At 42.4% G+C, this 144179-nt stretch overlaps 3 protein-coding genes across 4 annotated transcripts; all 3 read right to left on the bottom strand.

Annotated features, from left to right (window-relative positions):
- Nucleotides 1-2300: 2300 nt before the first annotated feature.
- ambra1b (autophagy/beclin-1 regulator 1b) lies at nt 2301-56800 on the bottom strand. The gene is made up of 18 exons (XM_020455655.2): nt 56497-56800; nt 53711-53963; nt 53255-53313; nt 52950-53133; nt 52417-52589; nt 46235-46301; nt 44429-46101; nt 42539-42625; nt 40969-41154; nt 37168-37349; nt 36723-36833; nt 36285-36473; nt 35721-35875; nt 35062-35201; nt 27054-27161; nt 26622-26815; nt 22358-22489; nt 2301-6929 (listed from the first exon to the last, which is right to left on the bottom strand). The coding sequence occupies exons 2-18, from the start codon at nt 53843-53845 to the stop codon at nt 6310-6312; spliced, it is 4395 nt and encodes a 1464-aa protein (XP_020311244.1). The 5' UTR covers nt 53846-53963; nt 56497-56800; the 3' UTR covers nt 2301-6309.
- Nucleotides 56801-66004: 9204 nt separating this feature from the next.
- Nucleotides 66005-86037, bottom strand: nox5 (NADPH oxidase, EF-hand calcium binding domain 5). Its single transcript, XM_031801924.1, has 16 exons — nt 82273-86037; nt 81806-81956; nt 81301-81511; nt 80703-80943; nt 80240-80393; nt 76589-76761; nt 74589-74771; nt 74115-74247; nt 72859-73001; nt 72523-72714; nt 71672-71716; nt 71372-71496; nt 70988-71072; nt 70687-70786; nt 69794-69960; nt 66005-69507 (listed from the first exon to the last, which is right to left on the bottom strand). Exons 1-16 carry the CDS (start codon nt 82390-82392, stop codon nt 69376-69378), a joined length of 2355 nt encoding a protein of 784 aa, XP_031657784.1. The 5' UTR covers nt 82393-86037; the 3' UTR covers nt 66005-69375.
- Nucleotides 86038-90352: 4315 nt separating this feature from the next.
- On the bottom strand, nt 90353-134094 carry coro2bb (coronin, actin binding protein, 2Bb). Of its 2 annotated transcripts, none has more exons than XM_031801923.1 (12): nt 133895-134094; nt 115521-115721; nt 100936-101052; nt 99527-99676; nt 97962-98126; nt 94620-94760; nt 94212-94316; nt 93778-93874; nt 93100-93212; nt 92372-92462; nt 92118-92251; nt 90353-91856 (listed from the first exon to the last, which is right to left on the bottom strand). In XM_031801923.1, exons 1-12 carry the CDS (start codon nt 133907-133909, stop codon nt 91725-91727), a joined length of 1461 nt encoding a protein of 486 aa, XP_031657783.1. In that variant the 5' UTR covers nt 133910-134094; the 3' UTR covers nt 90353-91724. The 2 variants fall into 2 exon arrangements, with proteins under 2 accessions (XP_031657783.1, XP_020311212.1); XM_020455623.2 differs by having other exon boundaries at nt 94620-94736; nt 133895-134093.
- Between the last annotated feature and the right edge of the window lie 10085 nt (nt 134095-144179).

Raw genomic sequence — 144179 nt, 5'->3', positions numbered from 1 at the left:
GTCACGTTAATTTTGCGACCCGAGGAAACAACTGCAGAAGACCACCACAACACTTCAAAAGTCGCTGCCAAAAGCGGCACCGCTGTTAGTGCTCCGTGTTTATTAAAGGTTGTATTAATTTACCAAATCTGATTTTTTTTAAATATAATGTTAATATATTTGAAAAAGACCCCACTGAACGATTCAGAACATTAATAATAGTATTTGTCTTGGTAAAATGTATTTTAGAACGTAATTGAAATTTCATCAGCAAAGCCTGTTTTCACCCACTCTGGGTAAGGAATAAGAGTGATAATTCGCCATTGACAGCAAGTATGACATAGTATGTCATATGACAGCAAGTCACAGTTTGACTACATACTAGCAACAACAGTTTTAGTAGATTAAGAATAAGTAGTAGCAGGAACTATTGTAAACCATATCTGCACTGAGCTCTGACTCACATGGTTTTAAAACAATCAAAACGAGGCTCACAAACAGCCTAGAGACTGTGAAATACAGTGGCCCCAAGGTAGTGAAAGATACAAATTGATCGAAAACCAAGGCCAACATATTAAACATGCTTGGGACAATGCTGCTATCACTGTCAAGCAAAATATATTTTATCTGTGGGAAAAACTGGGTTTGTATCTGTATGTTTCACACAAACTGCATATCAGAGACCACTCCACACGTGCCTTAACACAAAGACTATGGATAGTAAAAAATTATAATATTCATAATATACACTGAACAAATATATAAACAATGTGTAAAGTGTTGGTCCCATGTTTCAAGAGCTGAAATAAACGATCCTAGAAATTTTCCATATGCAACAAAAAGCTTAATTTCTCAAATTTTGTGCACAAATTTGTTTACATCCCTGGTAGTGAGAATTTCTCCTTTGCCAAGATAATCCATCCACCTGACAGGTGTGCTATATCAAGAAGCTGATTAAACAGCATGATCATTACACAGGTGCACCTTGTGCTGGGGACACTAAAATGTGCAGTTTTGTCACACAACGCCACAGATGTCAAGTTTGTGGGAGTGTGCAATTGGCATGCTGACTGCAGGAATGGCCACCAGAGCTGTTGCCAGATAATTTAATGTTCATTTCTCGACCATAAGTTGCCTCCAATGTCATTTTAGAGAATTTGGCAGTACATCCAACCAGCCTCACAACCGCAGACCACGTGTATGGTGTTGTGTGGGTGAGCGGTTTGCTGACGTCAATGTTGTGAACAGAGTGCCCCATGGTGGCGGTGGGGTTATGGTAAAGGCAGCCATAAGCTACAGACAACAAACTCAGCATTTTAGTTATGGCAATTTAAAAGCACAGAGATACCGTTACAAGATCCCGAGGCCCATTGTCGTACCATTCATCCTCCACCATCGCCTCATGCTTCAGCATGATCCCATGTTGCAACGATCTGTACACAATTCCTGGAAGCTGAAAATGTCAGTTTTTCCATGCCCTGCATACTCACCAGACATGTCACCCATCGAGCATGTTTTGGATGCTCTGGATCGACATGCACAACAGCGTGTTCCAGTTCCTGCCAATATCCAGCAACTTCACACAGCCATTGAATGGGAGTGGGACAACATTCCACAGGCCACAATCAGCAGCCTGATCAACTGTATGCGAAGGAGATGTCGCGCTGCTCGAGCCAAATGGTGGTCACACCAGGTACTGACAGGTTTTCCTGATCCACACCCCTACCTTTCAGGTACAGTATCGGTGACCAACAAACTCATATCTGTATTCCTATTCATGTGAAATGGGCATAATGAATTTTTCTATTGACTAATTTCCTTAAATGAACTGTAACTCAGTAAAATATTTGAAATGGTTGCATTTATATTTTTGTTCAGTATTAATACAAACAAGCAGAGGGACCATTGCAGACTGCATTCCTCCCAACTAAAAGGAAGAATGCAATCTGTCACTTTAAAAAGGCATAAACTCCCTCAAGATCCAATGTGGTGCTCCGCAGGGGACGATTCTTTGACCTCCACTTCTAGTTGAAATGAATGCTCTGCCAAACACAAGTGGTACAGAGGGACCATTGCACTTGTTAAGCTTAAATCAGCAGTATTTCCCCACTTCTAAACATGTATCTCTGCAGTCTGGAGTATGAAAACTTGATTTGTTTGAAGAAACACTCGCAGCTAAAGGTAGTGCCATGTATCTGTGGGTAAAGCACACAATGAACCTATAGATGACATTGGTTACTTTAGGTATTCAATACCGCAGGTCATAGCTATAGAACGTACCTGTAGTTTTTTCATTAAAGAAATAATACGATTTCCATCTCTTCACAGAACTGTTCCATGTTTTGTCAACAAATCTCTTTAATTACACCACAGAAAAGTCAAAGCCAATGAAGTGAACAAACTTGATAGTTTGATATAGTTGTTTTGTAATATTAGGTGAGACAGTTTACCTTTGTATACCATTGATTTGCACTGTTAAATGTGTAGTTGTGGACCTACATCATGTGTATCATTCAGGGTGAGGGACATATGGGAGAAGTGATGCGGTACAGCGCTCTTTCACACAAAACAGACACATGAACAGACAACTTTTGTTTCTTCTTTTTAAATCTTCTCTAATCAAGTAAAGCCAGGAGGAGCATTCAGATAGTTCAACAGTTATTTTTCACCTGCCAGGCAATTTGACTTTCTTCTAATCAGTAAGACAGTTTTCATACATGCAACAAACAGCTTGCTTAGAGCCGCACACACAGCAACAAAAAAAAAACAGGGCACTCTTCATTCGCTCCTTTCATTAGGTCCTGTACTCTCACTCAATATGGCATTTTCAGCTAATGTTCATTAACCCCTTCTCTCCTCCCCCCAAGAAATCCAAATCCCAACCACTTAAACTATCAATATAAGAACCCTACAAAGCGATACAAAATGTGAATAGCTAAGCATTATGGGTCATTTTAAAAATAAAAGTTAAATGGGCCATTCTTTCTCTCGCCTTTAAGCACCCGACGCGGTCATGGGGCTTTAGTGAAATGATATGCTAAGGACACTGCCTGTCACAATAGGCCAGATGTACCTCTGACGACATTACAGTACAAAACCATTAAAAATGAATGGTGATCAAGAATTCAAGTTCAAAATAAAAAAAATGACTGGTTCAGCAGGGGGACAGGTTGAGATTACAATCGAAAGCTCTCGACCCTGACGTACCAAACCACACCATTAGGGCAGAGTAACTAAGAGAGATTCTACATATACCAACCTTCTGGCCCACACATACATACAGACACACACAGAACAGCTCTTCTTCAATGCTTCTGAAGCGCTGGGTGTGTTGGTGCTGGGGTTTGCCTGAAGACGCTCAGTGAAGACACTCCTCATTGACAGACAGCTATGGATAAGCCAATCCAGCTAGCCCCCTGCTCTCTCCCCCTCAGAGTCTTTGTGGGAAGGGGAGGGTCACTGTGCGTAATTCAAGTCAACAGTCAGGTTTGTTTTACTGAATCCTAAATGGTAACTACTCGTCTCTCACGGGGTCCCTGGAGCAACAGTGGCAAGTGCAGGCGACAGGGGGCTCTAGGTCTGGTCTGGTTCCGGGGGATGGTCTCCATCACACTTTTAGGCCGGAGGGGTGGGGGTTTGTGGAGTGTGTGACCAGGGACCAGATAGTAAACAAGTCCTGACCCGAACCTCACCTCTCACCATACACACCTCGACACCAAACACAGTCACTTTAGTGCAACAGGAGAGGAATGACGGTGCTGCTTTTCAGCATGACAAGCCAGGCAAGATGGCTGGCTAATGCTTCCCCAAACAGATGTGGGAGTTTGAGTTTGTTTGTCCTTCAATGCTGATTTGTCTGTATTTTGCTAGACTTTTGTACTGATGGCGTTCCCTTTTTTTGTCGGAAACAATGCAGCATTATTGAAAACATGCAGTAGAATAGTACAGTATCAATAGTCAGAAATGATCGATTAGACATTAACATTACATCCACCATTTTGTATACATCCACCATATCCTACTTGAACTTGAAGCAATAGGGGACTCTTAACTTTGAATCAGATGCTCTGTACACTTGGGGCCTGATGGGTAATATGGACAACAATTATTTTGAGGGGACCTCTCTGACGTAGTCAATCTACACTGAACAAAAATATAAACGCAACATGTAAAGTGTTGGTCCCATGTTTCATGAGGTGAACTAAATCCCAGAAATTTTCCATATGCACAAATATCATATTGCTCTCAAATGTTGTACACAAATGTGTTTATATCCATGTAAGTGACCATTTCTCCTTTGTCAAGATAATCTATCCACCTGACAGATGTGGCATATCAAGAAGCTGATTAAACAGCATGATCATTACACAGGTGCACCTTGAGCTGGGGACAATGAAAGTCCACTAAAATGCGCAGTTGTCACACAACACAATGCCACAGATGTCTCAAGTTGAGGGAGTGTGCAATTGGCACGCTGACTAAAGGAATGTCAACCAAAACTGTTGCCAGAGAATATAATGTTAATTTCTCTACCATAAGCTGTCGCCAATGTCGTTTTAGAGAATTTCGCAGTACGTCCAACTGGCCTCGCAACCACGCCAGCTCAGGACCTTCACATTCAGCTTTTTCCCCTGTGGGATCGTCTCAGGGGGTGGGGTACTGAGGAGACTCTCTTTGTAATAAAGCCCTTTGGTGGGGAAAAACTCATTCTGATTGGCTGGGCCTAGCTGCCAAGTGGGTGGGCCTATGCCCTCCTAGGCCCACTCATGGCTGCGCCCCTGCACAGTCATGTGAAATCCATAGATTTGGGCCTAATTTATTTCAATTGACTGATTTCCTTATATGAACTGTAACTCAGTAAAATATTTGACATTTTTGTATGTTGCATTTATATTTTTGTTCAGTATATAATAAAAAACAAAAAAACAGGCAGCTGAAGATTCTCTTGAAAGGCATGGCTTTCGTTATGCCACACGCATCTCATGATTCATACAACAATATGATTCAGTCCTCGCTATGCATTATCATCAAATTACAAATACACGTCCTACAACTTGGCAGCAACAAAAAAAAAAGAAAGAAAGAAAAAAAGCTTCCAAATATAGCAAACGCTATTTCACATCAAATCACATGGCACCAGAACGCTGCACACACTGGAAACTGTCTGTTTCTTGTTGTTGTTTACAATTACCCTTACATGGCACTTTGAATGGAGTAACCTTGTCTATCGGTCACACCTATGCAAAGAGAAAGGACTGAAAAAATTAATCTCAGCATCGGTACCCCGGTGCTGGCACAATTCAAGTAAAAGCCTTTCTGACATGGAATGATCATACACCTAAGGTCCATTTTAAGTGCACACAAATGCAGGGGGATCACAATGCCACTGATGGGTGCAGCATGGGGAGGGGAGGGGGGGGGGGGGAGCTTATGTCCCTTGTGTTCAGGGCTGGATACCCTGCCGAGTCTGAGCACCCATTCTTTGTGAGATAAGGCTTTGAGGAGAAGCGCACCAGCAAGACAGGGCCATACTGTTCCTTTATGCCGGGCGTACACTACACGACTTTCAACATCCAAACATCGCTGAGCCGCTCACATTGAACAACCGTCTCTTACCTGTAGTTTGTCTTGCCAACGTAGTGGTGCGCACACTAAACGATGTGGTACAAGACAAGATTCTTCACTTAGTCGGGAGGATTCTCGATACCACGCTGTCTGGCGAAAACAAGGTGATGTGATTAGATTGTTAACGCTGCTAGAACGAGCTGTGGCTCAAAGCATCCTCAAAAGTTTATAGTCAGACATCCACGCTTGCCATAGAGTTGAAATATCTAGCCAATACATTTTGCTTGTGAACTTCATAGCGGTAACCATTTGACACTTTGGCTTTTAAGGCAAGTACAAACGCCTACTAGCTAGCTAGTAGTAGTCGTCGTCGCTCCTGTTCGAGAATCTACACATTATGGTTGATGTGATACATCATCTCACTGGCTTCTACTCTGGCGAGCTCACATTGCCCTTGCCGATCACCGTTCTCAAAACGCGTCATTATTACATCTCACACTACAAGAGCATTACACATTGTGCCAATAAAATCAAACATGTTTGAAAATATTGGGACGTCTTGTACGGTTCAAGTTGGCAACAACATGGTCTCCGATCTCAAAAACTTGTCTGCGACAACTAAATCGGGGGCCAAAAATCGTGTAGTGTACAACTCGGCTTTAGGGTTCGTGATACACCGTCTGTCGACCCAAAGCACTCACCCACTATCTCCTCTGAGGGATTCTCTCCCTCTCCTGGGCAATAAGGGCCAAGTCACACAGAACTCTACCTGCTGTAAGGGTCACCTGGGTAACTATCTCTGTTGTTACTGCCGTTGTTGTTGTTGTTGTTGTTATTATTGTTGCCATTTCTGCCGGTGCCAGAGGGGTAAGAGCCGCGAGAGGAAGAAGAGGAGGAGAAGAGCAGGGAGGAAGAGGGGCCTGGCTCAGAATCGTCCATTCGGCCGGCTCCTTCAAACACGTTGTCGATGTCCATGGCCATTGAGAGACTGGCCCCCTCACCCTCTGAGGCTAGGCCAGGGGGTTGTGGTTGAGAGAGGGAGGGCAGACCCCACACCTGGCCTGGGCGAGGCTCTGAGGGAGCAGGGGGGTGCTCCAGGCTGAGACACAGGGAGTTGAGGGGGCAAGCGGAAGGGGAGGCTGTAGAGGGGCCAGGGTCGGCCAGAATAGGGTCACCGCTGCTAGGCCGCTTGGCTGCAGCACCCGCCCCAGTCTGGGAGCCGCGGTGGATGCGGTGGCTGACAATAATGTTGTTGCCAAACCCACCCATGGAAGCCATGGTGGTGCTCTGCTCCCGCTGGACCACCGCTGTCATTCCGCCCTCTGCGATGAGCCGGCGGATCCGCGCCAGGGCGTCCTCTCCCGGGGCGTACTCTGGGGCCTCACCTGGGACAGAGGGAGGGAGGGAACGAGAGAAGATTGAGCGATGATAATTCATGCTTTCAAGCTGCAGATTGTGTGGCACGTCACCAAAAAAAACGATGTAATGTAATGAAAACTTAATTGGCCCCGGGGAGGAAGTTAATATGTCAGTCTGCTGTTATTCCTTGAAAGCCCAGTGTTCAGTTCAGATGGTTGGTGGAAGAGGGCGGTTATGAGGAAACCATCGAGGGCCATAGGAAATGACTCCAAGAGGGGAGAAATTCAATTATGCCTGCTGAAATTGAATTTTGTCCCAGTTCCTAAACCCCTTTGACTCACTGTTGGACTGTCTGTCAAAGTATGTACCTCTCTCACTCAGGGAGAGCGAGGTAGAGCTAGAGCTACGATTGTGAGATATGGCATATACATTTTATTGGATAAATTTGGGTCACCGGTTCACAATTTGATCTTTTCTGAGATCTCTGCCAACCAAGGAGGAAAGGAGCCAACCAAAAGGAGCCAACCAAAAGCCATGCCTTTCACACCATCACACCTGGTGTGATCAGATCATTATGGAAAAATAGATCTACTAAAATGAGGGAAAGAGTGAGCCCACTTCATAGGATGACACATATGGGCTAAAAGGCTAATTAATTTAACTAATGTTTCATTAGACTGTAACTTTCTTACAGTAGCTAGCGAACATATCCTACATTTCTGTTGCACATATAATAGAAACCAGTACCAAGGCTATCGATTTATGCACACTTTCCAATTTTTTATTGGGGTAGATCAAATATGCTATTATTACATTTATTATTTGCCTACATTTGCAAAATCTGTAGACTAATGACAATTTCATAAAATGATGCAGGGGATTTCGTTTGAAAGCCAGGGCCAATTTGCCTTCTCTCAAGTGAGCAAGACAATGTCTAATTTTATAAAATGAATTTGTATTTTATATGTTTGCATCCAATATTCTTGCATCAAATACCCGACTCTGTGAAAGTTGTGTATCGATCACACACACACACACACACACACACACACACACACACACGTTCAAAAGTTTGGGGTCACTTAGAAATGTCCTTGTTTTTAAAAGAAAAGCACATTTTTTGTCCATTAAAATGACATCAAATTGATCAGAAATACAGTGTAGACATTATTAAATGACTATTGTAGCTGGAAAAGGCAGATTGTTTATGGAATCCCTACATAGGCGTACAGAGGCCCATTATCAGCAACCATCACTCCTGTGTTCCAATGGCACGCTGTTAGCTAATCCAAGTTTATAATTTTAAAAGGCTAATTGATCACTAGAAAACACTTTTGCAATTATGTTAGCACAGCTGAAAACTGTTGTCCTGATTAAAGAAGCAATAAATTTGGCCTTTAGACTAGTTGAGTATCTGGAGCATCAGCATTTATGGGTTCGATTAAAGGCTCAAAATGGCCAGAAACTAGCACTTTCTTCTGAAACTCATCAGTCTATTCTTGTTCTGAGAAATGAAGGCTGTTCCATGCGAAAAATTGCTAAGAAACTGAAGATCTCATTTAACGCTGTGCACTACTCCCTTCACAGAACAGCGCAAACTGGCGCTAACCAGACTAGAAAGAGGAGTGGGAAGCCCCGGTGCACAATCTAGCAAGAGGACAAGTACATTAGAAGCAGACGCCTCACAAGTCCTCAACTGGCAGCTTCATTCAGTAGTACCCGCAAAACACCAGTATCAACATCAACAGTGAAGAGCCGTCTCCGGGATGCTGCCTTCTAGGCAGAGTTGCAAAGAAAATGCCATATATCTGACTGGCCAATAAAAAGAAAAGATTAAGATGGGCAAAAGAATACAGACACTGGACAGAGGAACTCTGCCTAAAAGGCCAACATCCCAGAGTCGCCTCTTCACACACACACGCATATATATATATATATTTGTATATATTTCCTTTATTACCCTCCAACCCACCACCAATTGGAGAAAACTCGTGAACAACAACAACATGTTAGGCCTGTAATTCCAGTTTATACATTTTATGGACACAGTCTATTTTAAAATAGTTATATTTAGTTTGTTTTTACTCCTGTTCTTCCCCTACCCTCAACCTCTCCCATCTATTTCTGATGTCCATCTGGTTTGATTTCTGTTTGCCATATCTTTCAAACTGTGCTCTTTCACAAAACGTTCTTAATCTATATACACTACCGGTCAAAAATGTTAGACCGCCTACTCATTCAAGGGTTTTTCTTAATGTTTTACTATTTTATACATTGTAGAATAATATTGAAACTCGTCACTTGATGGTTTTTGTGACTGCACTTGAAGAAACCAATGTTTTTGAAATGTAACTGTGTAATGATTTGCTGGGCGCTGTTCAGATAATCGCATGGTTTGCTTTCACCGTAAAGCCTTTTTGAAATCTAACACCGTGGTTAACAAGAAGTTTATCTTTAAACCGATGTATAACACTTGTATGTTTTATTAATTTTTACAACAAGTATTTCTGTTTTTGAATTTAGCGCTCTGCAATTTCACTGGATGTTGGCCAGGTGGGACGAGTGAGGTTAATTGAAATGCATTCCAGGTGACTATCTCATGAAGCTGGTTGAAAGAATGCCAAGTGTTACACAAAGCTGTCATCAAGGCAAAGGGTGGCTATTTGAAGAATCTCAAATATAAAATGTATTTAGATTTGTTTAATACTTTTCTGGTTACTACATGATTCCATATGTGTTATTTCGTAGTTTAGAGGTCTTCACTATTATTCTACAATGTAGAAATAATAAAAAGAAAACCCTTGAATGAGTAGGTGTTCTAAAACTTTGGACTGGTACTGTATGTTTTACATTAGTGGTTATTTGTCCCAACCTTTAGCTCCATTCAACCCCTCCCGTCTCTCTCTTATCACCATCCATATTGGATTTCTATTTGCCATATATTTTTCAACTGTGCTGTTTCACAAAAAAACTATTTTCTCATTGTTTCTACAGATGGAATTTGAAAATATATTTTTTGCTAAACATAGATTATTGATCGATTGACTATGACCTTCTCAGATCGCCCAGTAGTGCTATCTGCAGGGTTATCTCCGGGTAAATATTGCAATTCAGCCATTCCTGGACCTGTGACCAAAAACAAGCGACATATGGACAGTACCAAAACAAATTAACTAATGATTCGGCCTCTTCGCAGCAAAATCTGCGAGCTGGGAAGGTCAATAACATTCTATTGGTTGCAAGAATTTTGTATAATAATTTAAAATTTAAAAATTCAAAGTTTTGAATCTGCCGTTGTTTTGCATATCAGTTCATAACTGATGGGGCGGCAGGGTAGCCTAGTGGTTAGAGCGTTGGGCTAGTAACCTGAAGTTTGCAAGTTCAAATCCCCGAGCTGACACGGTACAAATCTGTCGTTCTGCCCCTGAACAGGCAGTTAACCCACTGTTCCTAGGCCGTCATTGAAAATAAGAATTTGTTCTTAACTGACTTGCCTAGTTAAATAAAAAAGGTAAAAAAAAAAAAACTATGCACCATGGAATCAGTATGTTAAAAACCTCTTCCCAACTATTTTCCAATCTATATGGCATGGCTGTCATTTTTTTGGTCCTTAAATGAAACTGGTATACTTTTTATTATTCATCACAATTTTCATTAACCAATTATAGTCTTTAATGCAGCACCAACAAACATGTTGATGGATGTGATTTTGACGCCATTTCCGGTCACAACTTGCAGACTTGTTTACGTGTTGCTGTGCGTTTTGTTGCCAACCTTACTTTGCTACCTGACAACTTTACGGTTTTTACTTTTTAATTACCGTTTATATTTTTGTTTTTTCCCCTCAACTTTTTTTTCTTCATTCAACTTTTTCACTCCAGACAGACATCTGGACATCGTTTGTCAGGACCTCCAACAGCTGAAGCTAAGTAGTAACATTAACATGATGCCTTCTAATTGCAGTCGCTGTACTCCTAATTTACAGGAGAACGATCGCCTTATGGCGAGGGTAGCTGTGCTACAAGCCCAGCTTCAGACGCAATCGTTAGGCAAGGGTAATTTCAGTGTAGGAAAGGATGAAACAGCGTCTGTGCCACCAGAAAGTACAGCTAGTAACGTTAGTATAAATCCCCTCGCACGGTCCCCGCAGCCGGACAACTTTCTCACGGTTTCTGGAGGGAAATGCTGTAGGAATGCTCAACCGGTGTCGCTCATTCAGCCGACAGAAACTTCAACTGGTTTTCCCCATTAAGCAACGAGTCGGAGTCAGAGGCCGAGCCTTCTCGTCTCTACTCCTCACGTTACGGGGTCTGAGACGCTGAAGCTTCCCACCATTAGCTCTGACAAATTGAAAACTCTGGTCATTGGCGACTCCATTACCCGCAGTATTAGACTTAAAACGAAACATCCAGCGATCATACACTGTTTACCAGGGGAATCTGAAGATGATGCAGCTAAAACTGGCGAGTGTAGAAAGTATAGAGATATTGTTATCCACGTCGGCACCAACGATGTTAGGATGAAACAGTCAGAGATCACCAAGCGCAACATAGCTTCAGCGTGTAAATCAGCTAGAAAGATGTGTCGGCATCGAGTAATTGTCTCTGGCCCCCTCCCAGTTAGGGGGAGTGATGAGCTCTACAGCAGTCTCACAACTCAATCGCTGGTTGAAAACGGTTTTCTGCCCCTCCCAAAAGATAGAATTTGTAGATAATTGGCCCTCTTTCTGGGACTCACCCACAAACAGGACCAAGCCTGACCTGCTGAGGAGTGACGGACTCCATCCTAGCTGGAGGGGTGCTCACATCTTATCTACCAACATAGACAGGGCTCTAACTCCTCTAGCTCCACAATGAAATAGGGTGCAGGCCAGGCAGCAGGCTGTTAGCCAGCCTGCCAGCATAGTGGAGTCTGCCACTAGCACAGTCAGTGTAGTCAGCTCAGCTATCCCCATTGAGACCATGTCTAGGTTGGCAATTATAGTCAATGAACTAATCACTCATCATAATCTTGATGTTGGCCTGACTGAAACATGGCTTAAGATGGCTTAAGCCTGATGGATTTACTGTGTTAAATGAGGCCTCACCTCCTAGCTACACTAGTGACCATATCCCCCGTGCATCCCGCAAAGGCGGAGGTGTTGCTAACATTTACAATAGCAAATTTCAATTTACATTTAAAAAAAAATTTCATCTTTTGAGCTTCTAGTCATGAAATCTATGCAGTCTACTCAATCACTTTTTATAGCTACTGTTTATAGGCCTCCTGGGCCATATACAGCGTTCCTCATTGAGTTCCCTGAATTCCTATTGGACCTTGCAGTCATAGCAGATAATATTCTAATCTTTGGTGACTTTAATATTCACATGGAAAAGTCCACAGACCCACTCCAAACGGCTTTCGGAGCCATCATCGACTCAGTGGGTTTTGTCCAACATGTCTCTGGACCTACTCACTGTCACAGTCATACTCTGGACCTAGTTTTGTCCCATGGAATAAATGTTGTGGATCTTAGTGTTTTTCCTCATAATCCTGGACTATCGGACCACCATTTTATTACGTTTGCAATTGCAACAAATAATCTGCTCAGACTCCAACCAAGGAACATCAAAAGTCGTGCTATAAATAGATTCCTTGAGGTCCTTCCAGACTCCCTCTGTCTACCCAAGGACAAAAATCTGTTAACCACCCTAGGAACTCAATTTAACCTTGCGCAATACCCTAGATGCAGTTGCACCCCTAAGAACTAAAAACATTTGTCATAAGAAACTAGCTCCCTTTTGTACAGAAAATACCCGAGCTCTGAAGCAAGCTTCCAGAAAATTGGAACGGAAATGGCGCCACACCAAACTGGAAGTCTTCCGACTAGCTTGGAAAGACAGTACCGTGCAGTATCGAAGAGCCCTTACTGCTGCTCGATCATCCTATTTTTCCAACTTAATTGAGGAAAATAAAGAACAATCCGAAATTCCTTTTTGATACTGTCGCAAAGCTAACTAAAAAGCAGCATTCCCCAAGAGAGGATGGCTTTCACTTCAGCAGTAATAAAGTTGAGGAAAAGATCATGATTATTAGAAAGCAAATTACGGACTCCTCTTTAAATCTGCGTATTCCTTCAAAGCTCAGTTGTCCTGAGTCTGCACAACTCTGCCAGGACATAGGATCAAGAGAGACACTCCAGTGTTTTAGTACTATATCTCTTGACACAATGATGAAAACAATCATGGCCTCTAAACCTTCAAGCTGCATACTGGACCCTATTCCAACTAAACTACTGAAAGAGCTGCTTCCTGTGCTTGGCCCTCCTATGTTGAACATAATAAACGGCTCTCTATCCACCGGATGTGTACCAACTCACTAAAAGTGGCAGTAATAAAGCCTCTCTTGAAAAAGCCAAACCTTGACCCAGAAAATATTTTTTTAAACTATCGGCCTATATCGAATCTTCCATTCCTCTCAAAAATGTTAGAAAAGGCTGTTGCGCAGCAACTCACTGCCTTCCTGGAGACAAACAATGTATCAGTCTGGTTTTAGACCCCATCATAGCACAGACTGCACTTGTGAAGGTGGTAAATTACCTTTTAATGGCATCAGACCATGTTAACTTTCACTGCTATGCAGATGACACACAGCTGTACATTTCAATAAACATGGTGAAGCCCCAAAATTGCCCTCGCTAGAAGCATGTGTTTCAGACATAAGGAAGTGGATGGCTGCAAACATTCTACTTTTAAACTCGGACAAAACAGAGATGCTTGTTCTAGGTCCCAAGAAACAAAGAGATCTTCTGTTGAATCTGACAATTATTCCTAATGGTTGTACAGTCATCTCAAATAAAACTGAAGGACCTCGGCGTTACTCTGGACCCTGATCTCTCTTTTGAAGAACATATCAAGACGGTTTCAAGGACAGCTTTTTCCCATCTACATAACATTGCAAAAATCAGAAACTTTCTGTCCAAAAATGCAGAAAAATTAATCCATGCTTTTGTCACTTCTAGGTTAGACTACTGCAATGCTCTACTTTCCGGCTACCCGGATAAAGCACTAAATAAACTTCAGACGCAGACTCGGTCTCAATCTTTAAGTCTTTACTGAATCTCTTCAGTGGGTCATATGATTGAGTGTAGTCTGGCCTAGGAGTATGAAGGTGAACGGAAAGGCTCTGGAGCAATGAACCGCCCTTGCTGTCTCTGCCTGGCCGGTTCCCCTCTTTCCACTGGGATTCTCTGCCTCTAACCCTATTACAGGGGCTGAGTCACTGGCTTACTAGGGCTCTTTCATACCGTCCCTAGGAGGGGTGCGTCACTTGAGTGGGTTGAGTCACTGATGTGATCTTCCTGTCTGGGTTGGCGCCCCCCCCTTGGGTTGTGCCGTGGCGGAGATCTTTGTGGGCTATACTCTGCCTTGTCTCAGGATGGTGGTTGAAGATATCCCTCTAGTGGTGTGGGGGCTGTGCTTTGGCAAAGTGGGTGGGGTTATATCCTTCCTGTTTGGCCCTGTCTGGGGTTGTCATCGGATGGGGCCACAGTGTCTCCTGACCCCTCCTGTCTCAGCCTCCAGTATTTATGCTGCAGTAGTTTGTGTCGGGGGGCTAGGGTCAGTTTGTTATATCTGGAGTACTTCTCCTGTCCTATCCAGAGTCCTGTGTGAATTTAAGTATGCTCTCTAATTCTCTCTTTCTTTCTCTTTCTTTCTCTCTCTCTCTCTCTCGGAGGACCTGAGCCCTAGGACCATGCCTCAGGACTACCTGAGATGACGACTCCGGACTACCTGACATGATGACTCCTTGCTGTCCCCAGTCCACCTGGCCGTGCTGCTGCTCATGTTTCAACTGTTCTGCCTGTGATTATTATTATTTGACCATGCTGGTCATTTATGAACATCTTGGCCATGTTCTGTTTTAATCTCCACCCGGCACAGCCAGAAGAGGACTGGCCACCCCACATAGCCTGGTTTTGCTCTAGGTTTCTTCCTAGGTTTTGGCCTTTCTAGGGAGTTTTTCCTAGCCACCGTGCTTCTACACCCGCATTGCTTGCTGTTTGGGGTTTTAGGCTGGGTTTCTGTATAGCACTTTGAGATATCAGCTGATGTACAAAGGGCTATATAAATAAATTTGATTTGATGTTCCATACTTTTCCCCCCTTCCACTTTTGTGGTAATGCTGCAGTTAGTTGGTTGTAATTTTGGGTAGAGCAGACATTTCCATATGTTTTTGTTAGCTGCATGTGTGACATAACTCCACCAGTCCTATTTATAATATAATTTACGAAGATACCCTTTTTTTTTAGGTTTACCACAATATTTGTTGTATTGTTTGTTCTGTCTTTTCTGGTGGATTAAATTAAAATTGCAACCAAGCCATTTGTTTTAAAAATAGCGATATTTGGGAGATGATTTCCTTTTCAAATAACTTAAAGTGAGAGGTTGTAATCTGAATAAAGGGAAAATGGCCTTTCTTGAACATAGGGTTAGACATTCTTACTAATTTGCTAGAGAACCAGTTCATATTTAAGTATACATTTTGTATGACTGAAGTCTTTAGTGAGAGGTCTAATGCTTTTACAGTTAATCATTTCTGCCCTCCGAATTCATATTCATTATATAAATAGGCCTGTTGAATTTTTCTGGATTGCCATCCAAATAAAATGTAATATTTTTTTCTGAATTTAAAAAACGGTTTGCTAGGTATAGGCAAGACCACAAGCAAATGGGTAAACTGGGATATGACTAAAGAGTTAATCAAGTATTTACCTTTCAATGATAGTAAGATCTAATGTACTTCTATTGAAATGTATTGGAGTGAGATCATCTCTTTCTTTCGGGATATGTATACCGAGTATGTCCACATCCCAATCAGAAAAAGTTATTGGTAAACTACACAGTAATGTAAAAGTTGTATTTATTAGTGACCCAATACTATATTATGAAAGTACACTTCTCATAATTTGGTTGTAATCCAGAGAGTTTAGAAAAATTATTTTGATCCTCTATGAGTCTGTGGAGGGATCCAAGTTGTGGATTTAAAAGGAAAAAATGAATCAGCGTACAATCACACCTTTGTTTTTAAGCCCCGTTTTTCTAATCCCTTGATATTGTTGGATCTGATTTTAATAACTAACATTTCGATGGCCATAGTAAATAGATATGCCGATAGTGGACAACCTTGTTTTTACTCCAACAGTTTAATACTTTGAGAAGTAGCCATTAATTACACCTAGGGTTACTGTACATGATTTGAACCCATTTTAGAAGATATTCTAAAATCTTTTAGAAGATATTCTCCAAAATTGAAATGTTTACATACAATAAGGTGACTGTGCCTTTAAACAGGTTGGAAAATTCCAGAAAATTGTGTAATGGTTTTAGAAGCTTCTGATAGGCTAATTGACATAATTTGAGTCAATTGGAGGTGTACCTGTGGATGTATTTCACGGCATACCTTCAAACTCAGGGCCTCTTTGCTTGACATCATGGGAAAATCAAAAGAAATCAGCCAAGACCTCATAAAACAAATTGTAGACCACAAGTAGAGTGAGAGGCCTTGAAATACATCCACAGGTACACCTCCAATTGACTCAAATGATGTCCATTAGCCTATCAGAAGCTGGAATTGTGATAAAGTGAATTATATATTATATTATCACTCATGTATCGTCCATTTAAAAAACCTGTCTGATTAGAATGAATAATGTCCGACAATACCTTTTTAATTCTATGCGCTATACATTTTGCATCACAACACTGAAGGGTAAGGAGCCTCCAATTAAAAAAAAAATGGACAGGATCTTTATATATCCCACTTGTATCCTGTTTCAGTAATAATGAAATCAGATCTTGTTGAGTGTCTGATAATCTACCATTTACATAAGAGTGGTTAAAACATGCTAATAACAGTCCTCTGAGTATATCAAAAAAGGTTTGGTATACCTCAACGACTTAAAAGGCTTTAATTGCATCTAGAAGTTCCTCCTCTGTAATTTGGCCTTCACCTGAGTCTTTCTGTATGGCTGTCAACTTTACATTATTAATAGGAAAACAAATCCATACAATTAGCTTCGGTTAGAGGAGATGGAGGAGAAACAAAAACATATGCTTAAAGTACTTTGCTTCCTCTTTCAAAATATACATTTGGTGAATCGTGGGTGGCTCCATCATTTGTAACAAGTTTCAGTCAATTATTTTGGGCAGCATTTCTATGTTAAAGATCAAACAATAATTTGGTGCACCTTTCCCCATATTCTATCAGGTTTCATTTATTATTATAATATATTACACTTGATCTTTGTTGAATAAGTTCCACCATTTATTTTTCCTCTAACCTATTCTGAGCCTTTTTATTGCTATCCGTTTTGTTCGACCTTCTATTTCCTTTGTTAATATAGACTCCTTTATAGACTCCTTTGGCCTAAATTGCTTTCGTTTTAGAGACGAGTACACATTTTAAAGTGTCCCATACAATAAGCGGATTTGCTGTACCTATGTTCGATTTTTTAAATTTAGAAATACCTCTGTCCTAGTTAAAAATAAGTTAATTACATTTCCAATATCCTCGCCCACGTGGAAATGTAGTAACGTATATACCAATTATCGGATGGTCCGACCGCATTCTATCCACTATCAACACTAACTTTTGGTGCCAACGAGAATGACATAAGAAAGTAGTCAAGACGACTAGCTGTATTGAGCCTCCGCCATGTATATCTCACTAGGTCAGGATATTTAAGCCTCCATATATCCACTAGTTCCAATATATCCATGAGATTCATGAAATCCTGAAGTGCCTCAGGGTGATAGTTTGTAGTGCGATTTTCTTTACGGTCCGTTGGGGTATTTAAAACAGTATTATGATAAAAGTCTTGTATTGCTTGCAGGGTTGATCATTTATTATATATTTTTTCAAAGAAGCGTGGATCATCAATATTTGGTTCATAAAGGTTAATGGGCCATCTCTGTTTATGGTCCAATAACATATTTAAAATCATCCATCTACAGTGGCTTGCAAAAGTATTCACCCCCCGTGGCATTTTTCCTATTTTGTTGCCTTACAACCTGGAATTAAAATAGATTTTTTTGTGTGGGGGGGAAGATGCATTGTGATGAGATTTATTGTGAAACAAACCAGAAATAAGACCAAAAAAACTGAAAACTTGAGCATGCATAACTATTCACACTCCCAAAGTCAATACGCTTGGGATATGTCTCTATAAGCTTGGCACATCTAGCCACGGGGATTTTTGTCCATTCTTCAAGGCAAAACTGCTCCAGCTCCTTCAAGTTAGATGGGTTCTGCTGGTGTACAGAAATATTTAAGTCATACCACAGATTCTCAATTGGATTGAGGTCTGGGCTTTGACTAGGCCATTCCAAGACATTTAAATGTTTCTTTGCCCTTAAACCACTTGAGGGTTGCTTTAGCAGTATGCTTAGGGTCATTGTCCTGCTGGAAGGTTAACCTCTATCCCAGTCTCAAATCTCTGGAAGACTGAAACAGGTTTCCCCTCAAGAATTTCACTGTATTTAGAGCCATCCATCATTCCTTCAATTCTGACCAGTTTCCCAGTCCCTGCCGATGGAAAAACATTCCCATGATGCTGCCACCACGCTGTTTTTTCAGGTTAATGAGAGGAGGTGTGTTTGTGCCATATAGTGTTTTCCTTGATAGCCAAAAAGCTCAATTTTACTCTCATCTGACCAGAGTACCCTTTTCCATATGTTTGGGAATTCTCCCACATGCCTTTTGGCGAACACCAAACGTGTTTGCTCATTTTTTTCTTTAAGCAATGGCTTTTTTCTGGCCACTCTTCTGTAAAGCCCAGCTCTTTGGAGTGTACAGCTTAAAGTGGTCCTACGGACAGATACTCCAATCTCTGCTGTGGAGCTTTGCAGCTCCTTCAGGGTTATCTTTGGTCTCTTTGTTGTCTCTCTGATTAATGCCCTCCTTGCCTGGTCCCTGAGTTTTGGTGGGCGGCCCTCTCTTGGCAGGTTTGTTGTGGTGCCATATTCTTTCCACTTTGTCCCTGACCTGTTTGGAGAGCTCCTTGGTCTTCATGGTGCCGCTTGCTTGGTGGTGCCCCGTGCTTAGTGGTGTTTTAGACTCTGGGGCCTTTCAGAACAGGTGTATATATACACTGAGATCATGTAACAGATCATGTGACACTTAAATAAAGTCCACCTGTGTGCAATCTAACTAATTATTTAGGGGCTTCGTAGCAAAGGGGGTAAATACATATGCACGCACCACTTTTCCGTTTTTATAATTCTTTGAAGTAATTAAAAAAATTTCACTTCACCAATTTGGACTATTTCCTGTTTGTCCATTACATGAAATCCAAATAAAAATCTATTTAAATTACAGGTTGTAATGCAACAAAATTGGGGGAAAAACAGCAAAGCGGGATGAATACTTTTGCAAAGCACTACCATAAGGATCGGTTTGGACAATTTGCACTTTCGAATCAAAATGACTTAATTAATTTGGAGTTTCTTTGCCCATGGGAGAAGTATATTTTACCCCCCCGGTCCACACAACTTCATCTAAAATTGTTGAATTAGTTTCCTGTAAACAATAGATATTATTTTCCTTCTCTTTGAGACAGGTAAATATTATTAGTCTTTTCTTATTATCTGTTAAGCTGTTACAATTATTTATTTATTATTATTTAAAACACGGTTTTACTCATTTTTCTTCCCAATTTTGTGGTATCCAATTGGTTGTTACAGCCTTGTCCCGTCACTAACTCCCGTACGGACTCGGGAGAGGCGAAGATCGATAGCCGCGCGCCTCCGAAACACGACCCAGCCAAGCCGCACTGCTTCTTGACACAATGCCCGCTCAACCTGGAAGCCAGCCACACCAATGTGTCAGAGGAAACACCGTACACCTGGCGACCGTGTCAGCGTGCATGCACCTGGCCCACCACAGGAGTCCCTAGAGCACGATGGGACAAGGACATCCCGGCTGGCCAAGCCCTCCCCTTACAATGCTGGGCCAATTGTGCGCCGCCCCATGGGTTTCCCGGTCGCGGCCGGCTGCGACAGAGCCTGGATTTGAACCAGGATCTCTAACGACACAGCTAGTGCGTTAGACCACTGTGCCACTCAGGAGGCCCAAACCATTACAACTGGCTATACTTATTTCACCATAATGAGATGCAAGTTCCAACTCTATCATAATATATGTTAGTAAATGTACCATTAAAAGGTACCATAGTGATTGAGTGTCCATATAGCTGTACCATGATATTTGCATTGCTACTAAGTAACCCTCCAATTGTTCTCCAGTATTCCATCCGCTAAAGCCCCTCCCCATCCCAAGTTGGGTTGTCATCCCAATGACCGGCAGACCAACCCGCCCACCCAGATCCCTAGGCCCTGTGAGAGGCCAGGACCCATCCTTTGAAAAGAGCACAGAACAGAAGCAGATCAACCGCTTTAGCTATTGCACTGAAACATGCAAAAAAAAGAGGATAAAAAAAATAAATATTCGCTGCTAGGGGGAATGCATGTTAACTCATTAAATATACAAAATAATATGATCTACATGATCAGTCTGTGTGTAAAATGAAAAGCGGTTTATGTGAACAGCTAAAGAATGTAAAGAAAGTAATCCAATGTTATTTGTTGCCTAGACTTTACTGCAAATGACACAAGCCTTGAGAAGAAAGAAAAAAACAATACACTAATATTGCAGGTAGCCATGACAGCATTTATAATAAGAACGATTGTGACCACACACACGCATCTAAATATTGCACTTGGGAAAAAAACAGAGTAGAAATAGAATGAAACAAACAGGCATTCTATTTTTGCTTTATTATCGTGGCCACTATAGTAGACATCGATCAAGTCGATCAAGCACAAGGCTACATGTGTGCAAAAATAACTTTCACTGTGTAAAAAAATGGAATAATCTCCCCTCACACGCACAAGTGTTAATGTCAAGTTCAACACAACAAAAGCAGTATATTTGGGCTACACTGCACATTATTACATTGTACACTTTCTGCCTGTGGACATCTGTTCTACAATGTGCCAGCAGAGCATGATACCCTTTGTTGGCATAATTGGTCTCTGAGGCAGAGAGTACACCTGGCATATCCCTTTTTATTCATCGTGGGTTCTTTCTCCATTATCGCAGCTCTTATGTCCTCACTGACTAATTCAAGTATGCCCAGTTTGTCATCTATCAACAGATCGCTTTACACACTTACCAGACCCAGTGGTGAAAAGCTTAAATGGTTTGTGTTTTTTGGAGATTGAGTCCCCACGCCATGTTTGAGTGTTGCTTGTTTTCGTAATTTTTGTAGATACATTTCTCTAGCCTTCTGATTAGTTTTGTGTTATTATCCAGATTAAATGTTATTACCCATGAGTATATGAAGTGCTAATATTTAAGTCTAACTTACTGATATTGAATATTACGTTCTTATCTTAAGGCGACTTGCACCGCTGTGTTCAGTACGCCATCTGATACTATTGTATTTGTTGCACGAGCAGTAACTACATGGTCTGATGTTTCCTCCTTGCTTGGCAGAGATCTCAGAAAATATCTAAATTGCGAACCCACGACCCAAATGTATCACACGTTAAAAAAAAAAGAAGTTATATACCATATCTCATAATCGTTTGGGCTTCCCGAATTAGTCTATTATTTTCAGAGTTGCACTATTCCACTGGGGGGCTACAAAGCCTGGTGACATAGCTCTCGCTGTACCGCGCACTTTGACAGACCACCCATCAATGAGTCGCCGTTATTCCCCATTTACATAAAATTAACACCCCATCATGCTTAGGGTCATGTATAAAAATCCCAGTTGCACAGATCTCAGTGAAAGAGGGTTCTCGAAGAAGCATAGGGTGTTTAAAAGGGTGTGTGTCTCAGTCTCAACCCTATTGAACACTAATGGGAGATTCTGGAGCGGCACCTTGTGGGTGTTTTCCACCACCATCAACAAAACACCAAATTATAGAATTTGTGGAAGAACAGTGCTTGCAAAGTGTCCGTTGAGTTTTTACTCTGGGAATTAGAACTTAACGCCTGTGTCTTTCACGGATTCTCTCCTCTGCAAAACAGACAGTTGAAACAGCCCTTCCTGACCATGTGCCGTCATTACAGCCATATAAAAACTGTTTCCCCTACCCCAATTCCTCTATTGGTTTGAATTGAATGAGACTAGAGGGCCTGGATTGGGGGCCTTTGCACCCCGTCTGGAGATCATAGTAGGGGAAAACATGCTGTAAAACCATGTAGAAGGTACAATAAGAGGCATTGTGACAGGGTTGGAGTCAATTCCATTTCAATTCAGGAAGTACACTGAAATTCCAATTCCCTATGCTTTTCAATGAGTAACATTTCAAATTGGGTTTACTTTCTGAATTGGTTGGAATTGACCCCAACCCTGCTTTATGGCATTATAAAAACTGAGGGTAGTAGGTGGGACTGGGAGGATTACCGGTATTAGCGGTAGAGGTGCCGGCTTCTGTTGAGGCGTCCCCCAGGGTACTGTCCTCGATCTGGCTGGTTTGTGGCTGCTCGAGGCTCCCTTTGGCCTCACGGCTCGTGGACGGGAGCTCTTGACGGACTTCTGAGATAGTGAGAGAGAACATTGATATATTTACATTTCCTCTAAACTGCACAGTAAGTTAGATGAGACATACACTGGTTGAAGGTTAATATCTGTGTTAAATACAAAATAATACTTTACAGCTGACTCTTAATTGAATGTCAATGGGTCTTTGAGAACGATCGGATTGGATCTCAGTGTTTCTTTGTCACACAGGGAGCCAATGAGAAGTCGGCGGCAGGTAGCCTAGCGGTTAGAACATTGGGCCAGTAACTGAAAGGTTGCTAGTTCGAATCCCTAAGCCGACAAGGTGAAAAATCTGCCGATGTGCCCTGGAGCAAGGCACGTTACCCTTATTGCTCCAGGGTTCCTGTTGGCTGTATCTGAGGGAGATGGGATATGCAAAACAAACATTCCATACATGCGTATAATACACACTTGAAACAGAACAAATATAGGCACCCACCAAATTATTATTAGAGCCTGACCGATATATTTTTGGGTCCGATACAGACTACGGAGAAAGTCAAGAGTTCTAATTTAGCTAACTAGCTACTATTCTCATCATGGATGATAGACCGTCTTGCTTTTTGCAGATTGCATATTTCAGAAAATAAACAAAATAACCCCACTAGCTAACATAATTGGCCCAGACAGTAACATATATATTTTTGTATCAAGGACGAGTGTTCACTTTGGCGCCAGTCCAGTGTAAACACACAAGTAGAACATAATGCTAGCTAGCTAAGCTAACTGCCTTGCTGGCTAGATAACTAAGCTCACTACCCTGCTGCTGGCTTGCTCGTCATCTAACGTTAACTATGTGAGAATGTGATGAGGACATGGCTGCTTGCTTGGTGAAGCGTACTTCTGATTATTTACTTATTCAAATGCACTGCCTGTGGCAAGCTACTCACCGTCAAACCACCATGCATACTCTCGCTCTCGTTGCGACATAAGGTTGAATGATATTCAGGCAACGATTAAATTATATTTTTTTAATTACTGCAAACGGGCAGATTTATTTTGTTGAACCCTTATTTTACCAGGTAAGTTGACTGAGAACACATTCTCATTTACAGCAAAGACTTGGGGAATAGTTACAGGGGAGAGGGGGGGATGAATGAGCCAATTGTAAGCTGGTAACTACATGCCTAGAATGATCAGAGATCAAATTACAGTCCATTCTGGAAAATATTTAATTATCCACCCCCCCATAACGACAAAGCAAAAACAGTCTAAAAAAAATGTAATGTCACATTTACATGCAGTACCAGTCAAAAGTTGACAAACCTACTTATTCTGGGGTTTCTTAATTTTTACTATTTTCTACATTGTAGAATAGTGAAGACTTTCAGAACTATGAAATAACACAATCATGTAGTAACCAAAAATGTGTTAAATTAACATACATTTTACATTTGAGAATAGCCACCATTTGCCTTGGTGAAAGCGTCGCACACTCTTGGCATTCTCTCAACCACCTTCATGAGGAATGCTTTTCCAACTGTCTTAGAGTTCCCGCACATGCTTGACTCCTACTCTGCGTCTCACAAAGACAATGTTTGGAAGGAAAAATCTCAAATTTAAACTCAGACAAAAAGGATAGATTCCCACCGGTCTAATGTCCATTGCTCGTGTTTCTTGGCCCAAGCAAGTCTCTGGTTATTGGTCTCCTTTAGTAGTGGTTTCTTTGCAGAAATTCAACCATGAAGGCCTCATTCACAAAGTATCCTCTGAACAGTTGACGTTGAGATGTGTCTGTTACTTGAACCCTGTGAAGCATTTGTTTGGGCTGCAATTTCTGAGGCTGGTAACGCAAATGAACTTATCCGCTGCAGCAGAGGTAACTCTGGGTCTTCCTTTCCTGTGGCGGTCCTAATGAGAGAGTTTCATTATAGTGTTCAATGGTTTTTGTGACTGTGCTTTCAAAGTTCTTGAATTTTTTTGGGATTGACAGACTTTCATGTCTTAAAGTAATGATGGATTGTCATTTCCCTTTGCTTATTTGAGCCGTTCTTGCCATAATATGGACTTGGTCTTTTATCAAATAGGGCCATCTTCTGTATACCGCCCCTGCCTTGTCACAACGGATTGGTTCAAATGCATTGAGGAAAGAAATCCCAGAAATTAACAAGGCATACCTGTTAATTGAACTGCATTCCAGGTGACTACCTCGTGAAGCTGGTTGAGAGAATGCCAACAGTATGCAAAGCTGTCATCAAAGGAAAGGGTAGCTATTTGAAGAATCTCAAATATAAAATGTATTTTGATTTATTTAACACTTCTTTGGTTACTACAGGATTCCACATGGGTGATTTCATATTATTGATGTCTTCACTATTATTCTACAATGTAGAAAATAGTAAAAATAAAGAAAAACCCTTGAATGAGTAAGTGTATCCAAACTTTTGACTGGTGCTGTAAGTAATCAGACCCTTTACTCAGTACTTTGTTGAAGCACCTTTGACAGCAATTACAGCCTCGAGTCTTCATGGGTATGACGTGACAAGCTTGGCACACCTGTATTTGGGGATTTTCTCCCATTCTTCTCTGCAGATCCTCAAGTCCTGTCAGGTTGGATGGGGCGTGTTGCGGAAAAGCTATTTTCAGGTCTCACCAGAGACAGAGATTTGCTCTGAAGCCACTCCTGCGTTGTCTTGGATGTGTGCTTAAGGTTGCTGTCTTGTTGGAAGGTGAACCTTCGCCCCTAGTCTGAGGTCCTGAGTGCTCTGGAGCAGGTTTTCATCAAGGATCTCTCTGTACATCTTTCCCTCGATCCTGACTAGTCTCCCAGTCCCTGCCACTGAAAAACATCCTCACAGGATGATGCTGCCACTACCATGCTTTACTGTAGGGAAGATGGCAGTTTTCCTCCAGACATTACGCTTGGCATTTGGTCAAAGAGTTCAATCATGGTTTCATCAGACCAGGGACTCATGTCTCATGTTCTGATAATCTTCAGTTGCCTTTTGGCAAACTAAGCGGGCTGTCATGTGCCTCTATCTGAGTTGCTTCTATCTGGCCACTCTACCATAAAGGCCGGATTGGTGGAGTGCTGCAGAGATGGTTGTCCTTCTGGAAGGTTCTACCATCTCCACAACTCTGGAGCTCCGTCAGAGTGACCATCTGTTTTTTTTATCACCACCTTGACCAAGGCCCTTCTCCCCCCGATTGCTCAGTTTGGCTGGGCAGCCAGCTCTAGGAAGAGTCTCAGTGGTTCCAAACTTCTTCCATTTAAGAATGATGGAGGCCACTGTGTTCTTGGGGACCTTCAATGCTGCAGACACATTTTGGTACCCTTCCCCCAGATCTATGCTTTGACACAATCCTGCCTTGGAGCTCTACAGACAATTCCTTTGACCTCATGGCTTGGTTTTTGCTCTGACATGCACTGTCAACTGTGGGACCTTATATAGACAGGTGTGTGTGCCTTTCCAAATAATGTCAAATCAATTGAATTTACCACAGGTGGACTCCAAGTTGTAGAATTATCAAGGATGATCAATGGAAACAGGATATGCCTGAGCTCAATTTCAAGTCTCATAGCAAAAGGGTCTGAATACTTATGTAAACAAGGCATATGTATTTTTAATACATTTACAAAGATATCTAAAAACCTGTTTTCAATGTCATTATGTAGTATTGTGTGTAGATTGATGAGGAACTACATTTTGGATTAAGGCTGTAACGTAACAAAATGAGGAAAAAGGCAATGGGTCTGAATACTTTCCGAATGCACTGTATTTGTTCATTCTAGGTATATAATATTGACGCTTTATCTGTGGAATGAAGACATACATATACACTGCCGTTTAAAAGTTTGGAGTCACTTAGAAATGTCCTTGTTTTTGAAAGAAAAGCTAATTTTTTGTCCATTAAAATAACATCAAATTGATCGGGAGTACAGTGTAGAAATTGTTAATGTTGTAAATGACTATTGGAGCTGGAAACAGCTACACTTTCCAGTCTACACTGTATTTCTGATTAATTGGTGTTATTTTAATGGACAAAATAATGAGCTTTTCTTTTACAAACAAGAACATCTCTAAGTGACCCCAAACTTTTGAGCAGGAGTGCATTTCTGGGAAAGGCTAATATTGGCCTATAATATCAGTCGGGCTCTAATTATTATTATTATTATGTCTCCTACCATAAGCAGCAGCGTGGGAGGTGCTGGGCCTGGGGAGGTCCCTCTCTGTCTGCGTCTCGGCGTTCTGCAGCTGGACGATGGGCGTCTGAGTGCCCTGTGAGGTCACAGAGGGGACGGGGTGTCGGGGCTGGAGGCCAATGGCGTTCATGAGACCCATGTCTCTGTCAAGTCTCCAGCTGGAACGACTGGGGGCCCTTGGAGAAGACAAACACCACAGAGAAGATTGGCTGGACACTCATAACAGTTATGGGTTGTACATTCTGGAACCTTCCCCCAAATTCCCTGGTTTTAAAATTTGAGGATTTCTGGAAAACCTGGGGATTTGGGATAAGTTTCCGAATTTTGCCACAGTTCAGTGCACACAGCGAGCAGGCCAGGGAGGGGGGTAAGAGAAAGGTGTCAACAACTCCTTCTGGGTCCTAGATTCCTCACCCTGGTCGATCTGTACTGCGGGTTCTGCTGGTTCCACCACTGCTGTTAACTGTGAATATGGGCTCTGCGCTTGCTTCGGCCGGGCTCTCTCCATCACTACGGTAGAACCTAGAGAACAGACAACATTTATCATCGGCGACGATGTTGTCATAATTGGATCTCTCCATAATGCTTTCACCATCGCTTCCTATGACCTAAAAGAGCTTATGGACATGAATAATGAATGGCCTCCAAAATCTGTTATATTGGTGAATGCACAATTGCTGGAAAATAAACTGGACGAGCTCCGTTTGAGACTATCAATGGGACATTAAGAACTGTAATATACTCTGCTTCTCCGAGTCATGATTGAACAAGGACATGGATAACACAAATCTAGCTGTTTTTTCCAATGCATCGCCAGGACAGAACGTCAGAGTCCGCTAAGATCAGGGGTGGTGGGGTCTCGCTAACAACAGCTGGTGCGCAATCTCTAATATATAATCTCTAGTAATCTCTATAATAGGAAGTCTTGAAGTTCTGCTCGCCCAAGTTAGAATCCCCAATGATAAGCTGTAGATCATACTATTTACTAGGGCTGTCCCGGACCAACAACAAAAATTCTTAGTCTACCGAAAGTAGTCGCTTTGTTTGAAAGGCGTAGCCTATTTTGCCATTTATAGACACACCCTGTGTTTTAATAAGATCAGCTATATATGCATTGAGCTAGTCTGATGCATTCAGCTTACTGTTGGATGAAATAAGTCAAATTACTCGAGAGCCAGAGATCAAGATACCCAGAAAAAAAAGAAGAAAAAAAAGAGAAAAAAAAAGTCTGGTCCCGCTACTACTGGCTTTCTCAGATTCTGACATTACTCTCCTGAAGTTGCTGGAAATAGGCTACATGCGGAGTTGGCAAGTTCTCATGTGTAATGCCAATTTATCTTACCATATCTACCATGCTTGCCAATTATGTTTTTCATATGCACATTTTATTGAAAGTTTAATTTGAAAGTTTAATCTTCGTATCTCAAAATCATTGTCATGTGGTTAATCAAAATTTCATCCAATTCTAAATGAATATGATACAAACCTAAAAAGTAACTTCTATTTCCATTGTCAACTATGTAAAGAAATAGCCTAAGGCCAACAAATAAAAACATTGCAGCCTGCAAGTAAATATCCTATAAATCACATTGGCTACGCATGGCCTGTCTGAAATCAATTTAAAACATTGCATCAACTATTAACTTGGGTCCGGCCTGAAGCTCCTTGCAACATATTCTGGGCCCTCAGAGTTTCCTGCGCCAGTGAGCTCAGGACAGACACAGCTGTAGGCTATTTGCACAAGGGATAACAAGTAATCAGGTAGGCCTATTTTATGACATTTCTACTAGATCAGAGAAAGACATTTTTCCCTTTCACGCTGAGTGGTTATCAAAAGGGAGAGAGCTGGAAAGATTTTTCAACATCATTGAGAATGACTAACTCAACTGTTTGCTTGCTGTTTGAGGTGAAGAAAACATTACTTTGAGAAGTTTCACAGCTCATTAGTGATGGTGCATTAATCAATCAGAAAAACTATCAAATCCTCAAATCAGCACATTTATATTCCTACATTTGAGGGCAGGCCATGTAGCCTATAGGCCATCTTCTAGTGGGCGTCCTTACTCAACATTGACAGGAGTACTCGAAAGGAAAGACCATGACTAAATTGACCAAACTTGTAAATGGAATGAAATAAAATAAGACCTTTCACAAGTGTAGCATAGGTTGTGCGCTCTGCAAACAACGTGTCCACTCCGACAATGAGAACATTAAAATATTATTATTCCAGCCTATTGAATGAATTAACAAACATTAACGTAACCAAACAAACATTGTAGATGATAAATTATAGGAATTAACAGTAAAAATGTACTATTGGTAATATTTATGACATGACCAAAGAAATGTGGACACCTGCTCGAACATCTCATCCCGAAATCCTAAGCATTAATATGGAGTTGGCCACCCTTTGCTGCTATAACAGCCTCCACTCTTCTGGTAAGGCTTTCCACTAGATGTTGGAACATTGCCATATGGACTTGCTTCCATTAAGCAACAAGAGCATTAGTGAGGTTGGGCACGGATGTTAGGCAATTAGGCCTGGCTCACAGTCGGCGTTCCAATTCATCCCAAAGCTGTTCGATGGGTTTGAAATCACACCGATTTCCACCGATGTTCGATGGGTTCTTCCACACCGATTTCGACAAACCATTTCTGTATGGACCTCGCTTTGTGCATGGGGGTATTGTCATGCTTAAACAAGAAAAGGGCCTTCCCCAAACTCTTGCCACAGGGTTAGAAGCACAGAATCATCTAGAATGCCAATGTATGCTGTAGCGTTAAGATTTCTCTTCACCCTAACTAGCCCGAACCACTGCTCCAGAGTCCAATGAATGTAGGCGAGCTTTACACCACTCCTGCCGACGTTTGGCTTGGCAATTGTAGGCTTGTGGACGGCTGCTCGTCCATGGAAACCCATTTCAGGAACTCCCGACGTACAGTTCTTGTGCTTACTTTGCTTCCAGAGAAAGTTTGGAACTTGGTAGTGAGTGTTGCAACCAAGGACAGATCATTTTTACGTGCTACGCGCTTCAGCACTCGGCAGTCTCTTTCTACCACTTCACAGCTGAGCCGTTGTTGCTCCTAGACATTTCAACTTCACAATAACAGCACTTACGGTTGACCGGGGAAGTTCTAGCAGGAAGAACTGACTTTATGGGAAAAGGTGACATCCTATGACAATGCCATGTTAAAAAGTCACTGAGCTCTTCAGTTAAACATTGGCAGTAGAATGGCCTGTCTATGGAGATTTCATGGTGGTGTGCTCAATTTTAAACACCTGTCTACCAGCATGTCACCAGTGCAACTACTGCAGGAATGGGCAACACCAGTCCTCCGGAGCCTGATTGGTATCACTCTTTTGCCCAAGCACCTGCTAACACACCTGACTCCAATAATCAACTAACCATGATCTTCAGTTTACAATAAAATTAGTTTAAAATCAGCTGTGGTTGCTAGGGATGGGGAAAAGTATGACATCACTCTGGCCCCCGAGGACTGGAGTTGACCATAGAGGGACAAAAACTATAGATCACCTTTACTTCACACAAACAAAGCTCTCCCCCACCCTCCATTTGGCAAATCAAACCATAACTTGATCCACCCGATTTCTGCTTACAAGCAAAAACTCTAAATTTGACGTACCAGTGAGGTGCTCACCACAGAATTGGTCCGATGAAGCGGTTGCTAAGCTATAGGACTGTTTCACTAGCACAGACTGGAATATGTTCCCGGGATTCATCCGATGGCATTGGAGTTTACCACACCAGTCACCGGCTTCATTAATAAGTGCATAGACGACGTTGTCCCAACAGTGACCATAAGTACATATCCCAGCCAGAAGCCATGGATTATAGGAAATATCTGCATTGAGCTAAAGGCTGGAGCTGCCTCTTTCAATGCGCAGGACGCTTATATGAAATCCAGCTACGCCCTACAATTAACCATCAAACAGGCAAAGCGTCAATACAGTACTAAGATGAATCCTACAGTACCGGCTCTGACGCTCGTCGGATATGGCAGGGCTTGCGAAAGGGAAACCCAGACGAGAGCTGCCCAGTGACGCGAGCCTAACAGACGAGCTAAATGCCTTCTATGTTCACTTTGAGGCAAGCAATACTGAACCATACGTGAGAGCACAAGCTGTTCTGGATGACTAAGACCACGCTCACCGTAACCGATGTGAGTAAGACCTTTAAAACATTCACAAGGCCGCAGGGCCAGACTGATTACCAAGTCACGTACTCAAGAGCATGCGCTGACCAGCAGGCAAGTGTCTTCACTGGAATGTTCAACCTCTCTCTGACCCAGTCTGTAATACCTACATGTTTAAAGCAAACTACCATAGGTATTATGCCTAAAACACAAAGGTACCCCGTCTAAATGACTTCTGCTCCGTAGCACTCACATTTGCAACCATGAAATATTTTGAAAGGCTGGTCATGACTCACAACACCATCATCCCAGAAATCCTGGACCCACTCCCAATTCGCATACCGCCCCAACAGATCCGAACACAACCCCATTCACATCGATGAGTCTATAGTAGAGCAGGTCAAGAGCTTGAAGTTCCTCAGCATCCTCATCACTAAGGATCTATCATGGTCCAAACACACCAACACAGTCATGAAGAGGGCATGAAAACACCTCTTCCTTCTCGTTAAGCTGAAAAGATTTGGCAAGGGCCCTTAGATCCTCAAAAGATTGACTAGATGCATTTACCGCTTGGTATGGCAACTGCTCAGCATGCAACCGCAAGGCACTAGAGGGTAGTGCGTACGGCCAAGTAGATCACTGGGGCAGAACCCCCTGCCATCCAGAACCTCTATACCAGGCGGTGTCAGAGGAAGGCACAAAAAATTGTCAAAGACTCCAGCCACCCAAGTCATAGTGTGTTCTCTCTTGTACCACATGGCAAGCAGCACCGGAGTGCCAAGTCTGTGACCAAAAAGCACCTGAACAGCTTCTACGCTGAAGCGATAAGACTGCTGAACAGTTAAATGGCTGCCAGCACAATTTATTATTTGTTTATTCATCCATCCTAATTGTTTTGCACAGATTGACTTGCACTGGCTCGATGCCAGCGTTTCCCAAACTCGGTCGTTTGGACCCCGAGGGGGGCACGTTTTGTTTTTTGCCCTACACAACACAGCTGATTCAAATAATCATCCAGCTTTGATTATTTTAAATCAACTGTGTAGTACTACAGCAAAAACAAAAATGTGCACCCCTTGGGGCCCAAATGACAGAGCTTGGGAAACGCTGCTCTACGGCACACTCACTAGACTCTAGCCACACACACTTTACATAGTTCTTTCTGAAAGTTTTCAGACCCCTCGCTATGAGGTCGAAGGAATTATCCACAGAGCTCCGAGACAGGATTGTGTCAAGGAACAGATCTGGGGAAGGTTACCTAAAATATGTCTGCAGCATTGAAGGTCCCAAAGAACACAGTGGCCTCCATCATTCTTCAATAGAAGACATTTGGAACCACCAAGACTTCCTAGAACTGGCCGCCCAGCCAAACATGGGGAGAAGGGCCTTGGTCTGTGGAGATGGGAAAAACTTCCAGAAGGACAACCATCTCTACAGCACTCCACCAATCAGGCCTTTATGGTAGAATGGCCAGACGGAGGCCACTCCTCAGTAAAAGGCACATGACAGCCCAGGCCACAAAACATCAGCCAGGAAGCATAGGAAGTGAGAAGTGGTCTGTGGTCACCACCTGCAGAACCACTCCTTTATTGGGGGTGTCTTGCTAATTGCCTATAATTTCCACCTGTTGTCTATTCCATTTACACAACAGCATGTGAAATTTATTGTCAATAAGTGTTGCTTTTTAAGTGGACAGTTTGATTTCACAGAAGTGTGATTGACTTGGAGTTACATTGTGTTGTTTAAGTGTTCCCTTTATTTTTTTGAGCAGTGTATGTTACATTTGACATTCTTCAAAGTAGCCACCCATTGCCCTGATGACAGCTTTGCACACTCTTGGCATTTGCTCAACACAGAGATCATCCATTCACCTACTCTCACGAAGACACGCGGTTGGAACCAAAAATCTCCAATTTGGACTCCAATCAGACCAAAAAAGTACAGATTTCCACCGGTCTAATGTCCATTGCTCGTGTTTCTTAGCCACAGCGAGTCTCTTTTTATTGGTATCCTTTAGTAGGGGTTTCTTTGCAGCAATTTGACCATGAAGGCCTGATTCACACAGTCTCCTCTGAACAGTTGATGTTGAGAAGTGTATGTTACTTGAACTCTGAAGCTTTTATTTGGGCTGCAATTTCTGAGGCTGGTAACTCTAATGAACGTATCCTCTGCCGCAGAGGTAACTCTGGGTCTTCCTTTCCTGTGGCGGTCCTCATGAGAGCCAGTTTCATCATAGCGATTGATGGTTTTTGCGACTGCACTTGAAGATGCTTTCAAAGTTCTTGAAATGTTCCGGATTGACTGACCTTCAAGTCTTAAAAGTATTTGAGCCGTTCTTGCCATAATATGGACTTGGTATTTTATCAAATAGGGCTATCTTCTGTATACCAGCCCTACCTTGTCATAACACAACTGACTGGCTCAAACGCATTAAGAAGGAAATACATTCTACAAATTTGCTTTTAAACAAAGCACACCTGTTAATTGAAATCAATTCCTGGTATCTACCTCATGAAGCTGGTTGAGAGAATGCTAAGAGTGTGCAAAGCTGTCAAGGTAAAGGGTGGCTACTTTGAAGCATCTGAAATATAACATTTATTTTGATTTGTTTAACACTTTTTGGTTACTAATAAATAATACTAATAAAGAAAACCCCTGGAATAAGTAGGTGTCCAAACTTTTGAGTGGTAGTGTACATACAGTATAATCTCGTACCCCTACACATTGACTTGGTACTGTAACTCCTTGTGTATAGCCTCGTTTTACTGTTTCACAGTTTTTAAACTAATATTTTTCTTACTTTTTAACTCTGCACTGTTGGGAATGGGCTCTTAAGTAAGCATTTCACTGTAAAGTCTACACCTGTTGTATTCACCCTTTCACTGTAAAGTCTACATCTGTTGTATTCAGCATTTCACTGTAAAGTCTACACCTGTTGTATTCAGCATTTCACTGTAAAGTCTACACCTGTTGTATTCAGCATTTCACTGTAAAGTCTACACCTGTTGTATTCAGCATTTCACTGTAAAGTCTACACCTGTTGTATTCAGCATTTCACTGTAAAGTCTACACCTGTTGTATTCAGCATTTCACTGTAAAGTCTACACCTGTTGTATTCACCCTTTCACTGTAAAGTCTACACCTGTTGTATTCAGCATTTCACTGTAAAGTCTACACCTGTTGTATTCAGCATTTCACTGTAAAGTCTACACCTGTTGTATTCAGCATTTCACTGTAAAGTCTATACCTGTTGTATTCAGCATTTCACTGTAAAGTCTACACCTGTTGTATTCAGCATTTCACTGTAAAGTCTACACCTGTTGTATTCAGCATTTCACTGTAAAGTCTACACCTGTTGTATTCAGCAATTCACTGTAAAGTCTACACCTGTTGTATTCAGCATTTCACTGTAAAGTCTACACCTGTTGTATTCAGCATTTCACTGTAAAGTCTACACCTGTTGTATTCAGCATTTCACTGTAAAGTCTACACCTGTTGTATTCAGCATTTCACTGTAAAGTCTACACCTGTTGTATTCAGCATTTCACTGTAAAGTCTACACCTGTTGTATTCAGCATTTCACTGTAAAGTCTACACCTGTTGTATTCAGCATTTCACTGTAAAGTCTACACCTGTTGTATTCACCATTTCACTGTAAAGTCTACACCTGTTGTATTCAGCATTTCACTGTAAAGTCTACACCTGTTGTATTCAGCATTTCACTGTAAAGTCTACACCTGTTGTATTCACCATTTCACTGTAAAGTCTACACCTGTTGTATTCACCATTTCACTGTAAAGTCTACACCTGTTGTATTTAGCATTTCACTGTAAAGTCTACACCTGTTGTATTCAGCATTTCACTGTAAAGTCTACACCTGTTGTATTCACCATTTCACTGTAAAGTCTACACCTGTTGTATTCAACGCATGTGACCAATAACATTTGATTTTGATCTCCACTGAGGGATTCCTTCATGTAATCACAGACAATGACCTCATTACAGACCAATAATTGACCCGCTCCAATCCAGAGGCTTCCTGTTTACACTGGCTATTAGAATAATCGAATCAAGAGACCAATCAAATCCAATTCGCTGCCAGTGTTGGAGGTGGTGGTATGGAATACACTGAACTCATGATACCAGGAACACACCTTTGAACACAAAGTGTATATTGAGGACTACAAAAACAAACAAGTCACCAATGCACCACCCCGATATCAGGTATAAGACTTACAAAATGGTCAGACAGAGGAGCACTACTCACACAGGCCTGCAGATGACCAGGTCTCCTTTGTTGGTCCCGTAGGCCAGGCCCATCCCCGGGTCTGGAAGCCATCTGGCTGAATTGATGCTGACGTGCCGCCGCTGGTCCGGAGCCATGGGGTAGACCACGTTGAACACCATCTAGGGAACAATTGGAGAACCCAGACAAACAATCATAAACGTCCAACATCACTCCAGTGTCCCTGCACATTGTAAATATGGTATTGGAACGGACGCTTACTTATTGCGTTCATATTTCGTATGTTTTTACATTTTTATACCAGAATGACTTTATTGCATTGTTGGGTTTTGAGTTGGCAAGAAAGACATTTCCCTGTACTTGTGACATTAAAACTTGAAACTAAACAAATGCACAATAAAGTGAACCCTTCGGGTAAAAGCCATGTCAGCTAGTCGTGCTCCAAGTCCCTCTACAAACCTGGCTTGTGTTCATTAGACACCAAATAGACAAACGGGGAGGGATTACCTGGACTCATTTAATCATTTTCCAAAGGTTGCCATAATGACCACCACCCCGGTAGTATCAATCTGTGGTACTACCCTTCTCCCTCACTGTTGACCTTCACGGACATACGTTCACATGTAACCAGCGAGCTGGTCTTTTCCCTGCATTAGGGGGGGTCTTTCTGTCTGTCTCACCCTGATGGAGGTCTCTCCACCGTGGGGCTGTTGCAGCCGGAACACTTGCGCCACCATGTGGTCGGTGGAGGGATGCAGCAGGATCCTGCGGGAGGCCAAGCCCACCATCACGTAACAGCCCATGGGAGACAGGCTCACCGAGATGGCATTGGGACCTGTGGGAGGATGGAAGACAAATGTTAAGACTGACAAGGTTTGGCAAGACTCTCCTAGGATATTATTGTACGGTAGTTAAGGTTCAATATCTATAATATTCTGTTTAGTGCACCAATTTTACTAGATTCAATGTTTTAGATTCTCTAGTTCAGTTGTTTCCCAAACCTCTTCTCGACTACCTCCTACAGTTCGACTCATTTGATGTAGTCCATAACTAGCACAACCTTATTCAACGAATGAGATGATTAGGTTGACCAATTGAATCAAGTCTGCCATCACTGGATTACCTCAAATAAGTGGATTGGCCGGAGGCACTAAGAGAAGAGGTTTGGGAAACACCGCTATAGCTGTATCCTGGAGGTCAAGTCCCTGGCGGCAAGACGTCCTCTTCTACGTGACAAGACTTACCAAATCTTTTGGTGTAGAGCACCTCCCCTAGGTTGTGAGGTGCCAGGGAGTACACAGCCAGGATGCCCTCGTCAGGGAAGCCCCGCTGGCTGCTGGGTATGAACACGGCCAGGAGCTGCCCGTCCGCCGAGATGTCACAACTGGCATCGTTGTAGATCTTACAATTTGGCACCAGCACATTCACAGAGGCTGGAGGGGTGGCAACAGACATACACAAACAGTCAAACGCGCACAATGTCAATAATACAGTAGACCTCTAAAGTAAAAGCAATCAGAGCGGCAAACATAGCTATTCAAACAATAGGAGAGCAGGGACCGGTTTAGGAGGGTCTAAGGTTACAGAACTTTCAGACAGAAATGTATTGTGTAGATAAGATCGTCTGTCAGATAGAATAGGGAATTGTGTCGGCTTTGCAATGTTCTGAATGTTTTACATACCGTTGCTGACCTCAGGTAGATCGAACTTGGTGAAGTCCCACCACTGCAGCCGGTAGGTGGTGTTGGCTATGTTGCTGGCCACCGCCGACTGGCCGTCCCCGATTGAGGCACCTGAGAGAAATTTGGTCAGTGGATAGGCTATTGGATGTGAAAGAGGAGTAGTGTCTACCACTATTGCAGATAACACAATAAAATGGATAACATTGAGATGTATGAGAGCAATCAAGTAGTTAGGTGTTGCCCACTTGAACTGTACTGGCTTGGATATTCTATTTTACACCTTGGTTCCACCAACAAAAATGGATGAGTAAATCAGGCCAGCGAAATACAGCAGTAGCCTGAAAAGGGCATTGCAGCGCACTCCTTTTACAGTGATCACATCCATACAGGACAATTTAACCACACTAAGCAGAGTGTACTCTAGTGAGACAATCTTGGTTAGTACCTGCTAGGACCCTGTTGACAGAGGAGTGGGTGGCCAGGCCAGGCTGTCCCCTCTCGTGGAAGATTCCAGCATAGGGCAGGTACTCAGGCAAAAGAAACCGCCGAGGAACGAATCGCCCCAGTGAAGGCGCAGACATCCTGGCGTTGCGTGGTGTTCGGTGCCTCGTCCTGTCTCCGTTGTCACTGTTAAAACACACACACACACACAGCAGTTATTGGGAGAAAAAGAGGCTGTTGGGTGAAATGTGTGGTGAAGCTGAATGTTCAAAGTAGGATGACTGTACTCCAGGCCTGGGCAATTATTTTCCATGGAGGGCCACAGAATATATTTTTGCCATCACGGGCCAGAATCACATTACAGGATTATACATAATGTATATGACTGACAGATACATCTATCTGTGAATCATTATTAAACAATCAGCACCACGGAAAGAACTCTTGTTAACGGGTATGCACAAAAACACAAGCGAGAGAGAGCTCAACATTAAATTTAAACTTCTCAAATCGGTGTGAGGAGCAAAGTCTCTGATGGGCATTGACTAGAGCAGTGAAGTCAGGTATAGTTTCTGACGTCGCTATGCGCAGAATTGCTGAGAGGTGAGAGTCAGTAAGATGATCTGTGCCTTGACTTGAAAATGCCTGTTCACCTACATAGGTTGACCCAAACAGTACAAACATCTGAGCATGACTCCTAATCTTTGGAGAGTTTTGTTCATAGAGATGCACAGAACCTTGTCAGTGACTTTGGAGAACTATTCAAAACAGTTCCCCAATCACTGCATCAGACTGAAGATCAATAAGCTCAAGTTGCATGTCAGTGGGAGCGTTATCCACATTGAAGGTGAAAGGAGAGGAAACCAACAGCATGTCATTTTCCAAGCTTTTTAAATCCTCAAAACGGAGAGAAAACTCACCGTTCAAAGCACGCAGCAGCGAGGTATACTTCTCCCGCTGGTCATCTGATAGGGAACAGACTAGTAGTGTCGGAAGGTGGGTGAGGTTGTTGACTTCTACATGGCGGGTCAGGAGGGGTAATCTTCCCTTGAATGCTTCGACACGGCTGTACATCTGATGCAAAAAGGCCCTTCCCTTCCAGTTTGGAATTCAGATCATTCATGGGGGTCAATGATGTCCACGGTGAAGGCAAAAATCAGCCAACCATTTTTTATCTTGCAGTTGAGGGAAATCCACATATTTTCATTTCATTTACAAAAACTCTGACTTCAGGTTCCACACCCTTTTAAGCACCTTCCCCAACCTCAGCCATCTCACGTTTGTGTGGAAGGGGAAACCTGCTTGACAGACTGTCTTCAGACAGTGAGACAAACTGCCTGTGGTTTAAGGATTTTGCTCTTATGAAGTTTACCACTTTAGTGACTGTATCCACAAGGCTCATTTTCAGAACCCATTTAGAGTACCTCCTGGTGAATAATCCAATGCAGGAAAATCATTTTCTGATCTGGTTTCAGCTCAGCTACTTGACTGCACTAAAGCAAGCTCCTCTGTAATTTCAAAGTCTGGGATTATGTCTTGTAAAAATATCAACTGTGCCAACTGTGCCAAGGAGAAATAGGTGAAATCCTTTATCTTGTCTTTCAACTGTTGTTCCATATTCTCTGTGATGTTCTCAACACGCCGCAACACTGTTCGTCTTGACAGGGAAACATTTTCAAAGAGCTCTTTCTTGTCGAGGCAAAGTATTTCTGCAAAGTCAATTAAACATTCTTTAATGAAGCGGTGAGAGTTTAAATCACTACAAAGGCGAGTATTCATTGGGCTTTTAATTTGAAAAACAAATACAGAGTTCCTCTGTCCAGTGTCTGTGTTCTTTTGCCCATCTTAATCTTTTCTTTCTATTGGCCAGTCTGAGACATGGCTTTTTCTTTGCAACTCTGCCTAGAAGGCCAGCATCCCGTAGTCGCCTCTTCACTGTTGACATTGAGACAGGTGTTTTGCGGATACTACTTAATGAAGCTGCCAGTTGAGGACTTGTGAGGCGTCTGCTTCTCAAACTAGACACTAATGTACTTGTCCTCTTGCTCAGTTATGCACCAGGGCATCCCACTCTTTGTATTCTGGTTAGGGCCAGTATGCACTGTTCTGTGAAGGGAGTAGCACACAGCGCTGTACGAGATCTTCAGTTTCTTGGCAATTTCTCACATGGAATAGCCTTCATTTCTCAGAACAAGAATAGACTGATGAGTTTCAGAAGAAAGGTCTTTGTTTCTGGCCATTTTGAGCCTGTAATCGAACCCACAAATGCTGATGCTCCAGATACTCAACTAGTCTAAAGAAGGCCAGTTCTATTGCTTCTTTAAGCAAAGACAACAGTTTTCAGCTGTGCTAACATAATTGCAAAAGGGTTTTCTAATGATCAATTAGCATTTTAAAATGATAAACTTGGATTAGCTAACACAACGTGCCATTGGAACACAGGAGCGATGATTGTTGATATAATGGGCCTCTGAAAGCCTATGTAGATATTCCATTAAAAAAATATGAATTGTATAAATATTTTTTTTTTTTTTTTAAATCAGCCGCTTCCAGCTACAATAGTCATTTACAACATTAACAATGTCTACACTGTATTTCTGATCAATTTTAAAATAAAAAAAAATAAAAAAAATTTTCTTTCAAAAACAAAGACATTTCTAAGTGACCCCAAACTTTTGAACGGTAGTGTGTATATATAGTGTAAGTCCACATCACACACCATTGGTTGTGTAGATCCACAAAAAATGTTTTCTAAAAGGATGGCTTGGGACATCTCCTTATCCAATCCTCCACTTATCTCAACAGAAAACCTTGAGTTCTAAAAACAAAAATTGGACAACCTCCACGGGATGGGTGTCCCTAAACCGGGACGGTTGTTGCTAATGTGACAAAAATGACGTACACAACAGCCAACTTTCCGGGACATAGACCTGTCTTATATGGGCAAAAACCTTAAATTCTTGTTAATTTAACTGCTGTGTCCAACAGTAGCTATTATAGTGAAAAAAATAACATGCTATTGTTTGAGCGCACATTTTTTTTATACATTCACCTCTGAAGGTAAATAATGTACTTTGTGTAATCTTGCTCTGATTTGTCATCCTGAGGATCCCAGAGATAAAATGTAGCATAGTTTTGTTTGATAAAATACATTTTTATGTTCAAATGTAGGAACTTGGGTCTACAGTTTGACCGTACTGCTGTTTCTGGCTCCATACCCACCCCGCCCGGCCATCTAGATGTGTGAAAGTTAGTGTATAAGCTAATGATCCATCATGTATGACATCCCCTGGGAGCGTGTAAACTTTCATTTTTTATAACCATAGTATTTTTGTATGTTCTCTATAGTTATGTACTTGAAAATGTATCAATTGACCAATTCGGCACATTTCGGCAAACTCCTGGCAGACTTGATACAAAATAATCTAACAGTAATGTAATTCTTCACTGGATCAGTCTGAAACTTTGCACACGCTGCTGCCATCTGGTGGTCAACATCTAAATTAAATCTAGACTCCTATCTCAAAGTATGGCCTGTCTCTTGCATTTTTTTGTATTATCTTTTACCAGATCTAATGTGTTATATTCTCCTACATTAATTTCCCATTCCCACAAACTTGAAAGTGTTTCCTTTCAAAACGGTATCATGAACATGCATATCCTTGCTTCAGGTCCTGAGCTACAGGCAGTTAGATTTGGGGTTGTCATTTTAGGCGAAAATTGAAAAAAAGGGTAAGATCCTTAAGAGTTTTTTAAGAGTAACTAATATCCCATTAAGGGGCCAGGATGGTTTGCACCAACTCACTCTAGCTCTTCAAAGTCCACATCGCTGTTCTCCATTGCGGCCGAGGGGTTGCCGGCCGGGCTGTCCGAAGAGGAGGAGAGGGTCCTCAGGCGGTTCTGCTGGTAGCGCAGCGAACGCTGGCGGATACTGTCCCGCCTCGACAGGTACTGGATCATTCTCTGCGCGTAGTACGCAGCCGGGGACAACCTGCAGGAGAAACAACGGCAGAGAGAAGAGTTCAATGGGGGGTGGGGGGGGTTTACAGCTCTAGGGTTCATACTATACTGAACAAAACGCAACATGAAACAATTTCAAAGATTTTACTGACTTACAATTCATATATGGAAATCAGTCAATTGAAATAAAATAACTAGGTCCTAATCTATGGATTTCACATGACTTGGAATACAGATATGCATCTGTTGGACAGATACCAAAAAAAAAAAAAAGTAGGGACATGGATATGCAAACCAGTCAGTTTCTGGTGTGACCACCATTTGCCTCATGCACCTCGACATCTCCTTCGCATAGAGTTGATCAGGCTGTTGATTGTGGCCTGTGGAATGTTGTCCTGTGTGAAGTTGCTGGATATTGGTGGGAACTGGAACACGCTGGCGTACACGTCGATCCAGAGCATCCCAAATATGCTCAAAGAGTGACATGTCTGAGTATGCAGGCCATAGAAGAACGGACATTTTCAGCTTCCAGGAATTGTGGTGATAGCAGCGAATGAATGGCACGGCAATGGGCCTCAGGAGCTTGTCAAGGTATCTCTGTGCATTAAAATTGCCAGCGATTAAAAAAGTAATTGTGTTAGTTGTCCATAGCTTATGCCTGCCCATACCATATAACACTACCACGGAGCACTCTGTTTACAACGTTGACATCAGCAAACCGCTCACCCATACGACGCCATACACGTGAGTTGTGAGGCCGGTTGGACATCCTGCTTATTCTCTAAAACAACGTTGGAGGCGGCTTATGGTAGAGAAATTAACATTCAATTCTCTGGCAACAGCTCTGGTAGACATTCCTGCAGTCAGCATGCCAATTACACGCTCCCTCAACTTGCGACATTGTGGCATTGTGTGACAAAACTGCACATTTCCAGGTGGCCTTTTATTGTCCCTAGCACAAGGTGCACCTGTGTAATGATCATGCAGTTTAAATCAGATTCTTGATATGTCCCACCTGTCAAGTGGATGTATTATCTTAGCAAATGAGAAATGCTCACTAACAGGGATGTAAACAAGATTTAAGAGAAATAAGGTTTGTGTGTACGGAAGATTTCTGGGATCTTTTATTTCAGCTCATGAAATGAACACTACTTGTTCCGTTTATATATTTTTCAGTGTAGGTTGGCAAAGTTACATGAACTTTCTCAAAATTCCTGAGTTTAAGAAATCCTCTAACTTGTATGTTTTGTTAAACCAGTGAACTTTTGGGAAAATATCTGGGATTTTCAACCTTACTTTAAACTGTCACCTTTGTTTCGACAGAACCTCTAAGAAAACGGTGCACTTGGAGGGGTTTTATCCTGTCAAACACAGTACAAGTTCATTAGAGGTGAGATTGGTTTGGGGGCTGGTACCTGGCAGGGTCTGGGTAGATGGGGTGGTCTCTGGATCCTCCCATGTCGTAGCGGGAGAGAGAGAGGAGGGAGGACTCCAACAGCCTCCTGTGAACAAACACACCAAACAATGGATCAGCGTTTAATCTCCTCTACAAAAGGGAGTCCATTTGTTTTATACAACTATTTGGACAATATACAGTACCAGTCAAAAGTTAGGACATTCAAGGGTTTCTTTATTTTGTACTATTTTCTACATTGTAGAATAGTGAAGACATCCAAATAATAAAATAACACATACGGAATAATGAAGTAACCCAAAAAAAAGTGTTCAAAATATATTTTATGAGATTCTTCAAAGCAGCCACCCTTAGCCTTGACAGATTTGCACTCTTGGCATTCTCTCAACCAGCTTCTTGAGGAATGCTTTCCAACAGTCTTGAAGGAATTTCCACATATGCTGATCACTTGTTGGCTGCTTTTCCTTCACTTTGCGGTCCAACTCATCCCAAACCACCTCAATTGGGTTGCGGTCGGGTGATTGTGTAGGCCAGATCATCTGATACAGCACTACATCACTATCCTTCTTGGTCAAATAGCTCTTACACAGCCTGGAGGTGTGTTGGGTCATTTTCCTGTTGAAATACAAATGATAGTCCCATTAAACGCAAACCAGATGGGATGGCGTATCGCTGCAGAATGCTGTGGTAGCTTTGCAGGTTAAGTGTACTTTGAACTCTAAATAAATCAAAGACAGTGTCGCCAGCAAAGCACCCCCACACCATCACACCTCCTCCTCCATGCTTCACAGTGGGAACTACACATGTAGAGATCATGCGTTTACCTACTCTGCGTCTCACAAAGACACGGTGGTTGGAACCCAAAATCTCAAATGTGGACTCAACAGACCAAAGGACAGATTTCCACCTGTCTAATGTCCATTGCTCGTGTTTCTTGGCTCAAGCAAGTCTCTTCTTATTGGTGTCCTTTAGTAGTGGTTTCTTAGCAGCAATTCGACCGTGAAGGCCTGATTCACGCAGTCTCCTCAACAGTTGATGTTGAGATGGGTCTGTTTCTTGAACTTTGTTAAGCATTTATTTGGGCTGCAATTTCTGAGTTAACTCTAATGAACTTATCATCTGCAGCAGAGGTAACTCTGTGTCTTCCTTTCCTGTGGCGGTCCTCATGAGAGCCAGTTTCATCAGAGCGCTTGATGATTTTTGCGACTGCACTTGAAGGTGCTTTCAAAGTTCTTGAAATGTTCCGGATTGACTGACCTTCAAGTCTTAAAAGTATTTGAGCCGATCCTGCCATAATATGGACTTAGTATTTTATCAAATAGGGCCATCTTCTGTATACCACCCCTATCATGTCACAACACAACTAATTGGCTCAAATGCATTAATGAAAGAATTAACAAGGCACACCTGTTAATTTAAATGCATTCCAGGTGACTACCTCATGAAGCTGGCTGAGAGAATACCAAGAGTGTTCAAAGCTGTCAAGGCAAAGGATGGCTACTTTGAAGAATCTCAATTATAAACACTTTTTTGGTTACTACATGATTCCATGTGTTATTTAATCGTTTTTACTTATTATTCAACAATGTAGAAAACAGTAAAATAAAGAATAACCTTGGAATGAGTAGGAAATACTGAGAAAAGCAGACCAGTCGTTACTTGCTGTAATGTTCTTAAGTCAGAGAGGATTACTAGCTAAAGTGAGCAGAGTTGTGTTCAGTAGATAAAACTGAAGAAAACAGTTTGAAACAGCGAGGTACGATCCAAGCTCGTTCAATAAGAAACGTTTATTTTAAAACATATTGCTACAGTGTGCACTACGGAGTACGACCCTGGACTGAGCAAAAATCGCCCACTGTAGAGACTACCAAGGACTTTCTCATAACTCTACCTCCTCAGAGAGTCCTCGTCTGGGTTATCCACAGGCATTTCCTGGCTTAAGGCCTCTGGCGGTGCGTCGGCAACGGCGGAGCGGCTGGAGGCGGCCTGGCGGTAGACGCGCTCCCACTGGCCCGTCTCCTGGTTGTACACCAGGCCCACCGTCTGCTCACCGGGCTGGGCAGTGGACGACGCAATGGTGGGGAAGGGCATGGCCGCACCATGAGGGCCTGGGGAGGGCTGCCGCTCGCTGGGCTCCGGGGGCTGGGTTACCCTCCTCTCCCTCTCTGGTGGCTGGGGTTGGGGCTCCCGCCTCTGTGGTGACACATGGGTCTCTTCATAGGCAGGGCTGGTCGGCTGCTGCCAGGGAGAGCTGGAGCCCTCCTGGGTGGAGACAGCGGAGGTGGACGAGGCTGGGCTGGTGCGCTCCCAGCGTTGGGAGTCGTGGTTGAAGGTGAGCAAGTTGTGGCAGGCCCGGCAGCGGTTCAGTTGGCCCCGAGAGGAGTGAGCCGCATTGGAGGGAGGGGGGTTGTTCTCGGCTGGGGTTGGTGGGGGCGGCTGGGGCTGATAGTGGGAGGAGGAAGGCCTGGGTCTCTCCGGGTCCATGTTGTTGTTGAGCAGCTCCTGCGTCTGCTCCTGACCACCCTCCCCTCCCCCGACGCCCCCCAGCGGCGACTCCAGGTCCTGCATGCGGTCAAACTCCATGAAGTAGCGGCTCAGGTTGCACTGGAGCACGTTGCGGAACGAGGTCGGGTTGCTGCGCGTGCCGTCCCAGAAAGGGTGGTGCCCGCTGCTGGTGCCCGCCCCTCCACCACCTCGCTGATTGGCCACGGGGCCAGGGCCCGGTTCAGAGCTTGACTGCGTGGGGAAACCCCGTCCCTCTGTGGCGGAAGTGTAGACAGGGGACTGGGAGGAGCCGTCCTGCTGCCGGAGCACTGACAGCAGGCTGACGGAGGACGAGCTGGTTCGGGGGGGCAGCATCCCACCCCCGACACCACCCATACCACCTACCCCGCTCACCCCACCTTCACTCCCTCCAGTTCTGCTCTCTGAGCCTCTCATGTTCAGCAGGCTGCGTGTCCAATCGGGTCCGGGCAGTGGGCGGGAGAGGGGTGGGTGGCTGGTGGGTGGTGGCGGAGGCTGCTGGCTCAGGGGCGGGCTGACCACGTGGGTGGTAGGCACGGCACGGTGCAGGGAGCTGCCGGCACTATAGTAGACCGTTGTGAAGGCAGAGGGCCGCTGTTGGGCCCCACTGGGCTCTGAAGGCTGTCGGGGCTCCGTACGGGCTGAGGAAAAGGTGGAGGCATGGGGGGCCGGCTGAGGGTGCTCAGGGAGGACCACAGGCCTGGAGGAGGGCCCCTCGCCCAGAGAGGGGCTGCGGTTGGCTGTGCAGCGGCTGCATAGGCACACCATGCCCAGGTGCTGGGTGCAGCCTGGGAAGGGCAGTCCACGGTCCTGAGAGGCTGGGTACTGGCCCAAAGGCATGCTGGGGGGCTCGCCACTGCTCTCCCCGCCAGGGCGGGACGCATCCCCCCCAGCCTGCGCTCCCGAGGAGCGCGAGGAAAGGATGTGCAGGAAGTTGTGGAGGATGGGCGTGCGGCGTACAGGCTGGGAGGGCAGGAAGGAGCGCTGGCGGAAGTGGGGCATCTCTACGCTGTCCATGGGGACCTCTGAGTCATCATCATTCTACAGGACATAATATGTTAGATATGAGGATAGACATGTTGAATGTTTTAGCGTACAGTCATGTTTAAAAGGCTTTGAGAAGATTTCATTTCTAGACAGAAAACTGTATACGGTATAGTGCAAAAGAACTCACCTGCTGGTTGGAGGGGTTCACAGTAGCAGTCAGAAGATTGTGCCCCAAAGGATCAAATCTCACCAACCTAAAAGAGAAAACAGCAGAGCTTTCCATCAACTCAAATATATTCTAATCATAGCAATATCATATTATAATGACACAACATTTACGCTACTGTGAAATTGTTCCATGTGAAAAAGAAAAATTGTTTCAACAATATTTTTTCCTGAAATCCAAATTATAGGAGGAAGGGAGGACCATCCTACTCAGTGAAAGTATATACACATATATATTATTTTTTTACTTTTTTTTTTGGTCTAGCAGGAGGACAGCCATTTTTTCCATTCTCCTCTGGCTACATCGACTTCAATACAAAACCTAGGAGGCTCATGCTCCTCACCCCCTTCTATAGACCTACATGGTAATTATGACGACTTCCGGAGGACCTCAAACCAATCAAAGTTTAGCAGTATGACTATCATGTCCATCCAATCAAAGGATCAGTGAATTAAACTAGTACTAGGTGTGTGATTTTGAAGCTTAGTGAGTTGAGACAGTTTATAGTTGAGCGTTTTGGATTATTCCATTCAACTTTTGTGCATCTAGACCCGTCTTTTCAATGCGATCTTCTTATTCTGATAGCAGAAGTTGCATTTAAGTCAAGTGTAGACTAGGTTTTCCAATGCCTCTCAAAGAAGGGCACTTATTGGTAAATGGGTAAAAATAAATTGAATATCCCTTTGAGCATGGTGAAGTTATTAACTGCACTTTGGATGGTGTATTAATACACCCAGTCACTACAAAGATACAGGCGTCCTTCCTAACTCAGTTGCCGGAGAGGAAGGAAACATCTCAGGGATTTCACCATGAGGCCAATGGTTACATTAAAACAGTAACAGAGTTTAATGGCTGTGATAGAAGAAATCTGAGGATGATCAACAATATTGTAGTTACTCCACAAGAATAACCTAAATGACAGTGTGAAAAGGAGGAAGCTTGTACATGGTCTACTTTTTATCTGCTCAACAAGACCTAGACTATCTGAATCAGATATGCTGAATTAGGCTTGAACTGAAAACCTACAGGACAGTAGATCTCCAGGAAGAGGGTTGGGCAGCCCTGTTGTACAGAATGCATCCTGTTTGCAATAAGCTACTAAAGTAAAACTGCCCAAAAAATAAAATAAACATGTCTTGAATACAAAGCGTTATGTTAATATTTTCAAGCACAGTCATGGCTGCATCAGGTTATGGTAATGCTTGTTATGGTAATGCCTGTCATTAGCAAGGACTAGGGATCATTTTTGTATTATTATTTATACAAAAAGAAACAGAACAGTGCTAAGCACAGGCAATATACTAGAGGAAGACCTGGTTCAGTCAGACTACCAACAGCCTACTTTCAGTGTGGCCTAGTTACATTTTGAACTTAAATTGGGTTGAAAATCTATGGCAAGACTTGCAATGAGCAACAACTTAACAGACAAATGTGCAAATATTGTATAATCCGGGTGTGCAAAGCTCTTATACACTTACCAAGAAAAACCTCACAGCTGTAATATCCGCCAAAGGTGATTCTAAAAATGTATCGACTAAGGGGTGAGAATACCTATGTAAAATTTGATCTGTATTTCATTTTTCAAATAAATGTGTACACATTTTTAAAAACCATATTTTCACTGTCATTATGGGGTATTGTGTGCATATGGGTAAAAAAAGAAAATAATTGAATTCAGGCTGTAACAAAATGTGGAATAAGTCAAGGGGTATGAATACTATCTGAAGGCACTTTATATACATTGCATTCAGAAAGTATTCCGACATTACGTTACAGCCTTATTCTAAAACGTAAAAAAAAAAAAATCCCTGTCAGTCTACACACAATAACAAAGGCAAAAATATATATATTTACGTGAGTATTCAGACCTTTCACTCAGTACATTGTTGAAGCACCTTTGACAGCGATTACAGCCTGGAGTTTTTTTTTTTTATAGGTATAACGCTACAAGCTTGGCACACCAGTATTTGGAGAGTTTCTCCTATTCTTCTCTGCAGATCCTCTCAAGCTCAGTCAGATTGGATGGGAAGCGTTGCTGCACAGCTATTTTCAGGTCTCTAGAGATGTTAGATCGGGTTCAAGTCCAGGCTCTGGCTGGGCCACTCAAGGACATTGAGACTTGTCCCGAAGCCACTCCTGCATTGTCTTGGCTGCGTGCTTAGGGTCGTTGTCCTGTTGGAAGGTCACAGTCTGAGATCCTGAGCGCTCTGGAGGTTTTTATCAAGTATCTCTGTACTTTGCCCCGTTCATCTTTCCCTCGATCCTGACTAGTCTGCAGGCCCTGCCGCTGACAAATCCCCACATCATGATGCTGCCACCACGCTTCACCATAGGGATGGTGCAAGGTTTCATCCAGACGTGACGCTTGGCATTCAGGCCAAATAGTTCAATCTTGGTTTCATCAGACCAGAGAATCTTGTTTCTCATGGTCTGATTGTCCTTTAGGTGCCTTTTGGCAAACTCCAGGCAGGCTGTCATGTGCCTTTTACTGAGGACTGGCTTCTGTCTGGCCATCCTACCACAAAGGCCTGATTGGTGGAGTGCTGTAGAGATGGTTGTCCTTCTGGAAGGTTCTCCCATCTCCACAGAGGAATTCTGGAGCTCTGTTGGAGCGACCATCAAGATCTTGCCCAGTTTGGCCAGCTCTAAGAAGAGTCTTGGTGGTTCCAAACTTGTTCCATTGAAGAATGATGGAGGGCACTATGTTCTTGGGGACCTTTAATGCTGGGGACCTTCAATGTTCCTCGACACAATCCTGCTTCGGTGCTCTACGGACAATTCCTACGGACAATTCCAACTCATGGCTTGGTTTTTGCGCTGACATGCACTGTCAACCATGGGACCTTATATAAACAGATGTGTACCGTTCCAAATCACGTCCAATCAATTGAATTTACCATAGGTGTACTCCAATCAAGTTGTAGAAACATCAAGGATGATCAATGGAAACAGGATGCACCAGAATATAATTGAGTCTAGTAGCAAAGGGTCTGAATGCTTGTGTAATTAAAGACATGCTGTTGTTTTAAAAGAATATACATTTGCAAACATGTCTAAAAAAATGCTTTCACCTTGTCATTATAGGGAATCGTGTGTAGATTGATCAATTTTAGATTAAGGCTGTAACGCAACAAAATATGGGTCTGAATACTTTCCGAATGCTCTGTATGTATATACAGTTGAAGTCGGAAGTTTACTTAAACTTAGGTTGGAGTCATGAAAACTCGTTTTTCAACCACTCCACAAAATTCTTGTTAACAAACTATAAATTTGGGCAAGTCGGTTCGGACATCTACTTTGTGCATGACACCAGTAATTGTTCCAACAATTGTTTACAGACAGATTATTTCACTGTATCACAATTGCAGTGGGTCAGAAGTGTACATACACTAGGTTGACTGTGCCTTTAAACAGCTTGGGAAATTCACAAAAATGATGTCATGGCTTTAGAAGCTTCTGATAGGCTAACTGACATCATTTGAGTCAATTGGAGGTGTACCTGTTGATGTATTTCAAGGCCTACCTTCAAACTCAGTGCCTCTTTGCTTGACATCATGGGAAAATCTAAAGAAATCAGAAAAATACCTCCAGAAGTGTGATTCATCCTTGGGAGCAATTTCCAAATGCCTGAAGGTACCACGTTCATCTGTACAAACAGTAGTACGCAAGTATAAACACCATGGGACCACGCAGCTGCCATACCGCTAAGGAAAGAGACGAGTTCTGTCTCCTAGAGATGAACATACTTTGGTGCGAAAAGTGCAAATCAATCCCAGAACAACATCAAAGGACCCTGTGAAGATGCTGGAGGAAACAGGTACAAAATAATCTATATCCACAGTAAAGCGAGTCCTATATCGACATAACCTGAAAGGCCGCTCAGCAAGGAAGAAGCCACTGCTCCAAAACCACCATAAAAAAAACTGACTACGGTTTGCAACTGCACATGGGGACAAAGATCGTACTTTTTTGATCTGATGAAACAAAAATAGAACTGTTTGGCCATAATGACCATCGTTATGCTTGCAAGCCGAAGAACACCATCCCAACCATGAAGCACAGGGGTGGCAGCATCATGTTTTGGGGGTGCTTTGCTGCAGGAGGGACTGGTGCACTTCACAAAATAGATGACATCATGAGGCAGGAAAATGATGTGGATATATAGAAGCAACATCTCAAGACATCAGTCAGGAAGTTAAAGCTTGTTCGCAAATGGGTCTTCCAAATGGACAATGACCCCAAGCATACTTCCAAAGTTGTGGCAAAATGGCTTATTAAGGACAACAAAGTTAAGGTATTGGAGTGGCCATCACAAAGCCCTGGTCTCAATCCTATAGAAATTGTGTTGGCAGAACTGAAAAAGCATGTGCGAGCAAAGAGGCCTTCAAACCTGACTCAGTTTGGCTCAAGTTAAACAATTTAAAGGCAACGCTACCAAATACTAATTGAGTCTATGTAAACTTTTGACCCACTGGGAATGTGATGAAAGAAATAAAAGCTAAAATAAATTATTCTGACATTTCACATTCCTAAGACAGGGAATTTTTACTAGGATTAAAATGTCAGGAATTGTGAAATACTGAGTTTAAATGTATTTGGCTAAGGTGTATGTAAACTTCCGACTTCAACTGTATCAGTGTTTCCGTTAGGAAAATGTGGCGCCAAACATTTGACCTGCAGCATGTTAATTTACTGGACCCATATGCATTGGGTGAGTAACCCGATTAGGGCGTCCACCCACGGTACTCAGAATGACAGCAAACATATGGTAATTCATCTTAACAGCACATGCAACATCTTACCGAATTCTGATGCGCAGTTTTAAGATGCTACAATAACTTTCCACTGTTTACTTTCTCAGCCAGCAAGAGATTAATAAACAGCAAAACCACTACCCTATGTCAATCTGGTATCCCCAATAGTAGAAATGTTTACCTATTCTATTAGTCAGCTTGTGGAATGATAGAACCCAAATTCATACAACCAGTATACGAAACAAGTAAATAAAAAGCAATGAGGCTGATGCAGCAGATCAGAAGGTTTAGCTTAAAAATTTTGATAAACTATCTTCTTCACATTATATGCACAGCAATGCGCATACGGCAGTAAGCTAAGCACGAATGTTTGTTCCATTATGCAATTTGCTGGAAAACGCTGTTGTCAAAAGCGCACTGCACATGCAAGAGGTTTCATGTGACATATAAAATGTCAATATTTTCATCTATGGAAGATCCGAAGATGCAACAATTAGCATGGGTTGCTAATATGACTAGGATTGTGCCTTTGGCTACTTGACAATTAAAGGAAGTTGAAATCCAATAGAACATGGAACAAACATGAGAGAAATAGGCTACTTGTTTCAATGACATATGGAAGTCTTTATAAAAAATAATTGCTTCAAAGTTTATAGAAATGGATTTTGGCTATAGGCTACTTTGAAGCAAGGTAAGACATGCCTCACAAAAAGAAGTAAAACATTCCGGTTCCACACAATTAAGTATATATTTTCAAAATGCGTACTGCCTCCAGTTCACATTGCAAAGTGTGACGCGCTGAAGCCTAACATTGCCTAATGCCTATGCACTTGAATGGCAAGCACACTTCAATTACCAGTTGAGAAATAAAAATAGTAGCTCTTTAAATTGTGGCCATCAACTGTTTTTAACATGTGATTGCATTTAGAGTGGTGCGCAATGACTGGGCATATAAAAGCATGTTTCACTCCAGCAGCAACAGGAGCAGTAGCTCTCTCGCTGTCTGACAGATTTTCACTCAAACTAGGCTCTTTATCTGTATGCTGTATTCCTGTGATAAATAAGAATCCTAAACGACCAAACGAAAACACACAAGCACCAATTAAATTATGCAAATGAACCTATAGAACAGAAAAGCATGACCGATCAAATGCATTTACATCGACTAACTGATATTTCTATCAATTAATAGGCTAAAAAGCATTATATTGCAATGGGCTTTTGTTATTCACCAGGACAATTGGCCGGCGCCAATTTTATTTATTGGCTTTTTATTCGTTTTTAAAATCACCCAAAAGCCAGCTATTACGGGCTAACTGAAACCCAGAGAGAGAGAGCAAAAGTATGTAGTATATATCCAGCCCTACATCAATCTCGATGGTCTCTCACCTGACTCTTTCAGTCTCGCTGCCGGTTTTGACCACGGCAAAGGGCTCGGGCCGGCTCCAGTCCCAGAAGTGGAGCTCGTTATTGGTGGCGATAAGGAGGAGCTGGGCAGTGGGGTGGAAGGCTAGCGAGGCAATGGCCACATTGCTTTCCGTGAACCAGCTCTCACTGCCACCCTGCAGAAACAAACACAAGGGGATTTAATACAGAAAGAAACAAGTAGGATACGGAAACAGTGGATACAAACGCTTGCATGATCTTTATGGAATGCGGATTCCTGTCAAATGGGTTTATCAATTAGACTACCAATAGCAACACAAAGATAGAAAAGTTTCCTTATGATGCCTGGAGTTGGACAGTGCCCTGGGGGACACCTCAACATTTACTTCTGGCGAAGACTGTGCTGTGTATACAAGTCTTACAATCTAACATAGTAAAAGAATATACCTATGCAACTTGGCAAGCGGAGACCTGAAACTTGGGTCCTATTTATTTTAATAGGGGTCTGTCTGTGTTTAAGAGAAGGCACCACTTACATGCAGGTCCCAGATGCGGACCTCTCCGTCAAGGCACCCGGAGGCCACCAGACCTGGGATGGTAGGGTGAAAGGTCACGCACCAGGGCGTGCGGCGGTGGCCTACCAGCGAATGTAAGCACTTTCCAGTCTTCACCTCTGTGATGTAGATGTTGTGATTGACATGAGTGGAAGCCATGAGGGTCCTATCAAATTGGAGATAAGGGGGGTAGAGTAAATGTTACAGCTGCTATGCCGCTTAAGGAAGCCCAGCCTCAAATGCTCTCATGAATCCACTTGTGCGGCCGGGTCAGTTGAGTTCCTTACCGGTCTGGGCTGAAGGCCAACAGGAACGTCGAGCGAGGGCTGTCTGGCAGCTCCACTTTCTGTGTAAGGGCAACAAACATTGCTTAACGCCTTACATGGAGGTAGCACACGCATTATTAAATGCACTAATCATAGTATAATTACATATATTCAAAAATACATTTGTTTTTACTTAAGACTTGAGTGAAATTGTGATCCATCAACTGCATATTATTAGGGATTTTAAAGAACAACTCCCAAAATAGACTATAGATGATAAAGATAAGCACAGGGCATTGTTTCCATGGTGACGAGTTAAAGGCAATGGTATATTGTCCCAGATCAAAATGCCTACTGCAGCAGGTGGGCAGTGAAAGTAGTGAGAGATTGATAGCCTACTACTACTCCATATCTGTTGAAACCAAAGCAGTTTAGACTAATCCTTTGACTGGGATAATGTGCTTCTTTGGCTTTTACCTGACTCTGCCATTTCATCCAGCGGACCTTCTCCTCCACCAGCTGCTGCAGCAGGCGCTTGGAGCCAAAGGCCTGTGAGCCGCGCTCCCGGCTGGACAGGATCCGCACAGAGTTCCTCTGATGACGAGAGGCCATGGTGGTTCTCCTCCCGTACGGGGCTGGGGCCACACCACCACTCTGCCACAGGCCTCTCTGGCTGGTCTAGGGACAGTCACTTCTGCTGCCGCCACTCGCTCGCCATGCAGAGTCTAGGCTGGGAAGGAGAAAGAGACAATGGGAAGAGAGGGCCAAGAACAGAAGATAGTAGTTTAGTTTTGGTTGGCATAGGTTTTGCACATGGAAGTAGTTGATGATTGAAAAATGAGTTTGACAGACTACATTGAAGATCATGAGGGTGTGCTGTGTTGGCCTAGACATTATATAATCTGACAGCTAGAAGCAGCACTACCAGTGAGTGCTATAGAACTATACTGAACAAAAATATAAAATGCAGGACCTGCACAGCCAGCTTCTTCACCTGCGGGATTGTCTGAAACCTGCCACCTGGACAACTGATGAAACTGAGGAGTATTTTTGTTTGTAATAAAGCCCATTTATGGGGAAAAACTGATTCTGATTGGCTGGGCCTGGCTCCCCCGTGGCTGCACCCTTGCCTAATCGTGGAATCCATATATTAGGGCCTAATGAATACATTGAAATTGACCGATTTCCTTAAATTAACTCAAACTCAGTAAAATCTTTGAAGTTGTTGCATGTTGTGTTTATATTTTTGTTAAGTACATTTAGGGGGATCGGTACTAAAATATCCTGTGTCCTTAAATAAGAACATCCAAGCTTGCAGCTCTCTGGCTGGCCTACATGTGCAGCCAAAGTCAAGATCTCACATCTGGAAGGCTGCCAAAAATGTTGCACTCTTAAAATGTAGTCATATTTTGGTCACAAATTGGCAAAACACCACAGGCAATGCAAAACAGCACTGCTTTGCACCCTCTTAACAAGCCTTGTTTAACTTGGGCTTGGATAACCAAAGGCATTTTAAACGAGGGGAAAATTTCTCCAACACTGGAGCGGGCGATTTTCCAGTAAACAAAGATGACCAACAAGAGTCATATTAGGAACACACAATACTTGGCAGGCAGGTGCCACATTATTTTGAACCATGACGGGTGGGCCTAATTGCAATTCTAAGTAAGACAGACGTCCAAACCGGATCATCACTGCGGTATGCAATTTTCATCAAGTTGCTTTCCAGAACGCCAATGAGTGGTGTTTCATAAGCTATCCCTGTGGCTTGACTTAGCTCTACATTACAATCTAAGAAGAATCTGAGTGTAAGTCTATGATGCAGAGTCACAAAGAGACTCTGAAAAGCCTGTATGTTGTCAAAACAAGTACCCGAATACACAACACCACAAGCACATTATTACACAACTATGTTATTGCAACTCCAATGCTGTTATTCTAAGAATGCCAAGTGATAACAACCATGTCATATGCAGAGAAATATTTGTTGAATTAGCTGTGTAGTGGACAAAAACGTGCACCCCTTGGGGTCCCCAAGAACAAGTTTGGGAAACGTTGATTAGGTTAACACTGAGTGCACAAAACATTAGGAACACCTGCTCTTTCCATGACAGACTGACCAGGTGACCGCCATGATCCCTTATTGATGTCACCTGTTAAATCCACCTCAATCAGTGTAGATGAAGGAGAGGAGACGGGTTAAAGGATTGTGTATCATTCAGAGGGTGAATAGACAAGACTAAATATTTTAATGCCTTTGAACGGGGTATGGTAGTGTCTGCCAGGCGCACCAATGTGTGTGTCAAGAACTGCTGGATTTTTCAGGCTCAACAGTTTCCCGTGTGTATCAAGAATGGTCCACCACCCAAAGGACATCCAGCCAACTTGACAACTGTGGGAAGCATTGGAGTCAACATTCCTGTGGAAAGCTTTCGACACATTGGGGCATGGACTCTACAACGAATTGCGTCTGTTCTGAGGGCAAAGGTGTTCCTCATGTTTTGTACACTCAGTGTATGTCCATATTCATAGACTGCTGAAATTAATAAGTCATACTAGGTGGCTGACAAACAGCTTGAGTTTACCATGCAATGTTACCTAGCTACGATAACTTCAAATACGAAATAGGATTTTGGCAAACTGATTAATATAGCTAGTTAGCTAAAACCACTGCCTTAACAAGTAAATAACGTTAGCTTGATAGCTAACTCAAGAAAATGCGTCTGAAACAGCTACGACTAATCAGCTAGCTAGTTAACATTAGGGAATTGGCAAGCTAGTTAACCAGCTAACGTTAGCCAAATAAACATGTAGACAACATTAGCTACTAACGTTACTAGCAAATGTGAGCTATCTAGAAAACTAAGTAGCTAACGTTAACATTCGGTAGGCAAACCACCAAGAACCAACCAGAAACCCAGCTAATGGTACCGGCAAATGTTTTTTCATAGCTATAGTAACGTTGGCTAATTTGTCAGTGTAGCTACCCAACGAACCCCAATAGCTTGCTAGGTTATCCCGCTAAACTTGGTAACTAGCCAATAGAAAAAAACTTGCTATTAAGTTGGTTAATGTTAGTTATTTGGAAAATAGCTAATCCTTGCTGCCAGTCCCGGATACTGTATTAGCATAACTAGCGCGCTAACTAGCTACTGTATAGAACAAAGCCGACGATACAACGTTAGATATGAGACATAACAAAAAACAAACTGCTTATATTCTGCAGAATCAGCTAACGACTGAGTCAAGAGGCCATTGCCTACCTTTCTTTCTTGTATTCTTGTTGAAATGTGTCATCATAGGCGTAGCTAACTGTTAGCGTAGCAAGCAAAAATGTACGGCAAGTACGAGCTTGCTACACTTGTCTTAGCCTTGACACATTAATGAATTGACCAATATCAATCTATGATAATTGCGATTAAACACATTCATATCCTCTGATAAATCTATTTCATCATATTATCGTGGCATAGAGCAAATTCATTGTGCTAGCTATCCGTCTACTGCGTAGCTAGCTTCCCAGAGATGTGTGTCGTGAACAACATTTTAGCGTGAGCAACAATAGTGGAATCGGTGGTTCGCCTTCAATATAAAAGTCCCCCATTGAAACTGATAAAAAGAATAGAGGAATCACGCCACAGTTGTACTAGATTAATCAGAGTTTTCCAGCCCTGCTCATGGGGAGCTACCATCCAGTAGGGTTTCACCCCATCACTAACTAACCTGATTCAACTCATCAACCAGCTAACTACAACAATCGGGTGCTATAGATTAGGGTTGGAGCAAAAACCTACAGGACAATAGCTCTCCAGCAACAGGGTTAGAGAGCCCTAGACAAAATAATGATCTGTTGAATATAAACTATAATGGTCAAAAATATAAACGCAACATGAAACAATTTCAATGATTTTACTGAGTTACAGTTCATATAAGGAAATCAGTCAATTGAAATACATTTATTAGGCCTTAATCTATGGATTTCACATGACTGGGCATAGGCCCATCCAATTGGGTGCCAGGCCCACCCACTGGAGAGCCAGGCCCAGCCAATCAGAATGAGTTTTTCCCCATAAAAGGGCTTTATTACAGACAGAGTTGTCCAGGTGGCTGGTTTCAGATGATCCCGCAGGTGAAGAAGCTGGATGTGAAGATCCTGGGCTGGTGTGGTTACACAGTTGTGAGGCTGGTTGGGCATACTGCCAAATTCTCAAAAATGAGGTTGGAGATGTTCTCTTATGGTAGAGAAATGAGCATTCAATTCTCTGGCAACAGCTCTGGTGGACATTCCTGCAGTCAGAATGCCAATTGCACACTCCCTCAAACTTGAGACATCTGTGGCATTGTGTTGTGTGACAAAACTTCACATTTGAGTGGTGGTTTATTGTCCCCAGCACAAGGTGTACCTGTGTAATGATCACACTGTTTAATCAGCTTCTTAATATGCCACACTTGTCAGGTGGATGGATGATCTTGGCAAAGGAGAAATGCTCACTAAAAGGGAAGTAGACACATCTGTGGACATCATTTCACAGAAATAAGCTTTTTGTGCATATGGGACATTTCTGGGATCTTTTATTTAATCTCATGAAACATGGGACCAACACTTTACATGTTGCATTTATATATATTTTTCAGTATAGAGAAGCATCTGTTGAAATCGCACAATGGATGTATTAGACTTCAGAATTGCTTTGGTGGCATAGGCTACTCAGGCCTGGTGCTCTGGTCAGCTGATTGTTCACCCCCACCCGCCCACAATTGCTAATAACCCACCCGTAACTGCCAGACTAGGCCCATATGTGATAAAGTGACAATCTGAGGCCCACACCCGAACCTAACCCCGCAAATATAGAAATGCGGTGTAGGCCACAGTCAGAGACAGTGGAATACTTTTTTGACAGGGGGTGCAGGATTCTTCTGCTGCTGCCTGATTTAGATATGTTTCTGCTTTATAATTTCCAACATTTTGGTATTTTTGGCTATTTTGGTATTTTTGGCTATTTGTTAGTCAACTTGCCCTAGAACAGTGTTTCCCACACTTTTTATAGTCCCGTACCCCTTCAAACATTCAACCTCCAGCTGCGTACCCTCTCTAGCACCAGGGTCAGCGCACTCTCAAATGTTGTTTTTTGCCATCATTGTAAGCCTGCCACACACACTATACAATACATTTATTAATCACAAGAATGAGTGTGAGTTTTTGTCACTACCTGGCTCGTGGGAAGTGACAAAGAGCTCTTATAGGACCAGGACACAAATAATAATAATCAATAGTTTTGCTCTTTATTTAACCACCGTACATATAGAACCTTTTTGTTCATTGAAAATTGTTAATAACTCACCACAGGTTAATGAGAAGGGTGTGCTTGAAAGGATGCATATAACTCTGCAGTGTTGAGTTGTATTGGAGTGTCTCAGTCTTAAATCATTTTCTACACACAGTCTGTGCCTGTATTTAGTTTTCTTGCTAGTGAGGGCCGAGAATTCACTCTCACATAGGTATGTGGTTGCAAAGGGCATCAGTGTCTTATCGTGATTTGCCGAGGCCGGATACTCTGAATGCAGCCCAATCCAGAAATCTGCCAGTGGCTTCTGATTAAATTAAATTTTCACAGAACTGCTTGTTGCAATTTCATTGGGGCTCTGTTGTTCAGATATCGGTAAGTGGACTGGAGGCAGGGCATGAAAGGGATAACGAATCCAGTTGTTTGTGTCATCCGTTTCAGGAAAGTACCTGTGTAATTGCGCACCCAACTCACTCATGTGCTTCGCTATATCACATTTGACATTGTCCGTAAGCTTGAGTTCATTTGCACACAAAAAATCATACAATGATGGAAAGACCTGTGTGATGTCCTTGTTAATGCAGACAGAAAATAGCTTCAACTTCTTAACCATAGCCTCAATATATTTGTGGAGAGTCCCTGTAATCCTAGATTCAGGCGAGAAAAAACATCACCCAGATAGGCCAGTCGTGTGAGAAACTCGTCATCATGCAAGCGGTCAGATAAGTGAAAATTATGGTCAGTAAAGAAAACTTTAAGCTCGCCTCTCAATTTTTAAAAAACGTGTCAATACTTTGCCCCTTGTTAACCAGTATGTTGTACAAGCGTTACATGGTCGCTGCCCATATCATTGCATAGTGCTGAAAATACACAAAAGTTCAGAGGGCTTGCTTTATAAAAAGTTCACAATTTTCATTGTAGTGTCCAAAAATTATTTCAAGCTGCCAGGCATTCCCTTGGCAACAAGAGCCTCTCGGTGGATGCTGCAGTGTACGTACCCAAGCGGCATTGGGAGCAACTACTTGCATGCATGTTACCACTCCACTATGTCTCGCTGTCATGGCTTTTGCGCCATCAGTACAGATACCAACATGAGCAGCTGCTACGTTTGGCTTCATACGGACAGTTAGTGGAATTCCTGCGAGATAGTAACAGTTAATGTGATTGGATGTTAATTATTTGACTAGGCTACCTGTATTTGACCTTGAGTTGTTATTTCGCTGAACACTAGATGGTTCAATTGGATTTTTGGCAGTGAAACGAGGCTACACAGAACTCACCCAAATGTATAGCCCCGTCAAATTAACTAAGTATTGTCTTTGGTTGAAATTATACAACATTCCAATCTTTTTTGGCATTTTCTAGTCCAATTGTGGCACGATTCCACTATTTTTATCCGTTTGCATCACGGACTTGTATTTTGAAGCTGAACCGCCGATTTCACTATTGTTGCTCACGACACACATGTGAGTTCCAGAAAAGCAAAAATGTATACCGAACATTATGTAGGAAAAGGCAATTACAGTAAAGCCCTAACCCCCAAACAGTAACTTAACGTAGTAGGTGCCGTAAAAGAAACGCCTGAAACTAGATCCCCTACATACTTGAGAAGAAGGAAAGCAACTGTCGGGGGAGGTTCTCTTCTGCACTGTTCAAACAACCCAGTAAATGTGGAGGAGTTAAATCGCCTTGTTAATTAAAGTCCAAAAGCAGAAGTCGTGTCACAGGCTCTCTTAACATTTCTCCTGAAAACCTTTACACCCAGTTGTTGGGGACTCGAGGCATCTGCGGACTCGGCAGCAAAAAAAGGCGGTCATGGCCAGAAGGGATCCAGTTTTTGTAAAATTAACATCAAATTATTTGACTTTTCTTAGCAGCTTATAGTAATTAAGCTAAGGTTAAGAAAATAGTTATGACTAGGGTTAGCTCAAATACTTTTTTAAAAGAACGTTAATTTGACAAAATAAGGATCCCTTTCAGCCATGACCCAGCAAGGGTCAGCCGAAGATATTAACATTTTAGACATATCCAATGTCTGCAATGTTTTTGGATAACGTGATGACGTCGTCGCTGCTAGCGCTGCTCCCCTGTGCGCACAATTTACATATTAGTCGGAACTAGGAAACTCAGACATTTCAGACTTGCTGATTCGTTGAACACGGCACGTGTATAACAACAACCAGTTAGCAAATCGGACATTTCAGAGTTTCCTAATTCAGACTAGCATAAAACCAGTAGATGGTGATAGCGCTGATAATAGCGCTGATAGCGCTGACGTCATCCACGAATTCATATGGAAAACTCCATATGGAGCACGAAACTGCAAGTATTTTAATTTGAAGCGCGCCATGCTGAATGGGGCTGAAAGGCACCAAAATAATCGCAAAGGATGATAGTGAAAGTGGCTGTAACTAGCAAAGCATCATGGTCGATTAATTCATTTTCGTCCTACACGAGAGAGCCCCGTGCTTGGTCTGTGTTAGCATGTGGTCCTGTGTGATGACAAATGTAGTAGTCAGAATAGATCACTATTTAATGAAATATCTTGATTTGTAGCGATCTTAAAATAGTTCATGTGGGGATCAAACTTGATCATAATAAACACATTTTAGAGCCCAAAACGTCTGTCTAAAAAAATGTTTGGCAGTTCTGGAGATCATAATTTACATAGGTTTTTTATGGGAGACCAGGGTTTTTGGCACCAGGAATATCATTTGTATATGGGTGCGCCAGTGGCACTATTCATTTCAGCATTATTATGACTTAACAGCAGTCAATAATCTGACTTTCTAAATGAAAAGAAACCAAATATTTCTTTACCACACTCTTATTTATATAAATTACACTTGTCAAACAGCTTTTGCTGAGAGGTGTGGGAGAGGTGTGCTCCTTTCTGTCCTATGGGCGCGTTCGAACAGATCACTGTTGTCAAGACATTGACCATCGTTGGTCACCGTTGGTCCTAATCTTTTAAAAGCCTCTCCCATAGACACAAAATGCAATAGCAGCTGGGTCTGGTCTACTTAGGAAATGGACTTCCATTGAAACATACAAAAAATTAGGGAGTGGAGATGTCTCGCTTTCTCTTCTGTCTTTGACTACGTTGACTATGTCGTCTGTATGACATTTACAAAAATCATGTGATCAAAGGTCAATCAGTTCTTCAAGTCGCCGAAGTTGCTTTTCAACACAGATTATCCATTATATTGACCACATACTCTAGTGACCGCTCTAACAATGAAAATACATTTCTTAAAAAATGGAAGGCAGTCGGGAAGAGGCAAGATCAGGTTGGACCATTCAAGTCAATGAGAGGGCAGATACGCGTGTATCACCCCGGACCAGGCACTAGGGATGTCACGTGCCAGGATCTCACGTGTCCTACTCATATCAGTACACTCGTAAATATCTGATCATGACGAAACATCTATTTGATCAAATAAGCCAAATGCGACTCTCATTGAACTTGCTTGGTGAGTGAAAAATATATAAAACGCCACCTGCTGGAGAAGACAGATTTTGGGCCCAGTTATCCCTCTCGCTTTACTCTGTTTTCACCAACTGCACCATGCAGCCATCCCTGCATTGTGGGAGGAATTATTTGAGTGTTTTTGTTTGACCCACGCTAACATGGCCAAATATGTGTCTGAAACAGCAACCAAACAAATATGCAATGCACTTTCCTAGGTGTGAAAGGCAGCAAGACGCAACAGTCTGCTGGAAAACCACTTGAAGAAGAAACAGGAACCAACTTTGCAACGATTCTAAAGCCTTATTCACAATGCAGGCCTTAATGCTCAAATCCGTTTTGGACTACTAACTGCACAAACAGCAAGTTACAAGTGACCAAATTGGATTTGTGTGTGTTCAAACAGCAATCATTTGCTGACAAGGCTATGCTAGTGTCATAGTAATGACGGGTGTGTGTGCAGTGCTGTAGGCTGATTGGCGGTTGTGATTCCTATGCTCAGATGTTATGTAGTTAAGCTAAGGTGACAACAATGTCTGCCATGGAGGTTTCCCAGTTGCTTGGAATGTTTTAAATCATAGGGTAAGAAGACTTTAAAAGCCTCAATTGATAAGATGATCCAACTTTCAAAACAAGGCTAGCCACAGTAGTCAACTAGCTAGCTAGATGGCTGTTTAGCGTTCTAACACATTCACTAATTTCTTTGTAAACAATGAACAAGCTAGCTAGCTACCACATGTTCTTGTCAAACTGTCAACAGAGTAGCTAGCAAGCAACAATATATGCCAAATAACAGTCTAAAAACCACTTGAGGGCAGATTTGAACATTCAAACAAGTCACAGGGCAGGAATCAGATTTGTATCTGACTTCAAATGTCGCTTGAAATATCTGATTCCATGTGCTTTTTGGCTGTATATATGCAAATAGATAGGATTTCAGTTACTTCAAATTGCCAATGTGAACACGGCTTAAGAGTCATGGGTAACTGCATACATCTGAAAGTGGGCATGTCAAAAGAAGTGGGTGTATGGAAAGAGAATCATCTAATTGGGCAGATTTGGAGTCTAAAGCTACAGGGGATAAATTAGAGTGATATCTGAGAACTCTCTCTCTAACCAATTAATTGCACACAAGTTATTTTTTCAGTTTGTCAGTGTGTGATATGGGGGCCTGTCAGAATAGAAATTACATGATGATGTTATAATTATGTTATTGCATCAAATGGTTGTTTTATGCAACAGAATAAGGGGTTGTTAGAACACTCATCTGTGTGTGTTCTACTGAGGAAGGGCCTCTGGTAGATTAAACACTGACAGAAGATTTACGATGTCTTTTGGGTGATAAAACCTAAAGAGACCACATTCCATGAGTTAATGTTTCCGTTCTATAAGGTACCAGGGAGAGATGACTCCAGGGCCAGACCCTGGTCTCTACACAACAATATTTTTTTTACAGCAGATACTGTCTGCTGTGAATTATAAGTATCTTTCATACTAATCTTAAACTTGTGACCCATTCCATACATCTGTTTGTCATGTAGCCTGAGGGGGGTGTATCTTGGCTATAAAAGACTTGTACTTTTGTCTCGGTCTCTCAACGAATCATCTGAGGGTGATTCGTCGACCTGCCATCTGTATGGTCCTGGGTGTCGTGAGGGTGAAATCAGGCGCAGGAAAGCAGAGTTCAATAAAGTGCTTCTTTAATGCACACACGGTGAACTACGGTCCCCCCACTTTCGGGTGCTCAAACCAAATGCCCCAGACACAGGGCACGAAAACAGTCTACCAATAAATAGACGAACACGTACATCTAATGCAAACACCAGGGTTACAATAATCAATCCTGGTTCTTTGTGCGGGATTGTATATTGTAACCCTGGTGTTTGCATTAGATGTACGTGTTCGTGTATTTAGTGGTGGCAGATGAATGGCACGACAATGGGCCTCAGGATCTCATCACGGTATCTCTGTGCATTCAAATTGCCATCGATAAAATGCAATTGTGTTCGTTGTTCGTAACTTATGCCTGCCCATATCTTTACGCCACCTCCACCATGGGGCACTCTGTTCACATTGTTGATATCAGCAAACCGCTCGCCCACACAACGCCATACACACTGTCTGCCATCTGCCCGGTACAGTTGAAACCGTGAATCATCTGTGAAGAGCACACTTCTCCAGTGTGCCAGTGGCCATTGAAGGTGAGTATTTGCCCTCAGAAGTTGGTTACGATGCTGAACTGTAGTCAGGTCAAGACCCTGGTGAGGATGATGATCACGCAGATGAGCTTCCCTGAGACGGTTTCTAACATTGCAGAAATTATTTGGTTGTGCTAACTCAAAGTTTCATCAGCTGTGCGGGTGGCTGATCTCAGACGATCCCGCAGGTGATGAAGCCAGATATGGAGATCGTGGGCTGGCGTGGTTAAACTTGGTCTGCGGTTGTGAGGCCGGTTGGACGTACTGCCAAATTCTCTAAAACGACATTGGAGGTGACCCATAGTAGAAAGATTAACATTAAATTCTCTGGCAACAGCTCTGGTGGACATTCCTGCAGTTAGCATGCCAATTGCACACTCCCTCAAAAATTGAGACATCTGATACATTGTGTTGTGTGATAAAACTACACAATTTAGAGTGGCCTTTTATTGTCCCCAGCTCAATGTGTAATGATCATGCTGTTTAATCAGCTTCTTGATATGCCACACCTGTCAGGTAGATGGATTATCTTTGCAAAGGAGAAAACGCTCACTAACAGGAATGTAAACACATTTGTGCACAAGATTTCAGAGAAATAAGCTTTCTGTTTGATTGGAACATTTTTTTTTCAGTTTATGAAACATGGGACCAACACTTTACATGTTGTGTTTATATTTTTGTCAGTATACATCTTCTTCTTTCCAGATTCCGGGACGCTCTTAAAGTGGTACACACAAATTAACCATCACGTGCGTGAGAAGCTATCAAAACTATGAACATATTTCAAATAAGCCCTAATCTATAAAAAGAGTTTGTCAAAGAAAATACAGTAGATGGTTTGCTGTATGGATCAGATTAAGTGTATATATCCCATCAACGTTTGCCACAGTTCAAAAGGTTTGCGAAACACTGCTATTTAGCTGGCCAGTTTATTAGGTACACCCATCTAGTACCCTCCCCTCCCTCCAGAACAGCCTGAATTATTTGGGGCAAGGATTATACAAATCGGTTTGGTCCATGCTGACGCGATGGCATCACGTAGTTGCTGCATATTGGACGACGGTACACCCCGCCACCAGCCTGGATTAGTCCATGGATTCATGCTGCTTACGCTAAATCCTGACTCTGCTATCAGCATGCCACAACAGGAACCGGGATTTGTCAGACCAGGCAATGTTTTTTCCACTCCAGTATTGGTGATCACTTGCCCACTGGTTTTTAGCTGATAAGAGTGGAATCCGGTGTGGTTGTTTGCTGCAATAGCCCATCAATGACAAGGACCGACGAGTTGTGCACTCTGAGATGCCGTACTGCACACCACTGTTGTACTGTGCCGTTATTTGCCTGTTTATGGCCCCGTCTGTTAGTTTGCACGATTCTAGCCATTCTCCTTTGACCACTCTCATCAACGAGCTGTTTTTGCCCACAGGACTGCTACTGACTGGATGTTTTTTGTTTATCGCACAATTCTCAGTAAACTCTAGACAGCGATGTGCGTGAAAACCCAAGGATGGCGGCTATTTCTGAGATACTGGATCCGGCGCACCTGGCAGTGACAATCATACCACGCTCAAAGTCGCTTAGGTCAATCGTTTCGCCCATTCTATCGTTCAGTTCCACAGTAACTGAATCCATTGATGCCTGTCTCCCTGCTTTATATAGCAAGCCATGGCCACGTGACTCACTGTCTGTAGGAGCGAGCCATTTTCCTGAATTGGGTGGTGTACCTTATAAACTGTCCGGTAAGTTGTATATACAAATTAATGTGATATTTGAGCCTCACTAATTGATTGTACATCGTACACACATTTTATTTCAGTTTGTGAGTGTGTGATATGGGGGTTGGAGGCATGTTTATTTCGATATTATAAAGATTTTTTTCATACAAACAATGACAACACTGCCATGTTATGAGCCTTGCTGTTGGAAAACATTGCTTCAGTCCTTACCACTCAAACTAGCCCAATCATGTCGGATTTACGACTTCCCAGTTTCCCATGAGCATGTGAAGCCAGCATGAGCCTTGCCATGATGTTAGAAAACCACTACAGTGTCTGACTTTCGGCTGTCGCAGATGCCCCTTCCCTGACTTCACTCACAACTTTATTTTTTATAGTCGTCTTAGTAAGGCTTACTGCTCGAACACACATTGGCTGCGTTTAGACAGGCAGAAAACACAGCCTATAAGAAACCTCCTTTGGCTTAGAGAACAACCCCCAGAGGCAAAAGTTTCTGTATAGGCACACAAGCCCTTTTTTTAAAATCAAAGGATAATGGAGGCTATGTAAAAGACTGCTCAAATAACTCACATATAGACACAATGTCTGAAAAACAATTCATTTTCTGCCCTGCATTTCATTTATTGCAGTTAGTTCCCCTAGAACCCCTTAGACCATTCAGTGCGCAGGAAATAATTGTATAATTTCAACAAGGCAACAGGGGAAATCACATTGTTCACCAAACTATGCTTTAGACAGGTCTATACAGACAGACTTGTTTTGGATTGGCATTCTGGATAGTTTTATAGACTGTCGGTTACAACAAATAAAACCATTACCACTTACAAAATACAATGTTCTTATATAGATCCATATTCACATACTATAAATATTTCTCGAACATTTAGTCACTCTGTTCATAATATCATATAAACTGCTATGCTATGCATTTATAATAATCATAGTTTAGTTTATTCATGTTGTACAACATTGGCAGCTAAAAGCTGAATTGCAGTGAAACCTAAATAAACAAATACAATGTAACTACCAATAATATAACAAATGTAAATCTAAAATTAATATTTATAATTTAGCTATCAATAATACACTATTGAACAGAAATGTAAATCTACACTATTTACATGATGTAAATGACATACAGTGCCTTCAGAAAGTATTCACACCCCTGTACGTCCACATTTGGTTGTGTTACAAAGTGTGATTAAAATTGATATAATTATTATTTTTGGTCAACAATTTATTCAAAATACTCCAATGTCAAAGTGAAAGAAAAAATATTAACATTTGTAAAAATAAAATTAAAAAAAAATGGAAAAAAAATCACTAATATTTTTACTAGATAATTATTCAACACGCTGACCCTGATGTTAGAATCACCTTTGGCAGAGATTACAGCAGTGAGTTTTTATGGGTAAGCCTCCAAGAGCATTGCACACCTGGATTGTACAATATTTGCACAGTATTCTTTTTGAAATTATTCAAGCTCTGTCAAGTTGGTTGCACCGTAACTAGGCCAATCAAGGAACATTCAATATTGTCTTGGTAAGCAACTCCAGTGTATATTTGACCTTGTGTTTTAAGTTATTGTCCTGCTGAAAGGTGAATTTGTCTCCCAGTATCTTTTGGAAAGCAGAATGAACCAGGCTTTCCTCTATTTCTTTATCCTGAAAAAGTCCCCAGTCCTTAACAATTGCAAGCATACCCATAACATGATGCAGCCACCACTATGCTTGAAAATATGGAGAGTGATACACAGTAATCTGTTGTATTGGATTTGCCCCAAACATAAGACTTTGTATTCAGGATAAAAGTTAATTCCTTTGCCACATTGTTTACAGTATTACTTTAGTGCCTTGTTGTACAGGCTTCCTTCGTTTTACTCTGTCAATTAGGTTAGTATTGTGGAGTAACTACAATGTTGTTGATCCATCCTCTTCAGTTTTGTTCTATCTCAGCCATTAAACTATAACTGTTTTAAAGTCACCATTAGACTCATGGTGAAGTCCTTGAGTTAGGAGAGACACTTGTATCTTTGTAGTGACTGGGTGTATTGATACACCATCCAAAGTGTAATTAATAACTTCACCAGGCTCAAAGAGAATGTCTGTTTTTTATTTTTTTACCCATCTACCAATAGGTGCCCTTCCTTGCGAGGCATTGGAAAACCTCCCTTGTCTTTGTGGTTGAATCTATGTTTGAAATTCACTGCTCGACTGAGGGACCTTACAGATAATTGTATTTGTGGGGTACAGAGATGAGTTAGTCATTCAAAAATCATGTGAAACACTATTATTGCACACAGTGAGTCCATGCAACTTATTATGTGACTTGTTAAGCACATTTTTACTCCTGAATGTATTTAGGCTTGCCATGACAAAGGGGTTGAAGATATTTGTGTAGGGCAGTGACAAAAAGCAAAATCTAAATTGTGTTTATTTTAAATTCAGGCTGTAATAAAAGAAAACGTGGAAAAGGTCAAGGGGGTGTGAATACTTTCTGAAGGCACTTTGGTTACATGACATAGAATAGCTATACGTTTTATAAAATTGTAACGTTAGTTTGATATGTTCTATATTTCCTATAATAATGGACATCTTCTGGTCTTACCCAGGATGCAGAACAATCACTACATTACTTAGGCTTACCCATTTCACCCTTCCACCAAGGTGCATATGATGCTGTATTTTGTACCTTAACAGTGTAGTGTCATAGTAGTGGTCTAAGGCACTGCATCTCAGTGCTAGAGGATTCACTACAGACCCTGGTTCAATTCCAGGCTGTATCACAACTGGCCATGGTTTGGGCGGCACGCAATTGGCCCAGCGTTGTCTGGGGTAGGCTGTCATTGTAAATAAGAATTTGTTCTTAACTGACTTGTCTAGCTAAATAAAAAAACAACAGATCCATTGTCAACAACACGTAGTTAAGGGGTACATTAACTATGTAAGTGTATGGTGTGAACATAATTCCATTCTCTGTCACAATGTAGTATTTAGTATGTGTGCTTCGGAATATGTTTTGGTTTGAAGCAAGGTAGATCCATTTGAATACTAAATGTGATAGAATATACAGTATAAAGGCCCACAATATACTTCTTGACCAAGGCAAGCATTAAGGGCAGTCACGCCAATGGTCCTATCGAATCGGATCCTTTTTTATAGCACAACTAGTTGGTATGTTTTCAAGGAGGGCGGTGTGTTTGAATTCAGAGGACCACTGGTTTGAGCCCAGTAAGGGGACAGGGACAGTGGAAGAAGCAAAGATGTTAGCAGCATACTGATTGTCGGTTTCACATACTTGGGTTGGTAACGGCATAGTGCGGATTCGGCACGAGATAGTGCTTGTGGACAACCAGCCTGTATGGTACAGAAACTGTTGACATAGATCAGCACATAGGTGTGTGGATTTAGTTGAGGGTGCTGATGTCAGTCAGGAAAATGTTGGGCAGTCCTCAAAAGTTCTCCTTGTAGAAGTTGAATCCAAAGTGCTCACACTGGGCCTTGATGAGTTTAGCCAGTGCAGGGGCTCCACAGTAGAACACATGAACCTTCCCTTTCTTCTCCTCTGCCACTTTCTGGAACACCTGCGGTTGATACACGTGAAAGAAGAGAACATTTTCAATGTACGGGGGTTGGACAGAACCCACAAGCTTGCATGTCACTGAATCACGACTCATTGCAGGTTTTTCCTGACCACCTAACCAGACCAGGGAAAAACTCAGGGCCCTCATAGCCAACAATGAAATAAAGCAGAGGCACCCCATACCGATTTAGAAATGGTGCATCTCTTCAAGATTAGCTGAAAAATGCTCTATGAGCTTTGTAATGGACAGGTACAGATATATACAGAGATACAGTTTGACATCATACCTTCCCCCACTCTGGCCTCCCTGGCTGTGTGCGGGTGCGAAGGCCAGTGATGGAATCCCTCTTTTCCTTCTTGGCCAGGAGGTCTAGTGCCATCTGCAGGCCGATGGCCTTCATGTCATTCTTGCTGAGGGCAGAGGTCATGTACATGTGCATCTCCAAGAAGCGGCCTGAGGGTTCAAAAATCGAATCAAACTTTATTTAAAGTGCATTTAAAATTGCAACCACTTTACAGTGAAAACAGTAATAAGATAGATAAATTAAACAAAAGGTATTTACACATGTGCCTTACACAGAGAAACACAGGAGTGGAACAAACGTTAGATTTGACGCCAAACACACAGTGGTGTTTCTCTTACAGAAGATCTTGCTCTTCCTTTCTTTGTCCTCCATCTCTGTATCTTTCATTCCTCCTCTCACTTACCCTCTGGCTCTTCGTCAGCCTGATCCATCTCTGTATCTTTCATTCCTCCTCTCACTTACCCTCTGGCTCTTCGTCAGCCTGATCCATCTCTGTATCTTTCATTCCTCCTCTCACTTACCCTCTGGCTCTTCGTCAGCCTGATCCATCTCTGTATCTTTCATTCCTCCTCTCACTTACCCTCTGGCTCTTCGTCAGCCTGATCCATCTCTGTATCTTTCATTCCTCCTCTCACTTACCCTCTGGCTCTTCGTCAGCCTGATCCATCTCTGTATCTTTCATTCCTCCTCTCACTTACCCTCTGGCTCTTCGTCAGCCTGATCCATCTCTGTATCTTTCATTCCTCCTCTCACTTACCCTCTGGCTCTTCGTCAGCCTGATCCATCTCTGTATCTTTCATTCCTCCTCTCACTTACCCTCTGGCTCTTCGTCAGCCTGATCCATCTCTGTATCTTTCATTCCTCCTCTCACTTACCCTCTGGCTCTTCGTCAGCCTGATCCATCTCCAGTTTGGTCAGGAGACTCACAAACCACTCAAATGATTTCTGGTCTCTGTTGATCCAGATAAAGTCAACCTGTAGGAGAACCACAAACCGAGTGTTTAACAAATGTTTACTATAACATTATTTATTTTTTGCCTGGTCCCAGATCTGTTCATGATGTCTTGCTGACTTGGCCACAGGAGTATGCAAGACTGCACTAACAGATCTGGGACCAGGCTAATAACGTCAAGCTTTCAGGCCCAATGGGCATCTGTCATCTGCAGTGGGTCTTACCTTCCTCAGTTTCATCTCACTGTCCTTGATGTTCTCACACCACGAGTAGCTGCAGTTGGGACAGTTCTGTTTCCTCATGCGATAGCTGAAATAGAAATCACAAGTCAAAATGCAAAACTCAAAACTTTATGGCCCACACCAACCAAAGTTGTTAGGAAATTGACTTACAGCAGAATATGCAGGAACATTTTTAGTTATTAATAACCATAGTATTGGGCTAAGCTTTAACAAACGTAGACATTGGCGCCATAATCATCATTGTAGGATTATAGCTTGCACCATAGCTCGGGTTACTTGGGTATTTCATTTGATGTATACTGTAAGACGGTTAGTGCTTCTAAAGTCTCTGTGTTTCCATTCCAGGGCAACCTAGCATGTACTTACTGGTACATGATGCTCTGTAAGATGGAGGCGAACGGCGTGATCCCAATACCGGCACCGATTAACACCGCGTGTTCAGAGGCAAAGATCTGTCTCGTCGGAGTCCCATAGGGCCCATCCACGAAGCACTGACAGACAGAGATACAGACACAGAGTACATTCAAACCTAATGTGAACGTCTAGATAGCTAATAAGAGAATGACATATCACCTTGATGGTATAATGCTTCATAACTTATAAGCCTTTTATAATGTACATTATCAACAATTAAATGTTACAGGAGCAGGTTGAAGTCAAACTCACTTTGACGTTGCAGAACCTGTGGTTTTCACTAAGCTTGGCTGTGGTCTATGTTGGTCAGGAGGAAAAACGGTCAGTTTTAAAACAAGTAGTAAGATGTTATCATAATGCATTACAACAGTGACCCAGTGACCCAAACTCCTGTACTGTCAGACCAGGGCCCACATTCCTAAAGCGTCTTAGTGTAAAAGTGCTGATATTGTAACAGTTTTGCCTTTTAGATCAAAATAAATCAAATGATGTGGACATGGGGGACCTGGGCTCGTATTCTTAAAGCCTCTCAGAGTAGGAGTGCTGATCTAGGTTCAGGTCCCCTCCTTTCCATATAATCTAATTCATTATGATCTAAAAGGCAAAACTGATCCTAGATCAGAACTCCTGCCCTGCGATGCTTTATGAATATGGGCGATAGATTCCAAATGACTGTTTTATATCTTTACTCTTTTATAATCATTATATCCTCTTTGTATGAATAGATCCTCAGAGACTGAAAGTAGTGTTAGGTTCAAGCTCTTTGTGTATGACGAGTGTAATTATTTGGTGGATTGCAGTGGACTGTAGGAATGTGTCGTCCCATTAACTCAAGACTTCTCCTGATTGATAATGTCCTGTGATATGGACATAGGAGCACGGAGAAATCCTGGGTGATGGAAAAGTACTGAAGTACATCTTTGTGGAAAGTGAGGGGGTAAGAGCTAAGGGTATAAGTTGACACTGCATTGTATTGAATATATGCATTCAGCTGTACATCTTCGCTGAGTAAACATTTGAAACATCACTCAGAGTTTAGGCTCTTTTGTATGATAAATATCTTTATTCTATGTTGCATATCTTATAAGGGGCCCAGATCATACCTCTCTGAGCGGGGGGCCTTCTCCTCTCTCTGCTTGGTTCTGCTGGTCTGGGTTGGGCCCCTGTGGCCCTGGTCCTGGGCATGGTCCTGGCCCTGGTCTACACCCGTTTTGTCGATACAGTGTTAGCTCGATGGCATCGTCCTCGTTGGAGGCCACCGTCCCGTTGCAGTTCGCACATTTAAACAGCTCCTCCTGCAAGAAAACCTAATGATTTAGCCCACTCCCATATTCTAGGGTCCTACTTAATTGTATGGTTTTGACTTTGTGTATGTAGAATTGTATTGTATTGCTAACAGAGAGAATTATAAGTAGTGGGCGAAAAAGAAGGTAGAGAACCTGGGCCCTCCTCTGGTGCCGTCTGTCCTTCAGGCTGGCGCTCAGTCTCTTGGTGCTGACCACCTGGCTGTCTGGCTGCCTGAAGTACTCATACAGACGATTGGTCCACTGGCCCATGGAGCGGATATGCAACCACAGAGTATCTTTTCAGAAAGGGATGTGCAAGCGCAGACACACTCCATTGAGTTGTATGGAAATGCTCATGGATGTCAAAGCTGCAACTGGACCATGTGTGTACGTTTGTAAGTTTAGTTTAATTTGGAGGCAGAAGTTGCCTAGAGGTTAGAGAGGCAGACCAGTTTGCTTGTTCAAACCCCGGGCTGGGACACAGAAAAATGGGAATGGAAAAGAACTGGCAGATGGAAAGCTGCTGGTGTCTGATCCCATGTACAATTGCTCTCCATCCTCTGAGGCTGACTTGTGGGCGTTAGGAACGTTCTAACTAATGAACAACAAAGTTACATTTTGTATTACATTCTAGTTTAGAGAGAGTGGGGAACTAGATGTAACACAGCTTTTAGACAAACTGAGTGTACCAATGTCTATATGAATGCATCTGCCACTATATTGAAGCTATTGGACGCAGTTTATCATAGCGCATTGTGCTTTATTACGGGTGACAAGGTTCAGTACACATCACTGCATTCTTTACCAGAAAGTAGGCTGACCCTCTTTGAATACGTAGATCGATTCAATGCTCTCTTTTTATTTACAAAGCTCTCTTACATAAACTTCCGCCATACTTAACATCATTTAGACTGTATGAGTTAACATACTCGGTTTCAGGTGTGGCTAACTCTGGAGATCCCTTCGGTCTTCACAGTTGTGTGCCCTTTATGTAACTAGGCAATTCAGTTAAACACAAATTCTTCTTTACAATGACGGCCTACCCCGGCCAAACCTGGACAACGCAGGGCCAATTGTGTGCCGCCCTATTGGACTCCCAATAACAGACGGATGTGATACAGTCTGGATTCGAACCAGGGACTGTAGTGACACCTCAAGCACTGACATGCAGCGCCTTAGACCGCTGAGCCACCCGGGAGCCCAGATAGGTAAATCTGCTTTTGGTTTCTTTGCACCCCATGTACTGTGTGGAACAATCTACAGAGTTCCCTGCAACTATATGTACTGGGTGCCTCTCGGGCAATTCAAGTGGTTGATTAGGGACCTCTTTTTTCGAGGAATGTGATCTTGTATATTTGTATTGGTCTCAAATGGGACTCCCTGCTAAAAGGTGAAATGAAAATAAAAACCTGGCTGCTCTGGGGCACTGCTGATGGTGAAAGGATGCCACTCATACTTTGCGATGTCTGGAATGTTGATGTAAACATAGTCCCCTGGTTTGAAGTGGAAAAACTGGGGCCGCTTGATTACCAGATGGGTCACCTGCAAGTAACAGACATTTTTCAACACTCTCAAGGGGGGAAAACAAAAAATGGTCTCTGAACAAAAATGAAGACATGAACTACAAGGCTAACAGAGCCATCTACACTCTGTGCACACTGCACAATGCTAGTTGACTTTTCTCGCCTTATAGTAGGGTTGGTAGGTTGGAATAAGATGTATCATATTATGATCTAATATTTCAACACCAGAGGTGTAGTCAAACTTCACTACGTGTTGAGCAAGTGTCAATACACAATAGCTAGATGTTGGAAAACACAAAAGTGAATAGATGTCCTTTTTAAGAAAAGTGATCGCTATTAGTATAACATCCAGATGGGCACCTTAGATGGCAGCAGGTTGACCTCCACGATGTAGAGGCCTCCCATGTGAGAAACAGCAACGCCCACTAGTTTCTCCAGCAGGAAGATCACACCAGGCACCACAAACCACTTCCAGAAGTTGGCACAGTGCACCACCAGCAAAGCCCACACCCACACATAGGACAGGTGGGACCAGTAGAACACCTGGGGAAACAACACACAGAAATATACAAAAAATTGAGTATTTGGGTGTAGCGATGGAGGGAGCTCATGTACGTGAATGTACAGTGCCATGAAAAAGTATTTCACCCCTTTCTGATTTTCTCTATTTGTACATATTTGTGATAGTGAATGCTATCAGATCTTCAACCAAAACCTAATATTAGATCAAGAGAACTGACAAATAACAAAAAAATAAAAATGTTTTTTAGACATGTTTGCAAATGTATTACAAATAAAAACAGAAATACCTTATTTACATTAAGTATTCAGGCCCTTTGCTATGAGACTCGAAATTGAGCCCAGGTGCATCCTGTTTCCATTGATCATCCTTGAGATGTTTCTACAACTTGAGTCCACCTGTGGTAAATTAATTTGATTTGACACAATTTGGAAAGGCACACACCTGTCTATATAAGGTCCCACAGTTGACAGTGCATGTCATAGAAAAAAACCAAGCCATGAAATTGTCCGTTGAGCTCCGAGACAGGATTGTGTCGAGGCACAGATCTGGGAAAGGGTACCAAAAAATGTCTGCAGCATTGAAGGTCACCATGAACTCAGTGGCCTCCATCATTCTGAAATGGAACAAGTTTGGAACCACCCAGCTCTTCCTAGAGCTGGACGCCTGGCGAAACTGGACCAAGAACCCTATGGTCACTCTGACAGAGCTCCAGAGCTTCTCTAAGGAGATGGGAGAATCTTCCAGAAGGACAACCCTCTCTTGCAGCACTCCACCAATCAGGCCTTTATAGTAGAGTGGCCAGACGGAAGCCACTCCTCAGTAAAAGGCACATGATAGCCCGCTTGGAGTTTGCCAAAAGACACCTAAAGACTCTCAGACCATGAGAAACAAGAGTCTCTGGTCTGATGAAACAAAGATTGAACTATTTGGCCTTAATGCCAAGCGTCACGTCTGGAAGAAACCTGGCACCGTCCCTATGGTGAAGCATGGTGGTGGCGGCATCATGCGGTGGGGATGTTTTTTATCCACTGGGAGACTAGTTAGGATTGAGGGAAAGATGAACGGAGCAAAGTACAGAGAGATCCTTGATGAAAACCTGCTCCAGAGCACTCGGAACCTCAGGCTGGGGTGAAGGTTCACCTTCCAACAGGACAATAACCCTAAGCACACAGCCAAGACCACGCAGGGGTGGCTTTGGGACAAGTCTCTGAATGTCCTTGAGTAGGCCAGCCAGATCCCAGACTTGAACACGATCGGACATCTATGGAGAGACCTGAAAATAGCTGTGCAGCTATGCTCCCCATCCAACCCCACAGAACTTGAGAGGATATGCAGAGAAGAATGGGAGAAACTCCCCAAACACAGGTGTGCCAAGCTTGTAGTGTCATACCCAAGAAGACTTGAGGCTGTAATCACTGTCAAAGGTGCTTCAACAAAGTACTGAGTAAAGGGTCTGAATACTTATTTAAATGTGATATTTCCGGGGTTTTGATGTCTAAAAACCTGTTTTTGCTTTGTCATTATTGGGGTATTGTGTGTAGATTCATCCATTTTAGAATAAGGCTGTAAAGTAATAAAATGTAAAAGTTAATATTTGAATACTTCCGAATGCTCTGTATGTATACGATCACGTATCTCTCATATGGAACAGATTCACAAAATGTTCATAAATTGGAGCTGATTTGCTGGTGTTATTAATCTTTTATGTTCAAATAAAATGGTTTGCCAGTTGGGGAACCCTGGTGTATACCATGCGTATCCCGTACATAAGACTAATACAACTTCAAAGTTTGTATACGAGCGCCTGCTAAATTACTAGCTAGATTGTCAACTGTACCTCAAAATGTCCGCTGCGGCGGACAAAGGTGCTGGAACAGACCACCATTAGACAGATCATGATCTGTAGCACCATGCCGGTAAGGGATGCAGAGCCCTGCACCCAGCCAATCCCTGGCCGAGTAGTGAAAAGGTGCTCCCACAGGCTGTAGCTGCTGTTCTGAGATAGGTGTACTGAAGGAGGAAACAAAGGATCAGACCATGTTACTGTAAAAACACTTTGTGGAAACTGCTGATGTAAAAAGAGGTTTATAAATAAATGTGATCGATCAGTTGAAAGCCACAATACAGCACCACCTTAGACCAAGGGCAAGATCAGTCTAAACATAAACATGCTGTTATGTGTACCACAGAGGAGGCTGGGGGGAGGAGCTATAGGAGGACGGGCTCATTGTAATGGCTGGAATGGAATAAATGGAACAGTATCAAACACATCAAACAAATGACCATTCCATTAATTCCATTCCGGCATTAAAATGAGCACGTTCCACTATCGGTCCACTATCGGTCCTCCCACCAGCCTCATCTGTTGTACGCTCCAGTCTAAAGACATCATTCAGGGATGCAAATACCAAAACATTAAATTGAAACCAATAAATGGCTTGGTTGTTTAGCAACAAAACCATCACGTGCGCAACTATGGGGCAAAACAGAAGGGGTTGGCTTAGATTGTTGACAACATGTAAACTATATTTTGTCTCCAAATGTTTATTGAAAACATAAATACATTTGCACAATGCACAAAGACATAATTACTGTTGTTGGTTACCTAGCTAACGAATTTGAGCCATATTATTTAGTGTTGACATGAAATAAGTCAAAACACCTCAAAACAAGACATGGTATCAAGAACAAGATACAACTAGCGGAAACGAGCCACCTACGATTTCCCACATGGCATCTTCTTGTAATTGTTGCTAGCTATCTGACCGTTGAAAATCATAACAAAGCATGATTCGTTTTCGTGACTTTGTCAGCCAACCCATCTAAATGTGTGTTTAGGTAAGGTAATAAGTATTGATATGGGAAACATTGATGTGTACTCAGTCTTATTAAACACATTTGGCATTCTAATTATAGCCAAAATATAGTACCAGTCAAAAGTTTGGACGCACCTACTCATTCTTTATCTTTACTATTTTCTACATTATAGAATGATAGTGAAGACATCAAAACTATTAAATAACACATATGGAATCATGCAGTAAACAAAAAAGTGTTAAACAAATCAAAATATATTTTAGATTTTAGATTCTTCAAAGTAGCCACCCTTTGCCTTAATGACAGGTTTGCATAACCTCAATCAGATTCATCTGGAATGCTTTTCCAACAGTTTCGAAGGAGTCCCCATATATGCTGAGCACTTGTTGACTGCTTTTCCTTCACTCTGCAGTCCAACTCATCCCAAACCATCTCAATTGGGTTGAGGTCGGTTGATTGTGGAGGCCAGGTCACCTGATGCAGCACTCCATCACTCTCCTTGGTCAAATAGCCCTAGAGGTGTGTGTTGGGTCTTTGTTCTGTTAAAAAACAAATGATAGTTCCACTAAGTGCAAACCAGATGGGATGGCTTTTCGCTGCAGAATGCTGTCGTAGCCATGCTGGTTAAGTGTGCCTTGAATTCTAATCACTGACAGTGTCACCAGCAAAGCACCCCCACACCATCACACCTCCTCCATGCTTCACGGTGGGAACCACACATGCGTAGATCATCCATTCACCTACTCTGTGTCTCACAAAGACACGGCGGTTAGAACCAAAAATCGTCAGACCAAAGGACAGATTTCCAGCGGTCTTATGTCCATTGCTTGTGTTTCTTGGTCCAAGCAAATCTCTTCTTATTATTGGTGTCCTTTAGTAGTGGTTTCTTTGCAGCAATTCAATCATGAAGGCCTGATTCACACAGTCTCCTCTTAATAGTTGATGTTGAGATGTGTCTGTTACTTGAACACTGTGAAGCATTTATTTGGGCTGCAATCCGAGTTAACTCTAATGAACTTATCATCTGTAGCAGACGTAACTCCGGGTCTTCCATTCCTGTGGTGGTCCTCATGAGAGCCAGTTTCATCATAGCACTTGATAGTTTTTGCTACTGCCCTTGAATAACTTTCAAAGTTATTGACATTTTCTGGATTGACTGACCTTCATGTCTTAAAGTAATGAAGGACTGTCGTTCTCTTTGCTTATTTGAGCTGTTCTTGCCATAATATAGACTTGGTCTTTTACCAAATAGGGCTATCTTCTGTATACCCCCCTACCTTGTTACAGCACAACCGATTGGCTCAAACACATTAAGAAGGAAAGAAATTCCACAAATGAACTTTTAATGCACACCTGTTAATTTAAATGCCTTCCAGGTGACTTCCTCATGAAGCTGGATAAGAGAATGCCAAGAGTGTGCAAACCTGTCATCAAGGCAAAGAGTGGCTACTTTGAAGAATGTCAAATATAAAATATATTTTGATTTGTTTAACACTTTTTTTTGGCTACTACAAGTTATTTCATAGTTGTGATGTCATCACTATTATTCTACAATGTAGAAAATAGTAAAAAATAAAGAAAAACCCTTGAATGAGTAGGTGTGTGCAAACTTTTGACTGGTACTGTATATACTAAACTGCACCCCCCAAAAAATGCAACATGAAACAATTTCAAAGATTTTACTGAGTTACAGTTCATATAAGGAAATCAGTCAATTGAAATAAATTCATTAGACCCTAATCTATGGTTTTCACATGACTGGGAATACAGATATGCATCTGTTGGTCACAGATACCTTAAAAAACAGTGGGGGCATGGATAATAAAAACCAGTCAGTATCTGGTGTGACCACCATTTGCCTCATGCACCGTGACAAATCTCCTTCACATAGAGTTGATCATGCTGTTGATTGTGGGCTGTTGAATGTTATTCCACTCCTCTTCAATGACTGTGCGAAGTTTATGGATATTTGCGGAAACTGGAAGATGCTGTCGTACACGTCGATCCGGAGCATCCCAAACATGCTCAAATGGTGACACGCTTGGTAAGTGGCAGATCTAGAACATTTTCAGGTTCCAGGAATTGTGTATAGATTATTGTTACATGGGGCTGTGCATTATCATGCTGAAACATGAGGTGATAGTGGCGGATGAATGGCACCACAACAGACCTTGTTGAGGACGACGAGCACAGACGGTTTTTGACAGTTTGTGCAGAAATTCTGCAGATTTGCAAAGCCATAGTTTCATCAGCTGTCCGTGTGGTTGGTCTTGCACACTCTCTCAAAACTTGAGATATCTGTGGCATTGTGTTGTGTGACAAAACTGCACATTTTAGAGTGACCTTTTATTGTCCCCGGCACAAGGTGCACCTGTGTAATGAGCATGCTGTTTAATCAGCTTCTTGATATGCCACACCTGTCAGGTAGATGGATTATCTTGGCAAAGGAGAAATGCTCAATAACAGGGATGTTAACAAATTTGTGCACAAAATTTGAGAGAATTAACCTTTTTGTGCACATGGAACATTTCTGGGTGCCTTTTATTTAAGCTCATGAAACAATTGTCTCAAGGCTTAAAAATATTTTTGGGACTGGTTCACTGCATCTGGGAGAGGGAAGGTGTATAACATGTGAGTGTTTGTGGTTTAGAGCGTGTGTGTTCCTTCGTACCAAAGTTCATGAAGTGGGCAGTGGTGTGCACGGTGGAGAATGTGACAATGGCGTAGCCCACCATCTGATGCAGCAGGATGTTCTGGTCCAGAGGCAGCACCCTCACCACCCAAGTGGCCCGCAGCCAGGTCAAACAGCGCCGCAGCATTAGCACCTATACGCATTCACATGTAAACACGTATACACACACACACATACACGGATACGCAGACACAGTCAATGCAAAACGTCTAGTGTTGCTAAGGGAAAGGTCACAGCTCCATGTCGATGTCTACCTCTTAACACCAATACAATCATGAAGGCCTTCGCCGAAAACGTGCTGGTCGACGTATGATCGACGTATGATCGACGTATGAAGCAAACATTCATTGTCCTTACCGAGAGTTGCTAAATATCTCTTCATCTCTATCCACCAAACCACATTCACCCCCTCCCTCCCCCACTTCCCCACTAACTCCCTCACCATGACAAAGGTACAGTTAAAGTTGAGGCACTGGCCGCAGCCCTTGGCCACCATGTACCAGAATCCCCCCTCTGCGTTCTTCAGCATGGCGGTGATGAACAGCAGCAGGTTGAGGCAAGTGTAGGCGCACAGAAAGAGGAGCTTCCGGCTGTTGTTGTGCCAGTACGCCGGAGTCAGGTAGCGCGGGGTATGCCGCCCCTTCTTCTGCTCCAGGCCGGGAGGCTTCAGCCAGTTGGCAGCACTAGGTGGTGGAGGAAATGGAGGGCCCATATTTACAAAGAGTTTCAGAATAGGAGTGCTGATCTAGGCTCTAGGCACTTCGTCTGCGGTAAAGATCATTCTTTGGGGACATATTGACTATGTCGCTGAGATACAGAGTTGGAGAACAGACACTGGACTACATAAAATGTCACAGGGCAAAATCTTATGCGTGTACGGACGTGTGAGCCTTCCTTATATTTAGCATGTTTGATACATTCTGGGCCTGTTCCCTGACAAAAAGGAAGCATATTCTTAAACTTTTTAGTCCAGGGCTGGGCTTCATTTGTGTCTGGGAAACCGGCCCCCGTGTTTAAACATGTTAGCTGTGCCTTGAGACCTGATGGTGAGGTTCTCCATAACCTCGGGGAAGTTCTCCAGCTCGGCCTTGAGCTCCTCGAAGGTGATGGAGCCGCTGTTGTCCTTGTCAGCCGACTCGAACAGAGCCAGGGTCAGGTCGTCCAGCTTCTCCTCTGGCAGGGAGATGGCGCTCTCGCGCAGGCACGACTTGAGCACCGTGCGCAGCTCGTCTGGGTCAATCGAGCCACTGCCTGCAGGCCAAGAGAAATCCTTGTCAATAGTCTGTTGCAAGGTGATGAAAATATAGGCAGCTAAGTTGGACGCAATAAACTGCACGTCCTAAAGGTGAGACAATGCATATATCAAAAAAGTGTAGATGTTTTATTTCACTGTGTGTTTTAATGGTGGATAATGCACACATTTTGTCTTCACAAGTAACACTTGCAAGCTTGGTCACAGATCTATGTTTGTCGTCATGCCAACTCCTGGTCACTGGCAATTGTCAAGACTGCACAAACAGATCTGGCACTAGGCTAAACACATACCATCGACGTCATAGACCTGGAAGAGGAAGCGGAGCTTGTCCGTCTCGCTGCCATGGATCAGCAGGTCCAGAGCCTCCAGCAGCTCATCCAGACTGATGGTTTTGCTACCGTCAGAGTCAAACAGCGCAAAGAACCGCTCCGCAAAGAAAGACTGCAGAAACACACACAGAATCACACAGCACTGACTTCTATGGACAAAGTAAGTAAAACTCACATACCGTACATAATCCGTCAAGCACAATCACTTAGAGTAAGTGGAAGTCAGAGATTGAGACTGTTCATTTTTGGCGGCTCTGGATGTGAACCTTCACGTATTTGACGCTAAGGCACTGTACCCCCTACCCATCCTACCCCGGCCCTATTTGAGCTTATTTGTCACAAAAGAAATGACCAACAAAATACATAAAACCTCCCACAAAAAGTTTGGGGACAGTGACAAATCAGTTGACCCTTGAGCCCTGACTCACCTCCTTGACCTTGAGGGCCGTTTTGAACTCCTCCAGGTCAATTTCTTTGTCTTCTCCCGCGATGCTCTCAAACTGCTTGGTGACCCACTCCAGCCAGCGTGCATCCTCATCCAGACTCATGGTGCTGCTGGGATGGTAGCTTTCTACACTCACCACCACACCTGCTGTAATGTCAACACACGAAATAACCTACATAAGGCCATGGCAAAAAGGGAGCTTTAAAGAGGGAGAAGCTATATGGACACGCCTGTTGTCCAAATTGATGAAGTATGTCGCAACAGCTGAGAGTTGAGTGTGAAGACAAATAAACTCAGTTCAGTCAGTTGTCCTGATCCAGTGGTGCTGATGAGCCCTTCACAGCTAGTTTATGATGGCTAGCTGGCAACAGCAGCATGGCGCTAATTATGACTTGTTAAAGAACGTGATGTTTACTTCGATGGGCGAAATAACTTGTAGTATTGGTCTTCATCTGGACTTAGACACCATCTCCAATTTGTTCCATCCCACTTGATTTTATTTAGAGCAGGACAGCAGCCTACATAAGAAATAACTTGTAATACTGGGAGTAACCATCTGGATGTCACTGTGATAGTCTACACTGCTCAACGGGGAGAGTTTGCGCTACAGTCAGGCAACACATCATGGGGCACAGTGTCCTTTAGCTCCTGCTTGCCTCAGTAAGGTGAGGGAAGTAGCTAGATAGTGGAGCCAATATCCGGCCAGGGTGATGGCTAAAGCCCATTTATTGCAGTGATTTTCAACAATTACTCCGATAAAAATGTAATGATTCTGTACACTCCCAAGTCCCAGCTTCGTCTCCACTTGACTCTCCCTGCATGACAAACATCATCAATTTGCGCACCAGGCGTGTCTGTATAGCCTCCCCCCTTTAAAGACAATGGCCGGGTTGAAGAGGATCAAAACCATATTATAAACCGGGTGGTTCGATCCCTGAATGCTGATTGGCTGACAGCCGTGGCATATCCGACCGTATACCACTGGTATGACAAAACATTTATTTGTACTGCTCTAATTACGTTGGCAACCAGTTTCTAATAGCAATAAGGCACCTTGGGGATTTGTGGTATATGGCCAATATCCAATGGCTAAGGCCTGTATCCAGGCGTTTCGTCATGCATAAGAACAGCCCTAAGCCATGGTATATTGGCCACATACCACACCCCCTTGGGCCTTATCGCTTAAATGCATCACGGGTAAATTGTGACTGACTGACCTACAAATAATATTGAGTAGTTATTTACAATGCAAGGTTTTTTGCAGATCAGTCCGTTGGGCAGTCGCCCGCACTGTTGGCTGCAATGTCGAACAAGACCAATGTGAAAGAACATTTCCAAGTCAGCTCAGTTTGATTGAGGTGAGCGCAGTTATGTGAAAAGGGTGAGACCTGGCTCTATAGAAAGAGTACAGCTCTAGAAAGAGTACAGCGTGACTGAGGTTGCCAGGGGGATGTCAGAACCTCTAATTAACGACTTGCATCCTGGTCATAAGTAAACCACTTACCTCTGTTGTGGAGTTGAATGAATCCCACTTCTTTACAACACACTGTCGATGGTCATTTGCAGTAGCAAGTTGACTTTGTAAAGGTTAAAAGTAGACTTGACTCCCGGGATCTGGTCGAAGTAAAAGTTTTAATACAGAGCTTTTCGGAGTACAGATAGTTATGTGAAAATGGAAAGGCTAATAGCACCAGAGACTAAGAAAAATGTTATAGCCCCAATGGCTAAAAGCATGGTGGCTAAAGAGCAAATTATGCTTCTGAGTATCAAGATTGTATAGTCATTCTGAATGATGTAAACATGCATCATTACAGACGTTGGTGGATATGAAGCTGATACAACTATCAATTGAACAATGAGAACGGTGAGACATCTGTTACATTGTCATGTTTCCTACTGAGAGTAATGTCACAGATGAATGGGGAAACCTTTGGCGGTTAGTTATAATAATAAGCTTTGCTAATGTTGAAGAGTTTTAAGGTTGGATTGTCACGAGTTGAGGCCTAGAGTGTCCTGACATCTGATACATAGCATGTTGAAAGACGGGTATGTGTGAGTGCAATTCCACGGTAGCAGAGTGACACCGAGACCCTATTTTACATCATCTGAGGTGTTTGTATTGTGCCCACCATCGGTTGAGACACAGCATGCTCTTGAATACAGGGTGGGAGTCATGTTTTAGCTGATAAATGTACTAACATTGCAATACATTTGACATTTCTACTCTAATATGGTAGCACAAAGATGGTTGGAGTTCCACACATTTGAAAATGTTGATTTGAATGGGAATATCAATTGGGAATTCTACTGTAATCTGCCATGAAATCATAGAAATATAGATAATAGATAATAGTGGGTTGACCTGTGGCCATCTTTGTGGTAATATTTGGAAGTCAAAATGTCTATTCAATTTCAATTTCAATGACGTACCAGCTAAATTGCAGTGGTCTGACGGGATATGTCCATTCTATAAATTATATTTCTATGATTGAAATGCCAACCACCCTTTATTCAAGTATGCTATGGCTCAACCGATGGAGGGCACAACACAAGCACCTCATATTATGTAAAATAGGTCCTAAGCTACAACATATGCACACATTTTATAGGAGTTTACCATTAAAGGTTAAAGAATTTCAAAATGTTTATAAAAAAAATGTTTTTTTCAAGAAATTATAAAATTGTTTGACAACACTCTAAATGTTTGACAATCTCCTAAATGTTTTGGCATTCAGGTTTTGTGGAGATCAAAAGTGTTGTGGTCTAAAAGTGATTGAAATCAAATGGAATGAACCTGATGGAATAGGAGGAGGGACTTTGTATACAGTATTTGTTTGGCCAGAAGATATACAGCAACCGTTATAAGATTGCATAATACATACCATCATATATTTTGATGATCATCTTAAAAATGTTCACTGTAACGCAAACGTTCTTATTGCCAAGACCTATTATATATCCAGTTCCTTTGGGCAATAAGGTGTCATTTATTAAAACGTTCTTATTGCCAAGGCCTATTATATATCCAGTTCCTTTTGGCAATAAGGTGTCATTTATTAAAACGTTCTTATTGCCAAGGCCTATTATATATCCAGTTCCTTTTGGCAATAAGGTGTCATTTATTAAAACGTTCTTATTGCCAAGGCCTATTATATATCCAGTTCCTTTGGGCAATAAGGTGTCATTTATTAAAACGTTCTTATTGCCAAGGCCTATTATATATCCAGTTCCTTTGGGCAATAAGGTGTCATTTATTAAAACGTTCTTATTGCCAAGGCCTATTATATATCCAGTTCCTTTTGGCAATAAGGTGTCATTTATTAAAACGTTCTTATTGCCAAGGCCTATTATATATCCAGTTCCTTTTGGCAATAAGGTGTCATTTAATAAAAAAAATAAAAATAAACATTCTGAACTAAATCAGATGTCTAACTAAATTAGACTAAATCAACATCGTTCTGAAAAACACTGCTTAAAATCGTATAAGCCTGTATTGACGGGAAAGCATAGTATTACCTGTCTTATACCTTCACCAGTCATAATCATGCAATCTTTGCATAAGAAGTTGTGCTTACCTACAACACAGATAGTATTGACGCAGAAGCCTATGTCCAATTTTCTGAGCTGGTCAATGCTTTCAAGATGCACTTTTCTCAAGCATTGCTATTTTTCTTCACTCATCCAAACCCAAACTCCCTGGTTGGCAGCCTGGCTTATTGTAGTGATGGTGGAGGGGACAAAAACAGGCAGCAGTGAGCCCTGATACCCAGCAGCTGTGTCTGACAGCCCACTCCCCGCTGAGCAGCTTTCAGTACAGGCATCAACGCTTAGATATAACGTTGTGTAATAGCAGTGGGCTGCCCTCATATCTCGGTATCAACATGCATGCAGGTTTTTACATACTGTGCTTAGCGTGATTGTGAAGCAACATTCTACCGTTATTGGTCATACTTCAATTACTTATTACTCATGTGGCTTTATTACTAGCCACACTTTAGATATTGTAGGAATGATTTCTGACTTGGTTATTAATGGGACTTGCGAAGAAAACGTCCCATTTGGAATATTTGTCATACTTCTTTTTCTTATCATTATTTGGAATGCAGCTCCTCCTACACCGTTTATTAAGCTAGAAAAGTAATTCAAACTTTAAAACACGAAGATCAGTCTGGAATAGTGTGCTCGGATATAACTGTCTGATATCTGTTCATTCATTTTCATGACATTTCCTCAAGATTCAATTCACTGTAAATGCAACAATACAACTTTCCACACAAATCAGCTACCTTGACCACTTTGCCACAACTGAGAGACAAAGTTGAAGCGTTGTGAAATCTCGGTCTACTTCTCGGCTATTCAAATCTGAGGTTGGAAGAATTCCGATAAAAAGTTACAGTCGTCTTAGTTCCCGCTTCAACATTTTCTGTAACTTTTTGTAAACACCTGACATTTTTACCACTTCCCCAACGACTTAGAGGGTATGATATACTTGTCTACTTCTCTACTATTCAAATCTGTTTGTGAAACATCTATGGATGTAACGATACAGCTGTTTTAGTAACTGCGTTAACACGTTTTTACCCAACTTTTGACAAACAACTGCCGTTTTGACCACTTCCTCAACAAGCCAGACAAAAGGCACTGCATCTCAGTGCAAGAGGCGCCGCTGCAGTCCCTGGTTTGAATCCAGGCTGTATCACATCCGGCCGTGATTGGGAATCCCATAGGGCGGCGCACAATTGGCCCAGCGTCGTCCGGGTTTGGCCGGGGTAGGCCATCATTGTAAATAAGAATTTGTTCTTAACTGACTTGCCTAGTTAAATAAAGGTTAAAAAAAAACACAGCTCTTGTCTCATCATTGAGCAGCTCTAACAGATCCATTACTATGGATACTCACAGACACAGAGGAGCATATGTGGCAGTGTAGGCAAAAGTTATGAAGAAGGTGAGGCAGCCAAGGCAACTACTGACCACAACTACTGAACCACAACCACACAATTACTGACCACAACTACTGAGCACAACCACAAAACTAATGCCCACAAAAACGTGCATACAACTGAGATCCAAACTGGCCATTGTTTTATTTGAAAAGATATGGAGCTTTATAATGTCCACTTATGTACCTAGAATGCTGTATACTGCACAGTGCCTTGCAAAAGTATTCATCCCCCTTGTTGTTTTTCCTATTTTGTGACATTACAACCTGTAAAACTTGTTTCAAGAAATGAAAAATGAAAAACTGAAAAGTTTGTGTTCATATGTATTCACCCCCTTTGCTATGTAGCCTGTTAATAAGATCTGGTGCAACCAGTTACCTTCAGAAGTCCCATAGTTAGATAAATAAAGTCCACCTGTGTGCAATCTAAATGTCACATGATCTGTCACATGATCTCAGTATATATACACCTGTTCTGAAAGGGCCCAGAGTCTGCAACACCTCTAAGCAAGGGGCACCACCAAGCAAGTAGCACCATGAAGACCAAGAAGCTCTCTAAACAGGTCAGGGACAACGTTGTGGAGAAGTACAGATCAGGTTGGGTTATAAAAAAGTATCTGAAACTTTGAACATCCCACGGAGCACCACCAAAACTCATGGACCAGACAAGGAGGGCATTAATTGGAGAGGCAACAAAGAGACCAAAGATAACCCTGAAGGAGCTGCAAAGCTCCACAGTGGATATGGGAGTATCTGTCCATAGGACAACTTTAAAGAAAAAAATAAGCAAACATGTTTGGTGTTGGCCAAAAGACACGTGGGAGACTCCCCAAACATATAGAAGAAGATACTCTGGTCAGATGAGACTAAAATTTTGCTTTTTGGCTATCAAGGAAAACGCTATGTCTGGCACAAACCCAACTCTTCTAATCACCCCGAGAACACCATCCAAACAGTGAAGCATGGTGGTGGCAGCATCATGCGTGGGGATGTTTTTCATCGGCAGGGACTGGGAAACTGGTGAATGGCGCTAAATACAGGCAAATTCTTGAGGGAAACCTGTTTCAGTCTTCCAGAGATTTGAGACTGGGACGGAGGTTCACCTTCCAGCAGGAAAATGACCCTAAGCATACTGGTAAAGCAACACTCGAGCGGTTTACGGGGAACATTTGTCTAATGTCCATTGCTTGTGTTTCTTTTCCCAAGAAATGTTCTTCTTATTATTGGTGTCTTTTAGTAGTGGTTTCTTTGCAGCAATTCGACCATGAATGCCTAATTCACCCAGACTGGGCTGCAATCTGATGTGCAATTAACTCTAATTAATTTATTCTCTGCAGCAGAGGTAACTCTGAGGTCTTCCTTTCCTGTGGCAGTCGTCTTGAGAGCCAGTTTCATCATAGTACTTGATGGTTGTTGCAACTGCACTTGAAGATCTTTGAAAGTGTGTGTAATATTCCAGATTGACTGACCTTTAAGTAATGATAAACTGCCATTTGTCTTTGCTTATTTGAGCTGTTCGATTGGATCAAACGTGTTAAGGAAAGAAATTCCACAAATGACATTTTAACAAGTCACACCTGATAATTGAAATGCTTTCCAGGTGACTACCTCATGAAGCTGGTTGAGAGAATGCCAAGAGTGTGCAAAGCTGTCGTCAAGGCAAAGGGTGGCTACTTTGAAGAATCTAAAATCTATTTTGATTTGTTTAACACTTTTTTTGGTTACTACATGATTCCATGTGTGTTATTTAATAGTTTTAATGTCTTCAGTATTATTCTACAATGTAGAGAAAAAAGAAATACAGTTGAATGAGTAGGTGTGTCCATACTTTTGACTGGTACTGTGTGTATATTTAACAAAACAAGTCGAGCTCTGCCCCACCTGCCCTGAATGACGGGTTACCACTGGCTGTAGAGTTAAATTTCCCTTCACTGGAACTAAGGGGCTGAAACGAACCATGAAAAACAGTCCCAGACCATTATACCTCATCCACCAAACTTTACAGTTGGCACTATGCATTCGGGCAAGTAACGTTCTTCTGGCATCCTCCAACCCAGATTGGTCTGTCGGACTACCAGATGGTGATGCGTGATTCATTACTCCAGAGAACATGTTTTCCACTGCTCCAGAGTCCAATGGCGAGCTTTACACCACTCCAACCGATCCGTGGCATTGCGCTTGGTGATATTAGACTTGTGTGCGGCTGCTCGGCCATGGAAACACATTTCATGAAGCTTCCAATGAACAGTTCTTGTGCTGATGTTGTTTCCAGAGGCAGTTTTGAACTCGGTTGTGAGTGTTGTAACCGAGGACAGACGATTATTACACACTTCAGCTCTCGTTATGTGAGCTTGTGTGGCCTCCCACTTCGTGGCTGAGCTGTTGTTGCTCCTAGATGTTTCCACTTCACAATAACAGCACTTACAGCTGACCAGGGCAGAAATTTGACGACCTTTGACGGTGCCACATTGAAAGTCACTGAGCTCTTCAGTAAGGCCACACAGCCATGCAATCTGTAGAGATCTGTGGAGATTTTATACACCTGTCAGCAACAGGTGTGACTGAAATAACTGAATCCACTCATTTTAAAGGGGTGTCCACATACCTTTGTATACATAGTGTATGTAACTGGTTGTTCAATGATATCTATAAAAATGTCCTTGTCAGGAATACATTCAGACGACACTATGTCCATTAATGGAATAGGTTCCATTGATGCTGTCAAAATAACCACTTCAGAAGTAGAGACAAAAACCCTTGAGCCAAGTGGATGAGGTGGAACAGCTGCTATTGGGTATTTATATATCACCACCCTTTTTTTTTGAACTACTGGTAATTGAATTAGAGACATAATACACCTTATCATGTAGCATGAAGAGTACTGCAGTTGGGGAAAGGGCTCCACCTAGTGGAGACTCCATGTAGAAGCGTGGTTCCTTTGACCTTGTTTTCATGGTGCACCTTTGTGTTGTAACAAAAGAAGACTAGAATTCCAGTGCTTCTCTAGAACAGACTGTTAATATAATTTTTGTTTCTCTGCAGCATGTTTGCTTCGCGCAGTTCCGATGATGCATACCACTAAGCTGTACACAGATTCAACCACAAACGTACTGAACACTCATTGTTATGGTGTCAATGCATTTATTTAGGGAGAGGGGCAACTTCAGGAAGACATATTATGATATTATGTTACAGTCATTAAGAAATAACATCCTCTAAGCAGTCATACATTTACCTTGGGTATCTAACTAAACTCACTGCTGCCTATGGTATATATATTAAATACTCTCTCCTATCGTTCTATCATCATGTACTACAATATAAATATACCAGTATCGTTGCCGGTTACGGGCCTACTGTATTATACAGTCAAATGATAAGTGTTTGCCGTTGCTAGTTACCTCTGATCGGTAGTCACACATGACCACAGAGTGGTCACGCAGTAGCTACGTGTGGCCAACGTGAATTGCGAGCATCTCTACCAACTTCATACAGACGTCTGCGAGGACATGGTCCCTCAGTGGTCGAGGGGCATACGCACATCCCTCAGGGGTCCCTTCAACCTTGGGAAAGCCTCAGTCATGTTCATGTTGTGGTCAACCTGCTACCAAGTCAGCAAAGATTTGTCACCCAATATGGCTTTAAAGTCTGTTTTTGCCTTTCGTCTAACATGGCGCTCATGTGTTTTTTTTTTTTTTTTTGTCAGAATGTTCATTTAATGGCAAAATGTAACTATAAAGTGAAAATATGATGAGGCTCTATCACAGATTCGTCATAAGTAATAGGATGAATAATGTATGGGATGAATAGTACTAGACAAGCCATCTGTTTGAATAGGCTTGTTTACCACTCTATTGCCTCATCTCTTTCCCCATCCTCCGATAGGACCACTGCAGAGACTACAGACTACACATGCTCAACCCAGCGATACACCTGCAATACCCCTGCTATGCAACTACAGTCCTCACAAGTCCTCATATTCAAGGGCCTTCAAGTCGCAAGACATGACATTTCATGTCTTGAGGACAGAGCCTGCTTGAAGTTAAAGGGAAACAATGGCTTCACTCCCAACATAACTGATCCTGTCAACTTGAGTAAATTCTAAGCAGAGCTATCTACCACAGTTGGTCTGGGTGCTTTGGCTGAATGGGGACATACTAAGGTTCTTTTGCTGAAGGAGGTGAAGTTCTTTGGAACGTGGAGAAGGGATGAAGAGGTGCAGCCAGGCTGGGTATATTTTTGGCAGTGTTCAGGGCTTGGTGACCCGCTCTCAGGGTGAGGGACACAGTGTGTCAGAGGTTGCCTTCCGATTCCTTACCCTTCTCCCAGAAGTGAGCACGAGCTCACTCACTGGACCCGCATGGACTAGACAGAGGGAGTTTCCACCCGGGGTGCACACTTCGGGAAGAAGGGAAGGGAGTCGGCCACCAGTGGTCTCTCTCCCTGAGTGGGCAGGAGGTCAGAGTGGGGAGGTCAGAGGTCAGCCAGATCAAAGGTCAAAGTTTGTTGGAGTTGTTCCGCAGGTTGTTGAGCTCCAGCTCCAGCTGTTGGAGTCTAACGTCTTTCTGAACCAGCTCCTCCCTCAACCTCTTTAGCTCATCTTGCTGCCTGAAGAACGTCCGCATGAGCTGGGAGAGAGGAATGACACACACACACACACACACACACACACACACACACACACACACACACACACACACACACACACACACACACACACACACACAGAAGGTCATGGTAAAGGCATAGTGCAGATGCATTGGCAAGACAGTGCCTGTGGTTGTGCAGTGTGCTATCTATTCTATGTTGTTCAAGACGTGGTAATGCTTCTGAGAGTGAGTAGGGACATACCGCCGTCATATACACAACAACACATCAATTGGTTTCACCTCGTTCTCTGTCTTGGGTGGAATACTCTCCAGCAGGCCATTCATCACCATGGTCTTCCTCTCCCTCACAGGGGCCTTGAAGGCCTTCTGGCAGGGCCGCTTATATCCAGACTTTAGGGACATCAACACTGGCTCTGCGCACACACACACACTTGGATGATGCTCACCAGGTTTGCATAATTGTATGTTTGTATCAGCATTCATAAAAACATTAGTTACATGTGTATGCCATTTTGCAGTATTGCACTACTCACCTCTGTCCATCCCACTCAGCCACTCATCTGCAGTGAGGGCTGGTTCTGTGCCTGCTGTCATAGGGTAGATGTCCTCCTGGTATGTCTCGGACTGCAAAACCACAAGACAATATTAATCATTCCTATAGCACCCAAAGCAGAAAATGAATGGTGCTGCATTGCCTTGTGAGAGTCTAGAAAGCACCTAGGTGGTATGATAAGGGAGATAAGCCAAGCATAACCCATATGGTGAGAGGATTACATTTCAGCTAGCTTCTGTCCTGGGTAATACTCCACACTAACGTAGCATTAATGGCCAATATCATACAGTATCTCAGCGACTCAGACAACTCCCTTTGTCCAGGAAGGACAACATTTGATATCACTTGATTTACTATGCTGACGCATTCAGTGTTGAGTGCCCTAACACAGTTTCTGTAATATTACTATTTGTGGACTCTTAGGATTTGAACCCAGGTCCTTAGGATTTGAACCCAGGTCCTTAGGATTTGAACCCAGGTCCTTAGGATTTGAACCCAGGTCCTTAGGATTTGAACCCAGGTCCTTAGGATTTGAACCCAGGTCCTTAGGATTTGAACCCAGGTCCAAAAGGCTAGAGGCCTTCTTGAACTACTATTTAAAATGAACCTTCAGTTAACGAAACTATATTTTTCCTAAGGCCTAAGTTCTTCCATTGTGAAGTGATTGGTAGCTTCAGAGTAGCTTCCCCAACACTGCACTCCATTCACCCTTCTTGGGACTATCATGGAGATGGGCTCGATGAGGCCCCTCAGAGTCACCAGCTTGTAGAAGCGGAACACCTCGCAGGCCGCCACGTCCAGCCCATGTTTTGGCATCACTCCTGTGAGGGTGGACAAAGAGAGGGAAAAGGGGGTTGAGGTGAGTCTTGAAGTTAAAATGGACACCTTACATACCATGCCAATCTAGGGGCTTCTACTGTCAGGAGCAATGTTCAGACTGAGCATGGATAGAAACGGAATGTCTGGAACAGTCACAATTCTCTAGTTCAGTTGGAGATGAGAGGCGTGTCTGGTCTATCTGCAATGCTCTGAGTGCTGCGAATGTCCCTCTTGTTAGGATTCCTGATTGTGCTGTGGGTTCACTGAGGGCTGAATTTGAGATCACATCCTCTAAAATCATGCATTGATGTCAATTGGAATTTTGCGCTAACATCAGAGTTCTGAGTGCAGATCTCAAGTTGTATGATTCAGGACCAATAGAAAAAAAACTCAACCGTGTACCCTGTCATGTATCTGAAATGTTGTTCCAAGAGTTAGAAAAGTATGATTTTCACTCATTAATTAACCTCAATTTACAGGCTTCCTCCCTGATGAACGAGACCTGGAAGGGTGGCATTGCGATTTGTGAGACTACTTAGTATTCATCGATTGATGTGACTGACTTACCCAGGCCTTTCTGTGGAGCCGGGGACCTGAACTCCATTAGGTACTGCAGGTAGGGCTTCTCTGTGCCGACCTCATAGTATCTGATGTTACCGTCTCCCTGTGAACCAGACACAGATACCTAAGATCTCACAGCAGATAGCAGTAATGTTGAGGTTCCCATGGTAACACACTCTTTTACACACATGCACACGTACATACATATACTTCACACACACACCACACAAAATGCATTTTCACAATTCTAAGCAAATGAGGACACACACATCCCACATAAGGGTTCCATTTCAAGTCAGTCAATTCAAAAAGTGAAATTAAATCCCATTTAAATTCAAGAGAGAAATTCACATTAAAACGTAAAAAATGTCATTCATACACATCACCTTGTGTGATAGTTGAAAGCTAAGGTCAAGTGGCCTTGGTATGACGTGTCTTACCTTGCCTGCCAGGTAGAGCATGTGTGTGTCAGAATCATAGAAGGGGAAGAGCAGCCCAGACAGCCCATCAATCTCCTCCTCTATGATGGGCATGGACAGGTCCTCCTGGAGAGAGAACCTTAGTGAGACACTGCTCTCTCTCTCTCTCTCTCTCTCTCTCTCTCTCTCTCTCTCTGTCTCTCTCTCTCTCTCTCTCTCTCTCTCTCTCTCTCTCTGTCTCTGTCTCTGTCTCTGTCTCTGTCTCTGTCTCTGTCTCTCTCTCTCTCTCTCTCTCTGTCTCTCTGTCTCTCTCTGTCTCTCTCTCTCTCTGTATCTCTGTCTCTCTGTCTCTCTCTCTCTCTCTCTGTCTCTCTCTCTCTCTCTCTCTGTCTCTCTCTCTCTCTCTCTCTCTCTCACCAATGAGCTCACCTGATCCCACAGTGCCACTTGTCTAGTGTTCCATCGAGAGACTCCGGTGGTCACCAGGCGCTTCATGTTGCCCAGAAACACCACTCTGTTCACCCTGTGGCTCTTACAGTCAGCTTCCTGTTCACATATATGGCAACAGCTCTGGAAAATTATTCAAACTGGCTGTGTTACAACACAGTGTTACACAATACAGTATCTACGTCTACAGAAGTAATCCTAATGCCAAAGCATTTGTGTGTGAGGTGTTTAGTGTGTGTGTATGTTTGTGTCCAGGTACCCCACAAATGGTGCTGTATATGGAGACAACCCAGTTGTGTGAACAGGTCACTCTGGCTTTAAATACCATGTTGCAAGTAGAATGGGCTACTAAAAATAGAACATACACCCCTTGTAGATGACATCACAAAATGAGAAAATAAATACAAATAAACATATATACACTACCGGTCCAAAGTTTTAGAACACCTACTCATTCAAGGGTTTTTCTTTATTTTTTGATATTTTCTACATTGTAGAATAATATGAAATATGAAATAACACATATGGAATCATGTAGTAACCAAAAAAGTGTTAAACAAATCAAATATATATTTTACATTTGTAGTAGCCACCCTTTGCCTTGATGACAGCTTTGCACACTCTTGGCATTCTCTCAACCAGCTTCATGAGGTAGTCACCTGGAATGCATTTCAATTAACAGGTGTGCCTTCTTAAAAGTTAATTTGTGGAATTTCCTTCCTGAATGTGTTTGAGCCAATCAGTTGTGTTGTGACAAGACCAAGTCCATATCAAAAGACCAAGTCCATATTATGGCAAGAATAGCTCAAATAAGCTAATATAAATTACAGTCCATCATTACTTTAAGACACGTAGGTCAGTCAATATGGAAAATGTCAAGAACTTTAAAAGTTTCTTCAAGTGCAGTCGCAAAAACCATCAAGCCCTATGATGAAACTGACTCATAAGGAACGCCACAGGAATGGATGACCCAGAGTTACCTCTGCTGCAGGGGATAAGTTCATTAGAGTTAACAGCCTCAGAAATTGCAACCCAAATAAATGCTTCACAGAGTTCAAGTAGCAGACCCATCTCAACACTGTTCAGAAGAGACTGTGTGAATCAGGCCTTCATGGTCAAATTGCTGGAAAGAAACCCCTACTAAAGGACACCAATAATAAGAAGAGACTTGCTTGGGCCAAGAAACATGAGCAATGGACATTAGACCAGTGGAAATGTGTCCTTTGGTCTGGAGTCCAAATTGGAGATTTTTGGTTCTAACCCGCCGTGTCTTTGTGAGACACGATGCGGGTGAACGGATGATCTCTGCATGTGTATTTCCCACTGCAAAGCATGGAGGAGGAGCCCAGTGGGGCTGGTTGAGCGAATGCCAAGAGTGTGCAAAGCTGTTAAACTGTAATCGCTAGGATCCATTTCTGAATACTTACTGTAGGTCACTTTTTCAAAACTCTTCACACAGTGAGCACAACTGTAGTCTATGTGGGCTAAACTGCAGATAGTTTTCCATTGCTTTGGCACAAAATGTTTTCAATGACTACATCTATCAAATTTCATGAATTACTTTCTCTCTCAGACACAACCACCACCAAAACTCTATGTACCTACAGGCCAATTTGCACGTTTACATACTCTTTTTAAAACTGTTAAACTTAAGTTCAAAACCTAACATGACACAAAATTGAATAAGACAGCAATTTGCTACATTTCTGCCCTATTGAAATATGTTCCAAATCTAAAAAATGAAATACTATCAAAACAATTAGACCAACCACAGACTTTACGTCCGTCCCCTCACCCCGACCTGGGCGCGAACCAGGGACGTTCTGCACACGTCAACAGTCACCCTCGAAGCATCGTTACCCATCGCTCCACAAAAGCTCTTGCAGAGCAAGGAGAACCACTACTTTAAGGTCTCAGAGCGAGTGACATCACCGATTGAAACGCTATCAGCGCGCACTACCGCTAACTAGCTAGCCATTTCGCATCGGCTACACTCACCCCTCTTTTGACCTCCTCCTTTTCCGCAGCAACCAGTGATCCGGCTCACATTACATTTGGAAATATTCACAATGTAAGCATAACTATTTCTAGAGTCCTGAAACAACATCAAATCAGGATGAAGCAGTTGTACACTGTCTCCTTTGAGAGGAACTCTGAACGAGTCAAGCAAACGTAGGAACCAATATGGTATAGCCTAACTCTTATGTTGCCTTGTGGATTTATTTTAGAGAATCATGGAGATTGAAGCAAGGCCAACAACCCACATATTCATCTTTGTGGATGAGGCTGTTTTCAACTTGGCCAAAACACGGTGGCAAGGAAGGAATGTGATTGGGAAAAGAGGCACAGTGGATGTCCCGGGCCAGAGGCGTGCCAACATCACAATGTGTACAGCAATATACTCTGATGGATTGCTGTTACACAAATCGCTAATTGGGCCATACAACACCGAGCGTCTTATTTCAATCCTGGATGACCTCTATGGAAGGGTGAGGAAAGGGTTGCAGTGAGGCGATATCGGCCAACGTTTGCAATTGTATGGGACAATGTGGCATTTCACCAATCCAGTGCAGTCAGAGTGGTTTGCAGCCCATCCCAGGATGGTGTCACATTTCCTCCCACCTTACTCTCCATTCCTCAACCTCATAGAGGAATTATTTTCCTCATGGACCACCATTCTCATGATCAAATGTCCCTCCTGGACGCAATGAATGCTGGATGCTTGGACATATCTGCAGAAGATTGCCAGGGATGGACCATTAATGCCAAAATATTATTTCCTATGTGTATTGCCCAAGATGACATAAGATGTGATGTGGATGAGAACCTGTGGCCAAATGCAGAAGACAGGGTTGACTAGACGGTGTATATACAAATTCTTGTATTTTGGAATCACTCAATGCCAAAAAATGTCATAAAGCATATTGCATCATGTCTGATTAATTCCTGTAAAGTGAATTCTAAACAGTAGGGAGGTCATTATTGTGTTGTAAAGACATTTTACAAAAGAAAACATTGTGTATTGCTACCTGTTGTTAGTGTTTTTTATGTCATTGTTTTCTGAATGACAAAGTGTGCTTGTTTGGTGACAACCTTTGCTAGTGTTAAGGAAGAATGAGTTGATTTGAGACATGTATGAAGTGTTTGGTAGTTTTATTGCATTTTGGATGTGAAATGAACTGCTGTGCCAAGCTGAAAGTTGGTTAGGAGATTTGTGTGAAGAGTTTTGAAAAAGTTTCCTAAGTATTGAGAAATGGGTCCTCGCGATTGTAAAAAACTGTAATATAGCTGGTGTCTCTCTGTCTACATGGGTGAGTGACCAACCTGCAGGACCTTGCCCGAGCGAGGCTCGATCACACGCAGGTGTTTGTCCTTGCAGCTGGTGGCCAGCAGGCTGCCGTCGGTGTTGAAGGACATGCAGAGCACCACGTCTGAGTGACAGTCGATCATCTTCACTGGGCCTCCCACCTCCAGGTTCCAGATCAGGATCTGACAAATGGAGGGACATAAAGAGTGAAAGTTAATGAGGGAGAGACAAAAGTCTGAGGATGTGAGATGATAGAAGAGAGAGAAATGGGAGTGAATTTATAGGAATATATATATATATACACTATATATACAAAAGTATGTGGACACCCCTTCAAATGAGTGAATTCATCTATTTCAGCCACAATCGTTCCTGACACGTGGAGAAAATTGAGCACACAGCCATGCAATCAACATAGACAAGCATTGGCAGTAAAATGGCCTTACTGAAGAGCTCAGTGACTTTAGGATGCCACCTTTACAACAAGTCAGTTTGTCAAATTTCTGCCCTGCTAGAGCTGCCCCCGTCAAATGTAAGCTCTGTTATTGTGAAGTGGAAACGTCAAGGAACAACAACGTCTCAACCGCAAAGTGGTAGGCCACATAAGCTCACAGACCACCAGGTGCTGAAGCGCTTAAAAATGTTTTGTCCTCGGTTGCAACATTCACTACCGAGTTCCAAACTGCTTCTGGAAGCAATGTCAGCACAAGAACTGTTTGTTGTGCGCTTCATGAAGTGGGTTTCCATGGCCAAGCAGCCATACACAAGTCTAAGATCACCATGCGCAATGCCAGGCTTCGGCTGGTGGAGTAAAGCACGCCGCCATTGGACTCTGGAGTGATGAATCACGCTTGGTGGATGCCAGGAGAATGCTACCTTCCCGAATGCATAGTGCCAACTGTAAAGTTTGGTGGAGGAGGAATAATTTTCTGGGGCTGTTTTTCATGGTTTGAACTAGGCCCCTTTGTTCTAGTGAAGGGAACTCCTAACGCTATAGCATACAATGACAGTCTGTGCTTTCAACTTTGTTGCAACAGTTTGGGGCAGGCCCTTTCACACTTCAGCATGGCACTGCCCCCGTGCACAAAGCGAGGTCCATAAAGAAATGGTTTGTCGAGATCGGTGTGGAAGAACTTGACTAGCCTGCACAGAGCCGTGACCTTAATCCCATCAAACACCTTTGACCTTAATCCCATCGAACACCTTTGGGAACGCCGACTGCGAGCCAGGCCTAATCGCCCAACAGTGCCCGACCTCACTAATGCTCTAGTGGCTGAATGAAAGCAAGCCCCCCCACAGCAATGTTCCAACATCTAGTGGAAAGCCTTCCCAGAAGAGTGGAGGCTGTTATAGCAGCAAAGGGGGGACGAACGCCATATTAATGTCCATGATTTTGGAAGGATATGTTTGACAAGCAGGTGTCCACAGGTGTCTACTTTTGGTCATGTAGTGTTTAGAGAGAGAGATTAAAGGGTGAACCAAGCGAGAGAGAAAGATGGGTAAAGTGAGTGAGGGGAGTGAGAGAATTCATTAAAGAGAGGAAAGGATGGTAAAGAACACGACAGCAATGATTTACTGATACCTTAAAGTCGTAGCCAGCGCTGAAGAGGATGCCACTACAGGTGGGGTGCCACTCTATGAGACCCACTCGTCGGCTGTGTCCATACAACTCCAGCACCGCCTCGGACATGTTCCGCCTCAGCCCTCCCTCTGGAATCTCCCATATCCGCACCTATAGGCCACATATAGATAACGGTCATAGACATCGGCATGTCATCGTGGAATGCTCTGCCACCAGAGGTTACTCAGGCAAAAAGGAAGTTTGGCTTTAAAAAACAGTTAAATAAGACCTCTCCTCTTTCTAAAGATCTAATTTTAAAAGTACTGTATATCATATATATATAGTACAGTGCTATCAGAAAGTATTTCCACCCCTTGACTTATTCCACATTATTTTAGTAATGTCTGGAGTAAATAAGTATTCAACCTCTTTGTTATGGCAAGCCTAATGGGTTAAGGAGTAAAAATTTGCTTAACAAGTCACATAAGTTGCATGGACTGTGTGCAATAATAGTGTTTAACATGATTTTTGAATAACTACCTCATATCTGTACCCCACACATATAATTATCTGTAAGGTCCCTCTGTCGAGCAGTGAATTTCAAACACAGATTCAACCACAAGAGAGTTTTGCCAATGCCTTGCAAAAAAAAAAAAAAAAAAAACTGGTGAAGTTGTTAATTACACTTTGGATGGTGTATCAAATCACCCAGTCATTACAAAGATACAGGCGTCCTTCCAAACTCAGTTGCTGGAGAGGAAGGAAACCGCTCAGGGATTTCAACATGAGGCCGATAGTGACTTTCAAACATTTACAGAATTGAATGCCTGTGATAGAAGAAAACTGAGGATGGATCAACAAAATTGTAGTCACTCCACAATACTAACCTAAATCACAGAGTGAAAAGAAGGAAGCATGTCCAGAAAAACATGCATCCGATTAGGCACTAAAGTAAACTGCAAAAAAATTAGCTTGAAGAATTACAAAAATAATAAATGTTAAAATATTGCACAATCCAGGTGTGGAAAGTTCTTATAGATTTACCCAGAAAGACTCTCAGCTGTAATCACTGCCAAAGCTGATTCGAACTTGTATTGACTCAGGCTTGTGAATAGTTATGTTAAAGACAATATTTCTGTATATCATTTTCAATAAATTTGCCAAGTTTTCACTTTGTCATTATGGGGTATTATGTGTAGAAAAAAACAAACATATTTCATCTATTTTGAACACAACAAAACGTGGAATAAGTCAAGGGGTATAAATACTTCTCCCTATGCACAGGGATACCCGCATGCACACACAGGGAAGCACACACACAGACATGTGTGCACACACGCACACAGAGACATGCTTGCGTGCTCCCAAAAACACACACACAGACATAGACACACGTGCGCACACACACACCAATGATTGTTGTTACTCACAGAGCAGTCCTCTGAGCAGGAGGCTATGATGTTGTCGATGAAGGGGTTCCATTTGATGTCCAGCACGCCTCCCTGGTGGCCACACACTTTAGGTTGGTGAGGGTCGATTCGCCCAGCCTGGAGGAGCACATGGAGGAGAGAAACAGAGACAACACAAAACAGATACTGTAAATAGCATAAAAGCATTATCATCCCTTTATTTGAATCTAAACATGCTGATCAAAATTCAATCCCATACTCAAAACCTTGCTGAACTCAATGAGTAAGATAACTCAGGATATTTGTATTCAACAGAATATTGTCTACAAAGACAATACATAACATGAAATGCATCAACAGGGTTGACACCAATATTGCCAGCCAGTGTTTACCCCTAACGCCCACTGAGTGGTGCCACTGTACTGTGCCATACGTTGCACTGCATGAAGCCTTTCACATCATCCTGCTTCCCTCAGCATCTCTGAGCTACTGGATCTTAGGGTCAAAAGCTGGGTCAATTATAACAAAATAGATGCATTTTGATTTTGAGTAGATGCTTTTTGATGTGTATAAGGACAATGAGCAATAGGGCTATTTTGACAGAAACCACACAAGTTAGGTATATGATTTCCAAAATGGGGTTAGAAGGAAATCCAGTTGGAAGTACAAAGGAAAGTAGCCTAATTTGTAATTCAAACAATGCCTCACAGGCCACATTGCTATCATTGCTTAATGGAACCCATTGTAGTATCAGTGACATTGTCAGTCTTTGTCTAAAAGTGTCTGATACAACAGTTAGGATAGAAAGAGAACATTGTAAGACAGGAGGGTCACATGACTGAAAAAATAGGATTCAAGCTAACTCTGTACCAGTCACACCTTATAGCATGGCTGTTTACAAGTGGAAGATGTAGAAGTGACTAATATGGGTTAATCCTATAATAAGTGGGCCTATACAAGCCATATGACCTAGACAGTAGCAGAGAAGCCTGTGGCTTAAACTGAGGAACCCTTGTTCACTATCACTTCTACTAATTGGCTATTAAGAGCAGTATTTTAAAGCTGTAGGCTATCCTCATCATGGCCAACAATTAATCATTGTTTCCCCAATCAAAAACCCCCCTTCCCCACTCCTTCATGCTTAACATATTGGTTTCTGGGCACATTATTTCCTCTAATAAATATCGCTTTTTACCACTTACACATCTCAGTAAAAAAAAAATTGTATGTAGGCTAGTAATTATTTTTTGAAGCCTTGTTTTCAGTCCTAACAAACTGGCATCACTAACATGAGTATTGAAAAGGTTTATGCACACCTCACACCAGTGACAACAGACATAGCAAAGCCAACTATTGAAACATTCAATGGCAAAGAATTTATATGTAGTGCCAGTGGTAGAAATAACTAAGCACGTTAATTTGGAGCCAAAAAGGACCGCGCGCGCACTGTGAGCAATAAGATGAGAGGGAGGAAGCCATCCTATTTTGCAGGTCCTTTTCATCGGTCTCAATCTTATCTTATTATACAATAATTTAGCAGGGTTTTGGCCTATGAAATACAGTGGGGCAAAAAAGGATTTAGTCAGCCACCAATTGTGCAAGTTCTCCCACTTAAAAAGATGAGAGAGGCCTGTAATTCTCATCATAGGTATACTTCAACTATGACAGACAAAATGTGAAAAAAAAATCCAGAAAATCATATTGTAGGATTTTTAATGAATTTATTTGCAAATTATGGTGGAAAATAAGTATTTGGTCAATAACAAAAGTTTATCTCAATACTTTGTTATATACCCTTTGTTGGCAGTGACAGAGGTCAAATGTTTTCTGTAAGTCTTCACAAGGTTTTCACACACTGTTGCTGGTATTTTGGCCCATTCCTCCATGCAGATCTCCTCTAGAGCAGTGATGTTTTGGGGCTGTTGCTGGGAAACACTGACTTTCAACTCCCTCCAAAGATTTTCTATGTGGTTGAGATCTGGAGACTGGCTAGGCCACTCCAGGACCTTGAAATGCTTCTTACGAAGCCACTCCTTCGTTGCCCGGGCGGTGTGTTTGGGATCATTGTCATGCTGAAAGACCCAGCCACGTTTAATTTTCAATGCCCTTGCTGATGGAAGGAGGTTTTCACTCCAAATCTCATGATACATGGCCCCATTAATTCTTTCCTTTACACAGATCAGTCATCCTGCTCTCATTGCAGAAAAACAACACCAAAGCATGATGTTTCCACCCCATGCTTCACAGTAGGTATGGTGTTCTTTGGATGCAACTCAGCATTCTTCGTCCTCCAAACACAACGAGTTTAGTTTTTACCAAAAAGTTCTATTTTGGTTTCATCTGACCATATGACATTCTCCAAATCTTCTAGTGATCTAGTCCATTAGCTAGGTAGCTAGCCAAGACATTTGGGTAGCTGAAGGTCTTTTCATCCTAGGCTTTAGCAAGGTTGTTGATAATTTCATGGCTGCAGATGTGAAGAATGCTTCATTAACATGTTGCTGCCATGGAGATTCTTACACAGGTACACTCAAAGTCAATCTTAAAATAATGTCCTTCTCGTGGTCTGAACACACATAGGACTATTGATTAATTATAATGTAATTATTTGTGTTTACATAGCCTGTTTAAATCTCACCCAATGTCTCTAGTCTTTCTAGTGAGGGTGATCTGGCCTCAGGTCAGTCAGCCCTATTAAGTGAGGGTTGGTTTCTTGTACCTCAGACATTAAAGATATTTCAAACATTTTGTGCATTAGGTTTACATTGGGGTTTTCAGTACATTTCTTATCAAAATAATTTGCATGTGGGCAACCAAAATTCAGACAATAGAATCTTCAGAAAATTTCATTTTTTGTACCCTTAAGTTGCATCCTTTCTAACCTGTGAAAAACCCACTAAAACAAAAATAAAAAGACTACAAACAATAAATCAAATAGTATTAACGACTAACAAATATTCATTAACAGGTGGGTTGTGTGTGGGTGGTGGCATGTGTGTGGTAAATATCGTAGGGTAAACAACGTTCTGCTTTCCCCCAGTTGCAAGGTTTATTACAAGACAAGCGTGATAACTTTCTCCATGTTAGAAGGCATTGTTTTACATTTTAGTATACTTTCAAAAAGTTACTCTATATTTTTATTACCTATCTCTGTTGGATATTGAATTTCTGCTTCAAAAAAAAGTATATTATTTTAAGATTAATACGTAATGCTTTGGAGGGATCAATATGTATTAACTGGGTTGGCACTGTCTGTCAGTCCCCTGTAGATGGGGCGCTCGGTCCGTAATAAGTCTGGCACCTGAGACAGCTTATACAGGGAAACAGATGCATTTTCCATTTTGCCTACTTACGAATAGAACGTCATCATTTGGGATATCAACTTTCTTGGAGTTTAGCCTTAAGTTTAATTAACAGAAAATCATAGGTTCTATTTAACAGGGTATGGGGTTTACTTCAAAATGTATTATCAGGGTGGAGGAAATCTCATCAGCATTTATAGCTTTATTGGTTAGGGGTAAGTCAAGTCCCGTACAATGCTATAACCTTATATTTATCAAATGATCAATAAAGGGACCACTGACTATTTCCCCGAATACTTTTAACACCACTTACGGACGTCTATGTGTGGGTGTGCCAGGTGTATATTATTATAATGTTTTCAATTGTTACTTCATCAGATCTCTAGTAACCCATTACACTCAATATTATGTTACTTTATCTCTAGTAACCCATTACACTCAATATTATGTTACTTTATCTCTAGTAACCCATTATACATTTTTGTGTTACATCACCAATTTCTCCCCTACACCAGTGTTCTATTTATACAGGGGGTTGAATATTCACTCTAGTGTTCTATTTAGCAGAATATTCAGGAATAGTGCTTTCTCCTTTCATATCTCCACATACACAATGAAATTATACCCTCAAACTCCACCTATGGGTCATGTTATCCTTATGTCATCTAAAGTCATGTTACCCTCAGAGACATGTTATCCTCGCTACTAATGAGATGTGTAATCATGTTATCCTCTAATGAGACACGTTATCATGTTATCCTCATTACTAATCGAGACCTGTTATCATCTGAGAAATGTTACTCGAATGAGATTTCTGAGACATGTTATCCTCTACCTGTAGATCAAATGGGCAGTGGTGGACGAAACCCCAGATAACATTGCAGATACAAAATAACTTGAGCTAGTCCTCTGACAGCTCTAATTCACTCAGTAATTTATAGCAAATTTCAATCTCTTATTATCCAATTTTCAATCAGTTTAATATCCATATTTCAATGTTGTTATCCAAATTTCAATTAGTTTAATATCCACAATTCAATCAAAATTTAAATCTTAATAGTACTAATTTCGATCCATTTATCATCCAAATTTCAATAAGCTTAATATGTTATATCTCACAATCACACACATTTCACAACCAAATTCACTTAGTACTATTCCCAAGCACACTTGGTAATCTCCCTTATTACCCATGTGCATCTTCAACAATTATCTTGTTGTTACTTGCTTTGCACTATATGTATCTTCAACGGTTCTCTTGCCGCTACTTCCTGTACAGTACCAGTCAAAAGTTTGGACACACCTACTCATTCAAGAGTTTTTTTTATTTGAATTTTACCATTTTCTACATTGTAGAATAATAGTTAAAACATCCAAACTATGAAATAACACATAACCAAAAAAGTGTTGAACAAACCAAAATATATTTAGATTCTTCAAAGCAGCCTTTCTTTGCCTTGATGACAGCTTTGCACACTCTTGGCATTCCCTCAGCTTCATGGGGTAGTCACCTGGAATGCATTTAAATTAAACAGGTGTGCCTTCTTAAAAGATATTTTGTGTAATTTCTTTCATTCTTAATGTATTTGAGCCAATCAGTTGTGTTGTGACAAGACAGGGGTGGTATACAGAAGATAGCCCTATTTGGTAAAAGTCCATATTATGGCAAGAACATCTCAAATAAGCAAAGAGAAATGAAAGTCAATCCGGGGAATTTCAAGAGCGTTTTTTTGAGGTCACTCTCTTTTCAATGGGTTTTCATTGGGAATCCAGATTTCTAAGGCACTTGCTTGTAGTTCCTATCGCTTCCACTGGATGTCAACAGTCGTTAGAAATTGGTTGAGGTTTTTCCTTTGAGAAATGAAGAAGTAGCACTGTTCAGAATGAGGGTAGAGAGAAGTGTACCCTTTGTTAGAGGCGCGTGACCTGAAAGCTTGCTACACTTTGTTTTCCTCCGGTATTGAATGCAGTTTATCCCGTCTTAAATTTTATTGATTATTTACGTAAAAAAATACCTAAAGTTGTATTAGGAAAGTTGTTTGAAATCTTTGGACAAAGATTACAGGTGACTTCTGAGATATTTTGTAGTCATGTTGCGCGAGTTGGAACCGGTGTTTTTCTGGATCAAACGCGCCAAATAAATGGACATTTTGGATATATATCGACAGAATTAATCGAACAAAAGTACCATTTGTGATGTTTATGAGACATATTGAAGTACCAACAGAAGAAGATCGTCAAAGGTAAGGCATGAATTATATCTTTATTTCTGCGTTTTGTGTCGCGCCTGGCGGGTTGAAATATGATTGTCTGTGTTTGTTTGCTGGGCTGCTGTCCTCAGATAATAGCATCGTTTGCTTTCGCCATTAAGCCTTTTGAAATCTGACACGTTGGTTGGATAAACAACAAGTGAAGCTTTAATTTGGTGTATTGCTTGTGTGATTTCATGAAAGTAAAATCTTTATAGTAATTTATTTGAATTTGGCACTCTGCATTTTCACTGGATGTTGGGACACTGCCGTCCCACCTATCACAGACGAGTTAAAAAGCTTCTTGATGCACCCATCCTGTTAGCGGGATCATTTTCATCAACATCCGCTGAATTGCAGCGCACCAAATTCAAATTAATTTAAAAATATTTAATTTTCATGAAATCACAAGTGCAATATAGCAAAACACAGCTTAGCTTGTTGTTAATCCACCTGGTATGTCAGATGTCAATAAAGCTTTTCGGTGAAAGCATACCAAGCGTTTATGTAAGAACATCCCTCTCAGTAGACAAAATATTACAAACAGCTAGCAGCCAAGTAGATTGGTCACAAAAGTCAGAAAAGCAATAAATTAAATCGCTTACCTTTGATGATCTTCGGATGTTTGCACTCACGAGACTCCCAGTTACACAATAAATGTTATTTTTGTTCCATAAAGATTATTGCATATCCAAAATACCTCCATGTGTTTGGCGCGTTATGTTCAGAAATCCACAGGCTTGAGCGGTCACGACATCGCAGACTAAAATTCCAAATAGTATCCGTAATGGTCGTAGAAACGTGTCAAACGTTTTTTATAAACAAACCTCAGGTTGTTTTTACAATATATAATTGATAATATGTCAACCGGAATGTAGCTTCTTCCATAGGAGAGAGAGAGAGAAAATGGCTGTTGTGCATGAAAAACTCTGCTGGCTAATTTTTCAAAATAAAAGCCTGAAACTATGTCTAAAGACTGTTCACACCTTGAGGAAGCCATAGGAAAAGGAATCTGGTTGATATCCCTTTAAATGGAGGCAAGGCATCCAATGGAACAGAGAGCTTTCAGGAAAAACAGCATTTCCTTGATGGATTTTCCTCAGGTTTTTGCCCGCAATATCAGTTCTGTTATACTCACAGACAATATTTTGACAGTTTTGGAAACTTTGGAGTGATTTCTATCCTAATCTGACAATTATATGCATATTATAGTTTCTGGGCCTGAGAAATAGGTAGTTTGAAATGGGTACGTTTTTTAGCCAAAAACGAAAATACTGCCCCCCTACACTCAACATTAAAAAATGTTGATTCCATATGTGTTATTTCATAGTTTTGATGTCTTCACTATTATTCTACAATGTAGAAAATAGTAACAATTAAGAAAAACCCTTGAATGAGTAGGTGTTCTAAAACTTTTGACCATTAGTGTACACAAAGCAAACGGTTTAGTTCATTATTATCAGCTAGACATGTGAATGGTAATAATCTAGCTGGGTGATTTTGCAAATACGGGACTTTTTGTGTCTCAGGGTTACATTTTTTAGATTAAATGTTTTGAGACTAAAATAACCTTAAACTTTTAGCTCTCAATTTGTTTTTTTGTTAAATTTTCTTAAACATTTCATGTCTGGATTTCACTGTTTACTCTATTTTTGTCCTGTCTCACACCCAGACTTTTGACCTCACTCACAAAAGTCATGATACTTTGCAAATAGTCCGGGTTGCCATTTGATTAGCCGTTCAGGGGTCTTATGGCTTGGGGGTAGAAGCTGTTTAGAAGCCTCTTGGTGCTCCGGTACTGCTTCCCGTGCGGTAGCAGTGAGAACAGTCTATGACTAGGGTGGCTGGAGTCCTTGACAATTTTTTTCCTAAAAATTATAGAAAAATAAAGGTAAATATGACTTGAGAAGGTAATATTTTTATTGTATGTCATTACCAAACGACAGAATTTCATCAAATTATAATTATGTGTATTTAGGATACACTCTATGCTAGCAGTTCAACTAGAATTAGCATGCTAGAGTTAGCATGCCACCACACATCATTACCACCACAAAATGAACTGTGATGTAAAGAACAGAATGTGGTGGTAATGACAACATTTATTAGTTCATATATTTTTACTTATCTTAAGACCAGAAAAAACACAAATTACAATTTGGTTAAGTTGAAATTGAACACTTATTTGCTAAATAAGACCATTCCATTTTGTATTATGTTAGGATGATTGAGTGATTTTGATGTCTATTTATGTGACTTACTTTTGTTACTGACTTCAATTATAAATGTTTGACTTTTCTATAAGATGCCCCCTAAATCAACCAAGGACAGGACAAGGACATACACTATATGTGGACACCCTTCAAATGTGTGTATAAAATCGAGCACACAGCCATGCAATCTCGATAGACAAACATTGGCAGTAGAATGGCCTGTACTGAAGAGCTCATTGACTTTCAACTGGCACCGTCATAGGATGCCACCTTTACAACAAGTCAGTTTGTCAAATTTCTGCCCTTTTAGAGCTGCCCTGGTCAACTGTAAGTGCTGTTATTATGAAGTGGAAATGTCTAGGAGCAACAACTGCTCAGCCACATAAGCTCACAGAACTGGACCACCGAGTGCTGAAGCGAGTAAAAATCGTCTGTCTTCGGTTGCAACATTCACACTACCGAGGTCCAAACTGCCTCTGGAAGCAATGTCAGCACAATAACTGTTCGTTGTGAGCTTCATGAAATGGGTTTCTATGGCCTAGCAGCCGCACACAAGCATAATATCACCATGGGCAACGCCAAGCGTCTGCTGGAGTAGCGTAAAGCTAGCCACCATTGGACTCTGTAGAAATGGAAACGCATTCTCTGTAGTGATGAATTACGCTTCACCATCTGGCAGTCCGACAGACGAATCTGGGTAGTGCCAACTGTAAAGTTTGATGGAGGAGGAATAACAGTCTGGAGCTGTTTTTTATGGTTCGGGCTAGGCCCCTTAGTTACGGTGAATGGAAACCTCAACGCTACAGCATACAATGATATTCTAGATGATTCTGTGCATCCAACTTTGTGGCAACAGTTTGTGGAAGGCCCTTTCCTGTTCCAACATGACAATGCCCCCCGTGCACAAAGTGATGTCCATACAGAAATGGTTTGTCGAGATTGGTGTGGAAGAACTTGACAGAGCCTTGATGTCAACCCATCGAGTACCTTTTAGGATGAATTGCAATGCCGACTGTGAGCCAGGCCTAATTGCCCAACATCAGCGCCCGACCTCACTAATGCTCGTGGCTGAATGCAGGCAAGTCCCAACAGCAACGTTTCAACATCTAGTGGAAAGCCTTCCGAGAAGAGTGGAGGCTTTTAAAACAGCAAAGGGGGGACCAACTCCATATTAATGCCCATGATTTTGGAATGAGATGTTCGACGAGCAGGTGTCCATATACGTTTGGTCATGCAGTGTATATAAACAGATTCCAACAAGATCCTATAAGATACCAGTAGTATCTTAAGAAACAAAAATAAAGAGAACTCAAGAGAAAATAAAGTGGTGAACTGAAATCCATCTCACAACTTTCCCAGTGAGAAAATAAAAAGGAGGCTAAAGAAAATCAGCCAAAGAAACAGAAGATCAGCTATCCAGAATATTGTGGTTATGGGAGTCATACCTGTCAAGGAACACACCACCATACTCACCTGAATTCTTACAGCTACAGAATGATGACCTAACTGCCCTTCAAATGACTCCACATCTATGTGATTGTTTCAGCCCATGCACAAACCGTGACAATTCAACAAACAGAGGCAGACAACCTTCCACTTCCACCTGCACAGCACCACAGCCACCTCCTAGAGCAATACAGCCCATTGCAGACATACATGAGGGACTGATTGGGAAGTGGTGTGTTGTGACAGATGATGATTACCCTTACACTGGTATTACACAAGATGTTGATGCAGAGAGCTGCACTCTAGTGAAGACGATGAGTTGCGTGGGAGCCAACTGATTATTTTGGCCAATGAGAGAGGACATTGTATGGTACCAACAAGCGAATGTGCTTGCGATTGTCCCTGAGCCTCATCCACTGACAAAACGACATATGATGCTTGATGGTGCAGTCTGCAAGGAAATTTGCTCTCTCGTTAATTAATAACCTCTACGGGATCGGTGTCCCCCCCTGCGGGACGGTTGAGCAAATGTAGGCTAATGTGATTAGCATGAGGTTGTAAGTAACAATAACATTTCCCAGGATATAGACATATCTGATATGGGCAGAAAGCTTAAATTCTTGTTTGTCTAACTGCACTGTCCAATTTACAGTAGCTATTACAGTGAAAGAATGCCATGCTATTGTTTGAGGACAGTGCACAATTATGAACTTGAAAATGTATAAATAAACCAATTAGGCACATTTGGGCAGTCATGATACAACATTTTGAACAGATATGTAGTGGTTCATTGGATCAGTCTAAAAATGTGCACATACACTGCTGCCATCTACTGTCCAAAATCTAAATTGCGCCTGGGCTGGAATAATCCATTATGGCCTGTATTATCTTTTACTAGATCTAATGTGTTATATTCTCCTACATTAATTTAACATTTCCACAAACTTCCTTGCTTCAGGTTCTGAGCTACAGACAGTTACAGTTGAAGTCGGAAGTTTACATACACCTTAGCCAAATACATTTAAACTCAGTTTTTCGCAATTCCTGACAATTAATCCTAGTAATAATTCCCTGTCTTAGGTCAGTTAGGATCACCACTTTATTTTAAGAATGTGAAATGTCAGAATAATAGTAGAGAGAATTATTTCATTCAGCTTTTATTTCTTTCATCACATTCCCAGTGGGGTCAGAAGTTTGCGTATACTTAATTAGTATTTGGTAGCACTGCCTTTAAATTGTTTAACTTGGGTAAAACGTTTCGGGTATTTTGTGAAGTGCACTAGTCCCTCCTGCAGCAAAACACCCCCACAACATGATGCTGCCACCCCGTGCTTCACGGTTGGGATGATGTTCTTTGGCTTGCAAGCCTCCCCCTTTTTCCTCCAAACATATCGATGGTCTTTATGGCCAAACAGTTCTATTTTTGTTTCATCAGACCAGAGGACATTTCTCCAAAAAGTACGATCTTTGTCCCCATGTGCAGTTGCAAACCGTAGTCTGGCATTTTTATGGTGGTTTTGGAGCAGTGGCTTCTTCCTTGCTGAGCGGCCTTTCAGGTTATGTCGATATAGGACTCGTTTTTACTGTGGATATAGATACTTTTGTGCCTGTTTCCTCCAGCATCTTCACAAGGTCCTTTGCTGTTGTTCTGGGATCGATTTGCACTTTTCGCACCAAAGTACGTTCATCTCTAGGAGACAGAATGCGTCTCCTTCCTGAGCGGTATGACGGCTGCGTGGTCCCATGATGTTAATACTTGCATACTATTGTTTGTACAGATGAATGTGGTACCTTCTGATTTCTTTTGATGTTCCCATGATGTCAAGGAAAGAGACACTGAGTTTGAAGGTAGACCTTGAAATACATCCACAGGTACATTTTCTGGAATTTTCCAAGCTGTTTTAAGGCACGGTCAACTTAGTGTATGTAAACTTCTGACCCACTGGAATTGTGATACAGTGAATTAAAAGTGAACTAATCTGTCTGTAAAAAATTGTAGGAACATTACTTGTGTCATGCACAAAGTAGATGTCCTAACCGACTTGCCAAAACTATAGTTTGTTAACAATAAATTTGTGGAGATGTTGAAAAACGAGTTTTGATGACTCCAACCTAAGTGAATGTAAACTTCCCGACTTCAACTGTAGATTTGGGTATGTAATTTTATGTGAAGATTGAGAAAACGGGTCCGATCCTTTGAAGCAATAGAGTGCATTAAGGGCAAAACCTAATCTTGAGTGAGCCTGTCTCATGAGTCTGAATCAATAGACTGCAGCCAGTGAACAATGATTTGTTTAATGTTTTTTATAACCTTTATTTATCTAGGCAAGTCAGTTAAGAACAAATTCTTATTTATAATGACGGCCCACCCCAGACAACGCTTGGCCAATTGTGCACTGCTCAATGGGACTCCCAATCACAGCTAGATGTTATTCAGCCTGGATTCAAACCAGGAACTGTAGTGTCGCCTCTTGCACTGAGATGCAGTGCCTTAGACCGCTGCGCCACTCGGGAGCCCTAATGTCAGCCAGTGTTTCCAACCCTGTACATGTATATCTGAATAATGCATTGAATCCCAAAATTGTTCTAAAAGATGCTTAAGTTATTGAGGCATGTGTGACATTAAAATGTTTAACCATACTTTTCATCAGTTGTTTTATATGAAATGTTGTTTACACCCCACTCTGTCAATACCACAATTATGAGTCATTACCATCACGGTACATGTATTAAATTACAATTGATATTGATAATTTTTCCCATATTTCCCATACCTTATATGCTTGTTATTAACATCATTCCTAAAATAATGTAAAAATATTGTCACGCCCTGACCTTAGAGATCTGTTTTATTCTCTATGTTTGGTTAGGTCAGGGTGTGATTTGGGTGGGCATTCTATGTTCTCTATTTCTTTGTGTTTGGCTGAGTGTGGTTCCCAATCAGAGGCAGCTGTCTTACTTTGTCTCTGATTGGGGATCATACTTAGGCAGCCCTTTTCCCCTCCTTCAGTGTGGGATTGTGTCTTTGTTTCAGTGCATGTAGTTTGCACGACAAAGCTTTTCGTTCATTGTATTGTTTTTCTTGGTGGAACATTTAAATAAAATAATGTACGCCTACCAGGCTGAACCTTGGTCTCCTTCCAACGACAAACGTTACAAATATTGAGATGTTGATGTGGTAAATACATGTTTCTGAGTATAATCAAGGCATATATGGACATTTAGACATGACAATGTTGAATACATATAATTAAGAAAATGTCAAAATAGTTTTAAAAAACTATATTTGAAAAATTATAATGTGAAATGTTGTATAAAATACCTTAGGCACAATTTCTGTCATTTCCTTTTCAACAAAAATAGCAAATTTAATGACCGTGTAGACATTGTTAATGTTGTAAATGACTATTGTAGCTGGAAACGTCAGATTTTTTTCTGGGAATATCTACATAGGAGTACAGAGGCCCATTATCAGCAACCATCACTACTGTGTTCCAATGGCACGTTGTGTTAGCTAATCCAAGTTTATAATTTTAAAAGGCTAATTGATCATTACAAAAATTATGTTAGAACAGCTGAAAACTGTTGTCCTGATTAAAGAAGCAATACAATTGGCCTTCTTTAGACTAGTTGAGTATCTGGAGCATCAGCATTTGGGGGTTCGATTACAGGCTCAAAATGGCCAGAAACAAATAACTTTCTTCTGAAACTCGTCAGTCTATTCTTGTTCTGAGAAATTAAAGCTATTCCATGTAAGAAATTTCCAAGAAACTGAAGCTCTCATACAACGCTGTGTACTACTCCCTTCAAAGAACAGCGCAAACTGGCCCTAACCAGAATAGAAAGAGGAATATGAGGCCCCGGTGCACAACTGAGCAAGAGGACAAGTACATTAGAGTGTCTAGTTTGAGAAACAGACACCTCACAAGTCCTCAACTGGAAGCTTCATTAAATAGTACCCGCAAAACACCAGTCTCAACATCAACAGTGAGGAGGTGACTCCAGGATGCTGGCCTTCCAGGCAGAGTTGCAAAGAAAAAGCCATATCTCAGACTGGCCAATAAAAATAAAAGATTAAGATGGGCAAAAGAACACAGACACTGGTCAGAGGAAGATTGGAAAAAAGTGTTATGGACAGAAGAATCTAAGTTTGAGGTGTTCGGATCACATAGAAGAACATTCGTGAGATGCAGAAAAAATTTAAAGATGATGGAGGAGTGCTTGATGCCATCTGTCAAGCATGATGGAGGCAATGTGATGGTCTGGGGGTACTTTGGTGGTGGTAAAGTGGGAGATTTGTACAGGGTAAAAGGGATCTTGAAGAAGGAAGGCTATAATTTTGTAACGCCATGCCATACCCTCTAGACGGGGCTTAATTGGAGACCATTTCCTCCTACAACAGGACAATGACCCAAAGCACAGCTCCAAACTATACAATAACTATTTAGGGAAGAAGCGGTCAGCTGGTATTCTGTCTATAATGGACTGGCCAGCACAGGCCCCGGATCCCAACCCTGTGATATTTTCTGTAAACAGAAATAACAAAACATGCCAAAAAGCTTCTGTGTTGCTCAATGTACATTTAACCAGGTCAAAAATCCCTATGGTTCGCAATTCTCCCACGTAGGGGCTGCGAGAAAAGCCCTGTGGCTTCAGGCTATTCGGTGTGGGAGAGTGGGAAATGTTGGGAACCGGTGTGCAAGTAGGCTACACATAGCTATGTGTGTGGAAAACATTTAATCACAGATAAGACTTAAACTTTTTTTGTATAATCTGTTTGTAACTCCACTCACTACTTGTAGCTGTATAGTCCATTTTTTTTGTGTTGTTGGTCTTGGCTTAACGTTCACTCAAGTGGCTGTTAGCACCATCATGAAAAGGGGCATGAGGGAAGCCCTACAATATTACATTTTTCTAAGTAGTGAGAACGCTAAGGGCAATGATGAAAAGTAATCTTTAGATAAGTTGTACTTTTCTTAAATGTAGTTTTGTAATTGATTAAAACACGTTTCTTGACAACAACATAACTGCGTTTGAAAAATGTGAAGTTTTTGCTGTGGGCCAATGGAGTAACTTAACCTTATTTACCCTACAAGCGGGCATGGCCATGATGATCTATCTAATACCGACTTGGGCTATAGCTTTGGTAATCAGTGTCAACCATGGAGCACGTTCTGATTGGCAAGTGAGGGGTCAAGGCTCGACACACCTTCAACTTGATTATTCATCAAAACCCAGCCCTTTCGCCCCTACTGCGCCTATCATTCTGGTTGTGAAAATAGCACAAATATTTCTGACACCCCCGTACCTATAGAGCTACTGCCAGCGCTTAGATTTACCATTTCGTTAGGCTTGTTAAAATAGAGCCCTCAATGTCATTATGGTGTGCAGCCTACCTTGTTGACAGGGATGACGAGAAAGGACCCTCCACCTGCAGTCTCAGTGACAATGGCCAGGAACTTGGCATTGACAGCACAGAAGTGGTTATCATGAACATTTCTGGTGATGGGGATGCCATCGAAGCACTGCTCTCGGTTGCCTGCCTTGCCATACACATTCCGAAACTTTGAGCTTCTGCATGTCGGACGCCATGATATCTGGGGACAAAGCACAGTAAATAATATCAGTGAAACAGTGAACAGCCTGTCCGCAAAGAGGAGACACATTCTCTTACTTTATTTTCATATTCTATGTCCTTTGCAGGACACTTCCTAGAGGTGTTTTACACTTCGCAATGTTATACAGGACCAATTGTCTTGGTTGTCTTTTGTTGGGGATTCCAAGTGTGCAAATGACCCCTGCAAGCCTTAGTGATGATGTTTTCATTGTGAATGGAGGCAGGCAGTAGTCCTTGGCTGTCCTCCCAGGCTGTCAGTGTAGTTGTGATTTAATATGAGGTGACCTGAGAGTGCTGTGGGTCTTTGTGGCATGGCATGGTGGGTTACTTAAGGGAATGATAGTCAAGGTGTAATGAGCAGACAGATGAGATTGGTGAAAAGCCTTCAGAGCGACAGGATCGTCTGGTAAAATAATGGGGGTTGCAGCTTATTCAGGACTAGCAGCAACACACTGGGAGGCAACGCTTGTCCTATCAAGATCAGTTAGCCCTCAATACAGTTGAGCGTCTGTCTGATATTCAACCGTGAGTGTGTGATCCATAAACAGCAAGGTGCATGAATTAGGGGCTGGTAATATCTGGTGGTCTTGGTAGGTTGATAAGCTGTTCTTCTCTGTGGCTTGGAGTTTATGTTGATATAAGCCCATATGTTGTTTGACTGTGTTCCTCTTTACTTACTGACAATGCCGGAGGAGTTTGAGTTCTTAAAGCCAACATTTCTCATTTGCCATCATGTCCTTAGCTGAGAAATGGGACAGGCGTTCAACAGCTGTCAGTGTATGGCCTCAGTGTATGGCCTTGCTGCCCACATGATGTTGTAACACGTTTCAAATAGTCATGGCATGAGGACTTTGACCTATTTTCATATGTAGCTGTTTTTTTCCACTGAGAGGATTCCATGGATAAGCCGTAGCTAGTGAGGGCGTCATTATTTTTCCTACTTTTAGGAAGGTGATTTTTGTTGTACAACTCCATTACAACTAAAAAAGAATGTGAAAAAAATGCTACGGAAAAAAGAGCAGAATGTGATGGCAGATGGATCAGTAATAATTTCAATGGCTTTCTTGTGAAACACACTGTTGGCTGTACAACCACCATGCATGATCATGGACTACCTTTTTTAAAACCTAAGATTTAAATCAATTTTCCATTTAAATCCATTTTCCCTTCCTGATGATAAATATTTTTCTTTCTACGTGTCTACTACAGAAATAGCTTCCAGTGTAGACTATGCACCTCTGTGCTGAGCCAACTCTTCCTCTTCTCACCTGGCTCCCACCTTATTTTTTTATACAGTTTCTGCTCTCCGCTTAGACCTCTATCATGGGCTTGTCAATAGAACCTGTTTATTAAAATCATTTTCTTGTCCTGTAGTTGCCATAAGACTGGAAACAATGCTCTGACACAAAGTCAAGGTTCCTCCTTACAGGAAACACCTTCCACTTGTAAGAACGTTGATATTTTATAAACCAGAACTTTTATTTTATCCTCTGTTTCACATTGTCCCTTTATTTTTAATTGGCAACATTAAAGCCTTCATTTTAACAAACCTAATGCAATGGTAAATGTTAGCACTGCTATTTTCACAACCGGAATTATGGGTGCAGTAGCTGGCGGTGGAAAGAAAAAGTTGGGTTTTGATGATTAAACAAGTTGTGAGAGTGTGTCGAGGCTTGGCCGCTCACTGGCCAATCAGAAGGCGCTCCATGGATAAGTATGTCGTTGCTTCAAGTTGTGTATTTACGGTCTTTTATGTATTGCCTTTTCATCAACTCAAATTTGAATGTTAGTCCGTTATAGCCTAGTTCGTTAAATAGCCTGCCCCATTTTCGGCGAAATAAGTTGAACATGATTGCAATCCACATTGCTTAAGTTGCATTGCTTCTTTGTGAAAATACATCTTTAAACATGGGCTATAGCATAAAGGTCTTCTCCGGTCCAATAAGTTGGACTCAGACCCAAACGGACCGGAAAACAATCAGACCCGATGCCTCACAAGTCCTCAACTGGCAGCTTCATTAAACAGTAAATACAAAACACCAGTCTCAACATCAACAGTGAAGAGGCAACTCCGGGATGCTGGCCTTCACCTGACAACACAACTGGACAGTAGTCCGGTGAGACACAACTGTATCATGGACAGACCTTTTCTCATTTTAGGAACCATTGAGTCTATATGCAGAGCCGTGGGTCAGGTCCATTTGGGTCCACCTGGGTAGATCAGCTGTAGTTACATGGACCCCAGACCCGATTGCAGTCTGGACATGGACATACCGAACGTAGTCAATAAGAAAGATAAATCTCACTAGGCTATTGATAAGGCCTGAAAAGACACGGTATAATTCGAATGAAATTCTTATAAAAACAGAACAGCAACTTGTTTTAAATAGGCTATGTCTAAATACAGTTGCAGGCACCATAATTGCTCCCCGTATCATACAGACAAGGTAACTTAGACTTTGGAGGGTTTTACAGGCCATCCAAATGTTTCACAGGACCTGGATAAAGATCCAATATAGGCTACTGTTAAACAGAAAAGGGGGAATGTCCACTTACCAATATACTGCACGCAAATGTAATGTTTTATAAACACCATGGCACCATCTTACAGATCATATTTCCAACTTCTCCAGAAATAGCAGATGAAATTGCATTGCATTCGAGCCATGTGTGTTTTCACCGTAAACCGATGGACGGTGAATCTGGTTTGGTTTTCAATCAAATTAAACAAAAAACAATCAATCTGTTTTATAAACCAACAACAATAATTCTAAATAGGTTTGGGTCAGAAGTATGATATCATAAATCGCTTCTCTCATTCAATGACACTGTGTTCAGTGCCCACGTAGGTCTAAACCAAATACTAGGCTCCTGTCAATTATTTTAAAATTATAGACTGATCATTTCTTTGTCATTGGGAAAACGTACAAAATCATCAGGGGATCAAATACTTTTTTCCCTCACTGTACATGACGAAATTGCTAACTAACGTGGGTTTGATACTTGGGTCTCCTTAGCACCAGCCTAAAATAGAGCCCTATGTCTGTTGTGTAGCTTACTTAGCTTACTTTAAGTTTCAGCTCATGTTGGTAGAGAGTAAATAGACAGAGTCAAAGCTTCGCATAGTATTGTTCTAAGTGAAATCTTGTTCTCAATGGGGTAGATGTTTACACAGACATTTCTAATGGCCATTAATACTTCACTGAGGATTTCCTAAGAGGAAATCACATTCAAACTGTAGTTTATTTCACGTAATGTTTGGCTGAATGAAATCTGCCTTTAGTGTAGGAAACTAAGTAGGTCTCTGTGGTAGTAAGTAGAACATTAGAGTAGCCTACCTCACCTAATTAGAAATTGGAGCCGAGCAGTGTTGACCCGTCATTCAGGGATTTTGAGCCCCAGATTTTTAGCAAAATATAAATTAAAATGTTGGGTTTGCCTGTTTTGCATGTTATTTTGGAAGTAAGACGTGTCACATATCAGCATTTAAGACGTCACATATCAGTTTGCAAACAATGTAAAATATATATATCATTGAGTTAATAAAGCCGCATACAAATATGGTCTCTTTTTTGTATTCTTGAGTAAGGGAGCTCCAAAATGCAGGTGTTTCAGCCTAGCTCTGTGTTTTCTGTGGTGTTGGGGCAAGCCAGGAGAAAATACGGAGGGTTGCACCGTGATTGGCTCAGTGTTCTGTCACTCTTGGGGATGCTACGTCACCGCCGAGTCTAAGGGTATACTTAGAAAATTCTAGCCCCTTGGGTGCTGCCATAGCCTTTTCACACATACCAACACACTGGTGTGATCATTCTACAGTGTTCCCTGTAGCGTACGATCAAACCGGTGTGATTAGAACGTTTTTTTTTAGAACATCCAGTTTGGAAAGACACAACAATCAGCATTTGAGCTGGACACACTGTTTATTCAGAAACATTTTTCACAAACACAATCCTTACAAAGTTATGTACAGAATGTGAGCAATTTATTCTTGGATGCAATGTTCAGACATTCTTAGAAGTAGCTACAGCATAACACAATCATCCAAACCGGAAAAATGTAGGCTACATTTGTCCTAGTGCTAACAGAGGAAAGATTGACTTTACACAAGGGGTAATGTTTTTATAACTCTCTAACACTTTCTACCGATGGAGCCATGTTTGTTGACATACAATGCATTCTGGGTTTCACGTAATCGTCTATCGGACCAAAGATGTTGTAACAAAATTAGGTAAGTAAGGGTTCACAAATTTTTTAGGGACTTCCGGAAGTGAATGGTGGGATTTGAAGGATGGTAGACAAGATGAGTTTGGTCTGTTAATAGTATGCATGTTGAAGAGGGTGTGTCATCTACCATCGTTCTCATTCCACCATTCACTTCCGGAAGTTCTCGAAAAATTTGTGAACCCATACTCACCTAATTTTGGTCTGTCAGACGATTACGTGAAACCCAGAATGCATTGTATGTCAACAAACATGGATCCACACATAGCTGGATATCACATATCAGTTCAACCCTCAAAAAAGTATTTTACAGACATAATATGTGTCCACTGCAATCTATGCAAGAATTGGAATGCATGATTTGTCACCAGTACTTGAAAACATGTGAATGAAACAGTAAATATATAAATAATTACCACACAAAACATTTTCTGATAGTGATTTATTGATAGAAGTGGTGCGTGCTGGCAGTCAATCATGTAACCTCTCACTCCCACTCTGAGCCATTCAGTGTTGTTGTTTATGTATGTAGCTAGTGAGCTAAGCTGTAGCATTAGCAATGTCTTTCAAAAGGAGACAAATCACAAATGCAGAAATTCTGGAGATTTTTTGAGTCTGACAATGAGTCTGAGTATGAAAGTCAGGAATCAGATTCTGACAGTGACAGTGATGAGCTGCCCCCCAACCTTGTAGCCATTGAGAGCCCTGAATCTGAGGACCCCTTGTCCACTGACAAAGTCCCAGGTCTGTTTGAAGATGCTGGTGGTGATGGAGGCAGACCGACAGTGGCTGAAGTATAGGAGTTCTGTAGTAGCTGGAAGGCCACCAGCCATTTCACCCCTTCTGGCCCTGCTGTTTTGATGAGTCCCAGTCTGGAGTGCAACGCCCCTTGCCATTTCCATCTGAGGCAGAGTGCTTAAAGTTGTTTCTGACAGAGGAGCTGGTGGGAGACATAGTAGAGGAGACCAATCGCTATGCCATGGAGCTACAGGAGAAGAGAGAGCCAGGAGTGAGTGGGAAACTCGCTAAATGGGTTACAACCACAATTAGTGAAATGTATACCTTCCTGGTGACAGTCCTTCTCATGGGAATAGTAAAGAAGAACTCCCTAAGAGAATACTGGAGCACAGATCCTATGTTTGCAACTCCCTTCTTTGCCACCCTCTTCTCCCAAGACTGCTTCCGTTTTTCTGCTGCGATGCCTGCATTTAGTCAACAATGCCACTGCCAACCTAAATGACCTGCTATACAAAATAAGAAATGTTCTTCCCAGCCTGACGTTTGGTCGAAATGTGTTTTCTCGCTGTGTTTTCATCCAGTAAAACTGTTAAAGAGTATACGCTAGCATACAAAATCCTCAGTCTTCAGTTCCAAAGATGTCCAGCTCTAGTTCCAGTTATGATATTGGCAAATACTGTTTGTGTGTGTGTGGTTTCTGAAAGTACAGAATAAAGAGGACTTTTTAATAATTAGAATACAATATCAGGATATAGCAATAAAACTATTTTTACAAAGAAGAAACATAATAAACACTACTATAAAAATAATATACTTGCATTGACAAAATCACACATTTGCGTTATAACAGTAGACACAGTAACTGTTGAGCTCCACAAGGGGGCAGGGCAGAACAGAGCTATGCTAAATAGTCCAAATGAAAACAATCCATGGTCAAATATTTTTCATTTATTTAACCTTTATATAACTAGGCAAGTCATTTAAGAACAAATTCTTATTTACAATGACAGCCTACACTGGCCAAACTCGGACAACACTAGGCCAATTGTGCACCGCCCTATGGGACTCCCAATCACGGCTGGTTGTGATACAGCCTGTATTCAAACCAGGGTGTCTGTAGTGACACCTCTAGCACTGAGATGCAGTGCCTTAGACCACAGTGCCACTTGGGAGTCATAAGGCCAGGGTAGCTTCAAAAGACAACACAAGCTAATACTTCTCTGATGCAATTAGCATTATTTTACAGAGCTAATAGAAGAATGTAGCTAGCTACATAAGCACGACTGACTATAACACCATAAAGGTTATGAAATGAGTAACATTACTTTGAGTGTCCATGGTTATATAAGGAATATACACAAATATATTGAGTTACAGTAGAAACGACATAACGTAATAAGACACTTACTTGAATAGAAACGCACACATTTCCAAAGTTATTGTTAGTAATGAAAACAACAATGACTGCGATGCGGGCACCAGATGGAAAATGTGAACACGTGTGTGCAGATGCTGTTCTGATGGGAGATGCGCAAATGTCTGCAGAAACAATTTGGAAGTGCTTGGGGAATTTTGTCAGGGTCAGAAAGTGAATTAATGAGGAGGCGGAACACACCTCAATTCAAACTGTTCTTAGAAAATAAAAACTTAAAAACAGCACAAAAAAGGTGAGTCCAAAAATGTATTGTATGCTGCTGCATAAATTATGTAACATACTAGGGATATATGTATACTGTAGCTAAGAAAGTAATACTCAGGGTATGCTGTGTAATAAGCTGTTAGTAGCCCATGTGCCTCACCCTAATAATTTGGTCTATTCTCAATTCTTCATTTCACCTACTCTTCTGATTTGGTGGTGCACATGTAGCCTATAACCTGTTTTTGAGAAATGTAATAATCTAATATTGTAAGAGCTTTCATTGTCTGCTTATATGCCCCCTTTATTCATCCTACGGTTCTGACTTGGTGTACAGGGAGAACAGTGTAAGAATGGCCCATGTTCTGAATTATGTCACTGTACATGCTGAACAAATAGTTATATTGACTACGTCCGTCCTATTTTGCTCATTATGTCTTAATTGAAATTACGGATAGCCTCTTATCCTCTTGTCGTCCCCTTATGTCATAGTTTGTACATTTCAATTTTCAGTAGAAACCACATTTGTTCAAGCAAGCAAGCCAGCCATATCAGCTATGCTTTTTTACAAGGCAGAAAATGAGGCTGAAGGAACTGTTTCGCTGCCAGACAAGGCTCCGCTGATAACCAGGTGTAGCAGTGGTAAGGTGATGGGACAGCTGTTGGGACTGTGCTGTTGGGACAGCTTTATGTAGGCCCTAACAGTTTGTGTAATTAATGTATTGTTTAGTGTTGTGTTGTGTTGGGGCTTTGCTGGCATGCATCCCACATTTTTTTTGTTTGCCCCACCAAGATGTACATGCTAAAATCGCCACTGGGGTCAAGACAGCTTCACGTTGGGCGTTCATACAACAAATGTTATATTTTTTTAAACTAGGCGTACATATACAGTAGTTGGATGGCTAATGGTGTCAAACTGTAATGCTGAAGCACCATGACGCTTCTGCCGAGCGAAGCTGTCAAAAATCCAACTTGCAGGGCAATACTGTCTCCTGTGACACTGCTCTCCAGCCGAAGTGCTGAAAGGCACAGAAAGTGAATTCACGTCAGCAGCAGTAAATGATCATGCTGGGACCTGCTACTGTACAGTGCAGAGGCAGCACCGATAAGGAGCTTATATATTTATAGCCAAGAGATTATCTGATCATTATGAGATTGTCCATTCTTATTTATGCACAGGAACACATCATGTTTCACTCACAGACTTAGGCTGTAAAAAAAGGTGTTGGGAACAAATGGTTGTAAGTTTGTGGCGAGGGAGCAGAGAAAGAGATGCATTGTGTTTGTAGAGCCATGACTGATTACTATGTGATGGAGACAATCTGACTGACTGGTGCACCACATGTAGGCACACTGGACACAGTGACAGGATGCAGGCCCTAGCCTTTTGGGGCCCTAAGCGAGATTTGGTTGACTCACCCCAGGAAAAAAAAATTGTGGTCCCCCTCTTGATGGCGGAGAGAGAGAAAAAAAGCTTGAAAGTGAATTTCCTGCAATCCTACAGATTTTTGCTATGGGGTGGAGAGAAACATTTGCAATTTTAAAGCTAATTTGCTGTAATTCTACACATTTTGACATGACTTATGCCATGTTAACAGGATATTTGAGTGAGAGTGACTAACACAACGAATGGGGGCCCCTGGAGGTCAGCCCCCTATGCATGTTCCCTCCGTGCCTAGTCAATAATTTGGCCATGATCACTACAAGGTTTAGATAGCTGGCTAGACTAATTTACCAATATTTATTTTTAGCTGACATAGGCTAATTGAGTGACTGTCAATGACTGACATAACAAGAGAAAACCTGATGATGAATAACCAGATTTTTTTTATTGCACTTTGTGTATTCTACTGTACTAACTCTCAAAAGTAAGTTGAGACCCCGATTGAGAAATAAATTGGTCGGGGAGACCTAAGCAGGATGCTATCTGAATGCCAGGCAGATTAATAATGTTTGTATGTTTCATGATTAACTACTCATGGTGTAATTGTGATAACATACAGGAACTCAATTCCTTTTGGTCACACAACCTAGAATACCTCACAATCAAATGCCGTCTGTATTACCTCCCGAGAGCATTCCCTTCGGTTATAGTCACAGCTGTGTATATTCCCCCTCAAGCCGATACCAACTTCACTGGACTTTATGCGAACTGGAAATCATATATCAAATCAAAATCAAATCAAATCAAATGTATTTGTCACATACACATGGTTAGCAGATGTTAATGCGAGTGTAGCGAAATGCTTGTGCTTCTAGTTCCGACAATGCAGTAATAACGAACAAGTGATCTAACTAACAATTCCAAAAAAACTACTGTCTTATACACAGTGTAAGGGGATAAAGAATATGTACATAAGGATATATGAATGAGTGATGGTACAGAGCAGCATAGGCAAGATACAGTAGATGATATCGAGTACAGTATATACATATGAGATGAGTATGTAAACCAAGTGGCATAGTTAAAGTGGCTAGTGATACATGTATTACATAAGGATGCAGTCGATGATATAGAGTACAGTATCTACGTATGCATATGAGATGAATAATGTAGGGTAAGTAACATTATATAAGGTAGCATTGTTTAAAGTGGCTAGTGATATATTTACATCATTTCCCATCAATTCCCATGATTAAAGTGGCTGGAGTAGAGTCAGTGGCATTGACAGTGTGTTGGCAGTAGCCACTCAATGTTAGTGGTGGCTGTTTAACAGTCTGATGGCCTTGAGATAGAAGCTGTTTTTCAGTCTCTCGGTCCCAGCTTTGATGCACCTGTACTGACCTCGCCTTCTGGATGACAGCGGGGTGAACAGGCAGTGGCTCGGGTGGTTGATGTCCTTGATGATCTTTATGGCCTTCCTGTAGCATCGGGTGGTGTAGGTGTCCTGGAGGGCAGGTAGTTTGCCCCCGGTGATGCGTTGTGCAGACCTCACTACCCTCTGGAGAGCCTTACGGTTGAGGGCGGTGCAGTTGCCATACCAGGCGGTGATACAGCCCGCCAGGATGCTCTCGATTGTGCATCTGTAGAAGTTTGTGAGTGCTTTTGGTGACAAGCCGAATTTCTTCAGCCTCCTGAGGTTGAAGAGGCGCTGCTGAGCCTTCCTCACGATGCTGTCTGTGTGAGTGGACCAATTCAGTTTGTCTGTGATGTGTATGCCGAGGAACTTAAAACTTGCTACCCTCTCCACTACTGTTCCATCGATGTGGATGGGGGGGTGTTCCCTCTGCTGTTTCCTGAAGTCCACAATCATCTCCTTAGTTTTGTTGACGTTGAGTGTGAGGTTATTTTCCTGACACCACACTCCGAGGGCCCTCACCTCCTCCCTGTAGGCCGTCTCGTCGTTGTTGGTAATCAAGCCTACCACTGTTGTGTCGTCCGCAAACTTGATGATTGAGTTGGAGGCGTGCGTGGCCACGCAGTCGTGGGTGAACAGGGAGTACAGGAGAGGGCTCAGAACGCACCCTTGTGGGGCCCCAGTGTTGAGGATCAGCGGGGAGGAGATGTTGTTGCCTACCCTCACCACCTGGGGGCGGCCCGTCAGGAAGTCCAGTACCCAGTTGCACAGGGCGGGGTCGAGACCCAGGGTCTCGAGCTTGATGACGAGCTTGGAGGGTACTATGGTGTTGAATGCCGAGCTGTAGTCGATGAACAGCATTCTCACATAGGTATTCCTCTTGTCCAGATGGGTTAGGGCAGTGTGCAGTGTGGTTGAGATTGCATCGTCTGTGGACCTATTTGGGCGGTAAGCAAATTGGAGTGGGTCAAGGGTGTCAGGTAGGGTGGAGGTGATATGGTCCTTGACTAGTCTCTCAAAGCACTTCATGATGACGGATGTGAGTGCTACGGGGCGGTAGTCGTTTAGCTCAGTTACCTTAGCTTTCTTGGGAACAGGAACAATGGTGGCCCTCTTGAAGCATGTGGGAACAGCAGACTGGTATAGGGATTGGTTGAATATGTCCGTAAACACACCGGCCAGCTGGTCTGCGCATGCTCTGAGGGCGCGGCTGGGGATGCCGTCTGGGCCTGCAGCCTTGCGAGGGTTAACACGTTTAAATGTCTTACTTCGGCTGCAGTGAAGGAGAGACCGCATGTTTTCGTTGCAGGCCGTGTCAGTGGCACTGTATTGTCCTCAAAGCGGGCAAAAAAGTTGTTTCGTCTGCCTGGGAGCAAGACATCCTGGTCCGTGACTGGGCTGGGTTTCTTCCTGTAGTCCGTGGGTACAGGGGCGGCAGGGTGGCCTAGTGGTTAGAGCGTTGGACTAGTAACCGGAAGGTTGTGAGTTCAAACCCCTGAGCTGACAAGGTACAAATCTGTCGTTCTGCCCCTGAACAGGCAGTTAACCCACTGTTCCCAGGCCGTCATTGAAAATAAGAATGTGTTCTTAACTGACTTGCCTGGTTAAATAAAGGTAAAAAAAAAAAAAAAAAAAAAAAAAAAAAAAAAATACTGTAGACCCTGCCACATGCCTCTTGTGTCTGAGCCGTTGAATTGAGATTCTACTTTGTCTCTGTACTGGCGCTTAGCTTGTTTGATAGCCTTGCGGAGGGAATAGCTGCGCTGTTTGTATTCAGTCATGTTACCAGACACCTTGCCCTGATTAAAAGCAGTGGTTCGCGCCTTCAGTTCCACACGAATGCTGCCATCAATCCACGGTTTCTGGTTGGGGAATGTTTTAATCGTTGCTATGGGAACGACATCTTCAACACACGTTCTAATGAACTCGCACACCGAATCAGCGTATTCGTCAATGTTGTTGGCTGACGCAATACGAAACATCTCCCAGTCCACGTGATGGAAGCAGTCTTGGAGTGTGGAGTCAGCTTGGTCGGACCAGCGTTGGACAGACCTCAGCGTGGGAGCTTCTTGTTTTAGTTTCTGTCTGTAGGCAGGGATCAACAAAATGGAGTCGTGGTCAGCCACATTTGTTGTAGCTGGGGATTTTAACAAAGCAAATTTAAGGAAAATGCTACCGAAGTTCTATCAACACATTGATTGTAGTACTGTAGTACTTGTGCTGCTAAAACGCTTGACCACTGCTACTCCAACTTCCGGGATGCCTACAAGGCCCTCCCGCGTCCTCCGGCAAATCCATTTGGCTCCTTCTTTCCTATAGGCCGAAACTCAAACAGGAAGTACCTGTGCTAACCAATTGGAAACCACCAGCTGGCTAGAGTGTTTACGGACATATTCAATCTCTCCCGATTCCAGTCTGCTGTCCCCACATGTTTCAAGATGGCCACCATTGCTCCTGTACCCAAGAAATAAATGACTATTGCCCCGTAGCACTCACTTTTGTCATCCTGAAGTACTTTAAGAGACTAGTCAAGGATCATATCACCTCTACCTCACTCTAGACCCACTTCAATTTGCTTTCCGCCCCAACTGATCCACAGACGATGCAATCGCCATCACACTGCACACTGCCCTATCCCATCTGGACAAGGGGAATACCTACAGTATGTACGAATGCGGTTCATTGACTATAGCTCAGCATTCAACACCATAGTACCCTCTAAGCTCATCATTAAGCTCGAGGCCCTGGGTCTGAACCCCGTCCTGTGCAACTGGGTCGATCCTGGACTTCCTGACGGGCCGCCCCCGGCGGGTGGTGAAGGTAGGAAACAACACCTCCACTTCACTGATCCTCAACACTGGGGCCCCACAAGGGTGCGTGCTCAGCCCCCTCCTGTACTCACTGTTCACATATGACTGCATAACCCTGCACACCTCCAACTCAATCATCAAGTTTGCAGACGACACAACAGTAGTAGGCTTGATTACCAACAATGACGAGACAGCCTACAGGGAGGAGGTGAGGGCTCTGGGAGCGTGGTGCCTCTCACTTAACATTAACAAAACAAAGGAACTGATCGTGGATTTCAGGAAACAGCAGAGGGAGCACCCCCCTATCCACATCGACGAGACCACAGTGGAGAAGGTGGAAAGCTTCAAGTTCCTCGGAGTACAAATGACTGACAAACTGAAATAGTCCACCCACAGTGACAGTGTGGTGAAGAAGGCGCAACAGCGCCTCTTCAACCTCAGGAGGCTGAAGAAACTTGGCTTGGCACCTAAAACCCTCACAAACTTTTACAGATGCACAATTGAGAGCATCCTGTCAAGCTGTATCACCGCCTGGTATGGCAACTGCACCATCCACAGCCGCTGGGCTCTCCAGAGGATGGTGCAGTCTGCCCAATGCATCACCGGGGGTAAACTGCCCCCCAGGACATCTACAGCACCAGATGCCACAGGAAAGCCAGGACAACAACCACCCGAGCCACTGCTTGTTCACCCCGCTATCATCCAGAAGGTGAGGTCAGTACAGGTGCATCAAAGCTGGGACTGAGAGAATGAAAAACAGATTCTATCTCAAGGCTATCAGGCTGTTAAATAGCCATCACTAGCACACTAGCACATCACTAGCACAGCGCCTCTTCAACCTCAGGAGGCTGAAGAAACTTGGCTTGGCACCTAAAACCCTCACAAACTTTTACAGATGCACAATTGAGAGCATCCTGTCAGGCTCTATCACCACCTGGTATGGCAACTGCACCACCCACAGCCGCTGGGCTCTCCAGAGGATGGTGCAGTCTGCCCAATGCATCACCGGGGGTAAACTGCCCCCCAGGACATCTACAGCACCAGATGCCATAGGAAAGCCAGGACAACAACTACCCGAGCCACTGCTTGTTCACCCCGCTATCATCCAGAAGGTGAGGTCAGTTCAGGTGCATCAAAGCTGGGACCGAGAGAATGAAAAACAGATTCTATCTCAAGGCCATCAGGCTGTTAAATAGCCATCACTAGCACATTAAAGACTGCTGCCTATACTCGGCCTTGTCCGGGGCTATACTCAGCCTTGTCTCAGGGTAGTAGTTTGGTGGTTGAAGAAATCCCTCTAGTGGTGTGGAGGCTGTGCTTTGGCAGGGGGCTAGGGTCAGGGGGCTAGGGTCAGTCTGTTATCTGGAGTATTTCTCCTGTCTCATCCGGTGTCCTGTGTGAATTTTTTTCTTCTTTTTTTCTCTCTCTCTCTCTCTCTCTCTCTCTCTCTCTCCCTCTCTCTCTCTCTCTCTCTCTCTCTGAGGACCTGAGCCCTAGGACCATGCCTCTGGACTACCTGGCCTGATGACTCCTTGCTGTCCCCAGTCCTGGTCATGCTGCTGCTCCAGTTTCAACTGTTCTGCCTGCGGCTATGGAAACCTGACCTGTTCACTGGACATGCTACCTTGTCCCGGACCTGGTGTTTTGAACTCTCTCTCTACCGCACCTGCTGTCTCTAACTCTGAGTGATCGGCTATGAAAAGCCAACTGACATTTATTCCTGAGGTGCTGTCCTGTTGCACCCTCTATAACCACTATGATTATTATTATCTGATCCTGCTGGTCATGTATGAACGTTTGAGCATCTTGGCCATGTTCTGTTATAATCTCCACCCATCACAGCCAGAAGAGGACTGGCCACCTCTCAGAGCCTGGTTCCTCTCTAGGTTTCTTCTTAGGTTCTGGCCTTTCTAAGGAGTTTTTCCTAGCCACCGTGCTTCTACATGTTTGGGAATTTAGGCTGTGTTTCTGTACAGCACTTTGTGACATCGGCTGATGTAAATAGGGCTTTATAAATACATTTGATTGATTGACATACATAGACTTGAAATCACTGGCCACTTTAATAATGTTTACATATTTTGCATTACTCATCTCAAATGTATATACTGTATTGTATTATATTCTATTCTACTGTATCTTAGTCTATGACATTCTGACATTGCTCGTCCATATATTTACATATTCTTTAATTCCATTCCTTTACTTAGATTTGTGTGTATTGTGTGTATTGTTGTGAAATTGTTAGATATTATTTGTTAAATATCACTGCACTGTTGGAGCTAGAAACACAAGCCTTTCTCTACACCCGCAATAACATCTGCTAAACACGTGTATGTGACCAAAAACAGTTTGTTTGATTTATATTCACCCCCTTTGACCTCCTCCCCCATGAGAGACCACCCCGCGTTGGACGTCATTGTCACATGCGGGATCTGAACCCTGTTTTCCCATGGGAGAAACCAACTTCTTAGCATTGAACAAAGAGGGAAATCGGTGTCGCCATTACACCTTTGTCCAGATTAGTACGGTATGTCAATACAGTACAAACAGGTCTATTGTGGTAGATGACGCATGGACACATCAACCTTATGAGCCCTTGATCATCAAAAACAGGTATTTCCTTTGAGTCATGTAGGAGGAAGAAAGTGTCTTTCCTTCCATAACCCCAGAACAACGACAGGCCTCTCACTGCCCACGCTCCATTTCCATCCGACCTTATGTCCCTCTTGGTTCCTTTATTAATGGATGACTTCCTGCTCTTCCTCTACCTGTGGAACCCTTTGACATTTCAATCGGCATCTGAGGCAAAGTGAGATGGCACATGTTCCCAGTGATCCGGACCTTCACCCCTTTGTAAAGGTCTTGCTGTTTTTTTTGGTCATTGGTTTGACTGGATTTGTTTTGACAGCTCTGAGATAGTTTGAGCAGATCTGAACCGCAGACCAGGGTTTTATTTATTAGGCACCAAATGGAAGGAAATGGCCTGAAACAGGAAAGGACTACCTGGACCTGTCCAATAAGAAACACACATCTTAAAACGTTTTCCATTGCGTACAAACCAGGGTATTCTCCAGCGCTGATAGAGGGGTAAGAAACTATCCTTATGGGGACCTCAAATCCCTGTATCACTTGTCTAGCTCCAGAAATATTTTAGTCTCACGTAGAATACAAGACCTACAGTAACGTAGGTGAGTCATGCTTGTGTATGGGCCTCATCATAAACGTATTATCATAATTGTATGTGTTTGGGAGGAGGTGACAGTAATCATTAAGCAACATTAGAACTAATTAATAGCTGTACTAGATGGCAGGGAATGGGAATGTATCATGTCTTCGTCTAAGCACTCGTGGTTTGAAATGGTCACATTCACACTGTGAGCCACACACACACACACACACACACACACACACACACACAGTAGTTAATTACATTTAGCCATGTAGCGGTGTAGCTAACTGCTAGAACAAAAAAGTTGCCTAATTATCACTTGCAAATGTTTCCATTTTTAGTAGGCTAAATTACACGTGATTCCAGAGTGATCTGTTTTTACAATTTGTAATCTATGGCATTTCAGATTGAAATCAGACCTGCAGTTCAAATATAACAGTCAGTCAGACAGTGCAGCAACGACTTGAGGTTAACTCTACTGTTTAGCTCCTGAATGTCATGGCTGAGTTTTTTTTACATTGAGGTTACGTAAATGTCCTGGTTGATGTCATGCCATTGTTGTGGATATTTTCAGGGGGACAATAGGCTTCTTTTCCAGCCGTGTTTCCTCCTCTCCCTCCACCAGCTTCCCTATACAATACTTCACCCTCCTTCTCACTGCTAAAGGCCTTTGCAGAGTGTACGTCGGATTCAGTTCTTTGCGATTATCACGTCGCACTGATGTTACCAAATTAAAAACTGTAATATCAACCTAGCCTGATTATACGATTTGCCTCAGTTCTGTCGTCACATTCTGCGATTGGTTTGCGAGGCCACGTTATCCTATAGAGGCTACGTCAGCTGCAGCGGTGCGTTTGATCTGTGCATGTGCCAGCACCAGCAGCGCAAGCCTCTCTCAATGCTTATGCGCGAGTGAAAGTATCCATCTTAGAAATAGTTTTCACATATAAACTTTTTATGTCTAAACTTCCCAAAATAACATGGTCACTGTTGTAGAACGTTTGTTTTGTCTGGCGATTGTGAAGTTGTGTAAACAAGATTATTAGGGAGATCGTTCAAATCAAACTATTATATTAATCTAGTGGTACTTCATCGGCAGACCTAGACCCTGTCACACTGAACGAGCCAAGACGTCCAACAATCGTTCACAACCTAAGAATTTGCCCATGACATGGACATTTATTTGGGAAGTCAAAATTGTGGCATAAAATCGTACAATCTGCAAAGGCCTTAAGAGGCTCAGACACAATCACCACACAAACTCCACAGCCTAATGGATATGACTGGGCAAAGGTAAGGATACAATCTGAGTTTGGTCTTTCTACTGCATTTGTATTACACTATCAGCATTTTAGGCCTATGGTTAGCTCATATACAGTATTCCAATTTCCTCAAGAGATTCGGGTTAATAATGTATCATTAGGTTAATAACATAGTTGGCTGTGATTTGATTCAACATGAGTGCTTTACTCATATGTATTATTTTTGTCATGGTCTTTTTTAGATTGTTGAGATTTTGACTGTGAGCTCTCTTTGTATCATTATCAGCCTGTGTCCCTTTCCTGTGATACCATATCCCTGACATCCATCCAGCCCCAAGGTCTGCTAGAACGCTACAGCAAGGTCACAGTGTGCTGAGTGAGGATGGTCTGTTCTCCACTGTGTTTATCACAGCAACCCAGTCAGCATCTCTCTCTCTCTCTCTCTCCAGAGGCCAGGCCTCCCATTTCACGGAGACAGATCTCTCTGTGTGTCTGAGTGATGTGGGTGAGGCTGGGCACTGGTTAGCATTACAGACGGCTGTACGGCTAACACCTGTTCTCAGCCTACTACTCCACACCACGCTACACTGCTTCCCCACCTCTAATCCCCCCCCCCCTCTCTCTTCACTCTTTCTCACCCCGTCTATCTCCTCTCTCTGTGTCTATTTCTGTCTCTCATCATGTATGCATGCACCCCTCCCTATTCTACTCTCTTTTTGTGTGGGATGCTGCTGCTCGTAGGGGCTTAGTGTAAATCTAGCAGTAGTGGATTATTTTCTACATATGGGCTCAACAGCTCTAGTGCTGCCTATGGTATGCATGTGTGTAATGGAATATGATTGTCATATTTATTTGTCATAGAACACAGCAGATGGGCATAATGCTAATTTCCCAGTGGAAAGCATCTGTCCTGTTGTTATTTCATTAAGGGGATTGAGCCTGCTGCTGGCTGCAAACTCAAACTGGCAGTGTACTGTTCATGATTTGAACACAAACTAAACACGTGCACTCCCCTCAGCTCGGCAACTCTACTGCTGAACTAAATAATGCCAAATCGACTGCAAAAGGCTGGGCTAATATGACAATCATGATATGAAAAAAAGCCATTCGCAAATTCATTGCATACTCCAAAATGAATACACCTGTCTGAAACATACAAAAAATTATACTTCACCTAAAAGCCCCCCGCCTCTTGTAACCACAATGGCAGCAGGTCAGCCTGGCATCAATGACAGCCCTGCAACTTTATCTTGTTTCTCTCCACCTGTCAAAGCTGAACCACAGAGACGGACACACCAACCATGTTTCCCCACCCAGCAACTTCCAAAGCAGCATCTGGCTTCACAATCTAGGAGCGGTTCCCTCCCTAACTCCTACCAAAACAGCATCTTGGCTGAAGCAGTGACAGAAGAGCATCACTTCCCTAACCACCCATTTTGAACTTTATCACCACCACCTCCCCAAAGCAGCATCCTCCTGACCCAGCCAGCATCTCTCTCCTCAGTCTGCTGCTTACCTTTGTGAGAGCCATGCAGTGGAGGCGTGTGGGTGTTCCACCAACGTGCTCTTATCGCACAGGAACTCCTTTTAATCTGAGAGACACAACGAGAGAGAGAGGGGAGAGGAAGAGAGAGTGAAGCTGCACTCTCACTCACTATGTGGAAGGAGCCAATAGCTGCTGCTGTTGTGATGATGCTGTTGTCGGTCTGAGAGTGCTGCAGTGAGGCAGGAGGCGCACGTGGTCACTACAACGGGAAGAGCTCCTCCTCCTCTCCTTCCCTCATCCCTCCATTGTAATCTCCTCTCTCTCACAGCCTCACTGAAGCTCAGTGATTTACTGGCTTAGGGAAAGAAGCAATACCAGAGAGATGGAGGAGATGGCAGGGGAGAGGAGAGGATTGGAGAAGAGAGGAAAGGAAAGGAGAGAAAGAGGATGGATGTCAACGTGGGAGAGGATGAGAGACAGGGAACTGGAGAGTAGGAGAGGATTAGAGTGTAGAGAAGAGAATGTTGTTCAGTGAAATGGTAACTATTTGTGAGCAACTTGCAAGTGAAGTTCAGGTTCGGTGGTGGTGGGCTCCCGTTCAGGTTTCCACTGGCATGAAGCACATGAATTCCCCCAGTGCTCGTGTTCCTGAAACAAGAGGTGGTTGGCTACTGGCAACAGACAAACAACCCACTCTCTCTCACACAAACTACAAATGTTTTCACTCACCTGGAGCATCACTTTTCAACTCCTTAAATAACCTTTGTTCATCTTGAAATAGTCTGTTAAGAGATGAATAACGACAATAGTATTCAGATTGAACGCTGTGCAGATAATGTTGTAAGATGTCAATGTGTTCTACCTGGCATGCATTGCGTTTTTTTTTTTTTATCCATTTGTCAGAAAGTACAATATCTCAGTATGTTGTAGTAGGAGTTGCTTGTAAAATATTTGCGTGAACTTGAATTTATTGAGAGAACTTGTGTTCTTCAAGCATTAGCTGATGTTATGCTGCCACTGTGTGGTTGTGTTTAGGAACAACAGCAATGACCTTTCTCTTTTGCAAACAAAAACCCAAGTCCTGTTACACACAATACATCCACCCATGAACAACCTCAGCCTGTCATCCCCTACCAGGGATGTATTCATAGCCTACTGAGTGTACAAAATATTAAAGGGAAACTTCAAAATGTTTCAACATATTCCTCATCTCCAGCACCACCCCAACATCAACATATGTTAAAATGGTGCATTTCTATGTTTTGTAGTAAAAAAAAGATAGAGGAAGATAAGTGTTTCCAATGACAACATGTGATTTTGACCAATTGTGAGTAGGAAATGCCTACAAATTGCCGACGAATTGGTTGAAGATGTCATCGGAAAAACTGAGAGCTCTTTCTCTGTCTTTTTTTACAACAAAACATCAAAATGCGCAAATTCACATATGTTGATTGCTGAAGATTATGAATATGAACTTGACCATTTTTTAAAAATGTTCCTTTAAGCACACCTGCTCTTTCCATAACATAGACTGCCAGGTGAATCCAGGTGAAAGCCTTGATGCCACCTAATCAAATGACCATGCGGCTCCGGAGCTGGAGAAAAAGGGAATGCCACTTGCAACCTAACGTTACAGCTGCCAAAAACAAACAGAGCAGACGAAGCCAACAAGCATCATTCTCGGTTCTTGGATCTGAATCAGCTCGACTGCAAAAGAGGCGAGGGAAAAGACTGCTCATGACCAATCGAGAAACAAGATTCATATTGGAATACATTTTGAAAGGTGAAAGAGTGACTGCGAAATTGCCACTGTTCTCATGGACTGGTAACAGTAGGGAAGTGCTGGGTTGCGTTTTTAGCCTGCTAGCTACGTCAGCTTCTGATCTTAGTGTGTTCAATGTTCAAGCTAGTTAATAAGGCTACTTAGCTAGCTGTCTAGCTAACATATTCTGAATACTTAATGTTTTGTACTCAAATTAATCTAACAATAGAATCATGTCGCTACACTGCATAAACCCCACAAGATGCCCAATGCCTTAATTTCAACAAATGTATGTTAGCTATCTAAAGCAAGATATGCAGATTGTTGACATGGCTGTCATGGCTGTCTTTAGTTTGTAGATGATAATACTAGCTATCTAGGCAGTCGACAGCATTTTCGGCCCAGGACCACCCCAAAAAATGCATCTATCTAAAAAATTCAATACAGTAAGATCACACAAACATGTATTTCTCAGTGACACCAAGAAACGAACATGGTCCAAGCACACCAAGACAGTCATGAAGAGGGCACAAAACCTACTCCACCTCAGGGGGTCTAAAAAGATTTGGCAAAAGGATCTACAGCTGCACCATCGAGAGCATCCTGATGGGTTTCATCACTGCCTGGTATGGCAACCGCTCGGCCTCCGACCGCAAGGCACTACAGAGGGTAGTACGTACGGCCCAGTACATCACTGGGGCCAAGCTTCCTGCCATCCAGGACCTCTACACCAGGCGGTGTCAGAGGAAGGCCCTAAAAATTGTCAAAAACTCCAGTAACCCTAGTCATAGACTGTCCTCTCTGCTACCGCATGGCAGCGGTACCGGAGCGCCAAGTCTATGTCCAAAAGGCTTCTAAACAGCTTCTACCCCCAAGGCATAAGACTCTTGAACATCTAATCAAATGGCTAACCAGACTACTTGCATTGTCCCCCCCCCCCTCCCCTCTTTTACACTGCTGCTACTCTCTGTTATTATATATACATAGTCACTTTAATAACTCTACCCACATAACTCTACCCACATGTACATATTATCTCAATTACATTGACTAACCGGTGCCCCCAGCACATTGACTCTGTACCGGTACCCCTGTCTATAGCCTCGCTATTGTTATTTTACTGCTGCTCTTTTAATTATTTGTTACTTTTATTTCCTTTTTTTGGTTGGTATTTTTCTGAAAACTGCGTTGTTGGTTAAGGGCTTGTAAGTAAGCATTTCACGGTTTCACTGCTGTATTTGGCGCATGTGACTTTTAAAATTGGATTTGATTTGAGATACTGGTGGATTTCGAGGGAACCTGAACCTGTACAAGTTGTGGTTGTGTAAACCCCAACACTGAAAGAGAGGTAAGAAATGCTGTATGCATTTTCTGTTATGATTTGTGATTCAATAATTATTTTGTTGGCAATCGACAAAATAGTGCGCTATGACTGTTCAGCACATTGCCAGCCTATATGCAGTACAGCATTGATTACTATCTAGTGTGAACAACCCACCAGAAAGACGGAATGAATATCTATTGTGGTCAGTCAAGTAAACAATGGCTCATCTGCATGACATGGAAGTATTCAGACCCCTTGACCTTTTCCATATTTTGTTAAGTTACAGCCTTATTCTAAAATTGACTAAATCATTTTTCCTCATCAATCTACACACAATACCCCATAATGACAAAGCAAAAACAGATTTTTAGAAATTTTTCATATTTTAGAAATATCATATTAACATAAGTATTCAGACCATTTACTTAGTACTTTGTTGAAGGACCTTTGGCAGCAATTACAGCCTTGAGTCTTCTTGGGTATTACACTACAAGCTTGGCACACCTGTATTTGGGGAGTTTCTCCCATTCTTCACTGCAGATCCTCTCAAGTTCTGTCAGGTTGGATGGGGAGCGTCGCTGCTCAGCTATTTTCAGGTCTCTCCAGAAAAGTCTGATCTGATTCATGTCCGGGCTCTGGCTGGGCCACAAAAGGACATTCAGAGACTTGTTCCGGAGCCACTCCTGCGTTGCCTTGGCTGTGTGCTTAGGGTCGTTGTCCTGTTGGAAGGTGAATCTTCACCCCAGTCTGAGGTCCTGAGCGCTCTGGAGCAGGTTTTCATCAAGAATCTCTCGGTACTTTGCTCCGTTCATCTTTCCCTCAATCCTGACAAGTCTCCCAGTCCTTGCAGCTGAAATCCATCCCCACAGCATGATGCTGCCACCACCATGCTTCACCGTAGGGATCGTGCCAGGTTTCCTCCAGACGTGACGCTTGGCATTCAGGCCAAAGAGTTCAACCTTGGTTTCATCAGACCAGAGAATCTTGTTTCTCATGGTCTGAGAGTCCTTTAGGTGCCTTTTGGCCAACTCCAAAAAGGCTGTCATGTGCCTTTTACTGAAGAGTGGCTTCCATCTGGCCACTACCATAAAGGCCTGATTGGTGGAGTGCTGCAAAGATGGTTGTCCTTCTGGATGGTTCTCCCATCTCCACACAGGAACTCTGGAGCTCTGTCAGAGTGCCCATCAGGTTCATGGTCACCTCCCTAACCAAGGCCCTTCTCCCCCGATTGCTCAGTTTGGCCAGGCGGCCAGCCCTAGGAAGAGTCTTGGTGGTTCCAAACTTCTTCCATTTAATAATGATGGAGGCCACTGTGTTCTTGGGGACCTTCAATGCTGCAGACATTTTTTGGTATCTTTCCCCAGATCTGTGCCTCGACACAATCCTGTGTCAGAGCTCTACGGACAATGTCTTTGACCTCAAGGCTTGTTTTGTGCTCTGACATGCACTGTCAAATGTGGGATCTGACATAAACGGGTGAGTGCTTTTCCAAATCATATCCAATCAATTGAATTTACCACAGGTGGACTCCAATCAAGTTGTAGAAACATCTCAAGGAGGATCAATGGAAACAGGATGCACCTGAGCTCAATTTCGAGTCTCATAGCAAAGAGTCTGAATACTTATGTAAATAAGGTATTTATTTTGTGTATTTTTTTATACATTTGCAAACATTTCCAAAAACCTGTTTTCCCTTTGTCATTATGGGGTTGTAAGGGAGTGCGTAACTGGCGGCAGGGAAGTCAGGAGCAGGAGAGCAAAACTGGGTAATCAACGGAGCAGTTTTATTCATAAAACCACCGGAAACCAGAACAACAAACAAATAGGTACAAAACCCGTCGCGCTCCAGAGAAACCGTGCACATCACTTACAATAAACAATTCCGCACATAGACATGGGGGGGAAACAGAGGGTTAAATACACAACGTGTAAGGAGGGAACTGAGACCAGGTGTGTGGGAAGACAAGACAAAACAAAAGGAAAATTGAAAGTGGATCGATGATGGCTAGAAGACTGGCGACGCCGACCGCCGCCCAAACAAGGAGAGGAACCGACTTCAGCGGAAGTCGTGGCAGGGGTATTGGGTGTAGATTGATGAGGATTCGTTTTTTTAAATCAATTTTAGAATAAGGCTGTAACGTAACAAAATGTCGAGAAAGTGAAGGGGTCGGAATATTTTCAGAATGTATTGGTTGAGTATGGACCATCAATTAATTGGATGGTTACCTTAGCGTGTTACACTGGTTAAAGCAACACAATACATATTCCATCCATATTATGCTATCAAAATTAACGTTTATTTGTCATATGCACAGGACATAGTGGGGTATATACGGGAATATGACATTGCATTGTACTGGATACTATTGAAGTAGCAATTCGTTTGATGTTTTCCCACACAGTGCCAACAATCCCCAAAGACTCAGACTCGTCCCTACTGTCCCACTAGCAACCAAGCAAGAGTTTCTCCAGGAACATCAGTGCAAAGGGCTTGGTAGGAAACTTATGTTCATACAGAATGTCAGACATTACGCTTGTTTACAAGTATTTGACCTTTTCCTGATGAAACTAGAGAAATGAATATACAATTACATTGAGTTAGATTCAATACTCAGCAAATTTGGTTCGTGAAGGCCATTGACAAGGGATTGCAATACGTTTCAGTGAGATCAGCATCAACACTGCTGGAGTAACAGAACAATGGATGACTTGGACTTCTTGTTGCATGAAAAGACTGACCACAAATCTTTGATGTGAAAAATCCACTTAATTCACTAATTAAAAACTTTACAAGGTATAAGTGACTGTTTTCAACAACAACAAAAGAGTCAATTACAATGACAACTGAACACTTGTAGCTGAAATAAAACACACAAACAAGGCAGGACATATCTAGCTAACTACCAGCTCCCAGGAAAGAAAAGCCTACATGGTGCCGCAGCGGATCACGGGAGGCCAGTACTCTGCCACACACAGCGGCCTGGAATGACAACCGTGTTGCCAGGTCCCACACCTACAGGTCACAAACTGTTATGTGCTGCTCCTGATTCCCACATTTCACTCCTTACTAGAAGGTCACCAGAGCCGGTATGACCGCAGTGCATCTTTTACAGCCCTGCTACAGATTACCAACAAAATAATTATTGAATCACAAATCATAACAGAAAATGCATACAGCATTTCTTACCTCCTTTTCAGTGTTGGGGTTTGCACAACCACTACTTGTACAGCGTCAGGTTCTCCTCCAGTGTCTCCCAGAGAAATGCATGTCTGTGTGATGTTGCTGTACTGAATTGTATAGCTAGATGCAACATCTATACGTCCAATTTCAAAGTCACTCTCGCTCTCTCTGTTTGCCCCACATGACAAAATACTACAGTAGTATTACTATATTTATGTAGTATTTACTGTAGTGTTTTTCTGACATTACTGTAGTACACTGTAGTATTTACTGTATTGTTTTTTCAGATATAACATACACCCAGCAGGGGCCCCAGGACAGAGATTGTGAAATCATGGTCTACATAGATACTTGGCAGGTAGGTTTCTCACTCATCTCATGGGTGAGACAAATTGGGATATGGGGAGGGAAATGGGCATATGCAAATTAAATATGTATTCTACAGTACACTACACCATTCTATAGTAAGCAATTGACAGATACAACAGTGTGGAGTATAGTATTCTACAGTATACAGTACTACAAAATGCTATAGTAAGCACTACACATTTGAGGGATACTACAGTGTGCTGTAGTATTTTACCGTATACTACAAAATGATATGGTAAGTACTACACATGATTGAGAATTCTATAGGAAGTAGTATAGTATTCTACAGTAAACTGTAGTCATTTTTATGTGGGCCTCTCTCTCTCTCTCTCTCTTTCTCCCTCTCCCACTCTTTATTTCCTCCTCACTGTCACTTTTACTCTGCTAACCTGGAAAAAGTCCACAGTCTCTGTGATGAAGTGCAGCACAGTATTGCACATGTGTTAGCAGTTAGGAATCATCTCTTGTTAATGTGAAATCAAAGAAAAAAAACTCCAATGTATCTGGATATTGCCTGGATGTTGTGGGCTTCTCCCACAAAAACATTATATTAGTAATATTTTTTTCAAGAGCTTACCCTTCTGCATTTAAAAAAAGCCAAAACCATAGATCTTTTTATTTTTTTACCAGACATTGTTCTGCAGGTTTTCATAAATGTATTAATTAAACTCAGAACACATCTATATTATTGATACAGATTAAACTATCTACCAAGAAAGTTCTCATCTACATTATTCGTAGCTGTCTATTTACCACCACAGACCGATGCTGGCACTAAGACCGCACTCAACCAACTCTATAAGGCCATAAGCAAGAAAATGCTCATCCAGAAGCGGCGCCCCTAGTGGCCGGGGACTTTAGTGCAGGCAAATTTTAATCGGTTTTACCTCATTTCTACCAGCATGTCTACCAGCATGTGCAACCAGAGGAAAATAAAGTCTAGACCACCTTCACTCCACACACAGTGATGCATACAAAACTCTCGCCCGTCCTCCATTTGGCAAATCAGGATCATAATTCTATCCTCCTGATTCCTACTTACAAACAAAAACTAAAGCAGGAAGCACCAGTGACTCGCTCAATACGGAAGTGGTCAGATGAAACGGATGCTATGCTAAAGGACTATTTTGCTAGAACAGACTGGAATATGTTCCGGATTCATCCAATGACATTGAGGAGTGTACCACCTCAGTCATCGGCTTTATCAATAAGAGCATCGACGATGTCGTCCTCACAGTGACCGTACATACATATCCCAACCTGAAGCCATGGATTACAGGCAACATCCGCATCGAGCTAAAGGCTAGAGCTGCCGCTTTCAAGGAGCAGGACACTAATCCGGACGCTTACAAGAAATCCTGCTATGCCCTCAGACAAACCATCAAACAAGCAAAGTGTCAATACAGGATTAAGATTGAATCCTACTACACTGTCTCTGACGCGGCAGGGCTTGAAAAAATGACGGACTATAAAGGGAAACCCAGAAGCGAGCTGCCCAGTGACGCGAGCCTACCAGACGAGCTAAATTCCTAGAGAGCACCAGTTGTTCTGGATGACTGTATGATAACGCTCTCGCTAACATTCACAAAGCCGCGGGCCAGATGGATTACCTAGACATGTACTCAAAGCATGCGAAGACCAACTGGCAAGTGTCTTCCCTGACATTTTCAACCTCTCCCTGACTGAGTCTGTGATACCGACATGTTTCAAACAGACCAACATAGTCCCTGTGCCCAAGGAAGCGAAGGTAACCTGCCTAAATGATTACCGACCCATAGCACTCACGTCGGTAGCCATGAAGTGCTTTGAAAGGCTGGTCATGGCTCACATGAACAGCATCCTCCCGGATACCCTAGACCCACTCCAATTCGTATACCGCCCCAACAGTTCCACAGATGACGCAATCTCAATCGCACTCCACACTGCCCTTTCCCACCTGGACAAAAGGAAGACCTAGGCGACTAAAAACCTGACTCTGCAACTGGATCCTGGACTTGCCTACCCTTACCCCCAGGTGGTAAGGGTAGGCAACAACACGTCTGCCATGTTGATCCTCAACAATTAATCAAATGGCCATCGGACTATTTACATTGACACCCCCCCCCATTTGTTTTGTACACTGCTGCTACTCGCTGTTTATTATCGATGCATAGTCACTTCACCCCTACCTACATTTACAAATGACCTTGACTAGCCTGTACCCCCACACCTTGACTCGGTACCGGTACCACCTGTATATAGCCTCATTATTGATATTTTATGGTGTACATTTTTATAATTTTTTACTTTAGTTTCTTTGGTAAATATTTTCTTAACTCTTCTTGAACTGCACTGTTGGGTAAGGGTTTGTAAGTAAGCATTTCACAGTGAGGTCTACACTTGTTTTATTCGGCATGTGACAAATACAGTTTGATTTGATTTGACAGTGATCTTCCCTATGCATGTGTGAACCAGGAACACCATCCATTATAACATTCTACTCGAGCTTAGCCCAGCCCAGTTCAGTTCAGACCAAGTTCTTTATATTATGTAATGTAAAGAAAGACTTTGGTCCACACCAGAATGGAGCATGTTACTTATACACATCAGGTCTGGCATCTGAGGTAGTCACACTTCTAGAGGAAGTTCTTATCAGAAGCAGCTGTGATGGAAGGATTTTTGTACTTAGGTTACTCACACTGCAGACCGATTCCAAGTCCTTATGCCAGGATTAATGACTATCCGGTGTGTCTGGATTCCTATATTACTTTTAGCTCTGCGTTATACATCTGCGTTATGTGTCGATGTAAATGAGTAGGACATAGGGTTGGAGTCAGTTTAATTTTAATTCTGCAATTTTATGAAAATTCTTAAAATTCAACTCATCAATTAAAATTCAACTCATCAGTTCCCATTCATTTCTGAGGATGTTTCGATTTATGGGAAGAAGGAAAAAAATTAACTTGCTGAATGGACTGAGTTGAAATTAAATGTCCCATGTTCTGGGAGTTAGTTTCGAAAACTCTCATGCTCTTGTTGTGCATCTCTGGAAGTGTTATGAATATGAGGTCTGTTGTGAGAAAATGAACTCTTTCTGTAGTGTAATGGGTTGAGATGAGGAGGAAATCTGCTGACTCTGCTGCTCTGTGTTCAATCTCCACCCACCCTTAGCCAAGAACAGCTGGTTCCTTAGAGATGCAGTTAAATGGGGTGTGATCAAATCCAGCCTTGCTTCAGTCAGACCATCAATAGCCTATAAACCAATACACAGATTTCTTTTCTGTACTTAGATCTTTCCCCAAGTCTTTGTTTGGGTTCTTCTACTGGTTGAGGTGGCACTTTTGCCGTCAGATCCCAATCCACTCGAAGAATAGGGGCTCGCCTACCAACCTAGCCCACAACTAGGCCAGCATATCTCCCCACTCTTCAATCATGGAGCTTCAGGAGTGATCAGGCTTTCCTGGCTAAACGTACCCAGGCCAGCTGTTTGGCAGGGCAGGAAACTGAGCTAGCCAGCATTACTAAATGTGTCCTATTTCAGAGCATTTGGTTCAGGTTACCCTGTCTTTTCTCTGTCCTGGGACTTTGTTTTTCAGAGGGGATAATGAATAATGCCTTATTTGGACGGCTGTGATGGTCATTAAACGTATTTATAGTTTATACTTGGAATATTTGTAATGTTGTGGTGGGTATTATTATG

Source organism: Oncorhynchus kisutch, linkage group LG22 (assembly GCF_002021735.2).
Source record: "Oncorhynchus kisutch isolate 150728-3 linkage group LG22, Okis_V2, whole genome shotgun sequence".
Taxonomy (NCBI): Eukaryota; Metazoa; Chordata; class Actinopteri; order Salmoniformes; family Salmonidae; genus Oncorhynchus; species Oncorhynchus kisutch.
Note: the sequence above shows the minus strand (reverse complement) of the source record. Positions and strands in the feature narration are given on the sequence as shown.

What these genes read in the sequence shown, in the direction of transcription:
- ambra1b (XM_020455655.2), bottom strand. Translation starts at nt 53,845, where the DNA reads ATGGCCTCTCGTCATCAGAGGAACTCTGTGCGGATCCTGTCCAGCCGG. An exon ending in GGATGAAATGGCAGAGTCAG is followed by an intron (nt 53,314 to 53,710) that starts GTAAAAGCCAAA and finishes GCCCTTACACAG; the next exon opens with AAAGTGGAGCTGCCAGACAG. An exon ending in TCCGCATCTGGGACCTGCAT is followed by an intron (nt 52,590 to 52,949) that starts GTAAGTGGTGCC and finishes TTGTTTCTGCAG; the next exon opens with GGTGGCAGTGAGAGCTGGTT.
- coro2bb (XM_031801923.1), bottom strand. An exon ending in TGCTCTACCTGGCAGGCAAG is followed by an intron (nt 93,875 to 94,211) that starts GTAAGACACGTC and finishes TCTGGTTCACAG; the next exon opens with GGAGACGGTAACATCAGATA. An exon ending in GGCTCCACAGAAAGGCCTGG is followed by an intron (nt 93,213 to 93,777) that starts GTAAGTCAGTCA and finishes CCACCCTCACAG; the next exon opens with GAGTGATGCCAAAACATGGG.
- nox5 (XM_031801924.1), bottom strand. Translation starts at nt 82,392, where the DNA reads ATGAGTCTGGATGAGGATGCACGCTGGCTGGAGTGGGTCACCAAGCAG. An exon ending in CCAGGTCTATGACGTCGATG is followed by an intron (nt 81,512 to 81,805) that starts GTATGTGTTTAG and finishes CTTGGCCTGCAG; the next exon opens with GCAGTGGCTCGATTGACCCA. An exon ending in CAGTGCCCCAGAGCAGCCAG is followed by an intron (nt 73,002 to 74,114) that starts GTTTTTATTTTC and finishes CTTTCTGAAAAG; the next exon opens with ATACTCTGTGGTTGCATATC.